The sequence below is a fragment of the Crassostrea angulata genome, chromosome 10 (assembly GCF_025612915.1).
Source record: "Crassostrea angulata isolate pt1a10 chromosome 10, ASM2561291v2, whole genome shotgun sequence".
NCBI classification, from domain to species: domain Eukaryota; kingdom Metazoa; phylum Mollusca; class Bivalvia; order Ostreida; family Ostreidae; genus Magallana; species Magallana angulata.
In genome coordinates, this window is record NC_069120.1 from 45,994,866 (window position 1) to 46,139,044 (window position 144,179).

A 144,179-nucleotide genomic window follows, 5' to 3' on the forward strand; every position below is an offset into this window, starting at 1 on the left:
CATAGCTTCTCTAAATTGGGAGTTCTGCACTTAAACATTTAGACATTGATTCAATTTCATCTACATGATATAATTACATTATTAGAATTTTTTAAATTTCCATTTTAGCAGTGTTACTTTAGTATTCTACGATTTTACACCCATTTTATATCTTAATTTCTGCATTGTTTTTATTTTAAATTATATCACTACATAACTACTGGTGTGCTCAGTGATTTTCTATTTATATTTTTTACCGGATTCTGCTTTTTCTAAGGATTTTCTATTTGTTCCAATTACCTGTATCGTGTACTATCGTGTATCGTGTAACTTTTTTCTATAATTTTCAGTTTGTTTAATTCTTACAGATGTGTTCTGTGACTTTTTTATTGTATTTGTGTAACTTTTGTATTATAAGACTTTTTATTTAAATATCGTACGATGTCATACATGTACATGTCATGTATATTTTTTTCTTAATTTTGTATTTTTTACCTTTTCATTTTGGACCCCTAAATCATTATAATTGCCCAATGGAACTATAATGTTTATCAATATTTTTGCCGAGATCGTTTAATTTCATTCAAAGTTCAAACAACATACATGTAGTTGCTGCTCAAATCGCATAATTTAATCCGGGAGGGAAAAAAATCAAAAGTCACATGACTTCAAATTAATACTAAGGTCTAATATAAGTCAAATTTTCGTCACTGTTATTGTCGTGTCTAACATATCTTATTTGATGACAATGTTATATTAGTTTTGTCGATTTTTATCATTAGTTTTGTCCTTGTTTTCAAACCAACGATCATAGGTCGGAATAAGTTTAAAGTTATTCATTGTTTACGTACGACAGTATGAAATGGCCATTAAATTTTTATTGTTAAAACATTTATTCGGACAAAACAGTCAATTCCTCAAACGAATAAGACATTTGTTTGACAATTTTCTCTTCTGTTTTTTTTTTAACTATTCCGAACAGAAAAGCAATTTGACCAAAGAAATTTAGATAGTCACTTTGTTAGTTCTACTATACTGATGTATACGCACTAAGCATGATAATGTGTTAAATGGGCGTTAGAACAATGTACAGTAGTTGGCCATAAGTATGTTCCCAAAATGGCCGACGTTTTCCATAGACCTTAGTACATATCAAAAAGTAAATCCTAAATTTAATTATACATAACAGCATAAACTAACCTTTATTACTAGTACTTTGTGATGTGTCCTTTGGCCTTCAAAACTGCCCTAATTCGTTTGGGTAGACTATAGCATTGAATGATTCATTTTTGACGTCGTCGTGTCAATAACTGCCGTCAGGTGAGCAGACAAATTGAATAACGCGCGTTAGCGCGTTATGATAATTTGTCTGCTCACCTGACGGCAGTTATTGACACGACGACGTCAAAAATGAATCATTTAATGCTTATATTTACATTCCCTTACTGAAGAAATCAATTGTTTACTTAAATAAATCGATATAAAGTGCAGATCACGGAGGGAGTGAATAAGTAACAGCAGGAACAGCTGTTTTGTAAAACCGGTTTAAACTGGTTTTCACATTAGACTGTTGGAATGAGATCGACGAGCATGAAAATATAATCCATGATAAATAACTCTTGAAATGGTGCTTTAAATAATAAAGTCAACTTTTTTGTTGAATAATTATAAAACATGGTGTTTTACAACATTCATGAAATACATTTTTTAACAAATAACATAGAAATCACTGTTTGAGAACTACTTATGTAAATTAATCGTAAATTCATACGCAGTGAATAGGTGTTGCATTTAGAGGCATTTAAACGTCACGGAATTTAATGGAAAAACACAGTAGAATGTAAATATTTTGATATAAACTTCTTATATAGTGAAGCGGTAAAGAGGACCAGATTTCATGAACGATGCGTTCCAGGTCTGCTTTGTTTTTAATGTCATGTAAGCGTCTCTTAATCCGAATTTTTAATACTCTCCAAACATTTTCTATTACATTAATGTCTGGGCTCTGTGCAGGCCATGGTAATACTGGAATATTGTTTTGCGTTTTCCAATCGTTACACACCCTAGAAACATGACAAGGGGCATTATCCTCCTGGAAAATCCAGCCACCATTTCCGAAGTTTTTAGCAACGACAGGCCATAAATTATTGTTCAGAGTATCAATATAAACATTAGAGTTCATATTTCCTTCAACAGATGTAAGGGTACCCACACCATTGTATGTAATACACCCCCAAAACATCGCAGATATCACTCCCTGTCTCTCCCAGTCCGAACGGATTCCCGTACATTCCCCCATCAAACGTTCATCAGATTTCCGCCAAACATAGATTTTCTTATCCTCACCTATAATAATTTTTGTCTCGTCACTAAAGATCACTCTACTCCAATTATTCTGCACATTCCAATGTAACTTTTGTCTACAAAATCCCATGCGTCGAGAGCGATTCACTTTTCTGATCGAAATCGTTTTGGAAACAACATGTCGTTTGTATTCACTTTCAAACAATCTTCTTCTCACGGTCCTAGAGGATACTTTAACAACTGCTGAATTGTTGAATTTACTTGTGAGATCCTCTAATGTTTGCCGACGATTGCCCCGAACCATGCGAACGAGTCGTCGTTTCGCCCTGTCATCAAGTTTTCTTTGCCTACCACTTCGCGGTAAGTTTTCTGTGTTTCCCCGATCAAGGAAACGCTTTAAAAAATTACTAACTGTTCTCCTATTCAAGCCTGTTATTTCTGATATTTTGTAACTAGAATGATTGGTGTTATTTAAATTAATGATGATGTTTTTAACATCTTGTGTCAACTCCTTCCCTCGCTTACCCATATCTCCAAGCAGACGATATATAAACAATAAACCGGAAATTAATTAAGGATGCTCATTTTAAAACCTCTACCACTACAAAAGCTTTATTTCCGGATGCTAAGTTGGGAGAAAAAACGAATGTAGTACTGCTAAAACGATATTTTCATCTCAGAATTGTGAATGTGATTAGAAAACGTCGGCCATTTTGGGAACATACGTATGCCAACTACTGTAGTTGTTCGGTGTACCGTACTTCTAATGTTTGCAATATATTTATGAAATATTATTTTATAGATTTGTATTTGTTGGGTTTTTTCTCTTAACTCTAAATCAATATCCTAAATTTCAAAATCTGTTTTCCTCAAGAATTTCTATCTTTCTCACTAGCTTTATCAACGTTCTACGAGCATTGTACAAGTATGTATTTTTAACCGAATGACATGTGTATTATATGTGGCAGATTGACTTAACATTATATTTTTTAGAGATTACTTTTTATATTGTAAGTTTTATGCACTTGTTATTTATTGTACATTTTTGTCAATGATATAAATGATCCTCAACTTACATACAACCTCAAAGAAGATAATACAGTAAGTTGTGACGTTGTATAGTAGGTTAATTATTTTCTCATTTTCCATATAAAGACAGAGTACTTGACTAGAAAGGCGGATAAGTTACCAGTCAGGAGATACAGATTGTTTTCAAACCTTGTCTTTGAACATTTGTCATAAAGAACACTATACCTAGATAGGCAATACATCCTTAAAAAGAAAAAAAAAAGAAAAATACAAAAGATTCACAATCGTTTGAGAATTTTCATAAGGCTAAATAATGATAAGTCTGAAATATTTATGGTGTTCCCTTACTTAATGATAGTGAATGTCTAACTGTTTTGACATAAATATCTATATTTAACTTTACTAGGATTGAATTGTTAGGATTTTGTCAAAATGATATAGATTTTAAAGTTAATTGAATAAGAATCTTTCTCGTAAATAATTATAACATTCTAAAAACGGATTAAGTGAAACCTCAACTAAATCCAACTTTTTGTTATGAATCTCTTAATCTTTAATTATACTGAATTAGTTCAGCTCTGCTAGCCGCCGAAGTTCCTGAATTATAAATTGTTTAATCTCAATACGCTTTAGGTACGGTCTAATATTTCATATTTTACTTCTTTATTTTAATTAAGAATTGAGTTCATAGCCTTAGAGTTGTGTTTTAGCCCACGAATCGATGAGTTTCTCTTCTTTAAATGTCGCACAAACAAATATATATTTTTTGTTTATGTCTAAAACTAACTTCTTCAATTAAAGTTAATTTTGATCATCTTACATAACAAATATTTATCATTGTGAAATTTCATTTTGAAGTTTTTAAATACAATAATGAATTCTTCCCGCGATAAAACATATAAAAACGTTTAAAATACGCATGTATATTTATGAAACGTATTTTTTGCAATGATTTACTTATTACTGACTTTTAGACAGAAGTTTTTGAAATGATAAAACAAAAAATCAAATACAAAATAATTTATTAGCTAAGTGTGTAAAGATTTCTTCTCTATAATACGAACAACAGAGCATTCAGACCAAGAGTGAAGGACCATGGGGTGTTCTTGATCATAAAAAGTAATTTCCATAAATGAAAAGCTGTACAAATACATAATTGCCAGAGAAACTAATTTCACTATCAGCAACGTAATTAAAACTGTCAAAATACAGCAAAAGAGTTCAAAATAATTCATAATTATTATGCTATCACACAGAATTGCCCTGTCTTAAATCCTTCATGGATTTATTTAATTCTCGTATAAAAATAGTGAGATATGCTTTTCTGACATATTACATTCAAAAGTTTGAAACATGTCTCCAAAGAGAGGATGTAGATATAAGATCTTCATATGAATAATCTAATTATAGATCTACATAACTCTTGTTTTACATCCATGTATGATGTATACATTGTAAAAGTTTGCAGATGTAACATCTACATTTGTATTGTAAATTTACAAATATACATTTAAATTATCACAATTTATGGTAGGTTTGAAGATTCCAATTATTACTCAAATAAACAGCCTTCTATTGATGCTAAACAGTTTAGGAATGGCATAGAACTGAGTTATCAAAAAACATTCTTGTGGTTCTCGACTCCATTTTCCTTCTGTGTCGTCACAGAATCGTCATTGTCTTTATCCAAGTCAACGATTTTCTCTTTTGAGTTGGGATTGGATTTGATTGTCACCATTTCTGCAGGAAAAAAATATTATCGGATGTATAAAGATCAATAAAAATATGAAAATAATGATAATTCCATATACCTCTTGGTCATAAAATGTGATTTATCTAAGCTGTGAATCCTGTGTGGGAGTAGGCGTCAGGAAATGAGATAGGAAATAATATTCATAAATCCATATAAACCGTCGTCAAATTAAACGATGCATATAACTTTTACACCACAAAAGGAAACATATCTTGATTAAGGCATGCAGAGACATTTTAATTTCATGATACAATATACTAATCTAAAGCAAAAGCTCTGAAACACTTCTCAATATTTGTTTCGGTGTTGAAGGAATCACAGATTCGCTTCAAAATGAAATTACATGTACTCTTAACATATGCTCTAAGTGATATTGATCATTCTATGCAAGAGTAGACTGCAAAGCGAATGCTTATTAAAAATTCCCTGTAATTTCACTTTATTCAAATCCCATTTTCTTTTTATGTAAAACTGAAACAAATTTCCAAAGAAGTGTAAAGTTCCGTCTCTTGCTAAAACATCGAATAAAAAATTATGTCTGTTTTAAGAAAAGTTTGACAATAGTTAAACTAAAATTATACAATATAGGATTTTTAAAGATAAAAACAAACCATAATTTTCTGGCCATATTTGTAAAAGATATCTTAAAACTTCGATATGTCTCTTGAAATCCAGGGCGTGGTCATCCGTGGACTTAGGGGAGGGACACAGAAGAACCGGACCAAAGCAGACGGCGAGGTTGTCCACGTTCATCTTGTTCTTCTCGCAGTGGGACGAGATTTTCTTCAGATGGTTCAGCACCAAAGCCATGGTTTCCTACGAGACAAAATACAGGTAATGAAGACACAAGTCTCAAAATCTGAACCCGTCGCTTGTCCCAAGAGAATATGAAATTTTAAGACGTGATATCACATTAGAATGGTCTTGTATCTTAGTCCTGTTTGTTAAAGTTTCAATATTTGTTTGTGATATTGTTGGAGTCAACAAAACGAAAGTTCTGAAATTCAACAAAATAAGATTTAAATAAAATCGATCGCAAACCACTTAATTAATAAATAAATAAGACGACGTGTCGATAAAAAGAAATACTTCTTTTAACATTTTTTACCCATATCTCCTTTTAATTGTTTATTTACATAAAATCGCTGATTTGTGTCAAATTATCTCATGTTTTCAATTTTTCGTACACAAAGCTTTTTATAAAATGACAACATGTAACGTAGGAATAACAAAATAAAATCAAATGAATAAAAGGAAATATTTCGGATTAAGCTTTTTACAAATCTACGGATTTTTTCTGTTTATTATTTGTTTTCTATCAATTGTATTTTAAACACTTCTTGACTGATTTATACGTCATCAGCAGTGTTGTTGTTGTTAATTCCCCAAGCAAATCTGCAATAAAGGATGGGGCCTTAAGTCTTGTACTTTCTAAATATACAAAAAACATCGCATCAAGTTGCTTTATTTGGCAAAAACCTGCACTATTTATATTTACCCCGGAGACAGAGTACAGTTATGTGTGTGCAATCTGCTCTCGTAATTTAATCAGGTAAAACAGCGGCGGGTTTCAGGCAATCGATTTTTGCATGATGATTTATATGAAATCGTTCCTTGGGGAATTCAAAAATCTTTATCTAATTTCCGAAACTGTAACTACATATTTGTCCTGTGGTTTTGCCAGTATGATGTGAATGCTTGGGAACAGAAAATTCCAGGCATTGATTTTGCAACAAGTGTTTGAACTTCATAAATAAATTCCAGACCAATAAACCCGTGTTACTTTATATGGGTACAAACATAGGTACATATATAAAAACTTGCATTATCGGCTTCAGATTGCGTTTGTTTGTCTATATTTCAGCTTACATATGAAATGTTTGACGTCTCTAATTTTAACATGTTTTTCGAAATAGCTATTTTTTTTAGTTGTTGTAGCTTTTGACTACCATATGAATTTATCTTTCGTATCATGCAAGTTATGTAAAGCTGAGTAACATACAGGATTGTGACGTAGACTTATCATAACATACAAGCGAAATTAATTTTAGGATTGTTCCCTTGTCTAAAGCTCACACAAAAATCTATGATTAATAAGTCTTTGGTGGGTGATTGTAAATTTGATATAATTCTATGATGTCCCATGATCCTGGGGCTTGGAAAAAAACCGTATTCGTTCCTTAACAGAGATATTGGGGCACTGGCATGACCTCTCGAATTCGCCATGCGCCTGTCATAAAACAAAACCAGGTATTCATTACATAACAAACCACTAAAAGAACCAAAGTAAACTCTAAATAACTGAAAAATATGATCTGTCAGATATAGTGTTCAGGCATTTTAGCTAAACTAAATACTGAACCTGGTTGGCTTTTGGAAGGCACTCAAGAATGCTTAGCATCAGTTTTGCACTACCATCCGGGTCACTGGGCAAGCGTACACTTAGTGCGTCGAGGAGCATCTGATACAGGGCGTTGGTAAAGAGAGGTTCTGGTAACTCTCGAAGGTAATCCTTGAGGACGCCTATAAAACAATTTTTTTAAAAGACACTTTACTACATTTGTTTCATTTGCAAAATGTAAAAGGAATTAAAAAAAACCATCGCAACTTCTCGGGTCTTTACAACAAGCGTTCATAGCTTTGTTTGAAAGGCCCGAGAAATTGCGGTTGATATTTTGATGGTGTTAAAACAGGATAAAACCTAGCTATCTGTTGCTTTAATGGCCGTTCTTAGAATATCGTTTGTCTTATAATTCATACGAACAACTAACTAATGCAAAGTCATGTGGTCAAAGAATTGTATATACACTGTATTTTTCAAAACACTATTCGCTTTAAAAAAAAAATTGCCAAAAACTTGTGTATTTCGCCGGGATGTATTTTATTACATACGTAGATATATTTTCAGTTGTAAGTTCTTTTTTTACCGACCTCTGGTGTCTATAATATCAGAAACCGCAGACATTGATCGCCAATAGCTCTACATTAAGTCTGACACCCTGTCAGTCCTTGTAACCACCTTAAGGAAGATATTAGCTCTGCAAGAGTTGGTCTCTCGTCGACTGCCTATTCTAATTCACAATATTCACAGTGAGAAAGGTTTTGCTAACTGCTTTACCTGCTAACTCATTCGAGATCCTTATTACAAGCATTGCATATGGCCGGTGTAAAAATGTCGGTGAAAATACATTTTTTTTCAATTAAAATTCATCAATTTGTAAATTTTAGTTCCGACAGCCTGTGTATATTCCTTACATAGAAATTACTCAGAGAGAGAGAGAGAGAGAGAGAGAGAGAGAGAGAGAGAGAGTATGCCTGGTTTTAACCTTATCATAATAAATTGTGCATTGTATAATCATTAAGATGTATTAAATTATAGACATCGATAGCAAACTCAGAAACTAAAGGGTTTTCTAATCAATGGCTATCTTTTTACTAACTAAGGTATCGCTTTACATCCATCTGTTGTTCCTCTTTGTAAATAGTTTTACTAGCCGACTGAACACAATGGTACTGAGAATTTCTGCTATTTAATCTTTCTCTCCCACACTCTGACACGTACACGTATTCAGTCTATTGTTTCTCCTAATCCCTATCCCCACTACGAGTCTGAGTGTCATTAATTTTGCGATACTTTTATTATAATGAAGGTTCCCAGTGAATATCTACTGACTTCATGTAGTATCTAAATGTAAAAACAACAAATGCCACCCGCCTCACTACTCCAAGATGAGCTTGTAAACGAATACTACATTATGCATGTATTTACTCATTTCAAAGTCTCTGGAGATTTCTCGGTCACCCCAACCGTCACCGAATGCACTGAAGCAGAATACTCTGACAGAGAGATTTGGTTTATTCATGCTGACGCCATTGAAGGGACCTCGTTTTTACGTCTCTTGCCGCCCCGTGCAATCAACGGAGAATTTTAATAGTAATTCCAATTGTCATAATTCCATGCAGGCAAGCTTAACATTGATTTTTTTTACTGAGTCATTAGAAATGACAAGATATTATCTTTAATGACAATTGCACATTAAATTTGTCATTTTATGAATTCGCAGCTGCGCCGGTAAATAGGCCGAGGTGCGCATTGGTCAGAAACGTTCATACATAATAAATATGCATTCCCGTATTCATTAACAGTTACTGCAGAGCTACAACTCTAGTATGATGTTAATGACCTAGATACCTGTCCATATCCGATATAAGTAATCGTTGATACCACAAGCAAAGAGTTAAACTTGATGTACATGTAGCATCACTTTGGAGAGTTTCTTGTTTCTCATAAAAATTGCATATACGGTGTAAAGATCTATATATGAAAAGAAGTATGAAATACATTGCGAGTCGGGCTGGTAACGCAAACGCTGGTTGCTGTGCTTGCTCGCAACAAGAATTCATATTTTCCCGACCTGATCATCATGCTATAATTATGCTTATTTGATGTTATTTAACAGTCTTTGTTTATTAATTTTGTCAGATAAATGACTGATAATTATCCTAAAGTATATTTTTCTTATTTTGTTGTTTGCTTATATATCATTGCTAGAATTTATTTGAACATTTATATATTTATTAATTTCAGTCAAATTTTTAATATCAATAATTACTAGTATTTTAGAAATATGTTTATTGTTTAGAATTTTTATCTTAGCTACAAAAAAAACCCCGTTCAGATTTATTAAATATAACAGTTTTCATACACCGGTATTCTTGCAATAAAAGCAGCATTTTCCAATAGGAAACTTTACTTTCTGTATATCATTTCAAGATCTTTATGTATTTGATTTTTAGCAAAGCAAAAGGTGTTTGTTTTGTATCGAATAAAAGCAGCAATAATACATTTCTACAATGCACCATACATGACATTATATATCAACTGTAAAGGATACAGATAGAAGGAAAAATTACTAGAATAACCCCCTCCCTTGCCTATCAAATTCAATCTAAGGAATTATAATCAGGTGTTAAAACAAGTTGAACCTTATTCTTGGACAATGTCAGTAGGATAGTCGTCAATTTGAAGACAACTTCGACCCAGAATTGAAGAAATGGCGAAAGTTTCAAATTGGTTATGTGAGCTGTTGAAGGATATCCTTAATTGGTACTGGTTTCTCTATAGATAAGACAGCAGTTCTTACATGTAACGTTTGCCTTTGACATCTTCAGTATCCATTGCTGTGTGTAGTAGCTTTACTAGGCAGTGCAATTTGCACTTAACTAGTGCACTATTCTGTACAACTGTTGAAATCTAAGTCAGATATTCAATTTTTCTTACTCTGAGATTCTATATGTATCAGGATAACTGTAATTACGATATGTAATTTGGAAATAAATGCAACTTCCGCATCAAATGGTTCTTACTTTTTCTTTGATCTATGTATTTTACTCGTGCTAAGCCATTATGATTGTTCAAATTACCCGGATGTCTGAATACTGAACAGCGATAATCTAACCTCCAATACCATGCAACTTCTTTTGGTAATATAATATTAATCGCTCCTATCAGGTTCAGTCTAGACTTTAACAAGTAAAGCATCCTCATGTTGCTTTGCTACTAATCAAAATGTCAGAAAAATTATCTCAAACACTTGCGTTCTTCCAAAAACTATTGAGTCGCAATCAACTTGGTCTCAATTTAGAAAACAAGCAATTTGATGTTGGGCCATCCAGTTCAACTAGGTGAGAATTTCATCGAATTTTTTTGTTGTATTGATCTTATTTACCAACTTCTTAGAATATTTTGAATAAAACAGAATCTACCACGTACCAGTGACCACGTGGATGTCCGTAACATTGTCCTTTGAAAGATCCACACCCTCCGAGTCTTTCTCGAACTGTTCCCTCAGCTGGGCTTTTCTTCTTGCGGATCCACAGAGTCTGTATATGCCAATAGTCTCCAGCCCCCGATCTTCCACCTCCTTCACACATTTTTTAACAAGCAGAGGGACGTTGTGTCCAGTAGATTCACGTTTGATTACAGTCTCCAAATCAATTCCAAATAGACCATTCTTTTTCATTGATGGCAGTCGTTGCAAAGACACAGCGGGCTCTTTGAAGCATAAAGTAATATAAAGAAGACCTTTTGGTTCCATTTTTAAAGCTAATTTCTTTAATTTGTTACTAATGAGACAGCCATGAACGAATAATGATCCATGAAAACACAACCTATGTTTGAAATTGGGATCCCAATTATAGATAAGAAAAGACACTTCTTTGGCATCCTCTAATTCGATGTCGAAAGCTTCATCCCAGTCGAAGTTCACAGCCCCTGTCCTTATCATTGTTCTAGCTATACTGACAGAGTCCACAGACACAACACAATACAAATCTCGTAGGGTCATTTTGGAGGATTTCAATCCTTGCCCAGACAAAATATGAACATTGGCCATGCCATCCAATCCTTTCGACCTTGACAACTCTACCCTCTTTCTTGGATCGGGTCTCGTAAATTCAAACTCACCATACGGTATCTGCAACGGTTTCTTCACCAGCTGTAAATCCCTGAACCTGGCAGACGAACTTCTAGGGACATGTCTCTCGTCTGTATCTGTGCTTTTGCTTCTGTTGTCCCCGTGAGCGGGACTGAGAGCAGAAGCAGATGAGGTAGATAAATACGACTTATTTGCGCTGGTCAGTTGATACACCGACAAGGGAAGGGACTTGTGATTTCGTGGAGCGTCCACTGCGTTTAGCTCGCTCTGATATGTTATATGTTGCGACAGGGCCTCCGCACTGAGTTTTCTGATTAGTTTGGAATGAGAAGGGGTCTGTGTTGCGGCTGCCTTTCGAATGGAGGATGGCGACTGGGGACGCCTGGATGTGGAAAACGGATCGGACTTTGGAGAATCCGCCGCTGAATGAGGAAGATTGGTCGAGTAGGTTACTGAAAAGAAACACACTGGGATGTGAGTTTACCGGTTAAATCAACGGTTTAATCAAATCTGGATATCGAAGTTACAAACCAAAGGTTAATGACAAAATTCAAAAATTATATGTACATGTTTCATTCCAGACAAAAAATAAGATCTAACAAACTTTGCATTTGAAATATTAAACAGATATTTTGAACAAAGAAATTGATTTAGTCCAAAAATGACGTGTGATTTATTTGCATAAGTTTAGAATATAAAATATTGACTATGCATTTGAATTGCCATTAAAACACTTGATGACGTGTTACATAACAATCATTCGTTCCGAATGTTCTAGAAACCGGTCATTATCATTTTGTAACCATACAGTTTTACCTGTAATCTGTTTTTTATTACAAAAGTGAACAACTTGATTTCCATTTTCAAATAGAACATCAAATAATTACAATTATTATCAAGGAAATTACAAACTTTAAAAAAAAAACTTCCCATTTGGACAGATCTTAATGTTGAATTAAATCTATAATAATGTGATCATGGTGAGACCATATCCTCTAATTAATTAACAAACCAACCGAATGATGTGCAATAAATAAGGCATGGCAATAAATAAAACTACAAAAAACTACCGTCAGATAGCAATAATCACCTAACCAGATGGCCTATAACAGAGGTGGGATTTTACCGAGTTAGATGGCACACAAGATGAAGCACCGTATCGATCCCTCGCTAACGTCATCGCCTGCTTCATTTTCCCAGTGTCACTTGAATGATTCTTTAATCAATTCCTAGACGATCAGACCGATTATTGTAAATCAATTTACCTTCAGGATTTGCTACCAAATTTTCGCGCCTTACCAGCGCGTGCACGCAATACATCAGGGAATTATTTTTCGGGGGAGGGGGCTTACTCATTAGCACATATCTTTCGTTATTGAATATTGTTGATATATACTTAAATTTCTAATTGGACAATAAACGGTTGCTTTCAACTGCTCCACCTGTAAATATATCATTCATCCATATTTATGCAGTTTGCAATTCACGTGCATGTTAATCCGTCCATGTATATGTAAGGAAATTACTTAAGACAAAAAATGATAACAAAAGAGTTTTTACTTCTAGCCAGATGAATCATACCTGTGAAACCAAATATAGAAAAAAACCCAGTCCGAATCGTTATTCCGGTTGTCTCATCACTAGATTAACGGACGTTTTTAAAGGATTGGGAATTTATTATTCCGTCAGTAATCAGTCAGCCGTTCCTTCAGAAGAGGCAGTGTTTTTATAAGTTACGTAATTAAACAAGATTTCTTAAGAATGTGTGCACGCTGCTGATTATAGTGTTAACTGTATCTATGGTGTTAAAAAATCAAGACCACTAATTGCATTGTATTGCATTCTAAATGCTTTGTTACCTGTGCAAACAGTATATTGTCTTGAGTGGTTCTTAAAGTTGTCAGAGCCAGTGAACGTTGTATTCGATACAGACTAGAAATACCGTAACGTTAAACTTCAGTTAGACTGTGGGAAAACCTGCCACTGTCCGTGCAACGTTACACATAAGAACTAATACTGGCAAAAGTAATTAACAGTAATGGAATGAGTCCGAATTACACGTATGGAGGATTGTGGTTTTTACGTGTTCATAGGCCTTGTCATGCTTGTTCATCAGATTTTATCTTTGAAATTGCGCGCATGTTTGATAAGACTGCATGTGTGAAAGTCCTATCGATTTTACTGCTAGCTCATCAACTTTGAGTAAGAAATTAATGAGTTTGGGTGAGTGAGGGGGTTACTTCTCGTATTGATTTGTCTTATTGCCGATAAAACGCAAATTATAACGGATCAAAACTAGAGGTGCCTTGGACACCGTCAAAATGACAGTTCTCCGTTGAACTTTGCATGATGAAACGTTTTGTTCGCTGAATTATGAAACTAACGGGGGAATAGATAAACATTGTTTGAAATTCTGTGTCGATCTGTTCAATTATCTCCCTTGTACTTCCTTTGAGTCCCAGCCAGACTGTCACATCACGCAAAACAATAACTTTCTCTCTTTGCAAATTGTCTTGTTTTTTCGTTAATAATAAATTGTTTTATCTGTCAATTGCATTTTAACAAACTGTTATTTGCACAATCCACATGCAGCACAAATAAACTAAAAGCATGCCGCAGATAGTTGCTGAGCATGTTCAGTTGATTATGAATAAGAGCATATATACCGCAAGTCTCTCGGGACTACAATTCAAAATATTCAATTATTCCGAAGTATGAAAACAATGAACCAGTATTATTTTTATTGAATTACAATTCCAATACCCTGATCATGCGACGGAAAATCAAGAATCGGCGAGAGCGCTTTTGACTCTGAACATGAAATGCGATTGATGGGGAAAAAGAACTTTGAAGACTTTGTTCGATGACGATGAAATTCCCGCCGATATGTCTAAAAAAGAGACAATCGTTAATGCTGCATCAAAAAATATTACTGCTGTTAAAGAAATTTTAAAGTATTGTATAATTTTATTTTAAAATTTCCCAACATAGAGTAATTTGGGTTTTATTTAAAGTGAAACGAGGGAAAAAAATATATGTAATTTTGATAATATTTCCATGTAAGGTAGTTAAACATTACTCTAGAAATAACGAGGGAAACAAGTTAAATCAAGAGGAATAATGAATGCCGTCTGGTCCTAGACTGGTATTCCTCGTTATTGAATCTAAAAATCTGGCTGCTGAGTCTAAGGAGTTTATCCACCTCCAATCTGACTCCAATCGATGGCCGCCAGATTCGTCTACCGAGGGGGATTGACAGGATTAAGGGGCATTTGTACTCATCCCGGAACCAGCTGTTCGGCACCGGAAGTGGGCCAGCAGTTAACAGAGGAAAGATCTTAACTTAACTTAGGGACGATCTGCCAATTGTTTCTTTACAAAGCGAGTTTGTCCAGGAGTAACCCCCTTAAGGTTCTTTGATTAATAGGCTTAATATGACAGACCAGTATAGAAAAAAAGGTGAATGATTCATATCCTTTCAATACCATAATGGAACTGTTGTGGATCGATAATTTCTCATTACCTGTTTTGTCCCTGGATGTGGAGAGTTGGCGAGTCAGCTTACTCTGTTCTTCCTGAAGCTCTTGTGACAGAGTGTTAAATTTTTTTAACAGCTCTTCGAGTTCAGTGCTACCGCTGGACGGGATTTTGGGTATAGAATAAATGGGATCATCGTCACTAATTGCATTGGCGTAGGTTTCATAATCCGAGGCAAAGCCCCGGGAATCAACCGGTATATATCCCCCACCTGAATGAGTATATAGTACTTCTGAGTCTGAATTGTAGCACTCGGGAGAGTGACTACGTTGTAGTCGACCGAATCTCGTTTTTGATTGAATCATTTCTTTCAGCCCACCGTGAAATCTTCGCGAAGCGTCATATCCGCGGTGTAAATCTACAGGCTGGCCACCGGCGTAGTACTCAGGGTTGCCACAGGGCTGATTTCGTTGATATTGTTGGGTATGGAAGGATTTGGCGGGAGATTTTGGTGTCGTCTGCGCTGTTAGACGTCTCGGAAGCCCTCCATCTGAATACATGTACCTCGCGTACTCTCGGTCACTTTGACTGCCATAATGGTTAGGGGATAGGGTTGGACTGTTGTAATTGTCGGTTGGTTCATAAGCACTATCTGAAACATACCCTCGGTGGCCGTGGTAGTAACTCCTGTTGCCCGAGTCCACACTACGAGGGAGAGAACCGTCACTAGAATTCTCACTCTCTCCGTCGTCTGATAGAAGTTTAGCCTCCGCTCTGTGAGGTGATATGAAGATACTAGCATATTGTGATGAGGTAGGTCGAGAACGTCTAGCACCAAAAGGATCATGGCTGGGCGGGGTTCCATAGAAAGGGTACATATCCGGGCACTTTTCGGTTTCCTCTACCGCGTCAGCAGACGACGACCGGCCTCGTTTTAGAACCGCCACCGGTGGGTGTTGCTGTTCGGTTACAGCAAGAGATGGACAAGATGCATTTTTCTTGTTACCATTTTTTCTTGTTCTAATTTTCAAAGTCAACTTTTTAGGGATCGACATTAAAATTACAACATCATCTAGAGACATATTTTTCACCTCTTTCTTGTTTACCGAAAGAATTTCGTCACCAATATGCAACAAACCATTCGTTTCGGCCACTGTTCCCATCTGAATCCTCGAAATAAAAACTCCCTCAAACCTGTCGACCCCATTTCCCTCACGAATATAAAATCCCAGGGTTTGACCAGGCCGCTTCTTAATCTCCACAGTTTGCACAATGTACGAATCATCCATGACGATGTTTTTTATTCCCATATCAGGCGCTCCATTGTTTGAATTAGAACTCTTGGATCTTGAACCACTGCTAGGTGAATCCTCGTCAGGGGAGGAGCGTTCAGTGTGACTCCGTGATCGCTCTCTGTGCGTCGAGAATCTGGGATTCAGCTTCTCTTGTTTGTACCTGGCATCAGCTGACTTCTTGTTTTTTCCTGGTCTTAATCCAGATGTCCCTTGTGCCATGGAATCCTCGTCGTCCTGAAAATAGACATAACTCTGAAAACCAAGCGTCTCTTCTAAGTTATCATTGCAGGCAGCATTAGATTAATAATGTTCGAGCCCGATCAATAAACGGAAGTTTGCGCCAGCCATATACCTAAATAATTTTCACTCCACAAAAGAGTTCTCACAAGAACGGCAAACGTTATGCTTATGGAAAATATCTCTTGACATATTGATTGGTGACACCAACTCTTTTTTTTTAAATTATTTATTCGCGGGAATATTCAACAAATATGGCAATCGATGGAACAGTTAATATAGAAACACAAAAATGCATCGGTGTTCGCTCTAGCGCAACCACGTGGATTGTATTTGTCACGGCCGAGAAAGGTTGTATCTACATTGGTTTATGGGAGAAAATGACACTGTGGCTTCCATATTGATTAATGATAGAGTCGATAATTATAGAAACCGCCTCCCAGCAGGTTTTACGAGAATTCAATACATTGTGATTTTACTGAATGAACGGTGTACTGGTATCGAATTACGCTTTTAGAATGCTTAACTACGAAACATGCACTGTTGCAGTATAGCTTGCTTAGGTTATAAAAATTTAATTGAATTTCGATTTTTCGAAGACTCGCCACCTTTGCAAGGTATCCAAATGTTTCATCACAAAGATTTTGTTTGTAGAGATCTATAGGAATAAACTAAAGACGTCAGCACGTGTAATCTATATTTCACACCTACTCCTGAAAAGCATTTCAAATTGACGTCATGGATATTGTTCTCTTTTTTTTTAAGCACGAGGTTCCAAAATTAAATCAAGGCATTTAATTGATGGGGGTCCGTGTAGCCTCTCTTACTTTTCTAAATCAATTTCAGCCGAAGTCTATCACTAACGCTGTAGCTGGAAAAAAACCCCGACCGAATTAGAGTCAAGACGTCTTTTGTGAAGATTTAGATGGATCTGAAAACTCTGAATAGGTACTTCGTGCCCTCTAAGAAAGCCGAGGTCCGAGGTCCATCTCGATTTATGAAGCGCCACGGTGCGAGTTTTATTTGTGGGATCTGTGATCCAATTTCGTAATCTAATTTCGTATCGAAGATGGCATGTAACGAAATAAAACGTTTATGTCTCGAATTAACGAGTTCATAGATGGTGCCACTGGCCGAGTCGTTTTTTAGACGTTACGAGGAAATGCTCGGTAATTGCTATACCTCCCCGTGGTATAGCTATTGACAATCTGCGGGAGACAGTCCGGGAATATAAACTGTAATTTTAACATTATTCATGAGAAATGGTGTTTGCCGATGTTGATGCCGAAAATCGAATTAAATTTGGCATCGGACCATTGAGGAGGTGCTGTAGACATTGACTTGTCTAACCATCCTCGTCTGAAGTCTGCATTCGACTTTCCCCGTTTATTGACCTTGAAAAATCAAAAAGGTGTGGGGAAAAACTTCAAAAATTTCAGATACCTTAAATGTAATTTGATATCGATTTCAATTTTTTCATTCAGGTTTCACTTCCGCCTGAAAATATCGCTACATTACGTCTCATCTAAATCATCATTTTTTTCTAGACTGAATTTGTCATCAATTTGCTTTGAGAATTTTTTAAGGAGGCATTCAATTCATGATTGTATCTGTTAAATACAATGTAAAAAAGATGACCGAATATCCCATGAGAGACAAATCGGGTCAGATATCAAGTAACACAGGAGAAACTGTTCTCGTTCCGTCCCAGGGTTCTATGTAGAGTGACGTAACAATTATTGCGTCACCCATATATTTGGCACCAAATTTTCGTCAACATTTCTCTGCTTTGCTTCAAATTTAAAATAGATGTATTCTAACACGGAGCCGCTTGACGAAATGATATTTTTTATGCTAGTAATATTCAGCACGAAATATAATGAAAACAAAATAATGTTTTATAATTACATATATATGTACATATATATGTACTCCGAAATGGGTCAACTTTTTCACAAGATACTGAACAGAAAAGCAAGAGCGCTGAACAATTTCAGCATAAAATGTCCAGTGGTTTTACCCTTGATCTTTGGTCTCAAGAAATTAAAATCGATAAGGAGTATAAACTCTCTTTGAGACACCCGTGTACAAGTTCGATACCTGTCAAACAAAAGGCTCTCAATACAACTAACAGATAATATCTTCATATGACCAGAGCATTGTGACCTTTGACAATGTGACCTCAAAGTTAATAGTGCCCTTAGTTTCATGTCTGTCCAGCATAATAATCGGTCAACCTCTGTTCATCCTACTGATCTATAAGTGTAAAACAATAAGTCCTTGGTAAATAGTTGAAGCTAGGGGAATAAAAAACAAAATTCAGAATTTACACGATTTTTCTAACTGTACTTTTAAGAGGGCTGTGTAACAACGCACTTCGAATTTTTTTTTTTTTTTTTTTTTTTTTTGCAAAGTACGTGCGTTGTCACGAGGCCGGATAATCAACAAATTATCCATTATATTAAATATTCAAATGAATGAGATTTTAGCCATAAACTATTATTCATTGAAAACGATGGTATTATTATTTTTTCAATATGACTTTTTCTTATATTCTTACGCAGAGCTCTTCTTCTAAAGGAGATCAATATGAAAAAAAAATGGCTACGGCCATTCTGCTATTCTTTAAAAAAAGAAATTTCATCACAATAGAGAGCTTTCAAGTACAAGTGCACGGTATATATTTTAAAAAAAAACTCCTCGTGGTTTAATAGAGGAAACAAAACACCCAATAAAGCCCGTCTTTAGTCATCATTTCAACAGTTTTCGTGCGGTTTTCTCTTCGAGCAGCGATAGTTTTTTTTATACACTCACGGGCATTATGGGAACAATGGTTTTTTGAGAGTCTGTGCACATATTGTTTTATGTCCGACGATAAAATAACCCCGTCTTGTAATTATTTCCTTTGTCTTCGTGAGATATATTAGTCTGGCTTAGTTCTGTAGATTAAGAGTACAAATCATGCACATGATTTAGAGAGCAGCTCCAAGTTGCTTTTTTTTTTTTAAAGAATGAGTGCGCCATAACGTTGCTAAGGTTAGACGAACAGGAAGATGTGTTTCCTTATACCCCATACGCATCATAAACTTACAAAACTTGAGCTATCGATTCTTGTTCATAGAAATACCCGTTTAGCAGATCTTCAATCACATAATTCAAAGAAAGACAACCCAGTGAGCTCTTTACAATGAACGAGGCACAGAAGAAGTATTGGTTCCAATGTCCTGCAAAGCAGCAAGAAGACCGAATCAAGTAAACTTTCACACCCACACAAACTGATGGATGCATTATTTATGTCATTGTTGAATGCATACACAAAAATGAATTAAAGTTATTTTGACAACTTAGCTATGGCATACGGAAATGTGTTATCATAAAATTCGGTGTAAATTACATCGAGCTTTTTGTTCTACTAAATCTAGTACCACCAATTCATATTCACTGGCGGATTTAGAGCCCCCTCCCTTTGTGATCAAATTTTTTAAAAAAATATATAAGACCTGTACAAAAAAAATGTCAAATCATTTTTTTCTGTTATTCATCGGTCTTATAATACATGTATGTCAAGTTCAATACCTAGAATAGCTAATAAAAGTGTCTTAAAACTCCTCAAAACCCGGGAGCCCCGGTCCCCTTTCAACAAATCCTGGATCCGCCACCGATATATGCACAAGATTTGTTAACATATTCGTTTTGTATGGTCTTGCATATCATTTTATGGATTGAGGTCCCTCACCAATAAATAAACACCCCCATGAGTTTACATGTACTAATGTAAGGAAGCTCGACTAATTTAAGGAAGAAGTCAGCCGCTGAAGACGGCATGAATGTCTTCAACATCACAGGGACCTATAGTAATCATTAGGTCTACATGTAGGGACCTATAGTAATCATTAGGTCTGCATGTAGGGACCTATAGTAATCATTAGGTCTACATGTAGGAACCTATACTAATCATTAGGTCTATGTGTAGGAACCTATAGTAATCATTAGGTCTACATGTAGGGATCTATAGTAATCATTAGGTCTACATGTAAGACCTATAGTAATCATTAGGTCTATATGTAGGGGCCTATAGTAATCATTAGATCTATATGTAGGGATCTATAGTAATCATTAGGTCTACATGTAAGACCTATAGTAATCATTAGGTCTACATGTAGGAACCTATAGTAATCATTAGGTCTATGTGTAGGAACCTATAGTAATCATTAGGTCTATATGGTGGGGCCTATAGTAATCATTAGGTCTACATGTAGGGGCCTATAGTAATCATTAGGTCTACATGTAGGGGCCTATAGTAATCATTAGGTCTACAAGTAGGAACCTATAGTAATCATTAGGTCTATATGGTGGGGCCTATAGTAATCATTAGATCTATATGTAGGGGCCTATAGTAATCATTAGATCTATATGTAGGGGCCTATAGTAATCATTAGGTCTATATGGTGGGGCCTATAGTAATCATTAGGTCTACATGTAGGGGCCTATAGTAATCATTAGGTCTACAAGTAGGAACCTATAGTAATCATTAGGTCTACAAGTAGGAACCTATAGTAATCATTAGGTCTATATGGTGGGGCCTATAGTAATCATTAGGTCTACATGTAGGGGCCTATAGTAATCATTAGGTCTGCATGTAGGGACCTATAGTAATCATTAGGTCTACAAGTAGGGGCCTATAGTAATCATTAGATCTATATGTAGGGGTCTATAGTAATCATTAGATCTACATGTAGGGGCCTATAGTAATCATTAGGTCTATATGTAGGGGTCTATAGTAATCATTAGGTCTACATGTAAGACCTATAGTAATCATTAGGTCTACATGTAGGAACCTATAGTAATCATTAGGTCTACATGTAAGACCTATAGTAATCATTAGGTCTACATGTAGGAACCTATAGTAATCATTAGGTCTACATGTAGGGACCTATAGTAATCATTAGGTCTGCATGTAGGGACCTATAGTAATCATTAGATCTACATGAATCTCTTCAACATCACAGGGGCCTATAGTTATCAGTAGGTCTACATGTAATTGTAAGACCTATAGTAATCATTAGGTCTACATGTAGGAACCTATAGTAACATTTGGTCTACATGTAGGGACCTATAGTAATCATTAGGTCTACATGTAAGGTACGTTACTTTTGTGGCTCAGTGTAAACGCTTTCGTATTAATGATTATATAATTTAAATTAATTCCTAAAGATCACCGATTTTGGTGATAAAATAGTTAAAAGTACTTTTGGACATACGAATCGCTGGAGTCTTAACCGAAGACAAGCCTAGTAAGTGTATCTAAGAGTCGAAAGACTTTTGAACCTCTGAAATTCGCAGAAGCTTTAACTGAATATAATATTTTACTATTACTTGCATGGGAGGAAAAAATCACCAAACAATATTCAGTAGCTGACAATTGCAAAAGTTGTGTGTAACTGTCATGCCAACAGGTACTGGCCAAAAGTTTCTGGTCTGCTAAATAGTCTAAGTACCCAACCCTGCTTTCTTGTAAGTAGGTGCAAGATAAGTGAAAAACATATATAAAGCTCCGGTAAATAAACAGCTGTCATGGAATCAGGATTCGATTCCCAAGAGGTAGAATCGGGTATTTCTGACTGAAAGAACCTAAACTAAACGACCGGAGACAGAAAGTAGCATACATAATTTAAGACTGCCTTGGTTACGTTTCTTGGTGCTAATGGAATCATTAAAATTGCCTACGATGTCTTAACAAGATAAAGAGTTGTGTCGAATACGTCATATACGTTCTAATTAGATGGCCATTGAAAAAGTATAAACAATGGTCTTCTAAAATTAATATTAGACATGTGAAAGGTTACAAAATATATTGTAAAATTAAAGGTAACTTTATAATTAAGTATCATTGTAGAAAAACAAAAAGAAAAGTGTGGTTGTCAATAAGAGAGCCATAAATATTGTTCAAACGGCCATTAATAGGTACATCTCGACAGGCCACTGACCTTGATATACAGAGACTCGAGTACAACTTTCATGCTGCTAACCAATTAAAGTTTCCACACACGAAACCGAGGAGGAGTTTAAGCTGTTTTATAGAGACAGGGCGAAACTTGCGTGAATAATTGATTAACCTTCAACTAAACGTCTGCTGTGGAATAACTGATGGCTTGGCATTATTTCCCGTGTTTTCTTGAGATCGATACTCGGTGCTGGGGACACAGTCCTTGGTCGACGATGACCAGACGACTCAAACTCGGCGGGCATTGATTGAAGGAAACGCTTCATCTCTGTGACACTTGGAAACTTCTGCGATCAAAGAAAGATCTTAGGCTGCTTTGTAACGTTCAACCAAATATAAAAAGTTTTCTGAAAACGTAAGCATTTTGCCAGGTTTGAAAAAAAGATGATCTCTTAACAGAATATGTCCATCTAAAATAGTTTGCGCTTCAGGTCAGTGACACTTGGACTTCAACGAGACAATTGTATTCAATCAACTGAAGATTTTATAAGTCCAAATTATGTACACAACCCTTCCTCCAAAATGTTCTATTCCCAAAAATGTGTTCACTTTTTACATTTTTTCATAATTATTGTCTCTATACCATTTTGTTTAATTTTATCCAACCAGTATAAGTACACAAATGTTTTTTCTCAACGCGCAGGCCCAAACGCTTCTAATGTAAGTTAATGAAAGGATTTTGTAGTCAGTGAGGAATTTCATGTAAATATAACATGATATTAGTACAAGTAGATACTACAGTAACATGTAGGCCTATAGTTCTTATTTTACATAAACTGAAATATATCTGGTTTTAAAAAATGTCCTTGACATCATTCGCAGTATTAGAAACAAAGTAGCAAATCTTAATACAATAGTACACGACTAAGACTGGTTTGAAAAAATGATAATAATTATCTTTCAAATTACTTCGACAGGACTGGTTTGCACCAATTGTATATCTTGAAAGTTCGTACAAAAATGTGAAAAAGTTTATTTATTGGTTTGTTTTTTAAAAAATCCAGAATCTCCAATACTATCTTCCTAAAGCTCGGTCAAAGACCTTTGATATTCATCAAGCCCATCATCTAAGTTGGACCGTGACCTTTCCAGAGCAATCGTGTAAATATTGCACCACCATTTCATCAATAAATTGGTAAAACGTATGCATAATTGTACAACATATATAATCACTTCTTGGCAGTCTTTTCTTTGATGTATTTTAGGCATGTCACACATAGCTCACGGTCTTTCAGAAAAGCAGATTACTTTTTTATTGATACTAGTAGGCAATTGATGTCTTTGTCCAAGATAATGTTAATTTTGGAAAACACCTACGGGCATATGCATCATACCAGCAACGATCAGTGACAGTCGTATTAAAAGATGGCGGAGTTTTCTTGATACTGGTGTTTCGTTGTCTGTATTGGCATCAAAGCACGCTTTTGTTAGTTTTAATTAAACAGAAAGTTTAGGAATGGCATCTTCCATGTTATGAAATCGGCTCCATCATTTATTTTGGTTTCATATAACCTGTGAAGAAGTTTAACGAGAGTCTGCCTACAGATTGCCCAAACAGTTTATAACATTGCACTGAAAACTCCTTAACTTTGAGAGAAAAAAACACTTTTTATACAAAATTCCAAAAATAGAAATAAGATAAATTTAAAAGAAATAAACATGGCTGATGGATTTTTTAATAATTGTAAAATAAGAGAACATCAGTCGTGCCTACATCTTAAATGAACGTCTATTCCTGTCTTTAATCAATTGTCTGCAGTGAAAATTTTATGTAACACGTTTTACAGTTTCCTCGCATTAAAACCACAAGAAATCTTTGAAAAGTCTATAAAAAGTCCACCTACACCTATACTATCGAATATTCCTCATCAACCTTCAATGTTTAATAGAAGTGCTTCAGTGATACCAACACACTTTCACTTTTTAAATAATGCAAGCGATGAGAAAAGATATTCTATTTAATATATCTACAATGACTGACTTTTGACGTTAGATCACCGTAAACGGATATTGCTGGAAAGGTTGAAGTCTTGGAACTGTGACCGTAACGTAAAAGTTTGAAAATAACGCATCTACGTATACCTAAAATCGATTAAATTATATCTAAACGTATCATTAAACTCGACAATTCAGCTTTCCTAGGCCTTGAAGACCAAGAATTATTTTAGATGTTGGTTTTGGTAAGTACATAGGGAGCACCTGTCTGACTCAGTAGTCATATGTATTAGGTCAGTGGCCAAAATGTCGCTGAATAACTTACTATAACTTACTCTGGTAAGCAAGTGCATCTTAGTAAATTTATACTTTTTAAAAGATTCTCCAAATACAAAATATGTTTGGTAGTAAACAATGCTCGATAACTTAAATCATTTAATTATTTGTTAATATTATAAATGTCGGCAAACATATTGTAATCTTGTGTTTTGCTACATAATCATGGCATACATTTAAGACTTAATGTCAGTAGTTACATGGATGCCTTTCATATTTGAGATGAATAGATCAATCCTTCAATTTGTCTCTCTTAATTTGATAGAAATATCCACATTCGCTTCTTTACCATTAAAATTTAGTTTGGTTAACACGCCTTTATGCTTACATCTCCGTGTTCTGATTACTTTTTCCTCGATTTCTTAACAAAATACATGTATTTATACTTGAGGTTTACTATGGAAGGATTATTTCGTAATCGATCAAAACATTTTAGCAGATTTTAGCAGGCTAAATAGTAAGCAAATTACTCAATAGACTTACTTTTAAATTTTAGATGCTTTCTTTTCAATTATAAAGTTTAATCTAAGTAGGAAAATTTGCAAAATTTATGATATTTTCCTAAAACTCTAGACAAAGCTTTTCTTTTTAATAAGATTCATGTAATCCAAAAAATAATCAACCAACCCCCTCTATAACATGGAATGCACAGATTGACCGTTAGACAAATGGAATGGTAACTTCCAGTGCGGTAGAACTGCCTCGTAATTCTATGTAATGTACTGATCGACCACAACCATAGTTTTTTATTCTTTTATGCTCGCTTAATATAAATAATTAAAAGAGATTCCAAGAGAGATGAAATTATAAAGAGAGAGAAGTTTTCGTTCTTCTTTCATACCGTCTATGAAGGGAGCGATAATTACAAGCAAAAATGACATTACCCACAGTTCGTTGTGGGGGTGTTTTTTTGGTGTTTTTTGGTTGTTTTTTGGTTTTTTGGTTTTTTTTGTTTTTTTTGGGTTTTTTTTGGCAATGCAATGCATGTTACAACCATGCCCGCATGAGCCACCAAAGAAAGTAATATCTATATAAAGTATGAAGAACCGATAGCATTTTAAGCAAGATATTAAAATTTTGATGTGATCGGCAAATTTCTAAAATAATTGATTTCATAAACGAAAACACTAGGCTGCTCTTCAAACAATCTGCGTTTAAAGCTAACGACTTTTTACAATATCATAAGACAATAGAATGGCACTAAAAATGGTTACGTGGACTTATCATATATATTTTACAGCTACAGTGCGTCGCATTAATGTATTTATTCATCAAAGTGTCACAATGTGCCCCTCCAGCGAGCACGGCGCTGGAAGTGAGTGCAATTATCTGTGTTTAAGTCGGTATAGGTCCGAGAGACACATCTTTGTCGTGTCTTTGAGGCCAGAGTAAGTAGCTGAATCAAATATTTGCGTGCCGCAGCTAATTTGATCTACAAAAATCAGGAACGAAACTATATTTTTTTCCCAAAGAGTAATAATTGGTTAGCTTATATTGATTTTTTTTAAAGTTGAATAACGAACATTAGTTTGATTGTCGGTAATATGTTTTTATTTTATCATGACGAGTGGTGTTTTTAGTATTACACTAATTTTAACGTTCAGCATTTACAAGGATGTTCATTGTATTCAGCTTAATTGACTTAAATGAAGTTTTTTTACATCGCGATTTGCCAATATTTATCTTCCAATTGTATTTAAGAAATAAAGAGTCATTCTTCGGGTATTATGAGATGACCATTATGGTCGGGGCGTGATCAAATCCAATAAAGTCCGACAGATTTATCACGCCCCGACCCTAACGTTTTCCTCATAATATTAAAGAATGATTCCTTTTTACTTATGTTTATATAATTGTAAGCCTTCATACGATTAAATGTTAAATTATTGACATTTGTACGTAACTTTCATTTAATATAATCATGCATACCCCGCGTGCGCCACAACAGTACGTCATTTGCGTCATTGATGAAATGTATTGAACTAAACATGAGAAATTTGATTCAGAGCTTTATTGCAGATAAAAATACCGAAAAATATCAATATTTGTACGTACAGTGTCACTGATATATCTGATCATTTCTTAAGCATCAATAAAACAAATATCTTTTGCGAAATTGTTATTTCCATATGGTATATTTCTTCAGGTTTATGTATCATCTTTAGGATGGAACACATTTTTAAGATGGTACTATACAATCACATTTGCAGTTTATCATATATACATGTATATTAACATTTTCCAGTGTCTTTGCCTGTGATAACATTACGTATCGATTTTGTACTACAAAACCCATAACCTCAAATGACGTATAATTGAAGCGCCAGTGGGTTTTCTTATTTATATTTGAATATCTAATCATACAATGACTTAAATCAATATAAATATAAGTAATAAAGAATCATTCTTTGAATATTATGAGGTGATAATTTCGGTCGGAGCGTTATCAAATCTATCACAAAGCCCCTCGGACTTTATGCCAATGACAATTTCTTTATTCTCTAAACTGCATAAATTACAGTGTTGAGAAAAACCAATTGAACAATAATACATATAATACATACATTTCATGCATTGGAGAGTGACAATACAAAAGTGAAAAAAAGGAAAAAGGAAAAAAGTATGATTAGCAATTAACCTAGAGAACTAACTCTCTCAATTATAACTTTAATGAATTTACACAGATTAATCAACAATTTCTTATTATTAGTATTAAAGAGTTGTTGAAATTTGTAAACATTTGGTTGTGTGTAGAAGTATGAAGGTATGTATAAAACTCTTATCTTTAATTTTTATATCTGTACACTGAAATAAATAATTAAATTCATCTCCTATCTCAATACAGTTACATAAGGTATATATACGGTTTTTACGAGGTATATCATACCATCTACCTCCTTCTAAAGGCAATTTAGCATTTCTTGTTCTAAAAGAACAAAAAGATTTATTTTATTATAGAATTTGATGACCCCCAACCGAAATTATCACCTCATAATACTCAAAGGATAATTCCTTAATCCTTATATACATCGATTTTCAGAAAAGTACACCTTTGATAGGTGTATAAATGTTATATTGATAGAGGAATGATTTTCAAGCACAATGTAATTATTTAACCTACATGACACCCTCACCCACCTACCCCCACTTTGAAATAAATATTTTTTTCGGGGGGGGGGATAAAAACTTTAAATTCAAAATGTAGAGTAAATAACAATTGCAAAGGAACTGTAGAGTAGAGTACAGATTCATTTTGAATGGGAAAATTCTACATGTATATTCCCTTGGTTGCGTGGCCTTGTGTGCTTTTATTTTCAGCGTTAAAAAATCCCTCAGGAGTATCAAAATGCATTTTCCGTACATGATGATGGTTTTACTCTTTTTAATAATGAATTTCAAATTACGCAATAGTTTTGCAGAAATTGGCTAGACTGAAAACAAATACAGTTTTATAAGGAAACAGAAAATAAAAAGCTTCTTGATGACATAATTCATAAGAAATCGTAGCTACTGGATAAAGGTGTGTTGAGGGTTAATAAAATATCGCATAATTGACAGCACTTGATTTTGTTTCTGCATTTCATAAATTAAATATGCAGCAATTATGCAAGAAATGTAAAAGATTACCGAAGTTTTTTTTAACAGGGAGGGATATACAAAATCAGTGGGTTTTTTTCCATTTAATTTGAGAAAAAAATACCGAGCAGTCTATCTTCAACGCAGCGTCATTAAGAAAAGTAATTACGCCACAGTGATTAATTTAAAAAGGTCTATGTCCCTAGTGCGTTTGTTTCTACGCTACAAAACGTAATATCAGGTTTTAATGTCGCCTGTAAAAAAACAATATAGGTTTAATACATTTAGTTATATGCATTAATTGGCTTTTTTAAAATGTAAATATTCATTAGTATTATTACTAATTCATGTTACCAATCCTTGAAAAAGAAAAAGGATGAGAAAATGGGGTTGATCTACAAATGAAAAGAGCATCCACTATTCTTTTTTCAATTTGAATTAATGGTTGAAGCATCAATCAATCAAGTGTTGAATATCAGCAAAAATCTCTTATAATTGATTTCTCAAACACTGTAGAATCCAAACTAGCACTACGAAGACCTTGACAAGATTACCGCCCCACTGAACTGTCAAACAAAACATGCCATGGAGCAGGTTCGCTCTAATGCAGTATCTGGCTTTTTGAGAAGACCTCGTTACACAATCAGCTTAAAACTTTGTCATCCTCTATCATTGGTAATTGTCGGAACATGCAATTCATTTGCAGGAGCTGTGTAATGCTTCGATATGATTGATACCCGCGGGACGCCATTGACATTTGTGGGCTTAATCATACATCGTCTGTTGTAACCTTGTACACTCTAAAGCTGCACTCTACGTCTGGTGCAGAACGTCCACAAATATCTGCTGACGCGTGGTTTCTGTGGAGTAAGGTGGTGGTCAGCTGAAGATCAAATATCCCCTCGCTAAACAACCAACATGCACTTAATTAGATGTACTGCCAGTGTGTATTAATTAATTTTATTTATTGATTTGTCATAAATCTTAGGACACCGGCAATTCTGTTGTTCAAATGTTGACTCGCTAAACAATTAATATATGTTATAAACATTACTCGATCAATTTAAATTTATAAAAAAAATTATGCTTTTGGTCTGAAAAATCTCGGATGGACAAAACAGGTCGTCTATGATCTGAATTTTTTCAGACCGGAAGCTACAGACCGGAAGCTGTATGTGTAGTTTTGGTGATGTTTCTACAAAACTATATATCTTTATGCAAATATGTGTACTATCATCAATATTCTGTAGGAGTAAAAAAAAATTATTCTGTGGTTCTAGCTATAAATTATCACATATTGGATGATAGTATGGTAATGGTGTTCACATCATCAATATGAAAATGTATGGATGTTTGCACAGGTAAAGAGCAATGTTGATAAAGGCATGAAGTGTATTATTGGGTAAACAAAATGACATAAGGTTAAAACAGATTTTATATTAAAATACGTGGACCGTTAAATGCAAGTTATCACAAGCTAGCTAAAGGTGAAATGTTAAAATTATGATGTTAAAGGTCAGATATCACAAATAAGATATTACAGATGAGATGTTAAATTGATACGTGCGATATCATATGTGAGTGACGCGGGAAAGGTGGGGATATTTAAAAGGTCAAATGAGACTTAGAAATGATATGATCAGGTGAAATTTTAAGGTGATTTGTGGGATAAAGCAAGATGCTTTGAATGAGAGGTGAAAAGTGGGTGTGAGAGGCTAAAATTGGCTGAAAGGGGGATGATTATGAAATTGGGCCTATTACAGAATGTAACATAATAGATGGTGGGAGTACCTCATTTAAGTATTTATTTGGATAAAAAAGAAGAAATATATACCAGTCTGATTGATTTCTTGGCGAAAGCGTTTATGACGGGTCAAACTTTAACATCGTTAACATTTATAATAATTGTACGTTCTACACCGTTAACGTTTATCACAAGTGAACGTTTTGACGTTTATTACGAATATATGTTTTACAACTTTAACGTAAATTACGACTGTACGTTTTACAACGTTAACCTTTATTACGAATATATATTTTACAACGTTAACGTAAATTACGAGTGTACGTTTTACAATGTTTACATTTACAACCTTTATTACGAATATAATTTTGTTTTACAACGTTAACGTTAATTACGAGCTTACTTTATTACAATGTTAACATTGTACGTATTACAACATTAACATTTTATACGAGTTTACGTTTCTACACTGTTTACGCTTATTACGAGTGGACGTTTTTACAATGTACGTTTTACAACGGTTTTACGAATGTATGTTGGATAAATTTAACAAAGTTAATGTTAATTACATGTATTTGGTATACATTGTTATCGAGTGTACATGTTTTATCAGTAAACGGATAACAACATAAACGATTTTACCTTTATTTCAAGTATACGTCTGTTACCAGTGTACGATTTAAAACAATAACGGGTGTAAGTATATTACAAGTATATGGTCAACGTCTTGGGAACACTTCCGTCACGTGCATGACTTACACTGGGGCATCACTTGCCTGTTGTGCACATAAGGATTACAGCTGCATAACTTATAAACTGAACGTAGCCTTGCATTGAATGTCTCCGGCATGCACAAACTTTAAGTTAGCAATATGCGTGCAAAAAATCATACTACGAGTGCACGTTTATTACGTTTTATTTAGACGTGATTTATAAAGTAAGCGACATTTACTAACAATTGATAAAATGGAGGTTAACATTTTAAGAAAACTATGGTGGAGATGAAAAACGTCAGTCGTTCTAATGATAGTAGTTAACTGAAATGATGAATCTTTGGAAAAGAGATTGTGAAGTGAAACGTCTTTATTTATGTTGCGTGTATTGCATTTAAAAAATATATACAGGGAAATCATTAGTTCTATCAAACAAGCTTTAGATTCATTGCATTTCTGTACCAAATACGCAAATACATAAACTTATATCGCTGACACAAAGGATAGCTCCTGAAAGTGATATAAAATATGTAAAGGTTTCTCAGATGAATGACGATGCACGTAAATTGTTCAACGATGACTGTGTCTGAACAGGCATAAACCTCAACTACATTTACAGCACATTAAGGTGGAATAACACATCATTACAAAATGGCTGACCGCTGATCGAAACGACATTTCGTTTTATTCAAAGGATTTTATGAACTGAAACATGTAACTTACTCCATAGCTGAGTGGATAAAGTGTCGGACTTGTGATCCGTACAACCCGAGTACGAATCCCGCAGGGGCTTTTGTTGTTACTTACTGGAACAATTATTTTAGATATTCATTTTTTATCCTCAAACTGCAAATTTTTTGCTTATTTGACATTTGTACAGTTTATGTATCATCATATCTTTCATTATCAAAATAATTCCTGTTAATTTGAGTGACTTTTTCCAGGTGTGTTCTTCCACTTTAAAATATAAAAGTATGCAAGGAGGAATTATATACATGAATGAACAAGATACAGATAGAACATATATATCTAGGTATCAATCATGCTCATTTTAGGTCGTTTTTACGTGAAGTACAATGCCATAAAATAGTGGACGGAAATGTAGCCATATTCTAAGCGTCTCTGTACAGAAGAAATCGGACGCGGGGGAGCACTAACAATTCTCCCTTAGCTATGATGTACATGGAAATAATGTCACGTCGGATCCCCGGCGAGTCACAAAGAGGGTTTAGCTTTCAAAAGACGGTAGAAATATGGGAGATGAGTGAGTGCTTGTCGAGGAGCGAGATCAATTGGATCCCGGAAATGCTCAGAAGGGCTCATTGGTATAACACTGTGGATCGCTGCTCTCTCACCATTCTCAGTGTATTCCATCAAAGAACAAAAAGATGGCATGATTCAAAGAGTCATATGACATATATATGACATTCGCATTCATTTATTAAGGTCTTCCGTTTCCAACGGAAGACCTTTCTATTATTGTGCGGGAAAAATTATTTTTCTTTTTTTTTTTTTTCTTCCTAGACGCGAACTTTGAGGCTTCATATCTTGCTTATTTCTGAACGGTTTTTGCTCAAATTTTCAGGGCTAATGTACTTTACAAAACACTATCTTAAGCAATTCATAAAATTTAGAATTTTCCTTCCGTTAAAGAGTTATTCCCCTTTTAAAATTTTTTAGGGCCTTTTGTTTCCAGACAAAGGCTCTGAGACTATGATAGCAGGGAATGGGAATCCAACGAATTTGAATAACAGAGACATTGTAGTTGTGCACATCTGTTTTTGTTTTAAGATTACGTTTTTTATTTAGGAAAAGGTAGGGGATCAAAAAACAGGATTAAAAAAAGTGCGAAAATTTAGACATATTTTCCTTTATATCTTTTAAACAAAAAATATTTTGTTAAGACATGTAGAATAAAAGTTGTGCAAAATATAGAGGGCTTTCATTTGACACCAATAAAAAAGGGCTGGCCCCTTAAATTAAGGGCCAATGGCCCCTAAAAAATTTTGCTTAATAACTCAAAAACGGTTAGGATTTTGATATGGCTGTCGCTGGAAAAGTTGTTTGTTGGGATCTCATAAAGGTCGTTACAATGTTATTTTGTATGTGATTTGTGTAGTATGAGTGTAAAAAGCTTTACATGTTGACATGTACATGTTTTCATTTGACAAGTTAACGAAAGTCTTTGTGCGTACAACTGGCATAAAGTTGCCGCAGAAAGTATGCTGGTTTATACAGGAGGCATTAATTCATAAGAATTTTTGTTGTTGTTGGAGTATACGCTTTTCCTTTAGGAGTTAAAATTATTGTTGTTAAGTTCTTGTAGTGCACAATCATTAAAAACGGCAATTGTAAAACAAAACATTCTTTTTCTTTTCTAGTAAACCACAAAATATGGAATTAAAAAAAACTCTATGCATTACATTTTAGTTATTAACTCCATGCATTTAAAATCTACCTTGAATCAGAGCTGCATGTGTGTGTACCATTACGTAAGCTCTCCCTTGCCCGCGGCCGAGAAAATCGGTTACCATGCTCGCGGCTGGACTACCTAGCGGTCAGCGGTTATCTAATACACGAGAGTTGCGTCTCTCATATATGAGTTTATGTAGCCGCGAACTCAAGAATTGTTTTAGTTTTGATTTCACAAAATCTTTTGTGGATTAAACGATTGGATGTCAAGTAAGAAATAGTTCATTTAATTAATAAAAGCAATGTCATTCTCTAAAGCAATAATAGACATAGATCAATTGTGGGGTTTAAGTTTAAAATATATAACTTCTATTTGATAGAGTAAGGTCTTTTCAAATCTTCCTTGGTTCTGAGCTGTGCGATTCTGTGCTTTGTACCTTTACGTAATCTATTCTTCGCCCACGGCCGAGGAGATCAGCCACGGATGCATTACCTAGCGGTAAGCGGTTATTTAATACACAAGATTCGCACACCGCGACTTACACTTACATGCATATGAACGTGTTTGAGTTAATATAGCCGTATATACAAGAACTGTTTTAATTTTATGTTATAAAAGTTTGTCCTACTTGTATATATATTTAATTAAATATTTGAGTGTAAATGAATATTAATGAATGATGTTACTCCAAATCGGAAAAATCGTTAGAATAAACTAATGTTTCGTTTGTTTAAGTAAAGTACTTTAAAAACTGTACAATTAATGTTTTAAATCAACACCCCCCCCCCCCCCCTCAAATATTAAACCTTTAAATGATGATCATCCCTCGCACATGGCTGAGGAGATCCGGCGCGAGTGGATAAGTGATCCGCCGTCGGTTCGTGTTCTTCTACATGTACCTTATGACGCGTTTATGTTTCATATTTTGCACGGACACAACTATATTTTATTATGTTTTCAACTATTATATTGGTTTAAGATGAAAAGATAAATTTATTTTACTTGTACAGTTGATTAAGCATTGGTGTATACGATAGCGTACAATGTAGTTTAAAAATCAAATCAAATTATAAAGTTCCATGTTACATGTTTGCGGTAGGTGCTAGCACGATAAAAGAATGTCCTGAGTTGAGGCATTCGATGATTATTTAAAAGAATATTCACATGAGTTTTAAACAACTTTAGATTAGATTCTATCGGTCACATATTAATCACTTCTGTAGTTTTTCTACATGTTCGTTTCATTATGGAAGCGAACTCATTGCTGCCCCGCCCCCTCCTCCCGCCCCGCTGACAGGAGCTCGCGCTGTATTTTTTATTTTTTTTTGGCGAAACGATATCAAGATCTGTCGAAAATCATTTTTGGTGGCTTCTTTTTATGTGTAACATTTTGTTTCACTTTCCCAACCGTTTGTTTATTCGGTCAGTCTGTGTTAATTCAATCGCCACGTGCGACCGAGAATCTTGTGTCGCTTCAGCGCACACAGCTCAGAACATATATAGCCCCGGGTCATCAATTGTTATGTAATTGAGTAACAGTTGGAATGGTGCTTTTACTACATAAAATATAAATAAAAAATCATCCTGAAAAAATGTTACCGTAACTCAATAGTCAATACCAAAAATAAAAATCCGTATGATTACAAACTGAAATCGGTTTTTCAGTATTCGGCGGGATTTGATTTTTCTTCTAACATTAGTATTTTTATTGGTTTCAGAGAATACGATGTAAAAATACAAACAGGAAATAAATCTGATATTATTTACATTGATAATGTTGAAAAATATTTAAAATTAAATTAGTCACATTCGTTAGAAAACAATGTTATACAAACATCCGATAATTTTTTTCCTATGTCGTATCATTCGCGTAAATAAATATGTTCTGTACATATCCATGTACCTCAGAAAATATTCAAATGATTAAACAAAAAAGAAAGTTGTAATTACTATTTCGGATTTTTTTCAAAGTAATTTAACATTGTATTGAAAAGAACAAGAAATAAAAATGATTTAAATTTTTGACTCAATCTTCGTATATATTACCGGCGCTCCTTACATGTATAACGGCGTACAGTGTATATAGATTATCATGCATGATCTATTTGAATTAAGTTCCATTCGTAAAGATTCCCATAATAATTAATTGCATGACTGTGTACATTGTAGGCAAATCCCTGTGCGTTTATTACGTCTTGTTTTCCGTTAACAGTGGTTTAAGTAATTAGAATAATTACTTGTAAAAATATCTGTAATCGGGATTCCAAAGAACTTACTTCCCGCAATTCATAGAAATGATCAGTATGTTTTCTTTCTATGTTTAAATTTAATTTTGTTCAAATAATTAATAAATTTTCTATCATTTAAATTGTGTGCTTCATCAAATACTGATTCCAATTACCTTGAAGTCATTAATTTTTCCATTGGCTATTGACAAAAAAAGAGACGCTTGACCATCCAATGAAAACAAATACACAGAGTTTGATTGACAGGTTCAGCCAGGTGCAGGTCTCACCCGATGTCCGAGGTTATGTGTGTCGCGAGTGGTCTCAATAAGAGTTATCGATGTAAATAAATTAAAAAAGATACATGCTTATCAAAACATGCTCGTGTAAGTTAAAGTTGATTAAGGCTTGTTCCAACAGAAATCATATTTTGCTAACTGTATTTAATATTTTTTATGTATAGCGAATTTTAATATTGTACAGTCATTTTACCGGTAACGAATCAGTATGCGGTTTCTCGTGCATGCAACTATTATTATCGGAATTCCAAATGTTTTTATTTTTTGTTTAAATCGCGTTTCTTTGTCCTTCTAAACTGTATCAAACCCGAAAAAATAAAGGATGAATTACGGAGACAGTAATTTCAACACCCCCCCCAGTTTCCTAGTTTTGAATTCGTTTCCCAGTGTCGAATAAGCGCCCTTTATCACTTCTGACCGAATATTTTGAGGCGAATTAATTTCAAAAATATACTAGAGGTACATGTTAATGGACTTATAAATGAACAAGGAAAAACAATTGTGGGAATATGTCATTTAAACAAATTATATGATCGTTATTTTTATCATACCGTTTTCCGGTCAAATTGAAACTGGACTTGAACAGTTTTCATTTCCGTTACTTTATAATATTGAATTTTCATACAAACACTTTATAGTAGTAATTGATGATAAGTAGTTGCCATTTTCCTTTGTTTTTCCCGTATATCTATCAATTTTTGCAGCCAAATAATACTTCTGTCGCAATGAACCGTAACTAAGAAAACTACACGTGGTTCTATTTGAAGTCGTAATTTCATTCAAAGCTCCATTATTATTTGATATGATGTATTATCTTTTTAAATGAATTATATTTACTAATTATTCACTAAATAGGGATCAATAACAAACTTATTTTCATAGTTAGGCTTAATTGTTTTCACACTTTCGTTTTTTCTGCTTTGAACATCCGGCAGCTCATATCTGGGGCACATTTTTAATTTGTAAACAATTCGGTAAATAATCGTGCAAATGGCAAACACTGATATAATATTTATTTCTATGTTATAATCACCTAGCTAGAATTTTTTAAAACCTCAACTTTGTCTTCCACCAATAATTTTTCTAAAAATTATTCGATACTGGCAAATATTCGTTACCGGTAAAACTGTACCAGTACTGAAACATCGTATAAAACGTTATATATACATGTACTCTGTAACAAGTCGTCTTTTAATACATATACCTTTCTTTTGTTTGTTAAAAATAAATTCAATTTTGTAAAAAGATAAGTATATCATTTCTTCTAGATTTTTTTTTCATGAAAATACCTACAAGAGAGTTTTGCCAATCACAAACAGTTAAAAGTACATGTAATGTAAAACACGGGCTCCATTTTGAAACAAATTGTCAGAGAGTTCCGAATGAAATCTGATAAACGTTTCACATGGTTCTCGCACGCTTTGCTCGAAACGATTTAAACGCATTGTCCGAAATTCTGCACGCTTTGTCCGAAACGCTAAACGGTTTACACGAAACGCTTCACGATTCACACGAAACGCTAAACGGTTAATACGAAACGTTTTTCGCACGTAAGTCGCACGCTTTTTTTTGTTGTAGTAGTACGTTTCAGGGTCTGTAAATTTTGTCAGCACGCAACAATTCTAAATTGCACATTGTCTTCAAAAATTTACAAATATTTAAATAAAGAAGTTATCTTAGAGAAAAGGTTACGTGTTTTGTAAACGGGTTCGGTTTAAAATAAAAAAAAAAACCACAATTCCTGACATGACACATGAGTACATACTGTTTATTACAATGCTTGCTACCCTCTGAAAATTTAACTCGCCATTAAATATCTCATTTTTTAAATAATGTTTGTTACGATTACATAAACTGTATGCGACAAATAGTTTTCCTAAAACATTTACTTATTTTCTTTTTCAAAACACGTTTTATATGCAGGCTTTCAATCACAACACGTTTTTATAACAAAAGCAGAACTGAAAGTTTAGTAATTATAATCGTTTGACACCATATCACATATATTTTCAACTCGCAGCAACAACGGAAGACCTACTCGTGGCTTTGCCACGAGCTCTGCTCTAGTTTGATTTACTTCTGTTTATTAGCTTTGAAATAAAATTCCCCGGAAAAAATAATTACTGCGAGTCATAGAGTGAAAAAATCAGCTTTTGTGAAAGGGTTTCACATTATGACCGTAAAACATAAGGTTATAAATCAAATATATGTAGTTATAGTTGATTGTCCACGGAAACTTTGTTTTTAATAATAAAAAACGCTTTGATCCTAAGATCCTATCGCTTCTTAGCTTTGCACTACCGGTCAAATAGAAAAGAGATGTTCCGACTGCCCCCTACTTCGTAATCAGAAATCGGTCAGTATAGTGAAGCTGTATCGATTTACGGAATTCTGTTATTCCATAGTGTTGATGTGCTGGGCTAAATAATGTCCTAATTGGAGCGTTATCCTTTTAAGTCATTTTAAATATGCATTGATTTCGATGTAAGTTACAGGACAAAAGAGTGTTCGCGTGGATCATTTTCATAAATTTACAGTGTAGCACGGAAAAGTGAGAAAACAAAAGCCTCCCTTGCGGGCCTGGGGAAACGTGCAAGCCACGATTCCGTGGGGAGCTGGTCCTACTTCGGTGCTTCATCCCCGTGTAATAATCAATGTTATAAATTCCGACAGATTTTTAGCCAAGCCGTTGGTATACTCTAACGATATTCCAAAACATGTACGCCTGGATCTAATTTTTACTATATTTTTCATCTTTAAAAAAGTCAAGTCTGTGTACAAATATGAATGCTTGAATAAATATCACATCAGTTCCTTTGGGTGGAATTGCTATATTGTGATTCCTTAGCTAGATGACACCACGTGACTTTTAAAAGTACTCACCCGTGAAGTTCCACAGCACAACATTACAGCTTTCCTGATGATCTCCGAAATCCACAAGAGACGCATGGGGGCGAGGAGACATTCCGTCTTCAAACAACCCTCCACCCACCTCCCTATCTCCACTCCTAGCCGCGGTGGTCCACTAATAGATTTATCCTTGCCTTATAACTCGCTGTATCTCAGACAGCAAAAATTTAACGGTTACTGCTCTTCCAAATCAATCGTTCCTTTTTCCCATAGAAAGCACAAGTAATGATTATTGCACTTATCAAGTAACGGCTTATAATGAACTTCTCGCGAATACTTTACAACCGTGTCGCTGTGGTAGATCATGTTTCCATGGTCTCACGTTAGCAGGAATGCACGGACTCCGCTGGACTCCATACTGTCAGCATCCTGCGGGGTAGAGACTGGAGCCCTGCGGCTAGAACCATGTCCCCAATCTCCAGTAATCTTGTGTGGATCAATTATAATTCTGTCGCCACAACGTACACACAATTTAGTAATACTTATTACAAATATCGATTTCCAGTTTCTATGGTAACTATGCAAGTTTGATCACAGGTTAATAAAGTCATAAGCCTGCTACCTAAATGTCGCTCATCAACAAGCATTCACAACACCAAGGAGCCTCGCCAACTACACCGGAAGTCGGGTACACGTTTGGTTTCGCGAACAAGAAAAATTTATCGAAGATTTGGCGGGAGAAAATGAGCACAGCGGCTAACATTGCTTCGATTTAGCATCAAGAGGGATGGATGATCAAATAGAAGTTTTCAGATATTACACTCTAAAAATAACGAAGCTTGTTTTCCTTTTACTTAAATCAAATTTAATTATCAGTGATGGCCTTAATTTGGAATCGATTCTTGAAAATCTAGAGTTCGTATATATGCGCTGCCAACTTAATTAACTTTAAAGGGTTAAAATTACGCAACTCCGAGCCTGTTCTTTATTTAAATTACAATAAACTGCAGCGAAGAAAAAAGTTTTACATGCACACTGCAGTCGACCGGAAATCGTTCAAAGGCATGCCAGGTAAAAAAAAAACCCTTAGAAAATTAGATATGGAGCGCCTGAGAGCCAAATGGAACAATTTCTCTTTAAATTTTTCGCTAAATCACGCAACATGGTTAGATAACTTTATAAACACATCCAGAAATGTGAAATTTTTATCTGATGCATGTCGTTTTTACTGTTAAATAAAACAGTACGTGGCGTAACAAATTATTTCGACGTTTTTACAGCATTACAAAGATTGTCTATAATTAGTTTTCCCATAAAAAATACAAATAAACATTAAAATTTAATTAAAAAACAAAGTTTATTGACAGTATATTGTATAGAGCTATAAAACATATCTTCCCAGTTAACACATTGTAGCATTTCAGTTTCTACCAACACATATATGCTTTCACATCAAAACTGATTATTTCCTTTTTCAAATTACATAAACACGGAAGCATAATTCCTTTTAGTATAGTGATTATTAATCAAAAAATGCTTAGTTATTATACTTGTGAATAGTAAACAACATATATATATATATATATATATATATATATATATATATATATATATATATATATATATATATATATATATATATATATATATATATATATATAATAACAGTTACACATGCTCGTATATTACATTTACAGTTGCAATTGCAATAATTTGGTTGCTTGTTTAGCATAAATGCTAAAACTGTAAGACATGATCAAACCAAGCAATATTTGATACAATTTATGCTTTCAATTGATACAAAGTAAATGGTTTAACTTTGAAACAAAAATTCCTCTTATAATTATAATTTAAACTTGATCTTTAATCTCACAGATAAATATAATGTAAAAAGTCTATAGTATTTAAGAAAATCCGAATTTTATTCTAAAGTCATCTAGACATTTGCTTTTATTTGTACTATTTGGTGTTTTATCAAGTAAGATTATCCTGATTTTTTTTCTAGCTAAACTACATAAAACAAACAATGAACAAAATAAAAAGAATTTTAAGTGTCCACGCATATAAATATGTTAAAAAATGATTAATGTGTATGAAGAATATTATATGCATTAATACATGTTACATATATTTTTATCACAGATAACTTGGGATATGGAATTGCAAAAAAGATAAAGCATATTCATGAAACTCTCATAACCACAAATACCCTGGCAGGACTAAAAATCATCAAAAACAAAAGATCTTCCAAAAATTTCAACCATTAGTTTTCAAAAATACTTTTTTTATCATTTAATTAAGCATGAACATTCTGTGGCATCTGCATTTCTCATCAAATTCCTCATCAATATGAACAGGTAGTCATGACAATGACATGCACCACTTTTGATATCTTTGCAATTTTAGTGACAAAGTTTAATTTCATTACCTAGCAAGTATAAAGCGTGGAGAAAGTTTGTAAATTGTATTTTTTTCCCTGTGAGCATTTCTGGAATTCTAGCTTACGACAGTCCTTTTTTCCAGAGTTTTTGTTTGTTAATTACACAAAGGTTTGATGGTGGGCCCGTTCCGTGGTTTCTTTTTATTTTTACTCCAAAGTTTGATGGTGGGTCCGATCCGTGGTTCCTTTTCGTTTTGTCAGCAATGGATTTGATTTGTCTCCCTTTTTTGTGGCATGAAATTTCCATGCTCCACTGAAGCAGTCCACCTTTAGTATGAAAAAGATCATAACTTTACCACTGATGGTCAATTTAATATTTATAACAGAATTTATTGAATATGTAGCTCAAGGATTTTTGTTAAAACCAAATGATTTATCCAATTTGTCAGAATATATTTTACTGTAAATTCCTTATATTACGCGATTAATTAATTCCGCGATCCCGCTGGTTTGTATCAAATCGCGGGAATATGAAATCGCGAACATGGAACTTTTTTCTCTATTTCTTATAGTCCTCAACTCTCAGAAAATAATGGCGAGGTTTTTAAATCCTCGAAGGGTGCTTCTCGCGATTTTACGTGGATATTAATTCCTCGTGTTTAATTAGGAATCTACAGTATCTTTTTGAAAAAGCTTATATTACTTAAATGGTTTATAATTGGGTCTGATTTTCATTACCCCCCCCCCCCCCCAAAAAAGTATAAAACAGATGATGAAGTATTTTAGTTTAAAAAGTAAATTCTGGTTTCGTAAAATCAATTTGCAACAAGAAAGGACAACTCTCCATTAAAATTCTGAATAAAGAGCAAATTATTTTTTTGCAGGAAAAAATATCTAATCTCACTTTAATCAGGGCCTCTAATTGGGTTTTCCCACACAAATAAAACATATTTTTCTGTCAATAAAGCAGTTAATAACATTTTGGCAGTAAAATTTGCAACAGGGAAATTGCAGCTCAAATTGATTCCATGTTAGCAATAATGTTTAACTATCATCAAGAGTTCAGTATGTACCATTACATCATTTGTTAAAGTAATTTAAAGAAGTGTAAACAAATTGGCAAGAAGAGCAAACAAATTGGCAAAAAACCCGAAGTTTCAAAGTCAAAGGTGAAGGAAACCAAACAATGCCAATGAGTTTGACTCAACAGCTGTATATCAAACATCAGGAGGTTTCTCAAAGCAATGAATGAATTCAATCTAGATTAACTTCGTTTTTAAAACATGCATCTGCACTTTTTTAAATACCTTTAAATGAACCTTGGTTAACATATATACTTTTTTATGCCCTTGCATACACACACAAGGGGAAACTGATTAAGAGAAAATAACGAGATTTATTCTCTGTACTAGCTTACAGGAATGAGGTTATCTTTTTTGTTGTCCCGTTCAGCTTTCTCCAATTCTTCAGCAGACAGCAGAGCTAATCGAACATGGCTGACAATTCTCCTGGCTACCTCACTCATTGGTCGGTTCAGCACAACCTGTTTATATAGAAACGACAACATCAGACCCTATTAAATCACATGCAATTTATTTGATTTTTGTAAAAATCATTGATATCTACATGTAACATGGTATCAATTTTCAAGCAGGCAGTTGTCAATTATCCAGATCAGAACCAGTTTTAAATGTATGAAAAATTGCAGCCAATGAGAGATAAGGAGTTTGGAATTGTGTATTACATTGATTGCAACAATAGCAATAATAGCATTTAAGATATCACTGTTTGATGGACATCAAGTGCTAGCTTTACTCTAAAGAACAGCCTGAATATTGATAGAATAAACTTACAGCATTGACTGTGGCCCATTCTTTGATGTATTTAATAATGTCTGCTTCATCTAACATTAGCTCATCAGATTTCAGAATCTCTATCAGGGCATCCTCTCCCAGTTCCTGGAAAGCCTTGGCTTTGAACACATTCTACAAAATTGAACCATCATTAAATTTCAATTAAACCTCAATTAGATTTCAATCTTAGCACTTTTTCATTTATTTTTCTTCCAGTAGGATACATGCACATTGTATACTTTAGAAATGTAGCTTGGGAAATGGTTGACAGTTTATGTGCATGATTGAATTGCTTTTTATGCATTTAATTAAGACACACCATGCACACAATCATGTCAGATTTTTCATCTCAATGATAAAGATTTCCAAAAAATATCAATGAATGAATGAAATCTACTTCAAAACCAAAGATACAAGTATGAAGAAAATCACTTTTTAGTTTATACTCCTGACAGTTTTATTAACAAACAGTACGTATTTCTTTATCTCTTGCTTGAGTTATCTCCTTATTCGATTGATGCACCCTAATGATCATATATTTAGCATGAATGTTATACATGTTAGACACAATTAAACAATTCAACTCATTACATTACATGTAACTGAAAATACACTGGTAATCTGTTATATACATGTACATACTGTTGTACAATTTACAAGAACCATATGTCTGTTTTAATGATCAAAAGTGCCTCGATCTATTTGGTTATACACAACTGCATTAGAATATGATATTTTTTTTATTTTTACACAGAAAGAAAAAATCAAGTCGGCGGGAAAATAAAAATAAAAGCTACCTTGAGACCTTTTTTTTTTCTTCATTTTTTTTTAAAATAAGAGTCGGTGGGTTTGTAAACTGATATTTAAAAAAATGCTGGCCTAACAATTCTCAATATTTACAAATTCCACTTGTATACGATGTGTGTTTATTCATATCATTAATATCAATGATTATAAAGTTAAATTATCAAAGATAAGTTCTCACAACCTGTAGCATAGAATAAAATGTAAATACTACACACAGTGCTTAAAGAACTGGTAATTAATTTTTCCTATATATTAAACTTCTCTTGTTTGCTCTTTTTCGTGGTGTGTCTGTTTATATCTAAGTTGTCTATACCTACAGTGTGTAATGCTGTGATATCCCTGTGTGTTCCTCTTTGTAGCGGATTGTATGTATGCTACACTTATAGCTAGGACAGCTAGTATATAATTAATATTGTACCTCTGTGTGCTCCACTAGTGTAGTGTATGCTACACTTCTCTAGTTTGCAATTTTTTTTGGTGGTGTGTCTGTTTAAATCTAAGTTGTCTACACAGTGTGATCCTCTCTGTAGCAAAGTGTATGCTACACTTAGCTCGGGCACTACTGTATATAATTGTATATCTGTGTTATTCTATGTAACAGTGTATGCTACACCTAGCTAAAACAATATCATTGTACCTGTGTGTGCTCCTCTATGTAACAGAGTGTATGCTACAGTACATTGTACTTCTGTGCGTTCCTCTATGTAGCAGAGTGTATGCTACACTTAGCTAAGACAGTATATAATTGTACTCCTGTGTGCCCCTCTATGTAGCAGAGTGTATGTTACACTTAGCTAATAGCTATGACAGTATATAATTGTACTTCTGTGCGTTCCACTATGTAGCATAGTGTATGCTTCACTTAGCCAGGACAGTATATAATTTTACTTCTATGTGCTCCTCTATGTAGCAGAGTGTATGCTTCACTTAGCCAGGACAGTATATAATTTTACTTCTGTGTGCTCCTCTATGTAGCATAGTGTACGCTTCACTTAGCCAGGACAGTATATAATTCTTCTGTGTGTTCCTCAATGTAACAATGTTATGCTACACTTAGCTAGAACAGTAATTGTACCTCTGTGTGCTCCTCTATGTAGCGGAGTGTATGCTCCTTTAGTTCCTGTTGACTGTATGTAACAGCAGCCTGCATGCACTCACATGCATTTTGTACACTCAGATTGTCAATGAGGAAATCACCACACAACTGCGGATGGAAAGAAAGAGGAATTTAGGAATTTAATTATCTGGAGAAAATATACTTTTATCATAGTCATATACAGCATGTATTACACAGATAAAAGACTAACAATCTTATAATTAAGCTTAAACTCTTTGGAAATACCCTGTGACTAAGTCATTGTTGAAGTTTTAATTTAATCCAAATCTTGTACATTCATGAGTTTAGGTTTGTTAAATTTGTTACTTTTGTAATGTGTTTAAAAATCTAGATACATTATGCAGTGGTAAATATGAAGTTTACCTTCCTGAGTTCATCCAGTCCATATTCTAGAGCTGAAGCAAGTGTGTCAATCGCCTGCAATAATATCACAATTTACAATTTGTACACATGCAGGGATGCAAATTAAACCATACTGTCTATGAGTATGTAATTGTCCTTTATATGACTTAGTTGCAGTTTTTAAATATTCAGATTTGGTCATGTATTCATTTATATCAGTCCATATTACACAGTTTCTAAGATTTCTTTTAAACAAATCATTTTGATTAAAAATGAAAGTACACCCTTATCAATTTATCATACTTACTATCTTTGGTGTGAGTGTGACACAGTTAGTGTATATAAACTCCATCATTGCTGTAAAAATTTCTGGTGATATGTCAGTCAGAACGAATGGTACGTTAGCATTTTGTGCCCCCTCTCCTTTCTGTGCCTGATCGTTGAACATAGCCTTAAACACAGCACATCGTGTGGACAGAATGCATCTGTGAGCATATATTGGTTTTCTGTTTGGTCCTATTAGAAACTTGATGTCACTGTAAGCAAGCAAGCAAAATATCATATTATCTAGTGAGAACAATCAAACTGCACAGCAATCACCGTTAACACATATTAACAGAATAACATATTCCATTTTACAGTTTAATACATATTGTAGATACCTGTATGAGAAGGACTTATTTAAGATGAGACTATACATATGAACAGTAAAAAAATTACATGCTTGAGGAAGAAAACAATGAAGGAATAATGTCAGTCAGCATTTGAAAGGGTGTGGGTGGGTGGGGTGAATTAATAACTTAGCCATTATAAATTCAAACAGGAAAAAATAATGCAATTTGATATTTTGAAATTTGTTTTGTAAACCTTGTACAAAGCCTGTTGTGTGTGTTTTACATGAAACAACCATCTATTGTGTATTGTTCTTTGGTACATTCAGCAATGTTTAATTTGTGCACAATTCCTCTTACCTGTGGTCTTTGCAATTAACCAACTTCTTCATCTGTGCCGCAAAATCCAGTATATGTCCCTTCATTAATTTTTCGTTGGCCATTTTTCTTGACTTGTACAAATCAAAAAGGGAAAGTAGGGAAAACGTTATCAGATAACGAAAGTTTGCAGTGTTGTCAAGCACTTGCACCGGAAGTATAATCACAATTTTACCTCATGACATAGGAGAGTTCCACAAACGGAGTAAGCAGTAGACACGGTATTGCAGTTTTGGGGGTTATTTTGGGATTTGCGCTAATATAGACATTGCTTATTCATTTCAGTTAAATAAGTTTAGTTTTTGAGATGTTTTTTATCTTAGGAAAAAAGTGTCTTTACCATTTTTCGTTGTTTTACCTTGCAATGCAGAGTTTGTTTATAATTTACAGTATCAGCTGACAATATCATGAATTTGTATTTACATCATGTACATGGTCTGTAGATCTTCGATGCAATATCTGACTTGAAACCATTTCAACAACTGACAACACTTATTTAAATTACAGGTAATAAATGATATTTGTACGATTTGTATTTCAAATCCAATGCATTCCAGCTCGTATAGACACATACACATTATATATTCACTGATTTAGAAATGTTTGTACATAAAAATTGAAAAGAAAATGCTTAAATTTGAATAAAAGCAGAATTATCTCATTTATTTAGTTCTTTATAAATATATCCATATTTGCAAATATTGAGATAAATTATCCCAATTTTTGTTTTAGGTTTTTTTAGTCCTTTAGTGACAATACCTGGCCTTCAGGTGTTAACAGGAAGATGAACTATGCCAGGTACCTCACTCGTGTCAGCGCGGCTAGACAGCACTCAGCCATTCGAGTTCTCAGTAAGTCACCAACCTGAACTACAGTAGACGAGAGGGCCAGATTTAGAACCATATTAACAAGACCGTGAATTTTTGGCAAGATGTACATGTAACTATCTATCTGCATGGAAACAAGTGAAAAATGATGCTGGTTTCATTTGAAATATATACAAATTGCGTAGTCTTAGCTTACAAGCCAGACAAATCTTGTTGATTTCAAAGAGCCATGGTTGAATGGCCTAAAATAGTACATCAAATTGCTTTTGAACATAACTTCCCAAAGTCCAAGCTCTTGTGAAAATGATTTCATTTTCTGTATAATTAATATAATGAAATATGTTGTCTATAGGTATGTTTTGTTATATATATTTAAATTTCACATATTTTTTGCTTGTAAAGTGTGCTAAAAGCTACGACATTTATAACACTCTAACACACAGGCTATCAAAGGTTAAAATTATGAGTCTTATTAAGACGTCATAAACGCTAAACGCTATAAACTGCAACGTCACAAGCAAAAATCAAAGTTCACGCTTGTGGCTGTTACAGTGACTTTTCTATTATTATGAATTAACTTAGCCAGAGGATAAAATAGGAATTTTAATGTATAATTAATCAAATTTGCAGACAAGGCGAGAAGTTTAAAAAATGTAAATACGAGCATTAAACCATTATTTTTTTAAAGATGCAGTCTCATAACTGCAGTGATGTGTGCATTAAAAACAAAGTATATTTCTTACAAATGAAATAGATGTTTATTTTCAGATATACATCCGGCGTATGATTTGTTAACACTGTTTTCATTACCGCACATCATAGCTGATCGCAGAGAACATTTTAGCTTGCAGAGATCAAATTACACAGAAAAGAGCAAGTTCAATTAAAATACATATAGCTATCTCATTTTCTATATAAATATGAAATAGACATACTTTCATTTCTGTTAAATAGGAATAATATTACATCAAAGTTATTGTTTATGCAGGTATACACACTCTGAGATTTAATATATTTGATTTACAGGTAAATATGTAACATTAACTTTGTTCAGGTAAACTTTTATAGTTTAAATTAATTTTTCATTTTTACTGCTTAAATTTATATGAATTACATGTATTTACTAATGTCGTTAAATTTTGAAGTAAAGAATTATGAAATTAGTATTATGATAGAATACTGGATAGGATTTTACATATTTTGTTTGACATCTTGTTGTATACTGCGCATTGAACAACCTTTTACTTTGAAATAAATTTACTTGTTATGAAAAGGCACGAAACGATTAACATGATAGGATAAACGGAAAAACTGTTGAAATTGAACGATAAACCTAGCTGATAGGATATACGCACGATAGGATAGGATTCAACCATGATAGAACAGAATACACGCTTGATACTATAGTTAGGATTGATACACGATACAATAGGACTGATACATGATAGGATAGGATTTTAAAAATTATGTAGTGGGTAAAATAAGTTGTGTTTCTTAATTTCACTAGACTCTATTTAAATTTAAAATTATCTAAAATAAAGTGAATGTAAGTCGCATTGTTTTGAATTACTGAAGCACCAGGCACTTGTAACAAAGATAAGTTATTCTACAATCACAACATGTTTGTGACTAAACATACATTAACAAGTCCACATATTTGTATAAGCTGGACAATTGTCATGTTCAAACTGTTTGAAGCCTGCATATATATTTACGTATATATATACATGTATCCTAGGATAAAGAGCTCTTTAAGAATTGGATATTATTTCATAATACAGTGAACTTTATAAATAGAGAGTTGTTCTTATTTCTGAATTGGATAATTAAACCATGGATTACAAAAGATTTCTAACCGTGTCAAGTTTAAAACGGGAGGATAACTACATGCGTAAAGTGTCAGAAGATTTTGTCAATGGTTTGTAATCAACTTAGATTCTTAATAATTATAACAATTACATATCTCACTTTGTTAGGTAATGAAAGATTTTGTTGTGTTATCGATGTCTGTCTTGCTATTAGAATTACATGTAGAGCTGAACAAGAAGCCTTAAATCCAAAGACGAGCAGAGAAGATGATTCATTAATTAACAAATTTTTAGTTTTTGATCTTTTTTAAGTTTTATTAGGTTGCACAGCTCACTGGAGCAAAGAGAAAATTCGAATTTGACATACTGAATTTTCTGTCCTCAGAATCAAACCCACAATTCCATATAAATTGAATATGGCTACATGCAATGTCATATGTTCTCGCGAGAACAAGTACAAGTGTATTTTAATACATTAAAAACATAAATAAAACATTCTGCTGATCTTAAAAAATGGTTTGAAATGTACTAGTTGTTTTAATCTATTTTCATGGCAAATTGTTTCGAGCATTGTTACTTTGATGAAAATTGCGTGATATGTCTGCATGCACTACATGTACTAAGCTGACATCTCATGTGAACTTTCGTGTAATGAATGAACAGATAGGCTGATCTAACTGTGAGGTTTCCATTGAATGTGAAATTGTGATCTTAAAGTATACTTAAACATAAAATATTTTGTTTTTATTCAATTTTTTTATCACATTGATGCATTCATTAGGTAAACCACACTATATGAATCATGATAAAACATATACATGAACCTGTGTGTATTTAATATTCAAATTATGCTGCGCTAGCCCCAACAGTCGCACCATAAAACATAATACCGCCGTACATGTAATTGGCATTGTTTTGTGTGACTTGTTTCAACACAATACGTTTGAATGTTTAAATTGCATGTTGTAAGAGGTTTTCATTGAAATAATAATTACTGATAGATGCTCCAATCAGACTTTTTCTAATGTTACGTCACCAGATGTGGCATCTTTTTAAATCATTTTTCATGCAGCTCTTGAGATTTGATCTTCAGTGAGTCAACTTGTGAGTTGAGATGCCAGTTTTTCATAAAGACCATTTACAGGAATATCTGAAATGATGGCTGACTTTCTATATTAGGCCTAAAAACTGATTTAAATTACCATATAGTTATCTAGGTGAAGTTATCGTACAACATTATTCTAGTCAGTAAAACTTTAAATAACAACATATGATACTTATTTTGTCTATGGAGGAAATGAAATTTATGCTAAGTCACACATTGACACAGACTAGTTCTAAAACTTGATTTGTAACCAGGTGAAGTTGCTCTTTGCAGAAAAGTTTCGTTATTAATTATTAAATTGATCCTTTATTGAATATCTGATGATTCAAACTTAATTGAATCAGGTGATAACAATTGTTACCTGTTGTTTTCATCTTATATTATTTCATATACACTCATGGTATGATATTCATATTACTGTGAACTTTATGACTAGCGAGTTGTTCTTATTTCTGAATTGGATAAAACCTTGGATTACAAAAGATTTCTCACCGTGTCAAGTCTAAAACGGGAATATAGCTACATGCGTAAACTGTCAGAAGAATTTGTCAATGGTTTGTAATTAACTTAGATTCTTATTGAATATAACAATTACATATCTGACTTTGTTAGGTAATGAAAGATTTTGTTGTGTTATCGATGTCTGTCTTGCTATTAGAATTACATGTAGAGCTGAATAAGAAGCCTTAAATCCAAAGACGGGGCAGAGAAGATGATTCATTAATGAACAAATTTTTAGTTTTCAATCTTTATGGAAGTTTTAATAGCTTGCGAAGCTCGGTGGAGCAAAGAGAAAATTCAAATTTGTAGCCCCAAGTCGCACCATACATGTGCATGTAATTGGCATTGTTTAGTGTGACTTTTATCGATTCATCACAATTTTCAATACATTTAAATGATTTAATTGATTAAATAATTACTGATAGATGCTCCAATCAGACTTTTTCTAATGTTACGTCACCAGATGTGGCATCTTTTTAAATCATTTTGTATGCAGCTCTTGAGATTTGATTTTCAGTGAGTTGAAATGCCAGTGTTCCATACAGACCATTTGCAGGAATATCTGGGTTGCGTTCAAGATCGTAGCAGCTAGCTAGCCTAGCCGCTGGGTCGTAGATATCTAGGTCTATTGAACGGACTGCTAGTTAGTAGTTAGCTGCTGAGTTCTCTGATTTGAAGTTGGAAATATTCAACTAATTACATGGACATAATTTGTTAATTCCAAGCGGAAATATGCATGTTAAAATTTGTTTAAAGTTAAGGATGAACAAAACATCACTAAGTAAATAGATTTCATGTTTGTTACAAAGTGGTAACTAACTAAGGTGGCCATCTTGAATTTGATGCTTAACTTAAAATATTTAGGTTATGAATATCTATGTAGCGGCTAGGCTAGCTTACCGTTCAACTACATAGCTCTATGTATAGCAGCTACAATCTTGAACGCAGCCCAGAACTTTCTATTAGGCCTAAAAACTTATTTAAATTACCATATAGTTATCTAGGTTAAGTTATATGGTAGTACAACATTATTCTAGTCAGTAAAACTTTAAATAACAACATATGATACTTATTTTGTCTATGGAGGAAATAAAATGTATGCTAAGTCACACATTGACACAGACTAGTTCTAAAACTTGATTTGTATAACCAGATGAAGTTGCTCTTTGCAGAAAAGTTTCGTTATTAATTGATCCTTTATCGAATACAGTTAAACATCATTATCTCAAATAAGATGGGACTGGTTTTAAGCTTCGAGATATCCGAGTATTTGAGATATCAAGGATAAAATACTTTAATTGTTTAAGTTTAATTGTTGTGACTTAAAAATCACTTTGACATATCCATTGTATTCGAGATATCGGTGTTCACGATACCAAAGTTCAACTGTATTTACTTCCTCTTGTTGATGTGATATCTAATATGATTCAAACTTAATTGAACCAGGTGATGACAATTGTTACCTGTTGTTTTTATCTTATATTATGTCATAAACATTAAGAGCTCATTGTGGCCAAGGAGAATTTTCAGGATTCTCACATCATTACATACATGTTATTCAAAATATTGGTGTTTGAGATATCAAATAAGTTCATCTGTATTTTACGATGAAATTGCATGTATACTTCCTTTGACAGGGACATTAACATTATCTGTTCCATGTTGTGTACTTACACCCAGAAACCATCCTTGTCCTAAATGTTTACCAAAAGGTATAAATTAGAAACCTTTGTCTGCCCATTAGTGTCATTTTATAACTATTGGAGGAAACTTTTATTTTGTTTTAGTTTTATAACTTCTTAGCTCACCTGACCCAGTTTAAGGCTCAAATGAGGCAAATCTTTTGTTGACTTTTCACATTTTTAACTTTATCCATAGAATCTAATATATCAAAGTATTTTGGCAGCACAAATGATCCTTGGTTGAAGGGACTTCAAGTGTGTTCAGATAAAGTCAGCCACTTCCCTTTCTGTTTAGGGAGTGGTGGATGGAGAATTTAAGGAACTCTCTTTGACAAGAACTAAGTGGCCTTGTATTTTCACATTAACTTCTGTATAAGCTTTTTGTTGCAAGGTATACGTTTGTTTAAACTGTATGACGTTAGTGGTCAGGAAGGGGTCATAGATAAGTGTTCAATGTTTAACAAAAACAGATCTTTTTTTTTTTTAAATTCTGATAAAGAGTTTGAAAGCTACATTAGGATGAATATCAATTCAAGCTTACATAAAGTTATATTCATCCTATTGCCTCAAAGGGCCTTGAAGGATCGAGCCATATTATAAAAATCAAAGTTTTTGATAAGACATACAGCTATCTGAAGGTTTATAAGGGGATTTTTATATAAATTTTTAGTATGTGAAATTATTATCAAACAAGCAAGAATTCAAGAATGAAAAAAATGTGTTTATAATTAAGTTTGTTAAATTTGTTTATAGCAAAGTCCTATATATGGACCTGTGGATCTACCTCTCTATGTCTGTAATTTGTTTTATCAGAATATCTTTAATATTTTACGTTATATCTGTGACTTTTACTATAACCCAGTTCATACTAAATGAATATTTCTGTACACAATCATTTGTTTTGATAAATATTAAATTGGTTTTTGTTTAATTGATAATGTGGATTTGCATGTATACATATACCGGCATATAGACCTATAGTTGAAAGCTTATACGTGTATTATAGACATTGTTGCTCAGGAGAGTGATATAGACCATTGGCTTCACGTACGTTTTATTTGGGGAAAAATTTAATGATGCATGTATATTAAAAAGAATCCCTTTACTTATAGCTGCCTTTGTGCAGGAGAATCCATCCATCATCACCATGGCAGGGGGGATGCCAAACCCTCAAACATTCCCCATACTGGAGGCCACCCTCAAGCTCAGGTATGCTTCAAATGATTGTGAATTTTATCTATGGAGTTTTCCGTATTGAGATTGTATTCTGTATAGATATATTAAGGAATTTCATGCTTGCCATAAATGCATACAAAATGATATGATGAACTTGTTTTATAATCAATGAAACCAAAAAAAATTGATGCCTGCATATATTTTTGTCGTTTTTTGTTTAAGTTTTTGGTTTTTTTTTGTATATTTATAGTACATACAATGTACTTACAAAAAAGTGACATCACTAAATATTTTTAAACATGCATATGGTATATTATTAATCATATGTTGTTATATAAATAGTGCCTGTTTGGGAGGGTAACAGTTGAAATTGACCCCCGAGAAAACCATTGTCAACCGACGCGAAGCGGAGGATGACAATGGTTTTCGAGGGGTGTCAATTTCAACTGTTATCCTCCCAAACAGGCACTATTTATTTTGTTATTCTGAATGTCTTTATTTTTAAGAAAATTTTACTGCTTTTATATAAGAGTAAGGTGAATTCTACAGCGAACCGCACGCGCATAATTATCGCGCATGTAACAATTTGTAATGTAACCCGTTGCTAAGTGCATTGCTAATGCTGAGGGTAATAGAACGGATTATGAACTGCGTCTTAACCAATCAGATTTCAGTATTTAATATGAAAGTATAACAATAATCATTGTCACATGTACAATGTGTGACATTTATTATATTAAGATAGTCATATCATCAAAGACACATATTTAACTTTTATGAAATATATTAAATAAGTCAAATTATTTTTTTTATGAAGAGATGGAAAAACTATTGACATGGATGCCAAAGACATGAAACTTGCATTGCAGTATTCAGGGACAAAGGGGTAAGACTTATAAAAGATGACTGTATACAGTCAAGGTTATTTTCACCCTGTGTTTCTTTCGTTCTTTCTTTTTTTTTTGGCCCTTTTACACTTGCAAACAGTTTCGCCTCCTCTTGAATTCACCCAGTTTGAAATTAGTATTCTTTCTTATTAACACAGTTATTAAAAAATTGTTTTGATAAAAAATAATTGCCTAGTCTTAAATTTACCTGCTGACAATGAGGGTGAGAAGGGCAAAATTAAAAAGGCGGCAATATTTCACTGGATACAGTATATATGATAAGAATCAATTTTGGCCCCCATAAATTAAGCTTAAAGAAGATTTTCATCAATTTGTCCTCATTCATATGTACTTACTACTTCTTTATTTGATATTGGAAACAATATGACTTGCAATCTAAAACGTTAAGACTTAGTTTTTTCTTCATGCTTAATTCATCTGTTAGTAAATTTTGAAAATTCAAGTTATTCATATAGAATGGATGCAAAATTCTAAGTTGCAATTTTTGAAAATGGCTGATGCTATTCTCCAGAGTAAATCATTGGTTGCCATAGTTTTTGTGTACCATTCTAGCATTCTTTGTTCAAACTTTCACCCAAGAACTTATAATAGGGTCGGAACTAGTGTAAAATCAACTTGTGTTGTAGATTGCCCCCGCTTCTGAAGACTTTAACTGAGCTACAGTGCAAAGTTCACAACCCTCCAACTTACAAGGCAGAGAATCACCCAGGTCCAATGGACATCATCGTAACATCTGGCAGTCAGGACGGATTATGTAAGGTGCGGAGCTTTGTAATGGAGGGTCTGACTGGTTGCTATTCAAATTATATAAACTATTATTTGATAGTTGTACAGTATGTACACAGCCAATTGTGTCTAACATGAATTTTATGTGAACAGAGAATTTACATAAAGTTCTTAAATTTTCACCTGAAAATACATCGCCTGAGTTTCACATATTTTCAAAAATATTTTCAAATAAAATTCAAGTGAAACTTCATTAAATTTGTGATAGCTAGAATTCACAAGGTCATATCAAATATACGTAGCTATTTGTAGTTAAATTTTAGTCATGTACTAGCTTTTATTTTCTGTATTTATTATTGTTCATATACTGGGATATTCAGAGTTTTAATGGCTTTCTGCATGTTCTGTAGGTTTTTGAGTCTATGGTCAGTGAGGGGGACAATATACTTCTGGAACACCCAGCATATTCAGGGACTCTGGCTATAGTAAGTATGAATATTATAGTGGTTACCCATATTTTTGGTGATGTGCCTTGGCTATGGAAATTTATTTTTTTTAAAACCTATTGTATAATACTTTGGAAGTATTAACATTTTTAACAGGCCGAGTCTAATTTGTTCTGCCTTAGATTTTTTAATGAAATCTTTTACATCAATTTCTACTGAAATAATAATTATTTTAAGATGAAAAAATCAGACATTTACCACATCGTTTGTTTAGGGGGTCATCTTAAAGTTTATTAATTTTTAACATAGGACCCTAAAGGATTTTGCTCAAGAAATGTATCAGTTTTGCACATTTTTTACTTTTTTTTTTTAACTTCTGCCCTAGGGATTTCTTTTTCTGTTCTACATATGAGAGTTATTGCTAAAAGGCATCAAATGGTCAAAAAAAAAACCTTTTACCTCCTGGTTTGTTCCTGAGGTCTTATCAAAGTTGTTTTTTGTATGCTATTTTCGACAAATTTCGCTGAATATCTGCAGTTGAAACCATAACACCATGGCGTCAACCAAGCAAAAAGATGACATCACAATGCAAATGAAATGCTGCGCAAAAGCGTGTGTACTCGAACTATACTCAGCCTCGTAAATTTTTTTTAATTTCAATGACATAACTTGTAGTATAAATAGAGTTAGACAAAAAAGATTTTAATATGCAATATTGACCCATTAATTCTGCAGCATGTCCATATGGACACAATACTCCTTCCTGTTGCATTAATTTGAGACAGGTACTAGACGATGTAGTTATCAACCCATTGCTGATACATTTTTTAATCCTCAGGTAAAACCTCTCATGACCAATGCAATTCCTGTGGAGTCTGACATCAATGGTTTAAATCCTGCCTCTCTTCGTCAAGCCTTGGCCAAGTGGTCCCCCTCAGATGCCCGAAGTCCAGGGTCCGACGCCCCACGGTTACTGTACCTGGTCCCTAATGGGGGAAACCCAACAGGGGTGGGGCTAACTCTAGAGAGAAAGAAGGAAATTTACAAGATAGCTCAAGACTATGATTTGATTATCCTAGAAGACGACCCCTATTTTTATTTACAATTTTCTAAGGTGAGCTTAAAAGACTTTGAAGGATTTTTTATAAATTAAATTTTATTCTTATAATTAAATTCAAATGTATTGTGTACCAATACTGATATTCTGTAAATTTAAGTTCATATTATATATACTTCCGAACTCCATCTAAAATTGACCGATTAGAGCATATATATAATTAGTGAGGGGATTTTTTATGAAGTAGATGCAAGTTGTAACTTTGCAGCTTAGATTTGTTTCTAAATCCACAATAGTAAAGTTTCCACACTTCTGTTTTTAGCCCTATGTTCCCAGTCTTCTCTCCATGGACACAGATGGACGGGTTGTGAGGTTCGACTCTTTCTCCAAGCTTGTCTCATCAGGGTGAGATAATCACTTAAGTAACCTTAATTCAACTAAAGATCAACGTTCTTTAGAATATTGAACAATATAAAGTTTTTAATCTTCTTTGGTTGGGATGTATTTTTATGTACACTGTCCTCAGCTTAATTTTGCATCTTCTTTCTTTATCAAATCTTATGTTCAAACACTACTGTAAAATTAACATTAAAGTACTCAAAATTTAACTGTGTCATCTTTACAGTTGATACACATTATCTTAGCAGATTTAATTAGCTTCTAAGTGTTTTTACTTGAATTAGCAGACAAGAAGAAAAGTTTTAAAGGGGACTGCTAAAATTTGATTACTGTGGAATTATTTTATTGAGGAGGTCAATGTTTCAGGGTAACCAAAATTTGCGTGGTTTTGGGGAATGAAATTTTGTTGGTAGCAAGTTTGGGATAATTTTATAAATATTAAGCAAATACTTTATATATGTTCATGGAGATGTAAATGCATGGACAAGGGTTGTCCACTAAAGACATGAACATAGATCCCCCAAGAACAATGATGATTCCACAGTATTTGATTACTAAGGTATTTTGTTTGACTTTTGTTGACTTTTTTTAAATTGTAGAATGAGGATGGGGTTATACAGTACGCAGGATAAGCTTGGCCTTTGTTGTTTGTTGTACATGTACTGTAGAATTAGGGCAGGGTTATTACAGTACTCTGTATGTCTTTGACCTTTGCTCTGTGTTGTAGAATGAGGGTGGGGTTTGTGACTGGCCCGCGGCCCCTGTTGGAGAGACTAGAACTACACATGCAGAGTTCTGTGATGCATTGCAGTGGCGTCTCTCAGGTACACACCTGTACAAACTTATGATTACTTGTATATAAACTGTTCAAACTTATAATCACTTGTATTTTTCCTGTACATCTTTAATGTAGAATTTATTTCTTAATATACCAGATAAAAAAAAGTTAATTCCACTATATTTTCATTTTTTTTTATCTCGTAAAAATTGATACATACCCCAAAATACCTATTGATATTCAGTACACGTATTTCATTTTTATAATCCATTGTGTGTGCTAAATGGGTTTTTTTTAAAATTCAAACTCAGATGATGCTGTATAAAGTACTAGAGGACTGGGGAATTGATGGATTCTTGAAGCATGCAGAGAACACTGCTGAACTTTATAAAACAAAGAGGGATCAGTGTCTAGCAGCTATGGAAAAACATCTCAAAGGTAGAATATATTAATGCTCAAAATTTCAAATATAGTGCATATTTATGTATAGATTATATCTAAAATCCACTTTATATATCCTACGTAATTCTTGCCCTAGGACTGGCGGAGTGGACCGTTCCGTCCGGTGGCATGTTCGTGTGGATCAAACTCCATGTGGAGGACTCTCATACACTGATCACGGTCAAGGCCAAGGAGAAAGGCATCCTGTTTGTGCCGGGGAGCGTCTTCATGCTGGACTCCTCCCAACCCTCCCCCTACATCAGGGCCTCGTACTCCAACTGTACAGAGGAGCAGATGAACACAGTAAGGAGAGAGAGAGAGAGAGAGAGAGAGAGAGAGAGAGAGAGAGAGGGGTCTATCATCTCATTAAATGTGTGCATGTTTGGGGGATCTCATCTTTGTTTCTCACCCAGAATATTAACTTCCATTGTTTTCTATTTTATAGGCTTTTCAACGGCTAGCAGAAATACTTCGAGAAGCTTAGTTCAGAATCACTACTTTCCTCAAAGGAAGAATTTTAAAGAGGTTATGATACATTAATTAACAAAACATTTTTTGACAAGGCACATAAAACAGAGATTTGCATTGATAGATGCATTGATAATCAATGTGTTCAGTTTTATGGAGGGAATGGGATATTTTATACAAGCTTTACTTCTTGAATAGTTTGCAAAATGCATATATACAGTACATGCATTTAAAAAAAGGTTTATGGTGAAATATATTTTATAAGCAGATGTACATTTTAATGTTTATAACTTTATACAAAAGAATGATTGAACATTGTATACATATAAAACATTCAATCAATTGAATACAATCAATTGATTGTCATGACTTTTAAATATAAAGGTTTTTTTAATCTAACCTTTTAGAATAATTTTATTGAAGATGAATTTCATGCACAGACCTAGAGAGGGTTAAGGGGGTCCAGACCCCCTCCCCTTGCAAAATTCAATTTTCTTGAATCTACAATTTGCAAAATATGCCTCAGACCCCCCCCCCCCCCTTCCTTACCAGCAAACTCAAACAACCGTCGGACCCCCGTGGAAAAAATTCTGGATTCGTGCATGCTGAATATGTTTTATGTGTATTTAAAAGTTGAAGTGAAGAATCAAGGTTTGTTGTAATACTCAGAAAATAAAAACTTAACAATCTAACGCTTCATGTCTTTCTCTTTAATATTAGCTGTACAGAATAACACGATTTTATTTTGGTTTCTTAAGTTTCTTTGTATATTAAAACCTCAGTATCCGAGTTGAGCCGCATTTTATATGCGTAATATCATCATATATATATTTTGGTTATAGACCATATGCCAATTTTCTGAAGTATAATGCAATTCAGAGGCGGACCCAGCAATTCGGAAAAGGGGGGGGGGGGGGTCCAACTGATGAAAATCAATACGTACAAAATTCATTATCTGTCAATAAACAAGCGGGTCATGTAATTTTATTTTTATTTTTCGTACGAAACGAAGTAAAACTTATCTATTATAATACTTAAGTTAATAAACTAAACAATACATTTGAAAGCTGCTTTTAAAGTAAAACGAATGCGTGTACTCGTACTTGAACGTCGTTTTACTCGATGGCTTGTCGGTTCAAAACTGTATGAACTACTATCGATTTTTTAAAGAAATAGAGTAGAAAATACATTGTATATGTTATTGTAAATCTATGTTTTTAGCAATAGTCTGCTTAAGTTATTGTTTTGTATTTCTTTTTATTTTTCACATGTTTACTCAGTGTATTAAACAATGGATGCTGAAGGGGAGTGCTTATTTCGATAAAAATTTGATAGGGTTTTTTCATATTAGAACAAATATACGGTACATTGTACGAAATTCTTTAAATAAGCAATTTAAAAAGCATTTATTTGAGATAACTACAGTATTTATATTATAAATGGGGAAAATTGCCTTTAAATAGACATTTAAAATTTTCAAAAAAATTCACGTCCCAGAGAAAGGGGGGGTTCCGACCCCCGGAACCCCCCCCCCCCTGGATCCGCCAATGCAATTAAAATATAATCTTGTTCATATAAGTCCTGTTTGCTTGGAAAAAAAATTCACCAAGAATCAATCCGCCCTCAAGCCAGAGTCCGGTAAGATAAAAGTAGCTGTTATCTCCCTTTTGCCACTTCCCTCCCTAGCTTTATGAACATGAAAAAGATACATGTACCGTGGTTTTGTACGGATACTCTATAATATGTATTTTAAAAGCGCCTAATATGATCTGAAACTCTGTGTGCAATATAAATGTATTTTTTTGCAAAAAGCTCGCTGCGCTTTTTACTGGAATAGGACGATCCTAAGTTAACGAAGTATTTGCAGTGTACGTTACAGATAAAGAAATACAGGAAAAGGAAATTCTTTAAGGTGGTGTGGGACACTTCCATGATGTGACGTACTATTTATCGAAATAAACAATAAAATCAAGTGTAATCTTATAAATAGTTTCTTTCCCAAAAGTTGTCACCTAACAGTGTAGCACAGTGGGTAAGAGATTTGAAAAAAATTTCTTTCCAAAATTTTTTTAAACGTAAATATAAAAATTTTAAACCAGTGAAAGTATATTGATTATAATGTACTTTATTTACATTAACATCGACAGATGTCCCTTAATACCACCTTAAATACAGCGCGTATTAAAAATAATGAAAAAAAATATACATGTAGGTTCGAGAAAATTGATGTTTGTTCATTACGTTTATAAAATTAACACGTTGAAGTAGCTATGTTGAGCTAATTGATACATTCCCCTTGGCTATAGAACCATTTTAACAAGACCTTGGACTTTCGGTTGGACGAAGCTATCTATTTCTTGCGTCAAAACAGTTAAAATGACGCAGTTTCAAGCGTAATATGCACCGATTGCGTAGTCTTAAATAAAACCCACACAGATCTTGTTGATTTCAAAGAGCCATGGCTTAGTGGCCAGCAATGAAATAGACATGCCTACGTCACATTGCTGTTTCATACAACTACCCAAAGTCCAAGCTCTTGTTAAAATTGTTCTAATTATCTCAATGGCTGGTTCTGCAGACGAGAATTGTTAAAGCAACAACGGATTGGTGTTTTACCATCTCTCTCTCTCTCTCAAAAAAAAAGTATGACTACTCCTTTAATGAAACCAATTAGAAGCATATAAAAGATAATATAAAAGATATGAAAAGCTACATTAGTTATTTACGTTATTATATATTGTATCCAAATAGCGTGTAAGCGGCTTAAGAATTTACAACGGCAATCTAAAACATACATTTTCACTTTTATGTACATGTAATCATAATTGATTTTACGTTATTTATGTTATTTTCTTTAATGCTCGCTACTTTCATAGCCCAAATGATCAACGGTAAAAAGCATTTTACCAATTTTTAGAACCTGGAATCTGTTTGATGTTTTTTTATAGAAAGTTACAAGTAAAAGTATATACTTAGGTTAAATTAAGGTTACATAGACATAATCAAAGTACTGAAGTACTGACGGGAGTTGATTTTATCGATTATTAATTATTTTAAAATCAACTTATCTTGCATGGCAATTAGTTTTTAGTCTGTATTGAATTACGCGCTTTTTTATTAGGGTTATGAATTTTTAGACTTTTCCAACAAGAATTTCGATAAACCCCATATGAATCATGTTGTGTAATATTTAAAGATAGATTTCAAACTATGAATTAGAAATCGAAACAATTCTAAAAATCGTATGGATCCAAGCACTATTGAGATCGAACTCTAGTCTTGTTCAACCAGACGCTCGGCTGTCTCCGTTAATCTCCGACAAGCAAGAGAGCCTCTCTGCTTGTCGGAGATTTACGGAGACAGCTGAGCGTCTGGTTGAACGAGACTTTATTGAACTCTGGCGTAGGAACACATGAGACTACAAAAATATCTAAATTGTTCGTATTATAAAAAATCTGACTATTTTCAAATTGTTTATAGATAAGTTTCCTTGAAAAACAATGCTTCAGCATACATTTTTACATCGAATTTTTCTTTTATTTTCAAGAACTAAGTTTTGTTAGCGGTGATGATTTGTGTTTAGGTCCAAACACTGTTTCACTTTCGGTTTGCAGGAGAGTTGATTAAAATCAACTCCCAAAAAGCATAAGTTCTATTTTGTTGCCTGTTTGTGATTTACGTGGTTTTTGTGTTGCTAAAACTGTATAGATCGAGCTTGAAATAACTCACGACGAGTTACTAGTACCTTTTTCACTTAAAAGGGGCATAATTTAACATTATTAACATTTTTATCGGAGATTTTTTCTGAAAAAAGCAGTAATCATTTTTTTAAGGAAACAAATTTTAAAACAGTTTTTAAAAGAAGGCTTATTTTTAGCCAGTACAGTTTGTCGTTCATGTGCCAGTAAATTTCTCATAAAACTCTGTTATTCAACTTGTTTGTTCTGGCTTGGTTCATAAAAACTAGTAACTGTATGCTTTTTTAGAAATTACCTGATTACTTTCTGAAGAAAAAAGCGGGGGAAATTTTCAGTAGATGTATTTAGATATTATTTATAAATATTATATGTATTTGCATTTTACGTAAATAAACGTAAACTATAGTTTTCAAAGGTGAAATAAGGTTTCACAGATTGGTGAAAATTATAGTTAACGAATCGTTAACTAAAATGTGCAGTTCATAAACTATAGTTAACAGTCGATCAACCTAGTTTAGCAACTGTACAGGGAACTATGTTAAGTTCATTTTTGGGGTTAAATTTGGCGTGCCATAGACATGTACATGTATAATTAACAGAGACGGCAAAAACCTGCAACATGTAATAAAAATACATCAGAGAGCTATGCTAACGTATTTGATTTGAAACATATACAATAGAACAATAAACAAGTACAAAAAACGGATGTAACGATAAGGTAAAATATTGGTAATAACTCTTCACTTTAGTATAAATAACTAAGCATTACACGTGTAATTGAATGTACATGTATATGTGTTTTCTTTGTTTCGGAATGGGAAAGGGAGGCGGGGTTGAGCATGTTGAGGGGGAGACATTTTTGTATGCTTGCGCACTGACCAATAACGATTATCAAACTCTTACATTATAGTAAAGCATTAACTATGAAGACATAGCACTGTAGAGAATATGTTACATTAAAAGTTTAAAATCGAAGATTTCTAAACTTATCTATAACAATCTGGTTATCAATTTAAAATTTACAAGCTGCTATAATAACTGAAGGTTTTTTTTCTCTCAGATTAATTACGCAATTGAGTTTGTAACAAAAAAAGAGGAAATAACCAAACAAACGGAGATGCTTTCATTTGACAAAAATGTTAATCCTCTTGACACTAGTCTTTGATATCTTCTTTACTTAATCTCCAGGCAAATTAAATAATTGTTGGACAATAGAAGTGTGAAATTATCGTAACAGCTAGATGTGTGAATGTTTATTTTTCTGGCATGTCATTACCATCTCTTTGTCATCGAAAAAAAAAAAGCAATGCCAGTCAAAAAAAAAAATAATTGTAACAGAGAATGGTTTAAGATCTGGAAGAGAACGGTTGGGCTAACTGTGCTGGAACCCCGCACGTTAGCATAGAGTGTTAGGTTGGGCTAACTGTGCTGGAACCCCGCACGTTAGTGGAGTGTGTGTGATATCGGACTAGCTGTGCTGGATTTCCGCTTGTTAGTGTTGATTTTGTGCACAGAATTATATCGGACTGTCCGTGCTGGAATCTCCGCACGTTATTAAGTTGTTCTCTCGGAACTCCGAGAATCGGTTTTCCTTGGAATCCCATGTACCGTTTATTTACCAACTTAAATACAACTTGTTGAACTTTTGTTTCGTTTTGGAGTTTTTTTATTCAGCGTAAGCTTGAGCGAGTGTAACGAATTGAGCTTTCCCCTGAATTCACCATATGGATTTTAAGAACTTTTATATTTCAATTTACAGTCTAGAATACAAATCAAATACAAGATACGTTCGATCGTGAAAGTTGGCTAGTAGTTTTAGTAGAAAGCCGATTGGCATGCTACCGGGCTAACCGCAACTTCACGGAAAATTCGCGATAGGAATTTTACATTTAAAATTCATTGGTAAAAATTGGTGTGAGAATCGAATTGTTCCCCGTCCTCTCAACTGAGCGGGTGATAGAAACTCTAACGTCACGATGAATCAACAAGTGCGACCGTCAATCCGCAAAAAGTCCGAAAAACAGAAACTACGGGACAGGAATCGTATGCAGCAGTTTTTGGATAAGAAATTCCAGGGATCTCCGAACTCTGTGTCTCCGCCCGCTACTAACGTTACCATCATAACGACGCATTCGGAAGAAAATCCAACGCAAGCTTTCCATGCGGATTTGGAATTGACCACCATCACTCTATGTCCAACTGATGTAGTGGAAACCCGTACAAACACCGTGGACGAAATAATTAAAGAAAATTCCAAACTGAGAGAACTTACAAAATCTTATGAGAGAAATATTAAAGACCTGAATGGACAGTTAATTATATTACAGACCCTGTTACAAAAACCATCGAAATGTTCTGCCTTACAGAGCAATTTATTAGACGCTAAATGGCTTTGAATTAACTTATATTGTGAATTTTTGTCAAATATGTATGTTTGCATTGTTTTTAAAGCTTCAATTTTGTTTCAAAGTAGAACTCTGGGACAGTGTTCATTAAGGCTGTGAGAGAGATTGTTATAGATAAGTTTAGAAATCTTCGATTTTAAACTTTTAATGTAACAGGTTATCAATTTAAAATTTACAAGCTGCTATAATAACTGCATGCGCGCGCGAAGGTTTTTTTTTCTCTCAGATTAATTACGCAATTGAGTTTGTAACAAAAAAAGAGGAAATAACCAAACAAACGGAGATGCTTTCATTTGACAAAAATGTTAATCCTCTTGACACTAGTCTTTGATATCTTCTTTACTTAATCTCCAGGCAAATTAAATAATTGTTGGACAATAGAAGTGTGAAATTATCGTAACAGCTAGATGTGTGAATGTTTATTTTTCTGGCATGTCATTACCATCTCTTTGTCATCGAAAAAAAAGCAATGCCTGTCAAAAAAAAAATAATTGTAACAGAGAATGGTTTAAGATCTGGAAGAGAACGGTTGGGCTAACTGTGCTGGAACCCCGCACGTTAGCATAGAGTGTTAGGTTGGGCTAACTGTGCTGGAACCCCGCACGTTAGTGGAGTGTGTGTGATATCGGGCTAGCTGTGCTGGATTTCCGCTTGTTAGTGTTGATTTTGTGCACAGAATTATATCGGACTGTCCGTGCTGGAATCTCCGCACGTTAATAAGTTGTTCTCTCGGAATTCCGAGAATCGGTTTTCCTTGGAATCCCATGTACCGTTTATTTACCAACTTAAATACAACTTGTTGAACTTTTGTTTCGTTTTGGAGTTTTTTTATTCAGCGTAAGCTTGAGCGAGTGTAACGAATTGAGCTTTCCCCTGAATTCACCATATGGATTTTAAGAACTTTTATATTTCAATTTACAGTCTAGAATACAAATCAAATACAAGATACGTTCGATCGTGAAAGTTGGCTAGTATTTTTAGTAGAAAGCCGATTGGCATGCTACCGGGCTAACCGCAACTTCACGGAAAATTCGCGATAGGAACTTTACACTTAAAATTCATTGGTGAAAATTACACTACAGCAATATCTGCCTATAACATCAAGAGGTGGTTTGCTGTAAACCCGTACGTAATAGGGATTTATACAGTAGACCCTAGTGTCCTCTCTCCAATCCTTCTAGCATCATAAGATTCCTTTTACGAATAAAAAGCTATATTAGCGTTGAAAATCAATGAAGAGTTTTATTAGGGACCATACAAGCCTTTCTTAGCATCCTAGCATCCCATTAAAACAGCTAGATGATCCTTGTTAAATAAACCTATAAAACTTGTACTTTAACGAATTACAAAACGCCAAAATTAGTTTCTTAAAATTATATCACATCGAAATTGTAGTTTTAAACAACAGTTAGGCTAAATTTGTATCTTTTATATAGCAACCATGATAATGCTTGCATTGTTTCTACCTTTGTTTCACGAAAATTAAATGTAAAAACGATGCATAGCTTTTGACAGTTCCTCTGTGCGAACGTCAAATCAGTTTAAATTAGTTAAGCAATGTTCCTTCGCCATGTTTCAGATTCTCTACGTCATTTTGTAAATTGGTTAAGAGAACATCCCAATAAAAAATGCTGGAAACAATAGTCTGACGTCTATTTCGCTGGGTTTGGTAAAAAAAATTAATGAACCCGTTTTATTTGAAGGGAACTGTCCACCGTATTGATCTGTGTCGCCCGCTGCTCGTGCGATTATCTCGGTAGATTGTAAACAATCGAAGATCAAGGCCGCTAAGGTTTGCATGTTATTGACATTTTTCAGCTTCATAAAAAAAGGGAATTATTCAGGATTTCAAATGATCTATTCTCAAGCTAGCGTCAATCGCCATATTGATCATGACGTCAGATGAATTCGTAGTAGATGGTATTCTCAACTTTAAAAAAAAATCGTTTCTCGGTCAAAATTGGTGTCACGTGATTTATACTCACCAACACAACAATCAGTTCCTCCCAATAATGCTCTTAAGCTCCAAATCACCTTTTTTTTTAAATGCCAAACAGCGCCTCGTTCCCAATGGCATTTCGATAAGACGAGATCTATACCTCAACTATTATAAAGACTACTAATCTAGTTGTAAGTGCCTAACTGTTTCTTCCATCTCTCCCATTCTGTTTGTAAACAGCGTGCGAGTCTGTTGATATTATTCCCCTGCGTGGCCCAAACTGACCGATGACCCTTGGTGGTTTATTTTCATTTTTGTTCTTCGTTTTATTTTATTTTCTCGGTTATTTGCAAAAAGCAATGACAATAAAACTAAGAACAACATTCAATGTCACTATCATATTTCTTTTTACCCGGATTCCTTCGTGCAATTTGACATGTTAAAGCTTTCAGATGAAAACTTCTCGCGAGTATGTAATATAGAGAGCGTTTGTTGGTTTAAAAGGAGCATAAGTTTCTAGACACCTGGTTGCGTTGTAATTAAAGCAATACCTGTAATTTAGGTTTATTAGTAGCCTGACTACATTCAACAAATGACATACACAACAAGTCGTATCCAAGATAGCCAATATAAGAGAGAGAGAGAGAGAGAGAGAGAGAGAGAGAGAGAGAGAGAGAGAGAGAATTTTTATCTAACTTTTATTGCAAGAATCAAACGATAATTATTTTTAGAACATCTGATTTGCTGCGACTAATGGAGAAACAATTGATAGACTCCAAATCTCGAAGGAGAATCTGAATTTAATTCTTTAATTTACACAGAATTCACAATATATGTATTGTCTTTTGGTAACCTAAAACCATCAAGTCTTCTTAAAGTTCTCATTCTATCTAGAATTTTATTGACATAGAAAACCGGTTGTGCAACGAAACTTTGCTTACGACCGCAACTTTTTGTTTTTCCCCCCTATTTAATTTCCCTTTAAAATGTAAGACTAGAGAAAAACACATCTTGGAATCATCGATTTGTTCGTCAGCTTGCCTCAGTCAAGGCTTGAAGTGGGAGGCGGAACCGCATTAACCGTTCTATGAACCCTTCTGCCTGCTAGGAGCCGGAATTCATTTCCAGAATTAATTCTTTCTTTTCGATTCTACGATGTATCATAACAAATTTGTTTTCACGCTTGTGACACTTTCTCCACTTCATTACGAACTATTCGGAGACTTTTTTCTTACCTCATCTTGTGTAAACTGGTTTTATAGCTATATTTAATTTGTTTGTTTATATGATGTGTCTATATAACGCATGATTATTTGAACCTTATTTTCTTCTCGTTTGAAATCGAACACTTGTAAGTTTACATGAACTCTGAATGAAACAGAAATGTTTTGCAAATTCATTCACAATATCGATTTGTAGAGTACATGTGTCTTCAAAGTATGGTTATCTTAGAGAATTTAAGCTAACTGTGTATGACAAAATATTGTAAATTTTGGAGAGTTATACAAGCGATGCAATGCCTGATCTTCAGTTTTAGCATACGATCTTTGAACACATGTTTTAAAATAAACGCAACTATGTAGCTCGGAAAGATGCGTTCTTTTAAAACATCAGGTGCATTAATTAATTGCAACCATCACCATTAGGTTGTCGTGTGATTTTAGTATAAAAAATGATGAATAATTTTATTGTATTATTTTGTGTAAAATGAAAAAGAAATAGATGTGATACATGAGTATTTATTTATTAAAAGAAATAGAAGACACGGTAAACTGGATAGCTACACATTTTGAAAAAAAAAACTTCCTTGATTTTTCATAAATTCCAATTGAAATTCCGATACTATATCCTGACTCCATGAAAGACGCAGTTAAGAGCTATCCTGAAGCAAAAACCACAGAATCGGTGACTGGAATACGTAAGTAATTAGACTTTGCTCACTTTATCTCCAATGTTTCCCGAAGGCGGGCGTTTAATGTGTTCATTTCTTCAAAAATATTCTCACGTTTAATAAAAATTCTCCTTTTCACCTTGCCGATCAACTATTGTATACGGAGAGTTCTATTTCGGTCTCTAACTGGCGACTGCTTGTTGCCTCCTTATTGCCTAATTATCAGTAGTAGTGGTTTGTGAAGTGAGTCTTTTTCATTGACTACGCAAGTGTTACTATAAGTGTTTAACCGGTCTCCCCACTCCCCTGACATATGTTATACCTATCGTAACTGATGGAATTCTCAGCAATCGTGACGCAAAATACCTGCCAAGAGTTGTATCAGCTAAAAATTGTTAATCACATCCGGGGGTTGGCGATTACGCTCGTCGCATTCAATTTTTGACACTCGCGCGCGCGTTCGAATCACACTTCGGGGAAAGGTACTCAATAACGTCATTCCGTTGAGATTGTTAGGGAGTAATGAGTCCGTTGATCATAATTTTTTAAACAAGAATTTAAGTACTATAGTTTTATGTAGAAAATATTAAAATTTTTGACCATTCAAATTTAAAAAAAATTTTAAAAAACCCACAGACTTCGTTAATTGAAAGTTTGTGTAAATACATTTTGAAAATAAATTCCTTGTCAACTCACTTTAGGAATTGGAGCGAATCTAAATAATTTCTCACTGTTTACACTTCTACCACATATGGCATTGTAGTTTTGGTATAACCCAATTTTGTTTCCCTTCAAATCTTATATAAAGAGTCCTGTGGTTGTAATTTTGGGGGTTTTACATTTTAGACGCTAGAATTTGAATGAAAAATTATTTTTACTCAAAACATCCAACAAATTTGACTTAACAATTTTAAATCGATTTAAATCCTAAAGTGGTCGTTGTGTTGTCTTTACCAACAAATTACAATCTTGATTTTTATTTGTTTATAATTTTTCTGGTTTTTAAAATATACGTGGATTGAATAAAATTCTCATGCATAAGTTAAGTATATGAAAATGAAGAAGGCCCCGCATGCAACAAAGTATGTGGATCTACTCTTTACTAAGTAATAATTTACTATTGGTCTTGTCCATTGTCCATGTGTTTAGATGATCCGTATGCGATGTTAAATCATGATTTTATAGAAAACAACCATTTGTAATGGCATTTTCCACATTAGCTGTCTACTGCTATTGTTCTCTTTAAATTTCCATTCAAGTTTACATTTTCTATTCACGTTGCCTTTGAGATACTGCAAAATCTATTGTTATTTTATTTCTGTGTATTTTTTTTTTAAACCGTTACGGTACGTTGGTTGAATGAAATGTGGATATTTGTGTTCGGGCAAACGAAAATCAAAAGAAACGCGCACATGCTTCATGCAACATGAATTATCGATTTATTGATTGATATTAATGAATTTTCTATTGGTTTTGTCCATGAAAACACCAATTCGTGTTTAAAGATGATCCGTATACAAAGATGAATAATGATTTCTCAAAACGTTGATCAACAGTGAACAGCCACTGGTAACTCTGTTCTCCATATCTGCTGTATATTCCTATTATTCTCCTTAAAGTTCCATTCACGTCGACTGCGAGATACTACAAAATCTATTTCGAGGACTGTACCGTTTAACGGATGAGTCTAACAAAGGAGTAATTTTCTGCTATTGTCCAATTACACACCGTATCAATACTTTACAGCATTCTTAAGTATCAATGAATGCGTAGATGCTGCCGACATTTTCCGCCATACCTGAAGCACCTACTCTGGCTGGCAATAAGGACTTGATGACGTATAGAAAGCTCGCAGATAGAATCCTTGAGTTTTAAGGAACGATTTTGTACTTCAAGCGGAGATGAATTTTCTAGTGATTCCCTTACCATCATTATTATTTTTATTTATAATTTCTATTTTTTTATTTATTTATTTTTTTCATAAACTTTGCAAAATAACCTTTCAAATAAAGATAAAGGAAACCCTGAAAACTACCGTATTTACCACTATAAAAATTAAAGTTATTTGAAGCCTAATTTGATTTATTATTGTTAAACGATTCCTGAATTTCCTTTTTGATTTTTTTTTATAAAAATACTTATTAGTTAATCTTGAACATTTGGCCATTGACCAGCCATTGGAAAGTCTCTGACCTTGGAGCCATATAAATTAAACAAGCGAAATGTTAGTCTCAGTCTCATTAAACTTAAACAAGCTCACTTTCTATCTCAGTCTCACTTTTCTACTCCTTTTGAAAACATGAGACTTAGATCAAAAGTGAGCTCGTCTAACTTTTATAGCCCCAGGGCCAGGTGAACATAATAGTAGGCAGATTTAACATTGAGATATTTTAGAGTAGGTCCGGTTTGGTTGTCCAGAAAATACCATTCTGTGACCGTATAATATCAAACATGATAAAGATCACAACATATGATACAAGACAAAAATTCATTATATAAAATAGCTTAACATTACTTATTATAATCCGCAAGGAATTCTCTCAGACTAATTTTTTAAACTCCTCAGTCAAGGATGAAGACGAACAGAGTACATTAATTTTGTAATTCTCCTTAAGACTTGATGACGACAAACGTGTCCTTGAATTTTCTTAAGACTTCATGACGTCAAGCGTATACTAGAAAGTGAGAAAAAGATTTTCCTTGGCGATGTAATAGATGGGCGAGGGGGATAAGGCGATCGCCTCGTCTTTGTCCCAATTATGAAGAACGTGTATAATTAATACTCTTTGCATCGATGTTTACACGATCGAGTAACGCCTTAAAGAAGCCTCTAGACTCACCAAACTGCGCATTTAATTGCGCCTTGCAGTTGATTTTGATGTAAACATTTCATCATCATCTTTACAAAAAATCGTTACTAACAAGTATATTTCTAACGTCTGCAAACGCTATGAAATTGTCAAAGTATAGACCCATTTGTTAACGTACATATTTTGATTAATGTACGTTTATTTGAAGACATGAACATATTTTATATCCGTGTTATATTTTAATAAGATTTATTACATGAGATACTACGGATCTTCATTTCAGTATTTTTTTTTAATTTCCAGATATTGGTGTGTACATCAAGCAAGGTAAAATGTTGTTAGAACCAGAAAAATCTTAACCAATTTTTTTTAGAATGGGATTAAATATAGACCAGCCACAGGAGGTAATACAAACCTCATCTCCTCTCACCTACGGCTGGGCATTGCAAACATGGGACATGTCTGAAGACAAGTACTCACTAGGACATACGTACTCACGTGGCCTTGTGTGAGTACATTTCGTTATATAATAATGCTGCGTGGTTACCTAAGCGTTCGTGATTTACGTGTACTAGTATATGTATGTCTTAAACCTTTGGTCATGATAAAAAAATGATAAAGAATAACCCATTGTAATCCATTAATTATCCATACATCTTTCTCGAACACACCTGTGGGCTCTTGGTTAAACAAATAATGAAGAAATGACAATTTTTAAAGATAAGCTTGATTTATATCTAATGGTCATGACAAAAAACGCCCTTTTTCATGTGATTATTTTACATGCGAACTTCTACAGACAAGAAACTTTGCTGGATCACGATTATAGAGAATGATAAGAAAGAAACCATGCTTTAACTTGATTATGATATTGATGCAATCTAAGTTTATCAAACTATTGTCAAGAAACAAAGGAACGTCAAGAGCAGAACTGCAACAACCGGAAGTTAATTGCCAATGGTTTTTTGAAATATATTGTCTTTAAAGAATATTTGAAAGCAAAGGGTTTCTAGACTTTCTACATTTTAAAAACTTATTAAAAACGGTGTTTACGGTAAGGACTCTATTTACCTACATTTATGAATTTAACATTAAACAAATTAAAGGTTTGAATTCAATAAAATTCTTTAGCAAACCTATAAAGTCAATTCATATCAATTATAATTATAATGTATCATTATCAATTTATTCATAAACCCCCTTACCATCAAAGAAGAAATTTTTCAAAACATCTCGACATATCGCAGCACTTTATCAAAAAGTACAAAGATTGCGACATGCATGACGTCACATTCTAGAGAAGTTCCGAATATAGGATAAAATACCAAAGGAGAGACGGTTGCGCAAACCATTCATCCCCAATCTAGCGCAAAATCTAGTGACTATAAATAGTAGTTGGCGGCCTTGTGGACTGCATTGCCCAATCTGACGAACAATCCACCCAGTTCGTGACTACAGGCCAATCCATCTTCTGGTGAATTGAATTAGTGGCATCCAAAGCTTCCCGCATGGGATCCGGTATCAAGACATACGTTCTAAAAAATCAGAGTCTGTATACAATGTAAAAAGGGTTTATATAAAAAAAAACCACAATTTGATAATTGCTGATGCAATCACTGTGGTCAACAAATGTAGCCATTTCAAACCGCGATTGACGCCGATTTTTTTATAGGGCGCTGTTTCGTCAAGTGATGAAGGGAGTCGGCGTTTAAAAGTACAAAGCTTGTGAATCGATTGAAATTAATACAATGTTGTGTAATGATTAATATCCTTAACAGCGTACTACAAAAAGAGCCTACACGGATACACAATTGTTAGCCGTACATAGGTCAAAATTTGGTTAAGGAGCAACTTTTAAGGAAATAAGTGTATTTTCTCTACTTTGATGCACCTTAAAAGATATGTTTAATTGTATACTGGTCATCAGTTGCCTTAGGCGTCTTTTGAAAAATCGCCATCCACATCTTCAAAGGTCTTAGAAGCACTTCAATGTAACAAACTTAGACGTTCATGTACCCAAAAGGATGTAAAAATCAAATCAAGTCTGGCTTTTGATAAACATTCTAACCTGTCCTATCATATTTAGCGTAATCTGCATTAAAAATTCAAACCTGTCTGAATAACTATTCAATTGAATTTACTAAATGTAGATATTCTAGGGCAGATTGTTTTAGTCTTCTTGTGATATCATTCAAGAAAAGTTCTTCTGCATATTTTAGACCTTGCACCGAATACCAACTAATAATTATCATTAATAATGCACATCTTTAATAATTAACACCAAATTGCATATCTGAGTTATCACAATGATGCATCATTATAAAAGGGGGAATATGAACCGATTACTAAACGTATATTGTTTACTTAATTTTTTGTTTAAATGCTACGCCAATAGTTTTTAAACACCACTATTAATTCGGGTCCATCATGATTTCCTTTAAAAGTATACTAGCACTTACTGGATTACCTAAAATAATATCAAGAACATTTATTTAAATACTAAAAATTCTGTTTGGGTCGTAAACTTTTCACAATTTCTAAAAAAAAAAAAAAAAGAAAAAGAAAAAGAAAGAAAAATTCAAAATTTCTAAAATTTTCCGATTGGTTTCTACATGTTGTTTAATAATGCGTGACGTTAGCTGTGACTTTGGTTGATTGATCATAGCTGCAATTCTGTGAAGGTCGTGGTTTTCTGAAATAAACAATCTAGTTTTCCCGGAAATTAGCTAGAGAAGCAAAAAAAAGTCCCAATTGCATCCGAGAAGATTTCCTTTATATAGAACCATCGTTTTTTGGAAATGATCAACATAATCGAATTATCAATGCATTTGCCAGTGACCCCAACATTAATTCAGGAAAAACGTGATTAAGAAAATTGCAAAAGCATAAACGGTAATAAAAGATTTGTTTAAATATTGAGAACTTGCATACATACATACTTCCGGTATTTTGAGAATCACTAAGTATAAAAAATATTTTGTGCGAACTTATTTTGGACTGATGTAATGGCCACTCTTAAGAATCTGTGCACCCATATAAAGTGTAGTAATCTAGTAGGTACCTAGACCTCAATGATCAATATTGCACCTGCTTTGCAGCAATATTTAAGCTCTAAATAAAATATCTGGATTGTCAAACCGAAGAGCTACAGTTCCGTACACGCAAAAAAGCGTAAAACACCCCCCAATAAAAAAAAACAAACATGCAAACAAAGGAACTAACAAAACCATAAGAACTGATGAAATTCTTATCTACAGTGCACGAAAGCTTGCATTAGTTTTGGACTACCTAACCTTATTTTCTAACACATACTGTGGAAATATTTCATATCAAACCTGTCAAACATTTTACCGCTGATGTTGGCACTTTATTTGGAATGCCTCTCAATTTCTAAAGGTAGAGCCATTTTTAACGCATCCGGTTTTTTATAATAAAGTTCCGGTTTTAACTATGGTTTGCACATGGACATGTTTCAGTGGATTCAACTTGCGCGTGTGAACGGAAGTATAGCTAGACAATTAACATTAAATGAGAAAAAAAACTAATTAGAGTCACTGGTTTGGGAAAAGCAGAGTTTCAAATGTTTTGGTAATTTTAGTGTGCATTATATTTATTTTAATATATATAAAATTTCCAATAATTTAATTCTGGTTGTAACGCGCTTTCTGATTGGCTCAAAAATTATTTTATATCGTATAAAGAATGCTGCCTACGTCATAGTAAGACTAACGTCAAAAACGTATCAATACGCCTGACGTTACGTTTGAATTTTGTACAATTTTACGTCATTTTAAAGGTCAAATGACCGTTTTTATCTACCATGAAGAGTAAAAAATTAGATTATAAGCAATGAATTCAATATTTATTAATTTTATACGATATAAAATTGTAAACCGTTTGAAACAGTTTACACTGTTTTAAAAGCGTAAACAGCCCCAAACTATTACATATTATATCGTATAAAACAAATAAATAGTGAATTTATTCCTTAAATAATAATGAATTTTTGTGTAAAAAAAGAAAAAAGAAAAAAAGAACTCATTGATTGCCCTGATTATTTTAAACAACAATCTATCAATAATTCTACTGAAAAATTTTCAAACCTCTGAACAAGTACATTACATAGTATATAACCTCGCAAGCACAGAGACAGATAAATGTTTTTCTAAAGTTAGAAGGAGGTCACCTTCTAAGGTGCAAATCTGACATTCAGGCAATAGACTCTTGTGTTACTTTATAAAGGCTTAACAAAATTCACATTATGTAATTTTAAGTTTGAAACGTATTAAGATAACAAACGATACCTCAAAGCGGAAGTTTCTAGATAGTCACGCGTACTGAAAAGACCCCGGCCAATGCTGCCAAAATGAACTCTTGGATATATACGTATCCATGTTAATTTGCATCCTTCTTTTGCACTAAATGCTAATTTCTTGTGATTTTTATTACAAGCAATGGAGTGAATTCTACATTGCGATTATTAACCAAATTATTCTACGTCCGCCCACTACTCTTTTCTGGCAGTATTGCGCGCTTTCTGTGAAAATGTCTTTCGTACAATACTGCCATACTGATATCAAAAGAGAATACCATGCTGAAGGTCATGTACAAGAATTAATTTTCCAGAATACGTCTTTAATAAACAGTTCATTCAATGAGTTCTTCGCGTAAGAATCGTAAATCACGTAAGAAGATTCTAGATTTTGCACAATCATGCATTTTGCTTGAATACATTCAATAAATAAACAATATCAAAATATATCTCTCAGCAACATGCTGCATTTAAAAAAAATACAAAACAAAAATAAACAACGAATTGTGTTAATTGTGACATACATATGACTTATACTCAGAGACGGATATACAAAACAGATATTAACAACGTATTGTGTTCATTGTGATATGCATAACATCTATACAAAAAACCCCAAGAAACATGCGTCCGGAATTATGTTTAGAAATCCGTGGTGCTATTTTAAGACACTCTTGTTTGTGCTGACGTAGACAATGTGCGCTTATGGTTCCTGTACTTTTGGCGTGCACCGTCAAGACGCTATCAACTCTGCAACATCTATTGACCACGAACGCATTTTCGAAGCGAACATGTATGTAACCCATATAGTACAACACATGTTGGAGTTATGTTAGTAGTACATAAACAGAATTGATTACTACAAACTTATTTTAAACTACGCTCTACCTATCACAGAACCCGCGCTTTGAAAAGAAACTGTTTCCAAGGATACATGCAAGTCCAGAAAGATGAATCGCTTCTGGTTTAGCCTACTGCATAGATCTACATTTACGACGTCAATAAATCTGTCAAAAAAGACCGAAGATGATAGAGGCCTCCTACGCCGGCCTGCTACAAGACACTTAGGCCCACTCCAGAGACCGCCATTGTTCTGCGTTAGGTCACTCACAGTCATTGCAAATGAGTTTGAAGAGTCTGTCGTATTGATGGTAATGCAGTTCCTTGGAGAGTTAAATACCACTTTAAAATAATGTATCGTTTATCATTTGAGAGAATATTGTTTTCTGTTTGCCTTTTTTTGTTTGGTCTAAATGTCAGCGTTGCTTAGTCTTCAGACAACGTTAATAGATAACGTTGTTTATATGAATGCTTCTTCTTTTACAATAAAGGTTTCGTATATTTAGCAATGGAAACTTTACTGTGCAACTGTTATTAGTTAAAGTGAAATATAAAAAAAAAAGTTTTAGATATAACCTTTTGATAAAGATCTTTAAATTATTTTTTCTTTATAAATTTTGCAAATTTTTGATAATTACAACTGACCTTTTCAGTCTGATTTATAATCGTTTTTGAAATGTAAATTAGGAGACTGAAGACGCCGAATAAATTTGCTCTAATGTTTCCCTTTTAATCAAAAAAAAAAAGTAAAATGAATGAAAAAAAAAATAACTTCGTTTCACAAAATCTAAAATAAAACAGTATTAAAACCTATTTAAATACTCAAATAAAATTTGTTTTAATCTTTATAATCAAACGATTGCAAAATAACATTGTATGTTCCAAGGATAACTGAATCGTCTACTTTATGTCACTAAATCATGTTAACAAGTTTTTAGAAATTATTGTTTAATTCAAAATGACCGATAATGGCCATCATACACCCATGACACCGCCGTGACGAGGAGACAAGGCACGTCAATGACAGCGTGACGTCACCAGCAAATTAGTTGGCGGTAGTAGTAGGATGTGCAAGAATTAGATCGCTCTGAGGATTACACATACGTGTCTGTATCGATACATCCTGTCAACTAAATGGCAATCGTGTTACTGAATGGTAATTTGTAAATTACAGGGCGTCATCATCTAAGCATTGCTATACAAAAGAACCTACGTCCATAAATTGTAAATAATGTTTACTTTTTTTTTATTATCGAATTAATTTCTAAGCACAGTATGCAATTAAAACTTTAATAAATCATTCTTCAATACCATATTTTTTTTTATCTAATTTATATCACCAGTATGAAAAATTGGGCGGGGGAGGGGGTGGTCCTGTCCTCAAGCTCCTTTGGTAATATCAGAGATTGGAAAGGCTGGGTAAAAACGAATTTGAATAAAGTTTGTGCATTGAGTATAATTGGACAATATTTCTTTATCAGCTACTGTGAGTGAGTAACCCTCACTACCCTCCTCCGTCTGATATTTGACATCGCCCATTCATCACTATACTACATGTACGTTGAAATTTCTCTTAATGGAAATACAGTCTGTCATTCAAGTCATTCATTCTAATGTATTAAATTTCAGGTGAAGTGTTTAGAGACAGGCACATACACATTTTAATTCCACATTTCTCGTCCTTAAATCACTCCAAAAAATCTTTTTAAATTTCTTGACCTTTAAAAAGCAATTCAAATTAAAAAAAAATGTCATCATGTGCCATGACAGACTCATTAAAGAAGATTTATTTTCAACTTTGTGTACTAAGAGATATCATACATATGTAAATTGGACATGATTCTCAGAATTTACAGTAAACTGGTCCCGTCTCGTCACTGTAGACATCGACAGAGTGTCTCCGAAGTTTGTGCAAGGTGCCAGACCTCAAAATGTCGAATTCTGAGTAAAATAAAAGTGCGTAACTTTAAAAAAATTGATAAAAAGGGTTTTTAGGCAATTTCCTGTTCCCTTTTTTACCCATAATAATTTTTTGTTTGTTCTAAAGAAATTTGACCTCAATAAATATTATACAAAGAAACTATTACACTTCCCTGTAGATGATACCTTGATATGTATACAATTTTATATGGTTTGATGAAATGCATACATGTATATTTAAAAGCCTTATAATAAATTTGAGGTACATGTATATAGACTGTAAGCTAAGTTTATTGTAAGGCTGTGCAAGGTTATTTGTTATTAAATCACCAGGATGTACTCTGAGCTATACAAGCAAGATTAATCACCGTCGTATCAATCATATGTATACATAAATTTATTTATTTTAAAATCTAAGAACCATCTGATTCAGCATATAGGGATCGTTATGACGTATAACAACCCACCCACCACCCCCCCCCCCCCTACAACAAAATGGAGGGGAAACAATACAACGTGTAACATCTGTAGCGATTTCGATACAACCCTAAATGTTTAAAAATATGTTTTAAAAAATATATTTCCTTTTACCATGAGGCTGGTCAAATTACAAAACACGCAATCGCGAAGGCTATACCATTCCCATTTGTAGAATATCAATAAACGGAAGGGAGGAAAAGTTGGTGCCTGCCACGATAAACAAATGGAACAGTTCAGCTTGACACTGAAAATTTAAAATAATCATTCAATCCATAAGAATTAAGTTTCAAAATCATTATTCAAATCAAAGCAATCAAAACCTTTATCTTATTTCTGTTAGAACAGCTAAATTTTATACATACATGTACAACAACCCAGACGTAATATATCTTACTTCTACGATCTAAACAAAAAGAAGTTAACATGAGTCATAATTGCAATGTGGATCACCAAATATACATATGTACCTAATAAATTGTTTTCAAAATTTTTTAAGTTTTACTAAAATTTACAATTACCGGTATATCAGTTTGCCAGAAACTTTTTCGGATATGAATCACTAAATGTTAAAATCAACCAGCGCGTTTTTAAAATATCTGTTCAATGATAGGAGACTTTGATATAATTTCTCGATTATTACTGTTATAATTAATTAAAACAAAAATGTATATAAGTACATGCATGTGCCCAACTGTTTATCTAAAAACCAGCAAAATTGATTCTTGTACACCTAAAGTCGTATTTATAATATTTATGGTAAGGGCCTTAGTAAGTTGTAAAATCAGAACCACTATGTTAATACAATATTATTATAATACATATATGTTCAAACCAAACCAGCATATATACAAACTCTAAGAAAATTTAATATAAAAAAAAACTACCCCCACACAAGGACATCGGTGGGCTGAAAATGGCACGCAAAATTCAATATGCCATGGACAGTTAATAAAATAAAACCAACTTTGTATATATCAAAATGAAACCTTTTCATTTTAAATATAGCTGCCTTTCTTTCTGTGTTATAATATCCACAGGTTGATATGAAACGCTAATTAATAAGTTAAATCCGATCAGCAAAAATTTACATTATTTAGTACAGTAAATAGAATTGTAATTGCATATAAAAAAAAAATAAAAAATCTCAAATCTCGTCTAACACAAACAAAATCATGATTAGAAAAACATTTCGTCAATGCTTTATATTTGCATTTTTTTAATGTGTCATTTTTTTTCTTAAAATATCACACTGAATATTCATATCATGTATTCTAGTGCCATGATTGTTAAGTTACGATAAAAGTACAAAGAATTTAATGAGGCTATGACATATTTGTGTGAAATTTCTTTTTAACATACTAATCTCCATTAAAGAAAATTATTAATTTTTATTTTGAGTACTAGTGCGCGTTATAGTTTGAGAATGCCTTATCAATCATTTAAAAGGTTAGTATGTCATGAAAATCGAAAAAAAAATTCTTAAACATCTTAAGTCTAATTAACGGCGTCACAAAGGGATAGCAGTTTGATTTTAGCATGAAAAACAGCATGTCCTTTAATAGACATATTGCATTCTCTTTGTATTAGATGTACAATGATATTGCAAAATTAATAAAATTATATATCTTGCGTTATATTCGAAATGTCAAATAACTGAAATGATCAAATTGTTATGTTACTAAAATTTTGGGACATCACTTGAGGCATTAAAAAAAAACTTCATTAAATGTTTAGTAAAAGTTAAAATTAATTCAGTTTTTTTTTCAATGTCAATCAAAATTAAATTTTTTAACGTTCTAAATAATAGGTATGAAATAGATGTCGGCCACAAGAGCCTATTTTCCCCAAAGCTCAGAGAAGTGTCCTTCTTTTAGTAAGAGTAGGCCTGCTTTCGTTTTGCGTACACTGCCATGGGTAGAAAGTTAACACATTTCTTAACAGAAAAAACCTAACAAAATTGCGATGGTCGTTTCTTTTTTAAAGTTCCAATAAAAATAGAAGTGAAATCTTTGTGCAAGTCAGCATTTCAATGATTGTTAAATTTAAATGATGTCTAGACTAAGTACTAGTTTAAGTGTGAATAATTATGAAACGGATAAAGTTTTATCAAACGACGCAAAACACTAAAATCTTTCGTCATGTATTTAATTTCAACTTGCCACTCTTGGAAAGAACTGCAAGTCTTGGAAATTCCCATTTTCTTATCTGTGTATTTAATAGCGTAAAAGTCAGAGGTTTTATTCTTTGTAAGGACGGGCCTATACATTACACCTACTTTTCTTTTCATAGGAAAACCCGTAGACAAATGATATAACGTTTATTTTAAAACCCTCCACCAATCAATCCAATCTACCTGGGTATGCATACCAGGGTGATCCGACGAGTAGTTGAGCTTCCATTTTTACACTGAAATTTCAATTCGAGTCACGATGCTCAAAAGTGTGACTGCCTTTCAATGCAGTTAGAAGGAAAATATCAGATTAAATACCCATATTTATAAAAAAAACATGGTGAACCGAGGTAATTATAAATTCATCAGATTTTTAAGTGCATTCAACCGTTTGTCATTTAACGGCATTAAAATAATGTAAATCGACAAAGAATCATCATGTGATAAATGAACTAGTCTCAAATTAGAAAATTGCGTTTTATTCTATAGACTTCCTAAAAAAACGTGACGTAAATTTTCCCACATCACCTATCTCTTTACCTTTCTAAACTGGTTCTACGTCAAATACTAGGTTACAATAAAGGTAAATATTTCGTCAGTAACATATAACAAAATTGTTTTTAAACACAGCGTATAAAAGTTATCAATCTTAATTAGAAAACATCACCGCTATTCATTATCTTGTATTTAAAAAAAAAGGTTCAAGACAAAAATAAGGTGCCTTTTGTTCAATGAACTACTTTCAAGTGTTAAAATTGAACTCTATATATACGCGTGACGCAGAACTCCACGTCACGAAGTCCTTAACCTGGCGAGAAAAGAGGGTAGAGAGCTGTTCTTTACTTCTATAAAAGCACTTGTGTCTTCGTTCAAAACAACACAATCTAACAAGGCGGTTAGCATGACTTTGTTCAATGAGTAGATAAGGGGGCTGTGATTATCATATCATTTTTCCATAGAATATGATATTAAAATGGAGGCGTACATTCATAAGTTTGCATACCTATATTGCAGCCTCGCTAAATTATTAAATTCCATTTACACAATGCATCCGATTTAAGTTCTATAAAGTTGGGTTTCTTCTCAAGTATTAAAATACAAACCTGGTTAATAACGACATTTTCTGATTACCATTCATGGCATTATGAACCACATTGCTACATACATATTGGGTGCCAATTTTAAAACTGGGGTTATGATAAGTTTCATTAACTTTGTAATTAGACCAAAATGTTGGGTGTTGGTGCTCTTTTTCAATGATGCATGTACTCAAGATAATTTGCTGTTTTAAGTATACATCTTTCATTGCGTAGATGATATACAATGTACATATAGGGGACTTATTCCTTATTCAAAACTTCTGCTGTATTGTTTTTCTCACCAGCAGTTAACATAACTGTATAAATTGATGCATATATGCATATGAAAACGATTCAATAACTAGTAAACCATATTTGGACTAAAGATTTAAAAACAACCAAAAATATTTTTAACAAGATATGACACATCCTTTTTGTTTGGATGATCGGATAATACTTAAGTACGCAACAACGCGTTAATTTCATTGGTTAATTCAAATGATACTAGGTTTCACGTGGTACCAACGCTGTACAACCAATCGTTACATGTTTAACAGGATGTTGGAGTGCATCCAGGAAAAAAACAAGTACCGGGATTATGTCACTGGTATGCCCATATATAGCTTTGTTCGTTCTAATTTATGACCCAATGACATAGTTCTACACCTCAACAAATTTCGCTATATGTGTACATGAAACCAAGAATCTCTAAAATCACATTAACTCACTTTTCGTTAAAAAGATTTCGAAATGCAAATAAAGGTTTTTTTTATTTACAAAAATCACTATATATTTATAAATAAAGGCCTGAATAAAGAATTGTTTATGTGATGTGGAGCAAATATGTTAATGGATCTGAATTACGAATCAAGATCTAGTTAAAAGTATTTGTTGTTGCATAATCATATCATAAACCTTAGTTGAAGAATGTACATCTTTTATAAATCGGTAGCTTAGTTATGATGGCATACCTTTCCGCAAACAAATATAGATAGGAATAGTTAGATGGTCATAAACAAGCATGGTATATGCATTTATTTTCCAATAGGCGCATTTCCAATCGAAATCGAAATTCCCCAAGCACACGTTTAAAGTCTATTTTCTTGAGCACTAGCTTATATAAAGGACAAATAAATAAATTTGGCCATGAATGATCCATTTAAGGTCAGACGCGACCTATCTTCCATTATTTCCTATCTCGTGAAGATTTCCACTTCGTGATTTCATAACTATATTTTTATGTAATATGATTTTTTTTAATTTAGATATAAAGTGTTCAATTGAAAATGTATAGTCCGGCTTTACTTATAAGCATTCAAATGCATTTTGCAATTCGAAATATTCTAGCTCCGAAACGAGCCTGGTAATCTACCCTGAATTTTGGGGAATTAACAGGTTTTAAATGTTAATAAGGAATACAATATCAAGGAAAATTATATCAAGTTGAGGAACGTCTCGTCTGTCCATAAACTGAACTTATAGTTTAGTTGAGTTAGTCAAGGAATAAGGATTGGTTGAACAAGCTCTAAATGGTCATTACAACTGGGTTGAGGTCAATGTGTAGGTCAGTTTAAACTTTCTTCGTCTAGTCTGTACTCTAATGAAGTAAATATATGTCGGAAAATACCATTAAAACTTTTTCAACCGCGTTGATCTTACTGTGACGTAGACTTCCTATATCATGATGCGGCGTTAAAGCTTACATTTTCAGCCAATCCAGTAGAATCAACAACTAGATTGTTTACATCTTACTTTAAAGCTATACGATAATGGAGTTTCGGTTTTACCAACACTGGTAAGGAATACCAAATATAACATGCAATAGTAGTCTTTGACACACAAACAAGAAAAAAACTCGTCACTCCCATTCATAAAATTACATTATAACTTTCTTTTTCCTTTGTTCAGTCTAGATGTTGTATGCACGTTTGTAAGAACAACAAGTCATTTAAATAAAGTATTTTGCAAACATATATAGAATTGGTTTTAAATTGAACAAGATACGATAAAAATATGTATACACAAATTTCGATTGAAAACACCACGTCTCAAGCAAATAAATATGAAGATTTATTACACTGGGCGTTTATCAGAATCCAGCGCAGTGAAATTTTAATTTTAATAAAACCCGTGTCTGCACTCAAATTGATATAAAATAAAATCGGCCGAGGTACGCCGTATATACATGCATCTTTAAAGGGAGAATCGTCATAGGATGAACTCTTCCCTTACCTGTGTTTGTGTCATTCGCATTGCAGTTGATTGCACAATAGCCTACTGACCTTTGTTGTGCCTGTACCTTATATCGTGTGATTTGGGTTATCGACCGAAAGAACATAAACACAGCCTGGTTTAACAACCTGAACAACTGTTAAATTTACGCCAAAAGTTACATTGCATGTTCACAAGACCATTGCCCCTGATGCTTGTATCACATTCCGCATGGTTCAGAAATTTTTAAAGTAAAAAGTTTTATGACGATATCATTAAATACACTTTTAACTACAAAATTCAATTACCTACGGAACATTATTCTAAAAATTTAATCATGTTTGTTCTTGACAATTTGAGGAGTCATCTGAAATTTCTTTGTCTTATATAGGTTCAAGTTTGAAAAATTATATTTTAGATTAAAATAAAGAGTCTGAATTTTCCCGTTGCCGTTATTCCTATATACATGTAAATGTACGCTTCATTCACTATTTCTACTCCACAAAATTCACATTACACGCCAAGAATTTACGACAAAGAACTAAGCTTGTGGGCTTATTGGATGCGCTTATTACTGTACATTGGCATAGAGCAAGGTTTTCTTTTACACCAAGTCTTTTCTACGGGATGATTTTTAAAGCTTTTGCGAAATTATAAGAAATGCAATCATATTTCCTTTAATTAAAAATCACTTAATTTTCATAATAGATGCAGACCCACAATTCGTGTAATAATGTAAATGGTACGAGACCATGGATACGCATGAAAAATCTTATAAAGTGTACATATTTTGATATTTATTTAAAGAAACATTTGTATTTTTTAATATATGGCCTTAAGGCCGTTTTAAAGACGATTTAATTTCAAAGAAATTTGACTTTCAAATGAACATACATAAAAAGTGGTTACCCGAATAAACAAACAACATGTTTTAATATTTTCACCCAGCTAATGAATTAGACGACCTTACAAGCATTAGTCCAACCCCTACACTGAAACCTTCCCTGCAACCACGATATGCGTTCAGTCGCAGTGAAGTTCAGTAAGGATGAAACAAATGCCATTAACGTCCAGTCTCCATTTTATTTGATCTGGATGAATATTAATTAATGAACAATATCCAGCATTGAAGAAAAATAATGTACTGTGTTTCAACAGCAGCTTAAAATTTCACAATATACTTCTTGGCTTCGAGGAACTACATGTGTATACCTGCATACGATATACATAAATAAGCATAATTTACATCAAGAAAACATTGGTGTGTCTTCCGTCCATGTCATTTGCATTTTTATTAAAATAATCACACGTTAAGTACTTCAGATAATACACACAGCCAATATTGTGTTTTATCAACATTTGCATAATTTAACAAACTAGTGCTTAAAAATAAAATGATAATAGTCTTTCATAACACACGAAATAATGATGAAATGGTGGGTTTAAATATCAGACATCTATTTATGTTTGATTGGGCGTTTATCATAATTGTCTTCAAGAATATGTAATATTTAAACAAAGACATGTATTTTCCTTCAAGTATGAAATAAACAAGTTGTTTTCTGGGGAGAAAGGTCACTTTGAAGGATTGGAATTATATTAAAGGGCCGAGTACATTATAAACATGTACACACCTAAATTCAAAGAAATATGATCTCTTTTACCTTTTCCCCCTAATATCGTAGATATACTGTGTTGTAATGGAAATAGAAAATTAAATGACATCCTTGTTCCACTTTCTTAAGTTACAGAATTGAAACTTACTTGTAACCATACGTGTTAGATATAATATAAGGGCATGTGGTACATTTATCCAAGGTGTAAAACCCCTATCCCATCCACAGATGGTTCATGCTTCGGTGCCACTTAAAAATTTACGAACCTAAATAAACCTGAGAATTACAAAAAAATAAAATCTTTAACAATAACTACTAGTTTTGTGGACATAGTCCATTTGCTCAGCATCACTCTCTTCTGGATCGATTTCTACTGGCGGAGAGCCGCTTTCATTGAGAAAAACAAAAAGGCACGTGACCTGTTTCATTGACGTAGAATGCGGTTTCACGTTTGATAGTAACGGGCGAGTCCATTTTCGATATGAAGGAAGACAGCTTTATATACATTTGTTTATATGAAGGATACTCAGTTCAAGACTGAGACTTGAGGAGAGTACACCGTCCTAAAGATAGGCGTTTATTTACCGTAAGGTCTTTTGCTTCAAGGGAGATCTGTTCATTGGGTCAATTCAGTGTGCAACCACAGAGCTTGGAATGCGATCGTAAGCCCTAAAGTCCTTAAAAAGCATCGAGATTTTAACGCTAAAATTAGAGCATAGTGCACACGGACTTCCTTTATTGTATTTCAAAAGATATGGAGTTTTCTGAAATGAACTCGTTTAAAATAATTATTCGTCCTGCAACTGGAGGGAGTTTTGAGCTCCGAGTTTCCCATAATGAAACCGTTCAGGGACTGGTCTGGACGCTATCCAGGATGTATAGTATTCACAGAGATAGGATTACTCTACTCCATCAAAATAAGTAAGTTCTGCAGATATAATGGCCATTGTTGCAACCACAATGCAAAAGCGCATTACTAAATGGTATCTTTTTAATGAAAAATGCAAGAGAATCTGTATTAATGCGATTGTTTAACTTTGTATTGTTACAATTTCTGTGTTCTTTGTACTGGTCTTTTGTTTATAGGTTCACAAAGCAAACACGCACGTTCTGTTTTGGATTACGAAATTCTCCGATTATGCTTCCTACGCCAGACATGTTTTATATAGGCATATAAGCCCATCCATCAGATTTTGACAATACCCTACACCTACGTCCAACACACGGCCTAATACGGCAGACAAAGTAATCAACCAGAACTGTAATCGCGAGCCCTTATAAAAAGAAAAACAGCCCTCCACACGATCTAAGAATAGATATTTAAAAATCAACCAAGTTCTGGTCTCTTCTAACACAAGATTTAAAATATTTTAATACTGAATTTGTTTGCGGAGAATTGCACATCGAGGAAGATAATATGTAGGTGTTAATTCCGTGGGAATGTATTTAGGTCAAGTGTAGATTCATTAGGTCAACAATTTAGCCTACGCAGTGTACGGTTCTGAACCCCTAACCAGGTGTTGTGTTGCTCAGTCAGATGTCAGATACACACGCGTGTTTCCCTGCATTCTGTCAAAGCAAAATGCGTCTTAAAGCCAATTTATCTGAGTCCACCACTAGTGCACCGATGTAAAAAATGATCAGTTGCTATTTGTTGTAAAATGACACTTCCTTGTAGAACTTGGGGGAGTTTTACGAATTTAAAAAAAAATCTTTTATCTATAGAGACATTTACAAGATGTACGATTGATCTAATTGATTTCGACCTTGATACTTCATATGAATCTTGAAAACGCCAGCTTTTCGCCCTAACATTGACATTGGCGTCTGAAAGTGTAAAATAGTTGTTACCGGAAGCACCATAGATAAACTATTATTCAGGAAAGGTTTACAAGCACTAGATACGGGGGGTTAAGCTGTAATCGCCCACACTTCCTCACGATTGCCCGTCCCAATTTGCCTTCAGTAATAGCGGTGAATTGGCCACGAAGTAGCAAGTTTTCAGTTACAGAAGATGTCCGAAGACCGTTGCTTGATCGAATTGTTTCCAAACTAATTGTACTGGTCATGGTTATATATCGTGTGACGCTTGTCACCTTTGTATTTGAAAGGTCGCTCGGGATTTCGTGTAACTATAGAATAGAATTCATCAATGTATATTGATCACAACCCAGCGCTGATCCTATCTGGTCTTTAGGGGGAAAAAATTAACCGATGAATAAACGTCACTGTTAAAAGATTTTTGTGTTTTATCCTTTTCATCAGACGTTGAAAAATAAATCGCCCGAGTTCAACCGCAACGTATATATTTTTTTAAACTATTAATCAAATATGCATATTTGATGTCACCATGATAGGAATGTAGAGTGTACGACATGGTACATAATTTCCTTATATGGAGGAGACTTCGTCTCCATACACTTATACCTGTCATTCTTTGGTCCTTTATAATTGGAAAAAACAAGATCTATCCCATTTACGTAAAAACTTTTCTTTGTAAATGAGCTACATTTAAAGATGACAGACACGTTTACTCCAGCTCCTAAAAAGGGGCTAAATGACGCATAATTCTGAAGAGATATTTGGAACACTGATACGTTTAGTGGAGAAATGCATTATCTGCAATAATGACCAAACGATGGCCGAAAACGAAGAATCAATAGCTCATTTCTTGGATGGCACCGGGGGATATTGCTCCTTATTGCTAGTCACACAGATGCCCATTCGGCATTGGAAAAACGGGAAGTTCAATTCCTTGGGGAAAATAATATAAGCCGTTTGAAAAGGTCATAAGAAATATGGGTTTTGAAGAAAGAATTCTTGATGAAAATACTTCTTCAGAAGCAAAATAAACTAGTTTGATCGCGTTTGCCCATGAAAGTGCGAGTTAAATATATTGATGTACCTGAAAGTCTCGAGTTCGATTAGGAGTTTGTGGCTGTTCTTATTGCAGACGGAAAGCCTTCGGAAAGCATTTAATTAAAACGATGACGTCTGCTCCAAATGCCATAACTCCATGTTGCCTGCTGCTTTCATTTGTGCGTCCTTCATGTACAGCCTATATTTCTAATACAGGCACACTAACCTAGTTTCTTTTTCTACTAAATCGGCAGCATACGGAAGGCCGATATGATAACTGCTTCATCAGAGCGACTCCAAGCTTGGAAGCATATTTGTGGTTTGAACTTTTAACCGCAAGTGCAGTCTCATACATATTTAAACGATCAACAAATAATAACGTGGAAAAAATACACACCAGGGAAGCAATAGCTTTTGATAGGCCGGGTAATCTGTTCTCACAATAAGGAGGCCAAGCACTGGTTGTAAAACGAAAATTTATCGCGTTCATGTTATTCAGATGGGTATAAATTAAAATTTTCACAAGGGCTTATCGGCATATAAATAATGCTTTTTTCCCTCTACAGCAGTTTAAATATAAAGTCAGTTTTTCGTCTAGGAGTGATGTTTTCGCTTTCAAAACCTCACACCTACGCACATTCTTGAACATTACTTGCGTACCTATAATATACGGAAGCAGCGTTTAAAGATTAACGACCTCGTAATTTCTCCTAGCTGTCTGCTCATGGGACATCTGAGGTTTTTTTTCTTTATCACATACTTGAGGTCAAACGGTATTTAAAACTGGAGGAGCATTGGAGGTTGAAAATTCAAATAAGAGTCGCTGATCGTCGAACTTCGCTAGGTTTCTCCCGAAACAAAGGTTTCGTCTTCGCCCACGCCGCCGCTGATTTAGCACCGGCCCTTGTTAGCATGCAAACCAAGCATCGAAATAAACGAAACCGGTCTCCCAAATACACCATTTTTTGGTTATATATTTATTAAATGCTCTGTAATTGAAGCAAATGCGTTTTCATTGGAGTAATGGTTCTGAAAGTTTGCAATCGTGCCAAAAACTCGTCTCGATAAATGTCAAAAAATATACCGAAGCAAGTGAAGCTTGCAAACTTAATATTTTTACAGCACGCACCGTCCGCCCACAAACTGCTTCACTAATGTACGATATACGGGTTGACTGACCAGAGCAGAATGCAATGATTAAAAGTCTTTTTGTATGCACATCAGCAATAGCCCACACAAACGTCATGTGGTCATATCAGAGACGATGAAGAAAAAATAACCCGACCTCCTCCCAGGAGAGAGAGATGGAAAGAGAGAGAAGGGGAGAGGAGAGAGAAACCCCGATCTCCTTCCAGGAAAGAGAGAAAGAAAGACCCCCGATCTCCTCCTAAGGGAAAGAAGAAAGAGAGATGCTGTCCTGCGATCAAGATATCGGGACACAAGATTGTCAGGACTAACGAACAAAAGTGTCTGTGGGAAAAACATCTTTGAGCCAATTACCCCCGACACGACCGTAATCCCTCGCAGTGACGTCAATGCAGCCTAAAACCTTGTAAAGCAAAAGTCAATGAATGCACATTACGTGCGGGGCATAGGTATCGATTGTCCCTCCAATAAATAAAGCGGCGCTGTAATTGAATTGCAATTTCATGTACTGCCTGGTCGGTGACGCAAGCCAACTCCATTCCCCGACCCCAATCCCCTCACATAAGTATGAGATGTCAGAAATATAAGCCGAAAGATCGTTTTTTAATTAATGAGCAAATCAAGCTTAAGACAGGACCGCATTTCAGCTTTATTTTTTATACCCTCTTTTGTCTCCTTTTTTTATTACATGCACAAATATCAAAGTGCACTGGAATCTACTTATGTACATGTAAAATGAACCAAAAGGGGTGTCGACTCCCAGTAACTCTATAGAGAATACAACTCAAAGGAGGGGGTGCAACTAGCATTAACATGTACGTGTTGGTTATGATAAATCAACGAAAAAGACTCCGAGAAATCGGATATTTCAGTAAAATGGAAAATAAAGATGACAGATGGCTTTGCACAATCTTGTCATATTGCCTTTTGAAAACTAGTCAAACCGCCACTCCGACTTTAAGCCCACTGCTTGACGAAACCTGGAGATATTTCACGATATTTCGATTCTATTTTAGGCAACTAAAGCATGGTTTTCTGCGAGATTACGACATTCAAGAGAACAGTACCTTGACTTTAGTACCAAGCATGGAAAGTGGTTTATCGGTAAGTTCCACAAATATGTAACAGGTATAAATATAGCAAATGGTCTTAAAATATCCCAGTAAGGACACGTGCCCTGCATTATCTCCTTAGGTATAATATATATTCGCAAAATAATTCGTTTCTGGTGAAGTGTATTACGGTTTGAATTTCATTGCAGTTCCATAAAAAGGAAAGTGGCGTTATGCAAGCATTGGAGAGCCTCACAGATTCCCAGGTAGGAGAAGTCAGTGGTGTCAGAATCCGTGAGGTTTCATACCCCCCCCCCCCCCCCCCCCGCACACACACACACACACACACACACACTCGAGCTGCCAAAAGGGCAACAGTTTGTTCAACCTTGCAGCCAATTACACTCTATTTAATGTATAGAAGTCACGCGGAGCATCACTTCATTTTAAATGACAACATTATCCCAATCTGCGCACATAGATTAATACATAATTATTCACAAGCAAATCATGCATGCGGAGTTTTGCAGACATATTTTTCAGCTGATTTCCTTGAGTCTATTTTTGTTTTGACATTAACAATAAGGCAGTTTAATCCTTTAGTATGACAAAATTTAATGCTACACTGTCTCCGTTTCTAAAAAGGAACCTAAATTGCTCCCACTAACAGAATAGCTAATTAAATGCAATAATTCTAGTTTTGAACACCTGGATTTCGAAAGTGAATTCTTTGTTAGAATATAGGTCATTGGCATCCTGAAATTTTGCAATCAGTTTGAAGCCATTGATGCATTTTGCAATTACCATATACCTTGTTTAGACGGGTCTCTTATCTGACAGAACTGTTGCGCAAGACACTTCATCAAGACTCTGTCAATCATAAATCACCTGTACAGGTGTACTACATTTATCTGTTATACGAGCTGATATAATATTGCCAAACGCCAGATACCCATTTCTAAATAAATGTATATCAGTCACCCCCCCCCCTCCCCCCCACACACACACAGATAGATACACACAAGACAAATAACAATCAAGTGTTTATTTACTTTTTGACCAGAAAATACCCCATATTTATTTATTTTTCAGATTAGCGAATTCCTCTCTGGTAGAGCACCCCTCGTATTAGCCATGAAACTTGGTGATCACATGATGTTTATACAGCTTCAACTATCCACACAGACAGGAGCCAGACGAGCCCGCCCCACCCCCGTCCAGCTCCCCACCCCCCACAACATGACCGTGCACGACCACCAGGAAGTCCCCTCCCCCACCTTCACATCTGACGCCGGAAGTAATGGGATTCCCTACAATTTACATCAGTTCAGGAGTTTCCCCGAATCTGAAAAAGTAAGACGGGTTTATATGCAACATGCAAACATTATCTCACACAGATTATATCTCCTTTGTTTGACTATACTCTCTCTGTTATCAACAAAGCTGAGATCACAGAGGATATAGTAGGAAAACATGTTTTCCAGTTATCAATAATACTGGGAGCAAAGAATTTTATTGTCATGTTGTTCCAGAAAGGGGGGGGGGCTACCTAAAGATGACCTCAAAGCAATACCCTAGCTACCAGCTCATCTTCTTGTTGTTTATTTTCTGGAGGGGACAAACACAGAGCCAGGCTTCCCACACACAACATTCCACCCCCGTAACATGCTCATCCTGCCCACACAGCGAACCGTTGTTTGTGTCTCTGTGTGAGATGCCATGGTGCAGTGCTGTGTTTACAGAATTACTAAGCCATCGATTGACTTAACCTCTAGCTGATCAAAATTGCCACATGCCAATTAAATGTTTGATGCTGTAAAATCTCAATTGGCCTCGATATTGATTTCTAGGTCAAATGGCTTTAGCAATAGAGGAAGCGTGAGAGGAATCTGTGTCAGGGATTAAACAGGAGAGGGAAACGCATACTCCTTATGTAAAAAGTTGACACATGCTTGAATATCCGTTAGAAATGTCAGCTTCCATACAATGAGGTTAAATATAACCTTGGGTGTTATTTCATGGGAAGCCCTGATCTATATTTCTGTACAGCAAAAATTATGAAAGGCCTTTGACTTAAATTTTCCATCCATACAAAAGTGCTTTGTATTTAAATTCAATGTAGGTTTAATGGGATTTTAAATTATAGTATGCATGTCTGAAAACTACTGGACTTCAAAAATAAGCTTAAATTCCTTACACATTACATAAACATAAAATTTAGAGCACAATTATGCTTATGTAATTTTGGCTCTTTTATTCTGAATGCAATGAACTTTAAATTGTGAAGAGAATTTGTGTTTAATCACACAGATCTGTAAAATATTTGATCTTGGACAGTAATAAACTAATATTATAATGGCCTAGTAATTTTTGGTTTCTAATTTAAAATCAGCCAAACTACTTGGCTGTGAAACAGTCATGAATTACCCATTAAACCTTTTATCTGGACAACAAATAAAAGCCAACCTTCCGATCTATGTACAATCATGAAGATTTTACTCATCTGTTTAGTTATAAAGATTATCTCATCTATGTACAATTATGAAGAATACTCATTTTGATGTTTACTTTTGTTTAGAACTGCCAAACTTCTACCTATAATCAGGAGGCTTCATCCCCTGACACCACTGACTGTGGCGGGGCGGTGATAGAGACTGTCAAAGACCTGGGCGGGGGCATGTACTCGGGCACATTCTCAGGTAAATACTTGCACTCGACCCCTCCCCCCCATTCAAAAATACAGCTTCTACTTGAAGATTAAATTTACTTTTCCGTTTCCATCTCCCCATAACTTTGCCTTTTCATCATATTCCTTTTTTTTTTTTAAATTAATGTTTGATAAAAAAACACTTAAACAAAATTGTCTGACTAAAACCAATATCATGCAATAAGCTCCTATCTTTAGCAATTTTTTTTTTATGAATATAGAAATTATTGTACATTTTTATTCATTCCATGCGCTACTTTGATGTAATCTCCCCCACAACCACAGTAATGTGACTTTTGTCTGTTTTTGGTTATACAGGGACTTTGGAGCCGTCGGCTTTTTCTGTGGAGAGGAAACCGCGAAGGGATCTCAGCACAATCATTCACATCCTGAACGACCTACTTAACGCAGTCCCTCATTACAAACCCCACTCATTCCTCCATCCACCCCAGAGATCCAGCTCCGACCCTAAATATTCAGGTAGGTTAAGAAAGCAACACTTACTTACTTCCATAGGCCCAACTGTCAACAACCCCCCCCCAATATTTATTATTCATACTTGAGTCTGGTTGTCGTCTGCTTTTGAGAGGTATCTAGGATTGATATACTCAATCAACATGAATGCATTTGTAGTTATAATTTAAAAGCTGTATTTACCATGCTGAGTCCATGAGCTTTCCTTTATGTCATAATCAATATCTACTCTGTACAGTTTAGTACATCATCAAACTTGAAAATACATATGTAGTCGATTTGATTGAATATGATGCTCAATGCCTGTCAGATCTAACAAGATTAGACTCGATATTCTCTGAATTTTTTCTAGTTTGGGGGGGGGGGGGGACAAAATTTAAAGTGAAAGAGTAGAAGTAACACATTATTCAAAATGTACTTTTTCAACAACAAACCCCACTTCCCCCTTGTACCCCTTTTGAGAAAATTAGACAGTCTTAAACCGAGGTATGTACAATCACACATCTCAATTTACGTAGAAATGCCTATACCCTCTTTATTGGAAAATTTTTATCTCTCTTGGCAACATTTTGTGTAACATTATCATAATAAATGAGCAGTGTAACATTACCAAATGCTAATAGTGTAGATACTGTCAAAAACCATGTCATTAAAATGTTAATAGCACACAAAATGTCTGAAAGAGAGATTCCTGCCATGCACTTCTTGTTTTCATAATTCAGTGTGCAATGACCTTTGAAGAACCACCAGGTACAAAAAGGTGACCCTTTATCCCAGTGCATCTGTAGTTTTTATTAAAACTCTACCTAGGAAACAAAATCCAAGTTCAATAGTAGGATGGTGAAAATATTTTATAATGACTCGCGTTCACTCAGTTCAAGCAGTGTATTATTAAGGCCTGAAAGTTACAGGAAACCAGTAGGAGTTGGTGACACCTGGACAAGGCTTAATCACACACCATTAGGGTTTTGACCAGGAACAAGAGCATGTAATAACCACTGAACAAAGACAATGATTGGGAATTCCCAATATCAGTGGGACAGTAGTGTGTCTCTACAGTGCATGCTGTGATAGTAAAAAAAATCAATACATCTTAGTCACGCTGATCGATATTGAGCCGTGTTATAATGTGTGTGGGCGTTTTTTTTGTTTTACAGATAGACAAGCTCACGACCCAAGCACAAACAATGAACAAGTGGACAGTGCCAACATCCGCAGCAAGGTCCGTCACCTGAAGATGATGATGGAAGAGAAGAAACAGCGAAGGAAGAGTCGGCGAACATCCAACAGCCCTTACCAGTGGCCCAGGAAGCAGGAGCGCGGGTTCAAAACGGACACCAGTTCCGTTCCCGACTGTCTCTGCACAGAAAACCAGGTCCCCACAGACTCGTACAGCAATCTGGAAAAAGAAACAGTAGCCGTCTGAGGGAGATTGTTCTTTAACTTGGAGTCAGTTTTCCCCCCATAAAGCTGACATATCTTTGTTGGTTTCTATGGGTCTTTCTGTTGTATTTGGTTCTTTGAAACCAAAGGTTGCAACAGGAACGTCCAGGCATTTGTAAATTTGTTACATATATTGTTCAACTTCTTGTCCATTGTTAAAGCATTAGATCTAACTGCTGACGGAACATGTATGCATTTATTACTAAGCATTATGTAGATTTGTGGACTCTATTAAGATCAGGCCGAGTTGAGAGTTGTGATCTATAATGGGCTGGTGTCAATGTAACAAATAAAATGCTAGTCATTTGGTGTTGTGAACAAATGCAGATCCATGGCATGGCAGGTTCATGACCATGAACAGCAGGTTCATTAAGTAGAGAACTCTTGTAATCAAATATGGAACAAGTTCATACACTTGATCCACATGTGATCTTAGATGCAGTGAGTTTTATATATACACTTTGTACATTCAGCATACATTGTGTGTATGCTGTGAGTTGTTGTTTTTTTGGCCAGTATACTATAATTTGTACCCTGTTTTACTTTGTTGTATGTTTTTGCTTTAGTTCATATAATTTGTACCTCCCAATGTCTCTGTAAAAGCACAGTCATGACATCTCCCCAACCTCAGGTCCCATTTGCTTCAAATTCCTCACATCACATTTGATGAAGAGAGAAAAGCTTTTGTTTTTTCTACCTTCATTCTACAAAATCAAAAGAAAATTAATTTGACATGAAAATACAACATTTTTTTATTTGATTTGCAGTTTCTTCGTAATGTTCAAACATAATAAGCTCAAAAATACACAAGTGATCTCACCTTTTTGAGAGCCTGCTCTCGTGAAGACGCTCTTGAATCAGACCTGTATATTGAACTCTGTACACCAGTGTTTAAGAACACAAGCAATCTTAAGTGGTTTGTTTTTACTGTATGCAGTACACATTCAAACATGAATATATGACATACCGGTATGCAGTAATGATTTTTTTTTTCTATAACAAAAAGCATATCAGTTATTGGTACATGACTAACTGACTTTATAGGGCACAAATTTATTTATTTCCACTATTTATTTTCTCTCCATATATCAAGTGCTACATAGCATATCATTTTTGCCCCCCCCCCCAAAAAAAAATGTTGAATTCTTGTTTTTTTTATATTATATTGACTTATTTTCAAACAAGATATTTAGTTTGAAGCTGCTTTGACGCACAGATTGTTATTTCTTGTATAGATGTAATAAAAGACATAGCTTTAACAAAGGCTGTATATTATCTGTATTTAGAGAAGCTATACATATAGCATATGCAAATTATCTCAAAGATCCAACCCCATTCAGGTTATTAGTATGCAAATTTGGCTTCTATTAAAAGAATAATTCAAAACTCTTCATGCCAAAAATGAAGTTGGATATTTAAGTATGAAATGATAATTTGCTTGGTTTATTAATGTAAATTACAAGTTATGAATTGATAAATAGCAACCTAGAGACACGATGAAACGAGATTTCCTTGTTTATGCTTGTCAAAAGAAATCAGTTTTTTTATGACGTGCAGAGAGTGTTCCAGGTATGAGCCGATACCCACGATTCCTGGAAATCTTAAGTCATGATTCACGATAAAAAGTGACATGCTAATAAGTCAGTTGTTCCAGACACTGCTAAATACCCAACCTTTACAGAACAAAACTCAGAAAATTCCTCACCGAGAAAAGTTTTTTTTATCTAATTGGGTTTGTAAGACAAGCTCTGTTTAAAGTTTGTGGTGTAGCATTTTTATGACAAAAGCTTTATATATCTCTATGATTTACCCATTTAAGCTTAAAGTTGGAAATTAAAAGATTCACCCTGGATAATCCATATACACAGCATTTTGAGTTCTATATACATGCATTTCTGTCCATGTATTCCACGTAGGTTTTGCCAAACAAACATGCCCCTTCATATTTTCTAATGTTCATTATTGTTTTCATTACTAAGTGTTAGTTTCTAGGTTTGCTACCAATATTTACCTTTTGATGAAACAGAAATAAAAATTGTGATGAATAAAAAAAACTGTCTTTGTGAATTATTGAATGTACATTGTAGTTACCTGGAGAACAGACTTGTAATACAGTTACAAGACAAGGTGCGGAAACTGGTTACCTGGCCCTACCTCTTTGAACAATAGGAAGATGACCATAATGCATTTCCTAATAAGAATTGATATCTGTTAAAACATTTATTCTTCAAACGGAAAGACATCAATCTCGGTGACAGGTTTTTTTTTCAAAAAAAGAGACAATTATACTTTAGGAATTAATGTACAAGAAATTTCCAAGTGCAAAATGAACAAAAATAAACCTTTATGTTCAAAATGCCATGGAATACTATGGACTCCTAAAAAAAACCCACGTACATGTTCAGTAATGGTTGATTGTGTACATACATTATAAAACATCCATACAATTTAAAGGGTGTGAGGCATTAAAGAAATACAGATTGGAAAAAAAATTAATATCTTTTGATTTTTTTTTTAGCAACTTTAAGCATATTGATAAACATTTATTTCTATGCAGAGACATTACTCTACAGTAAGGAAAAAGCAATGCATATAATTTAAAAAATCTGATAGAAAAAAAAATATTGTTCATAAAAGATCATGCACAATGAACCTATAGACCTTAGGTGTATATGTCTTTCTATTGAAGTTAATCTTATCGACTCTTCAACAGTTCCGAGAGCATGCTGGTATATCTAAATGGCTGCACTTCAAACTTTGCTTTAAAGAGATGATCTATTGTAATTTTATGTACATCTGCCCTTTATAAGGCATTAGCACCAATGAAACCCTGAATCATTTGATAGAAATCAAAGCCAGGAACTCTGAATGTCAATAAAATCATTCAAGACATGCAAACAAGTAGTAAGATTTTTTTTTATTTAGAGATAAGGGCAAAAAACGGAATCGAGATTGATCGCAATGAAAGTCAATAGACTTTTAGAAAGTAAAGTGCATGGTCCTCCATTAAACCCAGCAGATGAGGAGACTTAAAGTGATAACAGAGAATGCATTTCAATGACTTTTCCTGGTCGGCTATTACTGTTCAATGACAAATCAAAAAAGAAGCCAGTTTAACTTGTACATAGTGGTAATTGCTTAAATGTCAACGAGGCATTTTGTTGGAAAACTCCCATCTGATCATCTTCTGATGCAAAAAAGAAAATCGTAAAAAAAAACAAAAAAAAATCTTGCAATATATGCAATTTACTTGTGGGTGAAAATCTCATTGGGGACTGCAAGCAACTCATCTAGCTTGTGTTTAGTGGTAGTGTGTGGATATTAATTGTTATAAGATTTCACATCAACCTGCACACCCTAAAAAGGAACAATTTTTATAGTCACAAAGGTAAATCATAACCCCAAAAAGACAGTTTAAATCCACATGTAGTGGTATTTTCATATGGTTGAGTGGGAGAGAATGTACAACAGATGATGGCTAGAACGCCCAACTGTTAGCAAGATGTTCCCTACCACAGCCTTCAGGGTCCTATCAACAAGCACGAGGAAAAACCCACCACCATTGATTGTGCAGTAATTCACCAATGATGAGCGATTTTCTTACTTTGTCAGGGGGGCATTAGACAGAACAAAGTACAAGGCCCAGCTATTGATGTCAAGTGTTTATTTAACGTGTGTCACACATCATGATCAGATGGTGTGTTATCAATAGCTTTGGGATAATTTTCCAAGTGCAATACTTAATTTATGATATGTGTATATATTACGATATATGTACCAGTACTTTAAATAACAGTAACATTTTGTGACTGTATAAGGCTACTGAAAAAATAGGCCGAGTCTATTCAAAACAGGTGTTATTTACCTGGAGTGACCAAGGACTGGATATGTCCAAATGCTAGGACAAACAGATTAGTATAAACTAGCTTATGTACTAAAGGATTGGTATAAAAGTCAAAACTAACTATATCACTGGGGACTCGAACAAGATGACATTCTTAAGACCACCTTTAAAAATTGTTTGATAGCTCTTTCTTAACTTCCCAGAAAGTATGGAAATTGCGAGGGTTTTTTTCCATAGTTGCACAGATATTTAATGGAAAATATATCTTAAAATATATTAAGTCTGATACTTTTTCTTCAGTTGGTCTAGAAAGGGTACACATATTTTTAATATGGCCCAAACAATAAAATACACAACAATCATTTTGGTAGGATTAGGACTTTTTTAAAAATAAAACTATAAGCACCAATTCAAATGATATCAACATAAATTTTTTAAAACTCAAATAAATTCGACATTTAATATAAAAAACATTGTCTATATATAATTTATGTACATGTATTATATAGTCTGAATCAGCATTCTTCTGTAAAAAATTAGCTTAGCAATACAGAAAAGAAAACTTTAAATGGTACGCTTTCACATGGCATTTACAAAATATGGCATTAATTGTTATATACCTAAAAAAAATATTTTATCATCAGGCCATCCTTCAAAAAAATGTTTATTTGGAATTGCCACCTGGGAGTTTCCAGACCCAGGAGGGAGGGATTTTTTTTTTTTCAAACTAAAAGTTTATATATGTAGCTTATTAAAATTGGTAAAAAACAAAAATGTCCATAAACAGGGGAAATTAAATGCTATTTTGACAAATTTATTTAATTTAATTTAATTTATTTGTAAACATTGTCCAAAGAAAAATATAGTAAAATTCTTTATTTTTTGCTCATAAAATTCTATCAGCGAGAGTATTTGATTGAGTATTTGAATGAGGTAGGAGGCAATTCCAAACAAACAATAATTTTACATATATTTTGGCCTCACACGTTTCCTTTCTAGGAGTGGGAGTGTTTATGAATCAACATAAAAATATGGTTGTTATGATAAATTCATATTCAGGTACATATTTGGATATCAAAGCCATATAGAAGCTGATAGGTACATGTACAGTGTACATGTTTTTTATTTATCAATCTTATAAATGACCTATAAAAAGCTTTAACATGTGGATGTTTTTATCATTTCCGACGTGTGGGTTGACAATTTGAATAGCAAAGCAGAACCATCTTTACAAATAAAGCATCGGGTCAAAGTCCAAACAATTTTTTTTAATTAATTACATATGTACCAATATGTGCCTACATGTAGACAGTAAAACTATGTGCTTGTACTCATCTAAATCTGTAGCTGAGATTGTTTGATGTACTGATCCTATGAAGGAGATCTGCAGATATGGTTTGCTATTGTAGTACTGTGTAGGAGAGAGAGAGATATGACATTTCCTGCCTGTGGGGGAAGACTACCGGTAACCCAACAAAAACCTCGTACTTATCACAGGAAATTTATCAACATCAAATTGATGACCTCATGATTCTAAAAGAGATGTATGGAGCCTGTATACTTATGTTATAATTTCTCAGAATTGTCTACATGCTCAGATATCTTCTTGATCTTCTCTTTATGATTTTTAGAAGTTTTGGAAAAAGTACTTTTCACAATAGACAAGGGCATGTCTTTTCCACTTAAGTATACATTGTTCTTGAAAGCTTCCATACCACAGTCGTCCAGACAAAAGCTGCCATTGTAACTTCCATATTTGGAAATGTACACTGCAAACGAGAATCCCGTCATGAAAGAATCAAAACCTGCTCTATGGCAACCTGCCTTGCAGATCTCTCTATCGCCGAGCCTCTTTGACAAGAATTCTTCAAACTGGTCCTTTGTGTACTGTTTGTTGGTTGGTTCTTGGCTCTCATCACTGTCTCCATCCTCCTGATTTTGGTTACGGTTCCTCCGCTTTCGTTTGCGACTTTTTCGTGTTTGCACCAGGTGGTCCACGTCTAGAATCAGGTCTATGTCATGTGACTTGTTACATCTGTTCCCACTAGAACACCAACCATGTCCCTGAAACAAAATCATGTAATTAAACTCAAATGAATACCGAAGCTTCCTAGTTTTTAAAATTTGATTAAATCAAACTTAAAGTTATAAGATCCTATTTCTATATTCTTTAATATATAAAATATTTTATCATGCATGTTTGATTTGTATCATAATCGAGGAAGCCAACTACACTTTAGCACTCTATTTCTCTGTTGTTTTAATCTTTAATGTAACAATTTTCAATTACACCAATAATACTTTTCTATAACATGAGCTATACATCGTGGTTTTGTCATACAATTGCATTATCCTATTACAAGCATCAAATGAATTTATTTCATTCACAACCAAAACCTCAGAAGTGAGTCACCAGGCTCAATACTACGGCATACTATTAAGCTATAGTACTCATCTTCTTGCAGTCTTATTTTGTTTTAAATACATGTACGATAGTTCAAGAATTAATTGACAATTCTAGCCAGTATATTCTTGAAGGACTACAAGTTATAACCAGAAAGCACCCCACTCGTCACACAATCATTTGCCTCTAGTTATTTAGCTTCTGAACCCAGTCAGGTGCAGAAATACCCGGAGATAACTACACAGCTACTGGGTACAATTAACACAGCTTATAAATAGCCCAGTACTGACAGAAATATCCCTAGCACAGATAATGACAAAGTGTACATCAGCGTTGTACAGCCAAGTCCACCAGCCAGTGCTTACTGGTTTTCCTTTGTAACGAATGGACAAGGCTATAGAAAAATTCCCTCATTACTTTACAATTGTGATAAACAACCAGTGGGAATTTGTCAGATTCTTTGATTTTTTTTTTTAAATGCTCAGTTACTCCGCTCAGTTACTCCGCTCAGTTACTCCCGCAAAGAACTCTTGTTTTGTCTCATTTTATCAAATTTTAAATGTCGCACACGATTATATTAAATACCATGATATATATGATTGTGGTAAGTTTCCAGCTGAGACTATAATACTCGCATGCTGTATAAGTATGAAAGCTATTAAGTTACTACATTTTTAAAATGCTATATAGCATGTACTGTTATGCAATTTCTGTTACCGAAAAAAAAGAATACACAATAGAATGATGAAATTTATAAGCAGAAATGAAAATTTCAAAACAGTTCATTCTAGAATCTTGAGGATCTTCTTTTGTCTGTCCGCATTGTATCGCAGCCATAATATTTTGAAAAATTGAAACCTGAGTTCAGAATATTACTGCATAATATTTTGAAACCAGATTCAATATTTTGCAGTTTCAAAATATCATGATGACACTACAATGAATACTTTTTTTCAAATTGCAATAATTTTATGAAAACCTTTGTTTAATGGTTACATCTAACTAACCCCTGCATCCACAATTACTGTCTATAGTAACATTTTATAGTTATTGTTTTGCCTATTTTTAATTCATGCAATATATATCTATAAGGTCAAAAATTTTCATCCTACTGGTATGGCATGGTTATTAAAAGATTTTTATTTGTTTGAAAAATCTACCGGTACACAAACATACACCCCCTTTTCCTGTTTTTCCTGTACTCTGTTGATGACTCCTACATGTACGTAGGAATGTGGGGAGTCTTCAATTCAATAACAAATGGAAATAACAATTAACCTGGATGATAATTGGGTAATTATTCATCTATAAGTTGAAGGATGTATTACCAAAACATCCTCTTGAAAAGTTTTTTAAAGATCCTTATGTAATTGTAATTAAGCTTCCAATAAATAACAAATTTTTTTAATTCACATAAATAAATCGTGAGAAGTGCATTTTGCAGATTTAAAACTACCGCTTTTATTTTTCAGACAGATGTGAACTACCAGGTACATTTACTATGATAAAAATTTGGTGTTCAGATTTGATGCAAAACAGTTGAATCACAGAATTAAGTACTCATGTAAAATTTGGGTTCAAGAATACTATAAAAAGAAAAAAAGTTAAATGATGACTGCATGATACCAAGAAATGCTGATCTTCAGTGAGGTTAACAAGACTTTTGTGAAGTCCGATACATACAAATCAATGACGCATTATATGAGGATCAAGGACTAATGCAGGATGTAGGTAAACCTCCCTCTACATCTTAATCCCTGTCACCACATATTGACCGCAGTGACAAGAATATTGATGGAGGAATCAAATCAAATGTAGCAGCGTATTTATGTCCAATCCTGGCAACCAACAACTGTATTATTGAATTGTCTGTAGAAGTGATATGGGCCATCCAATTAGTCAAACAATCAGTAACCACACAAGTCAATAAAGGAAGCCCTGAACCAGGTGTTCGACTCTTACAGTACAGAATCAAGATTCTATCTGTACACATCTACCGGTATTTACATGCTGTTATTGCAGTGTATATGAACTACAGTGTATTATATAACTATTATGCAAATTTGTTATACTTTCATGTTAAATACCGAAATCTGATTGGTTAAGACGCAGTTAATAATATTTACTATTACCCTCAGCGTTAGCAACGCACTTGGCAACGGGTAACATTAAAAAATGTTACATGCGCGAAAATTATGCGCGTACGGTTCGCTGTAGAATTCACGTTATTCCTATATAAAAGCAGTAAAATTTTCTTAAAAATTTTAAAAAAGACATTCAGTATAACAAAATAAATAGTGCCTGTTTGGGAGGATAACAGTTGAAATTGACACCCCTCGAAAACCATTGTCAACCTCCGCTTCGCGTCGGTTGACAATGGTTTTCTCGGGGTGTCAATTTCAACTGTTACCCTCCCAAACAGGCACTATTTATATAATGTACCAGTATCTATTTAGATAACATATTTGGTATTATGAGGGGCTGGGGTATATCTAAAACTTGGATGAATCATAAAATTAGGGATTATTCATCAATATTATCCAGATGACAGCTGTAGCAAGGTCACTGAGTATGTTATGAATATATATACCAAAATCATTTCTGTATGAAAAAAAAACCAGAGTTTCGAGGCCTGTTAGGGCTGAGAACTGTCCGATATTTTTTCATACAGAAGTGTTTGAGGCATATATCACACTTACAACACTAACATTGAATTTCATTGATGAATTACCTGAGACAGTTGGATTTTGGAGGATATCAGTACTATATCCACTGTTAAAACATTGCTGTATGTCATTCCTTGGTTCCAGCAGTCAAAAATTTTACTTGTGACAGACCGATATTAGTGAGCTTCTTAATATCAGACCGTTACAAGTGGTCGAGAGATGAAACCCAGTTATAAACTTCTAGTCCCATTGAGAAACATAACACTGCTGTAACCCAGTAATTTAGTTGATAAATGTGACTTTATTGGAACACTTTAGTCTCATGGATAGGTTATTATAACAACTATCAGTATTCTACCTTGTTAGTCTTAACAAACAATGAAGCCATCATCATTTTATTTTATACAGTATAATATTAAATTTATTATTTGTCCCCATTCAAAATAAAAACATGGATAAGATGTCTTCATATTTTATCCATTAGGTCGTCAATAGTACATGCAACATTTATCAAATCACACATCAATTTACGATTTCTCAGTAATGGCCAAAACCCTTGAAAATGTGTTATTTTTATTCTAATGGAAACTGACTTTATTTCAATTAGTGAATTTGTATTCTTTTTCATGTGCATTATCTTTGTCCAAACTCATTTGCGTTGATTGCTTTTTTAAGTATGTGGTTTTTTCTATTGTTGTATGCATGAAATCTGCAATAATGCATGTCAATCAACATTTTCCAAAAGTCACAACTCTATTCCTAAATGCATGCTATTTTTGGATACAATACCATTTCTTCTTTTTTCAAAATAAGCACAAAGCCAATTAATTCTTGATGAAATCCCATGAAGGTTAATTACATGAACTTACAAAGAAATGTTAAGTTCAAATGGGTTTGAGCCAGAAATAGGTGACTGGTTTCGTTATAGAACTAGATCTATTGTCCAACTGACCCAGTGCCAAGATCGGCAAAGACAAATTTCCATTTTCGACTATTATTGGTGAGAGTATCTTTGTTGTTATTTTGGGTTTATTTTCGTTAAGCAGGATAATGACATTCAAGCCATATATATATATAATTATATATATGTATAGACTGTATCAGGCAATATAAGTTGGTATGCATTGAACATCTAGTTCAATTCTATTGCCTTGTCACATGTAGACAAGATTAGAAAAAGAACCTGTTAATTATTCAAAACTGAACCTGTTAAGATAACCTTTACAAATCCGGCTCAATGCAAAAACAGTTTCATGAAATATGCACATGCACCGTCTTTCTCCTGTACTTTCATGTCTGTGGTATAAGCAGTGCATGCATACATTTGGTATTCCTTTGAAATTCACAGTATATCTTGAAATACACAGCAAAGGTCCAAATATAGCACTGTAAGAGTATTCCACTTCCAAAAACAATGAAAGTAAGACGGACAATTCCCTTAATTAACATACATGCAATAGATTATAAGTACCAGTATATATAAACCCTTGATCAAGTAATTTATTACTTTAATGACTCAAAAAGGTGTCGATGATTGATAGTTAATCGATCACCAACTAGTTTTTGAAAGCTCACATAATGAATTACTAGTTAACATGTACTAGGTAATGTAAAATTTAATCATTTTATCATTCATTGATGAATCTAAAAGTGTCAGTACTAGATTACATACATCTATCCCCTTCGTACACTCTCATTGCACTACAGAACCTTCATTTTGCACAAAACACTTGTGATCTGCTTGCGTAATATTCCTTGAACACTTGTGTCATCTGGATCAAAACAGGAAATTTTCTAATATATCCCTTGTATGACCTTGTATTGATGATCATTAATTCGGATTAAAATCTAAATCAAAATAAGTGCACAAGAATTAAATCCTGTAAACAATGCAATAAGAGGAAGTTTCATCTAACAAATTCATAACAGCACATTCAAAGTATTGCTGATAATGAAAAAATTCAAGAAGAGATTTAAAAATATGAGTGCCTCCTACTGAAAAGTTTTTATTACTATTTCACGAAATACAGAGCCAACAAGAAAAGGTTCTAAAGACATTACATTTACAATATGTTTCTGCATCCAAAGAAGTTTGATTCTTGACTTTTGACCTTGTGAACTCGAAAGCTACCAGAGTAGCAAGTTGATGTAAAATGTAAAATACCAGTAGTAAAGAACTGGATTAGTGATCATTTAGATATGGCTAAGGGCACCTGCTCCAAAACCTCTAACCTCCTCCAGAATCTTTCAGTATCCCAACATGCACCATTCAAGCAAGTTTGGTGAAGCTAGGACAAGTATTACATGTAACTTGGAACTTCCAACCTTTCTAAAAACTTTAACTGGACGCTGAAGGATATACTGTAGATTCCTATTCAAACGTGAGGAATTGATATCTGCGTAAAATTGCGAGAAACCCATCTTGCGAATTCTAAAATCTTGCTTTAATTTTTTGGACATATGTAAACTACATGAAAGAATTATAAAAATTCGACTTTCACGATTTAATATTCTCGCGATTTGATGAAAAATGACTCGATTGCGGAATTAAGTACTCTCGTAAAATAAGGAATCTATAGTAGCATAAGCTCCTCTGACATATAGTCTCAATGAGTTAACAATGTAAAATCAAAGTTATACCTCCATCTTTAAATGTTTACTTGAATAAAAGATAGAAATTTGTAGTATATGTATATTTTGAATAAGGAGAGTTTTACACATCTCTTTTTCAATGGTAAAATTTTGGTACTTATGATGACAGACATGCAATCAAAAATTCAATGAATTGTAAAATGCCACATTGCATCCATCTAGATGATCGAGCTATAAGTACCAGAAAAAATGCATGCAATGTTCATGTATAAGATATTATGGTAACAATCGACTAGAGTTGACGGCAACATTGATTATATGAGCCCAGTAAGGAATGAAATAATGTATATTCCTGATTAAACGTGAGGAATTAAAATCTGCTTAAAATTGCTAAAAGCACATCTCACAGATTTTACAAATCCTGCTTTTAATTTTCAGATAGATGTAAACTAAATGAAAGCATAATAAAAATTTGGCTTTGCGATTTTAAATTCTTGCAATTTGATGCTTAAAGTTTGAATTGAAGAATCAAGTACTTAAAAAAAAAATAAGGAATCTACCCCTGACCCAGGTAGAGGATTTAGTGGACATCATAACCATGTATTCAGTTTTTTGCCCACATGTGTGGGACTTTTTAAGATTTAATACATTTTTACTATATGGCCATATTGGCCCCACCCTAGAGCCTGAACCCCTGACCCAGGGGCAATGAATTTCACAATTTTGGTAGAGGGCTTCATGGACATTATAACCATGCAACCAGTTTTTTCCTCAAATGAGTAGAGAAGAAGATTTTTGAAAATTTGGCTTTTTCTTGCATATTTGGCCCCACCTGTGGCGCCCCAGGGGTGGTAGAGCCATGAATTTCATAATTTTGATTTCTCTTACCATAGAGATGCCTCACACCAAAAATGGTAACAATTAGCCTTGTAGTTTTTAAGAAGAAGTTAAAATGTAAAATTGTTAAAAATCAAATTACAGTACATGTATATATGATGCACAGAAGCATAGCATCTTACAAACATATTCATACATAATTCTTTTATTTATTATATAGGTTTTTATAATTCATGCATTAAGTAATCTTTAAGGTGGAATGCTACACCAAAATTTTATTATATGGACCGTTAGAGTATTATTTCTCAAGTAAGATGGCGTAGTTAAAAGTTGGATATTTGCCCTTAATATTTTTATATGATTTTTTTTTGTATTTATTATAAAAAGGTGGAAAATCTGTTTTGGTTGCAAGTAATGCACTGTAGAGTTTAAAAATTGATGTGAATAAATGCAAATTATAATTATCTAATAAACCTTGACCAGTAATGACAACAAGATGTTTTAAGGTATCCGATCCATAATAGCCTCAGATTCAATGAATCTGGGTGCATAACAGATATGTATGGGCCAAATACTCAGTTTACTTGGGCATAATTCTCCTATTAAATTGTCAATATGTAAGAGTGGAATGTGTCCTAATTAATGACCTTTTCCTTTTTTTGAAGAGTTGTCCACCTTTGCATTTATTCTATAAAAATTGATTCTAAAAAAATCTACACAGTATTAAATTTATTTTCAATAGTTTTTGTATTCCTAATGATAAAATACATCTTTTAATCAAAGCATTTTTTGATATTCCTAGTAATTACTCTTTTATTTCATAAAATGTACTTGTCTGCATAGACCTTAATGCAATCTTCATTAAATAATTACTGCTTAGTTAAGGATATTTTTGAAAATTTCTCTGGGTCATTCTTTTTCTACTCTTAAATGCTTTAAATAAATGTCAAAGTATTAAATACATAATGGATATTCATGGTTGGAAAAATTTGGTCCTAATATGGGTCGGAATACCTTAAATTTTTTAATACAAAATTATTTATGAAAATAAAAAACATCTTTTGTTCATATTTTTCAAACCTACGGATAAAATCTTTTAAAGAGACATGTCTTATGGAGAAGAAATATAAGGCAATCACTTTTTAAAAAGAAATTGAATCAAATTGACGAAATTTCAGAAATATTGCTAATTTTTAAAATTTGGCCGATCCCGATTAGAAACAAACAGATCCCTATCTAAATTGCAAAAAATTGAAAATCAGCAATATTTCTTCATGTGCAGACAAGAAATTAATTGAATTTTTAATTGTTCTCCTAATTTACAAACCACATTATAACCAAACATCCTAGTTTTTGGGTGAAATTGTTATATATTTAAAATTTCTATCATTCAAGTCGAGATCAGTTTAATATTGATCGGTTGTGGTTCAAGTTTGAAAATTTGTTACATCTCTAAAATTTCTCGTAAAATTTTTTGTAAAAAATGCAAATAAATTCATATAAAAAAATTAAGGACATACCGTATATCCGGTAATTTTCGCGGTAATCTAATTTTCACTTTCTTCGTGACCTCTTTTAGATCGCAAATTATAGAATAGGCAGAAATTATATCTTGTATCGTTTTCTATAAGGAACTCTTTAAATTGCAAATAATGACGGACGCAAATTAAAAATGTTTCAGATTTTCCCCATTTTCGCAAATTTTGTGACACGCAAATAAAAAAAAACGGATATACGGTATATCCTTTTTGAACAACCCAATACTGCTTCAGATATATGATACTCTAACGATCCATAAAATATATATTTTTCCCTGAAAATGAGTTTGTGTTCTGAATGTGTTAAGCCACTTACACAATTGGTGCATGAGCAGAAACGACAAAATATTCATGCGACCCCCAAAAAATATATTTGGTTTGTAAACTGTTGCTAAAATAGTCGCATATAAAAAGTACTCAAATGTAACTCGCATGATTCAGACCGAATTACTGTGCAATGTAAACGCATTGTATCCCGCAATATATCTTGCATCTATATGTAACTGTTATACAATGACAGCGAGTGTTGTAAGATAATGCGATATGTGTGCATGAAGGAGCAGATGATCTGATGATTGAACTTGCACCAATTTAATTGGATGAGCAACACTCGTCCGATTATGCGTTTCATCATACAAATGCTCATACAAGTCGGGGCATTTATATGGGGCCGTTTCCAAGAAATAGATGAATGCAAGAGAAGATACAGCCCAAGAAGATGAAAAAAGCAATAGCCAAAATCAAGGTCAATTGCAGCTTGAAACAGATATGCTTATACAGTGTATACTGTATAAAGGAACGATTCATCCTAATTTTACTTTGGCTCATTTTTCACTTTTTGTCAGTAAGCGGTGCATGGAGACTAGGAAAATTCCAATGTTTCATATTATCTCTCTTTTACCGCAATATTGTTGGGGCTAATTCAATATGAAGCAGAACCGCAAGTAGAAGTGAAAATAACACAGGGCGAAAATAATCCTGTATCCAGTATATACAAGTGGCAAAGCATGGAAACTGAGACCGATAAATCTTGCAATGATAGTGAAACGTTGCAAGATTACATGAGGCATGTTGAGCAACAGTCTCATGGTCGCATAACACATGCACAAACAGCTGCAATTTATCTTTAAACATCAAGCATTGATCTTGCCGTACACAAAATGTGGTAAAACATTCGTACCGATGTTTGTGCATTGCTTTGCAATAATTTGGATAGCATTCGGTCGTGTCTAAATAGTGTGCATGTCCAAAATTTTGAGAAGACTTGATGCGACCACAAAAACGCATGCAACGAACGCGAGAGCTTTAGCTTGTGCAACGTATGCAATAGCTCATGCAAAGCCAAAAAATTCTGATCACAAAGTCTCGTAAAGTGCTCATGCACCAATTGTTAAAGGGGCTTAACGGTTAAGATATCACAAAAACTAATATCGCAAAAATTAAATTGGCAATTTTGGAATTAAAACACATTGCAAAGTGTTGTAAAGTGCTTGTGCACCAATTGTGAAACGAGCTTAATGGTTAAGATATCACAAGAAATAAAATCGCAAAAATGAAATTTGGCAATTTTGGAATTAAAACACACATTTGCATATGTAGAAAAGAACAGTCATAGTATCAGAGGCAAGTTAAAAGAACAGTCATAGTATCAGAGGCATGTTCAACAGTGTGTGCTCGCCAAATTTCCTTATACCCGTAACACAAAGTTTGGCGAGTGCTCACTCTGTTGAACATGCCTCAGGTGTTTTTTTGCGATTGTCTCATGACCTTTGTGGTAATATAAGTAATAAATATGTTATATTCCACGAGGCAATTCATCTTTACACTCCTTGTTTAGAACCTAATAGTAATACTTTGCAAGCACTCCTTTGATAACTTGATAATTTTTATTAAGGGTATCAGTACCGTTAATATGAATAGCCACCTGCAACAACTTCAAACAAGAGGAAAGCAGTCCATGTGACAGCAAACTGGGTTTTCTTCTGTGTGAGAAGTATCCATAATATATATTTGTCAATCCTGAATTGATAAACACTCTCTATTCAAAGAAATTGGGTACTTTATGCACATTTCTGATATATGTACAATTTATCTGCAAAACAAAAACTTCCAATCTGTAGGAGGAGTTATCTCTACCATAAGGGTTCCTGTCGCCATTTTCACCATTTCAACACGGATATTTCCTTCAGATAAAAATACAAATTAACAACACCTATATTCAAAATTTCACTTCCTCCAAGGTTTAAATATTACAGTAAAATTTGGAGATTTACAGTTCAACAAAAGAGATCATATTCTTTTATATTGTAATATTAAAATTCAAGCCATTTTATATTATTTTTTATGTAAATTTAAACATAAACTAAACAAGCAAACAATTATATAAATCATTTACACATGTGCGAAATAAATATTTTGACAACCCAGAAGAACAAAAAAAACACAAAACTTAGAAATTCAAAATATCAAAATATCTATTTACTAGAAAGTTCATCTAAATATTAGTTCAACAACCCAATAACCCACTAACCTGTACTGTCATAGCAAGATACTAACAACCAATAGTTGTCTCTAACCGTTATTGCAGGTCATTGTGTAGTAAATCAGTTGATGTAATATACATCATTATTCTTATATGACTGGCTGTTTTTCTGGGTGAATGTGTTTGATACAGACATTGGAATACGGCATATCATGATAAACAATTACATGTATTCATCAATAATTAGTGTGTTAGAAAGTTGTAGGTGGAAACAATTGTTTCATTCAGAAAAACACACCTGTTCCAGTGAATGAATGTAAGCAGTATAGGTAAACACGTATCTCGGTACAGGCTAATTAACAGTTCTACAATCGACATTAATGCAATTACCTGTACAAGTACTATCATTACCATATAGTGCTGAAACATTTCAAATTAACTAATGTAGCCCTCTCTAATCTTTATATACAGTTAAACTTGATTAGTACAAACACAGATATAGTGAAATCTCTGATATAGCAAAGTTTGGCTTCAACCCAATGTCATCATGTTTTCTAAACATAAATATCATTTTAATGCCTCCAAAAACCAATAATACCTCATGGCTAAAAAATCATACAGTAAAACACGCTTATAACGAAGTCCCAGGGACGGCCAATTTAACTTCGTTATAAGCGTAATTCGTTATATCCGTCAAGTTTACAACATGAAATAGAGACTTGGGGAATGAAATTCACTTCGCTGTAAGCGTCAATTCATTATAAGCGTGTTCGCTGTAACCGTGTTTTACTGTATATAGAAATTTAAGGTAGGTCTGATGGTTATTTGTTGACTACACAGCCTCCTTAAGGCTGTTCAAAATTAATTCTACGTTTAACGTAACCCGCGCACGTAGGTTTTGGCAAAAAATTGTTGTTTTGAAAAAACAAACAAATCCGGATTTTAAAAAGTCGTTCCAGTTTGGGTTAATTTTCATTTTGCGACTGAATTTTACATCCTGTATGAGAGAAAAACATGCTCAAAGACAACATTGAGGTATTCAGTTTTCACAATACGAAGAAAATGAGAGTCTACGCAACTATCAAAGTAAAAAAACACATTAAAGAATGAACAATAATGGATCAGACAAACACATGATTGAAGTTGGCAGTAAAATTCTTATTTCGAGATCGTTTCATGGCGGTTGTCAAGTCACAGAGCCTGACCCATGCTGAACCAACTTTCGCCCAAAAAGGCAAAAACGAGGTTTGCTGTATATATTTATTAAAGTGGTCCATCAACAACTAAAATGACTACCCATCTTATCTAACAAAAACTCAAAATGTGTATGGTTAAGTTATTTTTGCATTTTTTGAAGAAGGGGAAAGCTTAAGCAATTTCTTACCACCACTGTACTGAAAAGATATAAAAAGACTTTAAAAAATTATACCTTTCTCCTTAGACTTCAATGTAAGCTTCAAGATGTGATAAATTTGGTCCTTTTTCACTTTTGTTTAATTTCAAAGGTGAACGACCTTATAAAATCATACTAAGATTTTAGTGTTCGAACTACCAATATCTGGTTTTAAATATAATAATTATGGATGTAATACCTTGAAGTGAAGCTATGCATTAAGTCAGCATAATTTACTGATTTAGATAAGAGTTCTGACACAATAATGACTGCAAATCCCTTTCATTTGAAATGTATCTATATTTTTAATAACATGTCCAGGAATAATAATTCATTCACAATATATAATAGGAAGAAACTAACAGGTGGCCCAGCTAAAGTGCAAGAACAGAGAGAAGTGGAATACACTTGTAGGGTGGCAGTTATTTCAAGAACCCTGTCTTGAGTTCTTAGAAGTAGGTACAGTGAATCTTACAACACAACTCTGATATGTTAAATTTTAAAATGTGTCATTATGAAAATGTATGAAATAATATCATTATTTTGATTGTTGATAATCTGTGAATCACATGTGTTGCACAACATTTTCCCTGAAAAGAAAAAGTTTTCCCTTCGGTTGCTATGCTGATGTAAATCCATTGGATGTACCACTTGATGTGCTTGCAAGTCACTCCACTTCATGATGTACCCACAGAAAGGATATAAACATAAATTACACAAAAGTATTTGCTTTGAAAATGGAAAAATTAACATGGACTGAATCCTACCGTATGTATCATATGAGAGTGTTGATGTATTGATAACTGAATTGGTGACTTTCAATAAATACACACTTGTTTGAAAGTTTTGTTTGTTTATTTTTTTTCCTCAGTCCCTCGTAGGTTTTAAATTTTCATGTGACGTTAAAGGTAAAATCAATTTTAAACAGCCTAAGGTGGCTCACTACACCTCAAAATAATCCCTCAAATCAGTTGAAAATAACCTCATTATGAAAGATGGGATGATCGAAGTATAAGAATAGGTGAAACGTGCAATGTTGAATTAAAAATTATTATTACAAAAATTTAAGTAAAAAAATATGAACAAAACGTCCTGGTGGATTCAAACTCGTGGTCTGCGATTCACAATCCCTATACTTTAACTAATGAGCTATGATGATACTCAACCAATTCAATTGATACTAGCAATTCAACAAAATATTAAAATTGGCATTTTTTAACATAGTGTCTTAAAAAGTACAAGTCTTGATGTTGTGAGCTAAATCTTGTTTTACATACCTTATAATTTTTTTTTACCTGTGTGAACCCCACACTGGGTAGACTCAATGATTTGAAAATAGAACATTACAACAGTCATCTCTTTTCACGTCAACAATACAAATATTTTCACAATCATCCCTACATGACCCAAATAAATATTATTTTGAAAGTCCAAATTAAAGATTATTGACAAAATGAAGAAGTTCAAAATAACCCCACATAAGATCGAATCATAAAGTTCATCCTACGTCGTTCTATTAACATACTAACCTACCATGTTAATATTGTAATAAGTTATAATGAGCCAATAAAACTTCCCTCTAGTACAGTTCATATTGAGCTGTTTGTTTTTCAGGGACTCTCCTGTGGTGCAGTCATTGGATAGATGCAACTGGCGATATAAACAATTGTTTACCTGTAGAGTGAGAGAAAGTGGTAGGCGGTACAGGTAACTTCATTCAGAAAAACACACCCGTTGAGAGGAATGAATGTCAATAGTAAAAAAATACAGACATGTTTCAATAAAAGCCAATTAACACTACAATTATATTGCAATTATCAAGACAGAACATGCAGAATCTCACGTCCCGTCATTCATACAAGAAATTAGTTATTGAATTTTTTCTTTTTTTCATCATTAAGTGAGTCTTGTTGAACTGTGGACCAGTTGTTCTCCATAATAACCAAGAGTAAGCAAGAAAGTCTCTCACATTTGTACCACTTTTTGATTCAAATATGTAATGAATATGTATTCACAGCAATCCCAGGTTCATATAGAGTACGATGTGTAAAAAAATATTACATCACTTGTTGTAAATGCTGTATCATACATATGCCCTTGGTCACATCAATTTCATCATCAAACTATTTAAAAACCGAGATTTTCCTAAACACTTGATGCTTTCTCAAAATAATTTTCACCCTTGCGATGTATCTTTCTGCGTATTTGTTATCTTATCAAAACAAGTTTATAATATAATTTACTGGTAAGTCTTAGTTGATGTCTCTATTTAATTTTTAAACTGATATCAAAATTGACATATGGATTTTTGAAATTTGGCCTGCCCCAAATAAATATTTTGACAACCTTTATAAGTAGGTTAAAAGCAATCTGAAGATATAAAAAATAACATTATACAAATATTGACTGGGGTTGAGAGCAACATTGATTCTATTAGCCACCGAGGGATGAAATATTGCCCGACGCGAAAGCAGAGGGCAATATTTTCGTTCCAAGGGGTCTAATATAATCAATGTTGCCCGAAAACACAGTCAACATTTGTTTTGTTATATGAATAAACAAACCAAAATTTAAGAAAGTAATTGAAAACAGATCGTAGTAATTTTCTCAGCTCAACAAAGAATTCACGATTTCAATTTTGTGCAAAATTCATTTCCAAAATATCCTCAGCATCAAACGGTCACTTGTGATATTCCACCATAAGAATTAACATACAGATGTTCTACCTGATTTTACTTCACAGTAATTTGCAAATTCTTATATCCGTTATGATAGCAAACCGTTGCATTGCGCATCCGTTGTTTACTTGCCTTGACTGACTGTCTATTATGAGGTCACCTTGTTTTGGAATCGCGAAGAGTTATTTACGTTATCAATCAACAAATCAGAAGTGATTAATTGAAATAGAAGGAATATTCTCTAGATAGTATTCCTAGCTGGTCAATATTTAAAAAAAATTCAAAAATTTTGTGACACACAAAAAAAAAAAGGATATAAATGAGGTATCCTGTAAACAAGTAAAAAGCTGTCAATGTGACAGCAAACCGGGTTTTCTTTTATGTGAACTGTATCCATAATCCATGTTAACCCATATCCAGTGAAATGGTGTATCCTATATGCAATATTTTGCCAAAGAATGACTAAGTTAAAAAGCTGGTATTTTTTTCATAAATTATCGGAAATCAAAATCCTAGCAATATGCACACCTTTGATATATGTACAATTGATCTGCAAAAGTTCCAGCTTTTCAATTCAAACTTCAGTTCAAACTTCCTACCTTGAAAACTGTAGGAGGAGTTATCCATACAATGAGGGTACCCTATATGCAATATTTTGCCAAAATATGACTAAGTTCAAAAGCTGGTATTTTTTTCATAAATTATCAGAAATCAAAATCCTAGCAATATGCACACCTCTGATATATGTACAATTGATCTGCTAAAGAACAACTTCCTACCTTGAAAAGTGTAGGAGGAGTTATCTGTACAATGAGGGTACTCATACGCAATATTTTGCCAAAAAATGACTAAGTTCAAAAGCTAGTATTTTTTTCATAAATTATCAGAAATCAAAATCCTAGCAATATGCACACCTCTGATATATGTACAATTGATCTGCAAAAGAACAACTTCCTACCTTAAAAACTGTAGGAGGAGTTATCCGTACAATGAGGGTACCCTATATGCAATATTTTGCCAAAAAAATGACTAAGTTCAAAAGCTGGTATTTTTTTCATAAATTATCAGAAATCAAAATCCTAGCAATATGCACACCTCTGATATATGTACAATTGTTCTGCAAAAGAACAAATTCCTATCTTGAAAACTGTAGGAGGAGTTATCCGTACAATGAGGGTACCCTTTTGGCAGCCGCCCTCAGCCCGCCATTTTCACCATTTTAATAACCGGATTTTTCCTTCGGAAAACCCAGTTAAAAAGTTCATTTCAAATGTTAGTTCAACAACACACTAACCTGCACTAGCTCTCATAACAGGAAACTAATTAACAACCAATAATTGTTTCTATATGTATATCAACCTCTCTTGCACTGCTAATACATTAATAATTATTATCAACCTTAAGCTGTTTGTTTTTCAGGGGGTGAATCTGACTGATACAGACTGATTAAATTCAGTGCCCTCATAATAAATAAGTTTTCATTAGCGTGTGAGAGCTGGTGTGGGTGTAGGTATATAAGTAATTTCATTCAGGTATCACACCTGTGTATTAGTGAACAAAACAGCTATATATTATAAGAAAAATAACCACAAACTAGTCCATATAAAATCAATTTCCTTGTTCTCAATAAAATACACGAGTAAAAGAGTTTATTTTATTTTAATATAATATCCACTTTCAGCTTCCAAAATCAAATTTCTCAGACTCCACATCTGTGTTCAAGACTAGGAATGAACACCATTTTGAATTTACATGTAATTCTTAATCTACTATTTACCATCATGATAAAACAGATCATTTTATGATGAATACTTATTAAAACTACAGACTTTTTAGGACATTTATCTGATGATTCTAGCCCATGCAAATGTATCTAGCAGAAGACTCCTGTTTATGACTAGAGAAACTTCAAGTTTGACCCATTGGTTCTTAAAATACAAGTGTATTATTTTCACTTATTAGTTATAAATTTATTATAGGTGTTATTTAATAACCAAAATAAAATCTGCCTGGCATAAAAATCCAGTTTATACTGATAGATAATCTTTTAAGTAAAATCTAAAGACTGGGTATTCACTGATTTGAAACAGATTTTGAAATTCTGTTGTAAGATTGAAATACTGTATAAGCCATAAAATGTCAGCAGAATTTAATAGAGCCTCATATCAATTTGTTGTGCTTTTATAACCAAAGCTCAATTTATAAAAAAAAATTATGAATGCTTGTGAAATTTGCTGAGTTAAAATTCACACTGTATACAGAGTACACTATTGAAAATGCATTGAATATTTTTGTTAGATATACATATGTATATTCTAAAGTTATTCAAAGAGAAAGTGATAGCATATATCATGGGGAACCCTGGATAAACATCACTATTATAGCAACAAATATTTTCAAAAATCATTTTCATATGACACAAATAAATATTTTTATGACCCAAAAGATCACTATTATAGCAACAAATATTTTCAAAAAACATTCTCATATGACCCAAATAAATATCTTTATGATCCAAAAGATTAATGTCTGTCTGAAGAAATTTAAAAGTTAAGAGCTCATCCTACATGTATATTTTTAGTCTACAAACAACTAACCTTTACATTCATAATAAATTTCAAGTATTAACAGCCAATGGTTACTACGAATCTTATCTGTACATGAAATAATAGTTCATCTTCTAAAAGCTGTACGTTAATTTTTCAGGATGAACCAGTTAAATGCCGACAGTGGATAGAGTTCAATGTCTGTTTGTTGTACGTCTAACGTACAACAATTTTTCATTAGCAGTGCGCGAGAAACCTGTTACATGTATAGTTGTAGGTGTTACAATTAATTACTAAAGGATTAAGGAATCATTCTTTGAATATAATGTGATGATCATCACAGCTGGAGCGTGATTAAATCCAATAAAGCCCAAAGGCCTTTATGATAGATTTGATCACACATGGACTGAAAAAATCACTTATAATACTGTGGAATCATTAAAATTCGTGGGGGTCAATTTTCGTGGATTGCTTAAATTTTCCATGTTCGTTGGGACATAATTTCATGTATTCTCATACTTATAAAAGGAAATCAACATTATAATTCCTATTCAATAATTCGTGGAGGATGTTAATTTGTGGATGCTAGGTACCCATGAATTCCTCAAAAATTAAGCCACCATGAAATCTATTGATTCCAAAGATTGATTCCTTATTACTTATATATATTACGGGAATTGTATGATTAGGTACTACATATTGAAATTTTTACGTTTTCATTTCATATCATAGTAATTATATTCAAATTCTTCTTGCGCCCCAACATTACGTCATTGATAAACATATTGAATTATATTTTACAAATTTGCTTCATAGTGTTATCACAAAAAGGACACTGGAGAATGTATATACCGTATTTTTCAGGGCATATGTCGATGTGGGGCATAGGCCGAATTGCTAATTTTTAGACAAAATTCAAGAAAAATCCTTAGACTAGCCTAATTGGGGGATAAGCCGATTTTCAATCGATGATTACTCTAGTGAAAGTATGACCGCTGATTAAGAAAGTCACCGTATTAAGTATATACTTTCAGAATATCGATGTAGAAAGTCAAAAGAGTAAAGTTATTAAATTTGCTTAACATATATATTTCAAGCAATTTTTAAAAATTAATCTGTGTTTTGTGGCTGTTTGGTCTCTTCCGCATTCATCGGTGTATCATTGTGTATCGTAATTTTACATAGTGTAAATTTAATTGCAACGCCAACCTCCGTGGTTCTGTCTGGTAGAACTAAGTATAATATTTTACCAAACCTTTTATATTTTATCAATACCTTATTGCTAAATCTCATTTAATCAAGTTATACTTTGAAAGCTACTTGTAAATACGGGGTATGGCGTCCATTAGCTCAACACGTGGTTTCATATTCAAATAGAGTTATCCCCCATAATCGCTATGAATGAGAAAACGAAATACCAAACATTTGTGTTCTTTCCATTAATTAATTAAATAGTGACTTGTCGTTATGTAGAGAAGTTGTAATGTTAAAAACACAATGAATGCAATGAAGTGTAACGGTGTTCACTAGGCTACGTGCACCCAGGCTGTGTTTTAGTCACGGGTTTCACACCTTTGTATATACACACGACACCAGAATACCGTTATTTCATCCAACAGAAAATTAATTGTAAAAACACATAGCATTTGATTTATTCTACAACCAAGACCAGTGATTTCTACGAACGCAGACATGAAGAATTCACCAAAATTCTGTCATATTACATTCTACCCGGTTTCGTTTTCTTTTTTACTACGCAGTAATAGTTTCCAGGGTTCATACACGAACGTGGGAAAAAAATTCTTTTGATTGGGATTGTAAAGAAATACCTTGTACAGTACTGTACATTTTATTACTCACGATGTCATTACAAAAATTATCAAAGGGACAACTATCGAACAATAGTTCAAACGGATGAAAAAAAAACAACCCTCATAATAAATTGCTACAACAGTACAACGGATAAAAACAGTGGATTTTATATTTTACTGTTAAATTTTTTTAACTTTGAGTCTAAGAATAGACGATCCCGGGGGATAGGCCAAGGCTCGCTCATCGGAGGAAAAAAATACCGGCCTATGCCCCGAAAAATACGGTATATTCAATTGATATATATGGATTGTTGGTGGGTTTTTTTTAAAGAATATCAACTACAGTCCACACATATATATCATTGAAAACCAATCAACAGTCTGCATTTTCAAATTGATTTTGCTAGGTTTGTAGTTAATTCTTGTCTTTCACCCATATACCTTCTTGTTTTGACCCTAAAGCTTTCTCAGCACTCATAGACAATGAACAAAAAAAGTAAAAATGAGACTAATAGAATCATTCATTATTACGAGTGTGGGATAGTGAAATTCCACCGAGGGGACAAGATTCACGGTCTAGGACGAGGCTTTGCCGAGTCCTAGACCGTGAATCTTGGCCCCGAGGTGGAATTTCACTATCTCACACGAGTATACAATGAATGATTATTTTTCTTGCATTATTTTACATTAAAAAACCATGTCTGACAACTTTCTGTCATGACGTTCAAAAGATTACTTTCGGTTTATCCCTCCGCGTGCTTCAAATAGTGCAAGTCAAAATAAGAGCACCCAACAGTTTTATTAATAAAAATATAATAAATTGTAATTAACTAAGCAAAACAATTTCTTAGTGAATAATCTCTATCAATGATTTTGCATTTCCCTACAGCAGACAACGTTTGTTTACGTTTTAAAGCGGCGTAGTAATACACAGTGTAAGACAGAAAAATCTCACACTGCTGTCTCACACTGGACAAACCGATCTCACACCGGTGATAATGCGAGACAATAGCTCCTCAGGTTCTGTCACATCTATCTACACAAGAGAAAAAATATAGGGCTCTTTCTCCTAAATTTATCAGAGAAAGGGGCAAGGTATTAAAGTGACATTTACCGTAACCAAAACAATTGCAGCATGCGCTTGCAACTAAAACTTTATATGTTGCGGATACATATTTGGCAAAAAAATTGAATTTAAAAGTTGCCATGGATATGAATTACCAAACTTTTGAATGTTCCAAAACTTTATATGTTGCGAATACATCTTTGGCGAAAAAATTGAATTTACAAGTTGCCATATGGATATGAATTACCAAACTTTTGAATGTTCCTGTTTTTATACAGATATGTAATGACATTAAGCAATGTCATCAATTTAGCCAAATGTAACAGATTAAGATTTAAAGAGGTAACTTACGGCGAATCCCTGACAGATGTGGTCTTTGATGGCCTGGAAGGTGTCCTGGTCCGGGTCCTTGTCCTGTAGGCTGTCCGGGGGGAGGCCACACCGACAGTGGTTGACCGTCTCGCTCGGGGGGTAGGGCAGGATGTTGATGGTCACAGACGACCTCTCTGTGCTCTGTCTCTGTGTGTTATCTCTCTGACTAAGAACAGAATTTCAGGTCATTACAGCAAGGAATTTTGAGAAATGCATTCATTGAATGTATACACATATTTAACTGGCATTTCAAAAAACAAATGAATTTAAACATTTTATGTTTTCTGAACAATAATAATTGTTCAGAATTATGTGGTAATTTTCAAATTGTTGATCTTGTGTGTTCTTTTAGAGTGTTTATCAAAGAAAACAAAGTTTTGAAAAATACTTCTTATGAAAATTGTTAAACTTCAGAATGGCTGGAATATGACCTTTATTTTACAGACATAATTTGACTGTGAAAATTTGTATTAGGCATCAGATAATCACCTTGTTATTGACAAATAATTTTGAAATATCAAAATAAGGTATAGCAGCATTATACACGGTATTTTAATATAGCATTAATTATTCTGCTCTGCATTCTCAAGACTAAACATTTTGATTGACCAGAAATTGTTGAGTAAGCAGGTTCAAGACCATTATTCTTAACACAAACAGAACAAAACATCCAGGTGTCAAGGTATTTTCATTCTATTACAGGTGTAAGACATCAGTGTGAGATTTCCTCTCCTACACCCAGGGTTGTCAAATCGGTCAATACTTAGTAACTGATTACTCACCTGCCTTTGCAATACAGTACTTGAGTACTCAATTTTATCCAGGAATCTAACCTCTCCACTGACAAAATTGTACTATATCAGTTTATCTTCTTTATGGTTGAACATAATTTCAAGAATTTTTTTACAAATGATATTTTTGACTGTAAAAAGGATACCAATTTCATGTTTAAAATTTCAATAAAAAAAAAAATTAAGCAAGAAAAATCATCATTTTTAATATGGCACATCTCTCTATTATTCCACAGGTATAAATCTTACCTATTTCTCAACAAATCCTTTTTCTATTTCTCAGATATCAAACTTACCTCTTTCTGAACACATATTCCAGGTATGAGGCGGGCATTCGATGGACATAGTCTGTGATGTACTTGGTGTCGTACACGCCACCCTCGAAAATCTCCGTCAGATCCGCGATAAAGGAGGACATGGTTGGAGGGAGACTGGCGTAGAAGTTCTGGTACAGATACACTAGGTCCGTGAGGGCGTTGTGGAACACCACCGGCTTCCGAGACTTCACCAATACTGTGAAGAAAGACCTCAGACACATGCTACTGGATGTAGGGTTTGGCTGTAATGACAGACAAATAAAACAAGTCTTTCATGTGAGTGTCTCTTTTTATTTACTTTTCTTTATCAAATCAATGCTTAATACAATAATTAAAAGACAAGATTTTGTCACAAAATAGTTAAAGATGGAAGATAATTTTGTCGAAAAAGCAAAGTTTTCTTATCTAATATATTCACATTAAATTAACTGAAAATTAAAATAAACACATTACAATATTGAGAAAAAAGAGAAATTACAAGTACATGTAACATAAAGATCATTTTTCAGGATAAAGCTGAAATCATTTTATAAAATTATCTACTACCGGTGCATGGCAATATGCATGTCAAAACATTTTATTTTCACCGACAAAAATGTGTTAAAATAATAATTATCTAACATAGATTTATTTGGTTGCATAAAATCAACTGTTTTGATCAAGCCTCCACTACTTACAAAAGAATTAACCAAAAAAAATAGCATAACAGATCAGCTGATATTGTAAGCTTGTCACTCAAAATCCAAAGAGGGACAACTCTATATTCTAGACTATCTTTCATGAATTAGATTGAGTTGCCTACCTTGTCATTGCCTCTATAGTAGCCTACTCCACAGGAGTATTGCTTGTTGAAGTCGAAGCCATGCTCGACCAGGAACTTGAGGGAGGACGGCTCCACGACATACTCTTCCTGACACAGAGCCATGATGTTATACGTCTGGACTAAGAAGTTCCACGTATGGCAGCTCGAGGAAGGGCTGGCCTCGAGGAACGAATCGTCTGACATGTTTCCAGTTTGTGTCCTGGGCTTCACGTCGACATGTGTCAGCTTGAAACAGGACAGACCAAGGGAGACTACTGATCGAGTTTTAGCATTTTCTGCAGTTCCTTTGTATCGATCCTCTACTGATCTATAAATAATATGGCTTTGTTATGTTGTGTTTCTTCATAAAGTCATTATACATCATTCTTCATATTATTAAGACATGCATGGTTTTATTTATTCATGAGTAAAATTCACTTCATTAAATAAAATAACAAAAAAAAACACATATATGATAGAAGAGCTAGTGAATTGAAGAAATTAAGTCAAACAGTACGTACTTTAACACATTAAAATTCATACTCTGCTATTCAAAATTTGATCTACTTTGTGCCTTTAATATAAAACAACAAGATCGAATATTACATACACACTTTCACTCACTTGGCCATTAGTGTCTTTCTGGTACCAATTCCACTTAATTCCTTATCAGAAAAATAAAGGCAGAAAAATAATTACTCAATTTAATCACCAATTATTATTTCTGGGAATTTTTTTTCAAGTAACTTTAAAAATACTTTAATGGGTTGGGATCAATCACCAAAATTGACTCAGTATATCAAAACTTCTTAGATCAATCTCACATGGTGAATAACTTGTTTGATATGTACATCCATGAGACAAGGTTTCCCAGGCCAACTTGAGGGCCCGGGGCCTATTAGAGCTTTGATCTGCACCCACTGAGCCTGTGGGTCCAGGGAAAAGTCCTAAAAGGGAGGGCCTTGGGATGAATTTCTCATTTCTCTTTCTTACATATATCCCATATAACAAGTAATCAAATCATAATTTTCTGACACTCTAAAAAATATTCCTATTAGGATATCATGATCCAAAAGGACCATTTTAACCCATTTGGGCGGTTTGTCCAAACCATATTAACTATATGCTGAGGCCAAGGGTATACCTTTATAGTTCCCCTGACTTTGTCTCCACATGGACTTATATATGTCCCAGTATCAGAGCTTAAAACACAGCCACTTCTTTGTGAGAGAATAATGGTAATCGTGAAACTAAAATAAGTTTAATTATTAAGATTTAAGCACCTAAAGTCTGTCCCAAGTTATTGCTTCCATCAATTTTTGATGATTTTTAATAAAAATACACATACATGTGAAAGAAATACAATTGAAATTGATGAAAGGGAATATATCCAAGATATCTTTATTGAACATTTATCCCTTTTGACTCATAAAATTTCACAGGAATGAAAACAATTTTCTTACAGAGATTTATAATGGGAAATGTTTACATCTTTTCTCCATTTGGAATACATCGCGCAATATTTTAACGTTATCATCCGGGCTTAATAATGGCTGATGCAATGCAAAATCTCCGTAGACTTTCAATTTTGGGATGTGTATTGAAACCTGGTGCGGTAAAGGGGGCGTTTCAAAACAGATAATATGGACATTTTTCATATTAGTGGATGAACGTAGTTAATTGAGCACAAAGGAATTTACTATTATTGAAATATCAAGCAAAAAGTGGTGGAAGCAAAAACTCGGGACAGATTATAGATATGATTATTTTAACTTACTGTATCTATTGCTATAAATGTTGCTGATTCCACAGCTTTCATTAATGATGGCCAAAGGACTTGGATGTTGTTTATGTTTACATCCAGAACTGGGATGGACTCGAACCTGACCGACATTCTGTAACATTATAAGAAAATGATGTAAAAAATTCTCTACAACAGAACCACTCTTTTACAAATTTAAAATGATCTGCTGAAGGTGACCGGTGAAGAAAATGAACTGATGGAATTTTACATGGAGCTGGAGACAGAGGAGAGTGTTGCCCTTTTAGAATATTCTTTCCTCTCAAACTTCCAATACATTTCATTTTCTGATTTTAATTAATGTACATTATTGTATTATATATAATTCTACACAAATAAATATGTGCGTCAGTCAAAATTATCAGCAAATACAAGCTTTTACCTTATCAACTAGTCAGATTACCCACTTCAGATTCAACACCACCAGTTAACATTATAATGACGAACCAGTTTACCATGCTGGAATACAAGTTAACAACTCGTACCAAGTATAATATATTAAATGTCTCTAAAACACCTTTAGAAAAGTAGTTGAAAACTAATTTTGTAAAGACTCGTAAAGATTACTGTAACAAATTAGTAAAGCAGTAACTAGAGTATGAGCTATTTAGATTTTACAATATTACCGAATATGACAGAGAAAGACTTAACATATAAAAACAGAATGGCTCCCAAAAAGATGAAAGTGGAAAACGTGGAAGAAGAAAACCAAAAGGAAGTCACAGAAGATGTCCAAACAATTCCGAAACCAAATATTTCGCGTATCAAAAATAAAATTCTACGAAATGAAATGTACAAGAAACTCCGAGTTGAGAAGAGAAAGGTAATAAAGCCCGAATTAAGTCGCAATTCATCATGTATTGTTTGTTTCTCATGGATTTGATAAAGTGTTGTTTTGAGTCTTTTATATGGGAAACACACTGATTTGGAAAACGCCCTGTAAAACATGTTATGATGTTAATTTAAGAGTATGCACAGTTTGAATATTATTACATATATGTTCACACAGGCAAAACTAAAAGAGAAGCAAAGGAAGAAAAAGGAAGCAGAGAGCATGGGAGAAGAGGTACATGTATTGCAGTTAATATAGTTTAACTCTAGTGATGGGAATCGGTGAGATTTTCATAATCGAAAATTGGTTTCAAGCAACTAACTAATTATCGATTATAATCGGAAATTTTTATATTTTATAGTGTAGTGCTAAATAAATGTAAATAAACAAGTTACAATGAACAGACTCATTACTAGACTTTCGTAATTTGATTTACTTAGTATTTCTAGCGATAAAAAAACTATATTCAAAAGATTTTCCTTTGTAGGCAGTCCAACATTAATTTTCTTGAAACCACAATGCGTCCAAATTCTAGAATGTGCTATATTTCCCGAGTAAGAATATCGAGCTCGTCTGACATGTCAGCCATTTTCAGACCGCGCGCCTTTTTTGGGTTTAGATAGTTCCGGTCTAAAATATTCTGTTTATGATATGTCCTCGTTGAAAGGGAAAAAAACCTTAACCGATTAATCGTAATGAAACCTTTTAAGATCGAGCGCTTAGAATGTGATAACAATCGATCGATTTTCAATTATAATCGATGATTGGAACATCTCTATTTAACTCTACTCCTATTTTGTTATAGCATGTAGTATATTGATGTGTTTATGTCTTTCAATTCAGGCTCCACCTAAGCAAGTGCCAAAAACCATAGAGAGCATGAGAGTAAAAGATGAAACTATGGTCAACACGGAGGACACAGAGGTGAGGTCATCAGTCAATCAGCAAATATCATCAAAATGGCTCAGGGTCTTGACTGTTCTGGACCATCTAAACCTCTTTTTTCATTATAATTTGATTAATAAACACTGCTATAGCTTTGCGATCTTACTTAACACTGTTATAGATTTGTGGTCAATATTTTCATAAGTTCTCAACTGGATCTTATCATGGTAAAGATATCTAAGATTCTTTATGCCGAGTACTGGATTATATTTGTACATACACCTAAATGTAGGTAATGTTGGATGAAGCCCAAGATGAGCTGGCCACATATTTCAACAGAGAAACATCACCACAAATACTAATAACCACTTGTGATAGACCTTGTCTGGTGAGTAGCTTTAAGTAGTTCTAGAGTCTTTAAGACATATGTCTACTGCAATTAAGAAATGGGGGGGGATGAATTGAGACATCAATAAACCTTGTTCTACTCTAGACATGCCTGCAAAAACCACTGCATATTTTACGTGACCAGAATCACCTTCAACTTGTGTGATCAAACACATTATTACACCATATTGAAAGTCCTCTCTCTTCGTGAAATAGTTCCAATTAGATTCAATAAAGACAAATTACAAATAAATTTTCACCCCTACTAAACATTGCATATTACATGTATAGTACTGTGTATTTATTACCAGTTTTAATTGTCTTTTATTCCAGAGGACAAACAAATTTTGTAAAGAATTGAAACTAACAATCCCAAACTCAGAGATCAAGTACAGGAGAGGATTGGATTTAAAGAAAATCATCCCACAGGCAAAGGAGAGGGGTTATACAGACATCATTATTGTGAATGAAGACCGAAAGGAACCCAGTATCCTTTGTTTATATGTTACTAAGAGTCCAGCTCTGCTGGCGCCCTATAGTTATGAGCCTTTCCATCCCACATCATTTGCCCAGAGCATATTCTCTCTCCCCTTGACCCAACCTTGCTTTTACTTCATCTACAGAGTGCCTTATGGGGAAAGGATGTGCAGTGACTTTGAACCAACTTTTTAGGTATAAGATCATGGTAATAGAAGAATTGTGTATAGAATCCTTGTCTTAATAACAATATATTTTCTCCTCTTGGACCAATCTGTAGCATACTCTTCCCACAAAGGTCAAAGATTGTACAGTGACCTTAAACACAGTTTCTAAGCTACTGTCTGGCTAATGCAAAGAGTGTTTTTGGGTAAAAGTTTTGCAGTGACGTTGAACCACAAATCTAGGCGAATATCTGAATTAGCAGATTTCTTTAAAATCCTGTTTTGGATTATAATTTCACTCCCCTTGGCCAAATCTAGTGAAGACTGTCTGTAAATAAGGGGGTTTGCGGATAGTTCTATATCAAATTCCACATTTTTAAGTCAGAAGTGAAGGTCAAAGCAAGTCCTCTAAAATGCCTTTCATCATATGTCCTGTGATTGGGCCCTTAGAGATGATCAGTTGGTAGCCAACTCAATAAAGCCTTGTAAGCAGATTTTTATAATATACAGGTTAGTTCAACAGCAGGTGTTTTCAAGTATTCCGTGAGTTTTGAATACCCTGGTAAGTGAAAGATACTGTACATGTAAATACTATACACCAATGTTAAATTTTGAATGAAGCAGCAATTTGCATCTTTTTCTTAACCCTGTGTGAGATGGATTGGTCATCACTCACCTGCCTGAGGGCCCCACATTACATTTCAAACTCAGCAGCGTCCGGCTTACCACAGAGATAAAGGTATCGGATAACAACCTCTTTCAGTTTTGGTTATTACTTGCAGAGCAGTGCATAACTGAAGTTACACTTATTTGTTGAGGATATCTTTCATGGATTTCGAGATAGATCTTTTACAAAATCAAAAATAAAGAATTTTACATTTCCTTCCAAATGTAAATTTTTCTTAATCCATGAAAGTTGATGTCCAAAAGCACAAAATAATTTTTTGATTTGCAAACAAATGCTTTACTTTTGCATGATTTTGTATCACTTGATCAAGTTCTTTTTAACACTTTTGAACATTAACAATTACAGAAGCTTACAATTACCTTTTGTCATTCTGCTAATACATGAAAGAGTGTTCTTTTAAAAGTTCAAACAATTAATTTAAACATTTCTTTCAGAGAGTTGGAGAAATGAGTAAACATAAACCAGAGTTAATCCTGAATAACTTTGGGACACGACTTGGCCATTCTGTTGGGAGGGTGTTTGCCTCGTTATTTCCACATGACCCACAGTTCCATGGACGGAGAGTGGTCACTTTCCATAACCAGAGGGACTTTATTTTCTTTAGGCATCATAGGTTGGTAATATAGAATCTTAATTGTGTGAATTCCCACTTATCAGTTTAATTTTTTTGTCTGTGATGGGATACATGGCCCTAGGGGCTTTTTCCAAGTACAGTGTATGAGGCAAAAAATGTTTACTGGTAATTTCAATATTAATTATACAGTAATTAAATCTGTGCCTGTCTATCTTTCATTATTCATGGTATATGATAGATATGAAGATTAGGCTGAGATCCAATGTTTTACAAAATGTACTTGGTATTTGCACCCTTCATCCAAGTTATGACATAAATTAATTAAAGGATGATTAATATAACTGATCAGAAATTATTCTATGAATGAATAAAGATTCTATCAAATATTCATCCAATATTATGTATTTCTTTAAACAGATACGTCTTTAGAAACAATAAAAGGGTTGGATTAAAGGAGTTGGGTCCAAGATTTACCCTAAAGCTGCGGTCCTTGCAGAAAGGAACGTTTGACTCAAAGTATGGAGAATATGAGTGGGTGCACAAGGTAAGAGTTATCCTCCTTGAATTGTGGATGATGTTAGGTATTTCGTTGCTCTGGGATTGAAAATACTTTTAAATGCTTTTTTTCTTCTTTTTCAGAGGAAAGAAATGGAAACAAGCAGGAGGAAGTTTTCTTTATAAATCTGTGGTCTTTTTTGTTAAATAAAATATATTAGATATGAAAAAACGGTTTTCTGTTTTATTTTACCAACAACAATTGATGTAATATAAAAAATGAAAAAAATAATCACAGATATTTATAAACTTCCTCTTTCCCAACGTTTGTCATGTTTTTGTGGATAGTATACACATTATGTCCAGAAGTGAACGAATAAATAGACGTTCAGTAGTATCAGCACAGAGCTCTGTAAATGGAGAGAAGACCTGTTCTGACTCCCCATTCCCCCAGGTCGGGGCGTCTGTACCGTCCGTTTGCTACCACTCCCCATCCCCTGGCCTACTGATCTACTGGTGACAGTGGTGGTAGTGGTGGTTATTCTTGGTCTCTTGGTTCCTGTTAATGACATGTTCAAGATTATTAGGTTAACGATTGACATTTTTCTTATAATTTGTGGCTAGATTCTGAACTAGGCTTACTAAATTTCATCCTTCCAAAGAAATTATAGTGTACCGGTATTTTTTTGTGACTGAGTATTTCACTGTATTTGTAATCAATGGCAATTCAATGTGGGTACGTGAACACCGCTGTATATGTATATCACAGCCGAGGTTAATTACATGATGTAGTGTTCAATCTATAGAAACTTATGTCTAATGTAATTTGTATTGTCATTAATGAAAGACAGTTAGCTTTTAATTTATGAACAAAAAAATCCATAGATCCACATGATAAACTAGTATTAAGATATTCAAGTAAAACTAAATGTATCATATTTTGGCGGAAAGTAGCTACCGCTAAATGGCATGCATATTCAAAGTTCAGTCTGAAATATGCACATCCAAATCTACTTTAACGAGTTGAGAAATCAGTGTCCGCTTAATTGATAGAGTACACGTTTGCTGCATTTTAGGGAATGAGAGGGACATCCTTCGCAATAACAATAAGGGTACTCATTGTATTACACGTTAATGCTCGACGATTTGTTCTAACAAAGTTCCCGAAAAAATATAACCCAAAACAAACCAATTACCTCGCATCTTAAAATATTTGATCTTGTGTGAACTTTACATGTATACATATCATTTGTTTAAAGGGGCATGGTCACGATTTTGGTCAAATTCTATTTTTATGTTTTTATTATTTACAATGCTTTAGAAATCCATTTCTAATGATCAAATAAAATTTGAGAGTCATTCGTAGAGATACGAGCAAGATACAGGGCTCACGAATTTCAAGCCCTGTAACTCGCTTATAACTCAACAAATGACACTCAAATTTCTGTTGCCTATTAAAAATGCCTTTCTGAAGCATTGTAAGAATTAACATCTGAAAAAAAAATTTTGACCAAAATCGTGACCATGCCCCTTTAAGCTCTTCAAACTGAAGTGGAGAGACCAGCAGTTCGTTTTTCTTTGCATGTACATATGAATGTGATCTACAAGAAAAAAAACGATCGAACGAAATGAATATGGATGGGGAAAGGAGTTGTCCACGTGCCTGGCGTTTGATTTTATTCAAGGAATAATTTTGTGAGCATTTTGAGGGGAATATTATGGTCGGGGTGGTCAAATCCAATAAAGCTCTAAGGGCACGCCACAACCGTCATAATCAACTTATGAATATACAACGAATGATTCCTCATAAACTTTTCAGCAATTCTTCGATTAAATATTAAATTATTGACATTTTTAAAGGGGCATGGTCACGATTTTGGTCAAAAATTATTTTTCCGATTTTAATATTTACAACCCATCGGAAAGGCATTTTTAATAGGCAACCGAAATTTGAGTGTCATTTGTTGAGTTATAAGCAAGTTACAGAGCTTGAAATTCTTCGCTATGTAAACAAAGCGTTTGTTTACAATTTAAACTTTGAAGTAAAAATTTCAGTTTTAAACCTAAAACCAATGTGTTAAACGTTAGGAACTGTTAATCTATGCTTAAAATATATAAAAAGATAGACAAATAAGCTGGATTTTTTTTTTTACTGGTATATTGAACCTATGTAAACAAAAACAGGGCACTAGTTAAAGAATTGTTTATCCTGTATCTTGCTTATAACTCTACGAATGACACTCAAATTTAATTTAATCATTAGAAATGTATTTCTAAGCATTGTAAATAATAAAAATATAAAAACAAAATTTGACCAAAATCGTGACCATGCCCCTTTAATTAAGAGTATTTTCATTTCGAAAATCCCGCTTGCGTCCTAACAAGCAGTATGTAATTAATTTGCGTCATTGCCGAAATATATTGATCTATACGTTATAAATTTGATTCGTGGTGTTATCACAACACAAAGACACTAGAAAATGTAAAATAATTTGTTCTCACTTTTTGTGTGGACAATCGGGGGTTGGGTGGGGCAAGCTCGGGTAACCACGTCCTCGCAATTTTTGGACACACCACCTGAAGCAAAAATGAAACCATGTCGTCTATCCCCTGCTTAAACTTAAATACCATCAAAAATGTACAGTTTCGTGTTATGCGTTCCATGCAATTATTATGTTGATATTTTTTTAATACTTGATCATATATTTTTCTAGCTACAATTTAAACTTATATTGAATATGAGTTAAACTAGTTTAAACTAATGAATTGTTCAGGAATTGTTTTAAAAATGTCAAATATTTTGACAATTACACATAATGAGCTTCTTAAGAAAAATATAAGATTCAACAAGAGTACAACAGACATGATTAAATAATTCTTTTATACAATGAAAATCTAAAGGGTGTATAATATTATATTCTTTAATTAATTTATATGTACGTGTACCTTATTTGATGAACACATTTTTCTCGTATTTTGTTTGAAAATCAAATTAAGCGCTTTCCGAATTTATAATTTTCAAGTTTATAATTTCAATCTTCAAAATTTTATTTTACGTTTATTAACTGTACTATCTTGAAATTAATTTATTTTTTCCATAATGCTATCTAAGATATGAATTGTTTTTTTTAATCGGTTTTTATGATAAAGACGTGTCTTTAATCAAAGTACCGAAGAACTCTCGGGAGTTGATTTTGTCGATGTTTATTTATTTTAAAATCAATGATATGTTATTTTGCATGACAAGTACATGTGGTTTCTAATTTGTATTTGAATTACACACATTTTTATAATATGAATTTTTGGACTTTTTCGACAAGAATGTCGAGAAACTCCCATATGAATCATGTTAAATAATATTTAAAGATAAAATTAATTCAATCAAACTATGTATCAGTAATACAAATATTTCTCGAAAATTGTATGGATCCAAGCAATATTGAACTCTAGTCTCGTTCAACCAAACGCTCGGCTGACACCGTATATTTCCGACAAGCAAGAGAGACTCTCTGCTTGTCGGAGATTTACGGAGACAGCCGAGCGTCAAGTTGAACGAGACTATATATTGAACTCTGGCATAGGAATACATACGACTACAAAAAAATCTAAATTGTTCGTTCCTTTTAAAATCTGACTATTTTTAAGGTATTTATAAATAAGTTTTCTTGAAAAACAATGCTTTAGCATACATTACATCGAATTTATCAATTATTTTCAAGAACTAAGTCTTGTCAGCAGCGATTATTTGTGCTGAGGTCCAAACACTGTTTCACTTTCGGTTTGTCTGAGTAACTGCATAGGAGAGTTGATTAAAATCAACTCCCAGAAATTCAATTGAAAATGGAATCACTTAGAATTTAAATCCCAAAAAACCCAACTTTTCTCACTTTTTTCTTTGAATACAGAAATTTTTGTTTGACAAAATACCATGTCTTATCGAATCTAGATGTATACATGTATAAAATTTATTCCAACATCTCGCATTTTCAGCCCTTACCCAGCGGTAGGGTGCTTTTGACATGGAGATCGCAGCCTGTCTGTACAATACGACTGTAGTCTTCATAAGTTTCCTCTTTGTACCTCATAGAATAGAAACTGGATAGAAACAGCACCCACTTCTTACCCTCCGATATCTCGCTAACAAAACACATTCCACCTTCCTCGGTCTCTGGAATAACAATATTACAAAGAAAGCCCTGTTGTAATCAATTCTAAATTCGTGTTTTTCTAAACATTCAGAATATAACTCTGCAAATTGAAGAAATTCTCTTCAGCTTGGAAGTTTTGATTTTTCTGATAACCCGACTTGAGTAAGATACTAGTATGGAATAGCGTTATGTCTTAGTTAATGCTCATAGAGGTACTAAGTACATGTATGCTGATATTTCCCTAACTTACCCACCCCTGATATATTCAGGGCACCCGGGATATCAGCCCCACTGTCTTTGAGAACACAATCCACAGTCAGACTGTATTTACCATCTCCCACCTTTGATTCAATGGAACCGGTAACTATGACGTCAGAGTACCGTGTTTTATCGTTAAGAGTCACCACTCCGGGGTTAGAACAGCTGGAAACACCCCCTACTAACGCCAAAAGACAAACCACGTGACCGACGGAAAGCGTCAACATCTTTCTGTAAAAGTGACGCAAACTCAATTCCATGACCGAAAACTGACTGAATAAATAGGAATTTTCAAGAACGATCTTCTGGCAAATTTCTCAAGTTTTCAACCGATACTCACAAATGTTTTCTGGTGTTTCTTTAAATAATTGTAGGGTGTCGTTGATTTCAAGGCGAAAGTCCCACGAGGTTGGTACCCGAAAAACAGTACCCACCCGACTACCCTGGGTGTTAGAGTCTGTGTACCCCTGTAGTGCGATAAGCCTTGATTTTTTCTTTCTTCAGCCTTCTATTATGTTGGCATCTAGGACTTCACAATTTGAATTGTTTATAGCTGTCTCCCCTCATCTATATATCAGCGTAACTTCTATCACTGTGTTAGTTGTTGAGAAGCTATTAGGGGCACCAAGTGGATTCTTTTGTGGGGTAGGAGATTAATCAACATCGTCCAGATAAAGAAAATGTTTCTTTATGACCACAAGGTTAAATTAATTGAAACTCCCAGGCAAGTAATTAATCAACCAGGGGTACATTCCGTATACCCCTTTTAAAAATGCAGTTTGCTTATCAATTTATTTTTTGGCTCAAGCCAAACTTAATAAGAACGACAGACGTTTCTGTCTTCATCGAATAAGGTTTATCTCCAAACCCAAGGAAAGCTTTCAAACAAGGTATGGCCCTTGCTTGATATATACATGTAGTTAAAGATATTTTGATCGCATCAATATACATGGGGGCTCCCTGAATTTGACCTCACAATATGTCGCAGGCACCAATGTTTCTTTACTCCTTGTCACTAAAGCAATTTTACAGTGTAAATTTCTTTAAAGCTACGTATGCATTACATATATATTTCTTTACACCTATCTTTATCCAGCGACCCTTAACCCAATTGCAGTTTTTCCAAATTCGAATGTCTCGGAGAATCGTAAATTCGGTAACATGGAAAGTTTGTTTGACTTTATCTCCAAATAGAACAATTTTAAAGTGTAAATTTCTTTAAAGTTGCGTATGCATTATATATATATTTTTTTACACCTATCTTTTTCCAGCGACCCTTAACCCAATTGCAATTTTTCCAAATTTGAAAGTCTCGGAGAATCGTAAATTCGATTGCATGGAAAGTTTGTTTGACTTTATCTCCAAATAAAACTCGTAAGTAAGGCTACTAGTATTTGGTCAAAATAATCATGCAAAAAAAAGAAGAAATAAGCCATTCTTTGGCACTCGTTGAGCTTTGAAAACGTAGACAAGATTTCATTATATAACAACGTTACCTATATTATATACAAATTTATAGACATTTTAACTTCTTTATTTTTTTCGAAAAGTACTCGTAATGGAAGTATATTATATTAAATCTTATTAGATATTTCTCTGTATGGCCTGTCCTCTTTGTCAACTGTAAAGATTAGGATTTTGGAAGAAACTAGTATTAATGGCATGACATTTTAGACAAACCACCTTAGGAATATCAGAAAACTGTTTAACTGTTGGAAATTTGTGCTGAAAAATTCGGGGAAAATATAAATAATTGATTGGATAATCACTTTATAAAGTAGAAAACGTTTCTGTCCTTGTTTTTACCTGTGTTTAATTATGCATCTCTGATTTTTTTTTTACATGGGGTATTGTTTTCTTTTCTTTTGAAGCGAGACCACATACTCCAAATATATACCCTATTGGGAACTCTTCGTGCGATGTTTTTCCATAACAGGCGCGTACTCACTCGAAGTCCAATATTTCCATGTACTAGAAACCAGAATGATGTGTGTGAGAGAGAGAGAGAGAGAGAGAGAGAGAGAGAGAGAGAGAGAGAGAGAGAGAGAGAGAGAGAGAGACAGACAGACAGACAGACAGACAGACAGACAGACAGACAGACAGTTTATCACATATATGTACCCGCCCCTCTTTCTTACCAACTTCTGAAAGAGATCTGTGATTCCGGGGGAGGGAGTGTTTATTTCCAATTACTTAAGATTTTATTAAGAGCCCCCCTCCTCACTTTTGGACAGGCACTGATAATGTTATGAAAGATATGATATTCTAGCATGCGTTCAATGACTCACTATAAGTTTTAGATTTATACGAAAGTAACAGTATACAGTAAAACATGTTTGCCAAATATAAATACTCTGAATTTTCATACAAACTTGGTGCCTGATTTAATTTTCTCTGGTGCACATCATTTGACAAGCACTTGATATGATTGAATTTGTGATAATCCCTTATTTAAATTACAGTATACATGTATATGTATATATTTGGGGGGGGGGGGGGGATTTCCAAAGTATTTTTTTTTTTAATAAACAGGTAAACAAAAAATCCCATGGCGTAATTTCAATCTCGGAATCTGGTTTCATACACTGAGCAAATAATTTAAACAAACAAATGCGTCAATATTGATACGGGGCGTGGAGGGTTCTTACCTCCGTAAATCCAAGATTGGCGCATCCCTTCCCCGTCCGTATTTCCTTTATATGCATGTCGACAAATCCACGCAATAAGTCTCCAAAGTATGAGTATACAAATGTGTATCGAAAGTACTAAGTAACTAAGCGCGTATTCTACCAATAATACTGTAAACCAACTTTATTTGCGAACGAGAAATTTTCGCGAGGTTCGCGAGGGCCTCATTGTCGCGAATATTTCTCGCCGCAGACCAGTATTTACCATATAGTTGTATTATAAGAAACAGGTGTGGATAAGGTTTAGTCGCGAAAATCAGTCGCCGTGAACCAATTCATCTCGGATATATCGCGAAATAAAGTCGTCGCGAATAATAGTTGGTTTACAGTATTTGATACTTTGATATCGCATTTTCAAGGGTGTTATACGTATTAATTCAAACCAGGATAAAAAATGTTGTTTTTAAAATATAATTTTCATTACTATAATAGTTGACTATATTTTTTTTAATCTCTTGTAATCCTGTTTTCACAACTGTCTTATGGCGATTATGAGATCATTAAACAAGCTTGATTTATCTCATGCTTTCAATATGATAATGGACTGAGTTGGTGATTTGGAGAATATATATTCTCTTCTTACAAATTTCTCAAGGGAATTTTGTGTCACGGATTTTTTTATTCATAGCTTGGGGTTAAAGTCCTGTATTGTTCAAAATTTAAGCAGAAAACAAAGAAGAATATACAAAAGCATCTTCGCTAGCGAAGATGACACAAATGTTGTGTTCTATTTTTTTGTTTACATGTATTAAATTGCTTTATTTTTTAGCTAGGGATATATACAATATACATATAAGTTTCATCGAGACTGTATTAATGGATTCTTCTACATCCTGTTAATCATCGACAACTGGGAGACACTGTATAAGTTTACACAATATTAATGAAAACTAAAAGCATTTATGTCTTTATCTACATGATATTTCAATTCATGATACTTATCTGGATAAGAAAGGCGTTTTGATTTAGTAATGGCCAATATATTGATATCTACAGGTCGGGGTCAGTATTAGTACATGTAGGTGAGCATTGTAGAATAAGGGATAATGTTTACAAGGGCAGTGATTGAAATGTTTCCAGAATTTATTTTCAGTTATTTTACTTTGCTAATTAAAAAATTATTGATATTTGCTTTGCTTTAGCCTTTTGGAGTCGTCTCTTGACCTTTAACCTCAGGTGCCATGACGTCACAGATTACTTGGCACCAATGTATAATCTTTGTAAACTTAACGATTATTCCACAAGTGCCAAATGAAATGCTGACGAAATCTGCGTGGATTCAACAGTTTCCTTTTACCAATCTAAAAAAAAAAAGAAACAACATACTCAATTTCATCAACTGATATTTGGACAACTTCACTTAGTGACATTATTTTTACTTAGTCAAATTAGCTGTGTTCTATGAAAGACCTATATGCACACTGTACATCGTATGGTGATAGATGCACTTATAGTCAATTAGTCATAAAGGTACTGTATCGGATGTATCCTGGACTTTCACAGAGAGCAATATGACTATCTGATTTATATTGAAGGGAAATGTGTCTGCAACATGGATTTGGAAAAAAAATAAAGTGGCTGCGAAAGGTCTTAGCAAGAATGAAAGAACTTCTAAGCTTAAAATTCATTTGATTGCAACGTGATAAAAGTCTAGCAAGAGTCGAGAAAAGCCGTATCGTCTAACGATTTTGCATTCATTTTCTTGTAATCTGCAATATGTTTTTAGCTGCATGGACCGTGCACCGCCGGGGGACAGACAGAACATCGGCTAAACAAGTCTACTATCGGATGTACAATCATGTGCCATTCTCAATGCTGATGAAGAAAACAAAAATGTCGGTCCAAATGGCGGGAGAAAAACTGACTCGTGGAGAGAGAGCGAGCGAAAAACGTTACACTTGAGAGGCCGCGGGAGCAACTGGCAGTTTTATTGATTGAAGTGGCATGTTACATTCATTCAATAAATCAGGAATCAATTATTCATAGCGCCGTATCAGATGTGCTGAAATTCTCCGTATTCTGTATACAATAAATGGTCATTTGGAATTCATTGTCACGCGAGTTTTAACATGTGATATAGCGCGGTAGCGACATGCAATTATCTCTCATTATTTTTACTACTGCACACAGAAAAACGTTCTATGATTTATTGATACATATATACAAACGTTTTAAATTCCAATAACCATGGAAACCTACTTGCAACATCAAAGACCGACAGATGAAACAACTTTGATAAATATGATTTTAAGAAAGTGGATGATTTTCTGGCAGTGTCATACTATTTTCCGTATTACATACTCTTATACATATATGCACAACGTAGAAATAAAGAGTCTTATTTTAAACTCTTTAAGCAAGGGATCAAAGCACAAAAAAGTTGACATCAAATCATCACATCAAAGGTGGCTTCTGACGCAATGGTTAAGTCGACAAAAAGAATGAGCTACATTCGTCGTTGATGTAATCATTTATAAAGTCACAGCAATTCAAATGCGCAAATTTTCGTCCGTTATCATTTTTCACTGAAAATTGATCTGTACATTCAAAACAGAATTAATTTTGACACGTCCAAGCTTTCAATGAGGACCCCCCCCCCCTTCGAAAAAAATCTAACTTCAATGGAACGCGCAATAAATCCATTCCTCGTTGTTGAAATGCTGAGTGATTGTCTGTTGAGTTCGATAAAATCAATTCTGAAGTGTTTAATGAGATTTAATTTCATTGCAAATTTTAGTGCAAAAGTGTGGTGTTCAATTCATCTAGTAATTGTTTGCAAATTGGGAAAGTGTTGGTAACCCGCTGTCCTGGACTTGGGGAGAATGAAACTGGTTGTAAATAATAGGGCTCGCTCCATTTTGTTCTGATATCGATTAAAAATCATTGATTTATCACAGGTAGATTTTAAAAACCGTGTCTTTGTGAAGTGAAGCAGAGGTACTACCGCCAAAGAGTGTGACTTCAATAATTACTAATGCTGCTGGGAAACAAACCCGAAGAGACTTGCTTTTATCCAAATTATTCTCTTTCTCTCTGTGAAGTTTCTGTTCACTCCTGTGCAGAGTTCAACATGACTTAAATCTAAAGCGATTAGTCATTATTTGTTAAGCTATGAAAGATTCTGCAGCCTTATCAGAGTCAGGTGAAACGACAAGTCATTTTGACTGTTGAAGTCTAAATACTAGACTTTAAAGACTTCAATGCTTTAAGTAACTATATAATATACAATATCAAATATGTATCTCAAAAATGTGACTTTAAAGACTTCAGTGCTTTAAGTAACTATATAATATACTTTATCAAATATGTATCTAAAAAATGTGACTTTTTGTCGAGAAAATTACAGAAATAAATGAAGTTGATTTGGGAAGGCGTCAGTTAACCATAGATGGGTGGGTGGACAAACATAGGCCAACCTCCACACCGACTGTATTATTATATGGTATTTCCTGAAATTACCCCCCCCCCCCCCCGTATTGGAGATCAAATGGAGAAAAAATATTTAATGTTTGCGATAATCTATATAAGTCACTGTTCTTAGTGCCAGTGATTTCTTTTGTCACGGTATCAATGTGATGAAATTTATGACGCGAATTCTTGTACTAGAACATAATCTTAACGTTTGTTTAAACATTATTTTATTCCAATAACCTGGCAAATCTTATTTCTTTCGTCTCTTCTTTTTTTTCGGGGGGGGGGGGGGGGGGGGTGTTGTTGCAGTTGTTTTTCATTTTTTTGCCCAAAGATTTAAAAGATACCATGACGTCATCATTTGATGTTTTAAATTAAAGCAATGCACTATCTCAAAGGAAGCGATGATAGGTTTGCATTAAGTTATCATGATACAATCTTTGAGACAAGGTCGATTAAAATGTTTCCTGTGAAACAATTGGTTCCATCGATAACTCTTACAATGGATTGTGCCATGTCATCGACCCCCACGATATAATTTTATTGTTGGACCTCATCAAATATGATATAGTTTCCCCATTAAAGGTTAACATGATATACGTATAAGGCCTTGTTTGATACATTAGTCGACGATACACTGGTCGCAGTGATACGGTTCTATGATACGAACGTGTCACCGGGACGTCGCCAGTCTACGCCAGCAAACCTTTTTAACTTGGAACATACAGCAAATATACAGCAGAACTCGAGCCCCAGTGATCGAGGCAACAGATTTCAACAGATCGACAACATCTTCGCTTTAATCAGTTTGCGACGAAGAGGCCATCCTCGACGGTATTAAAGCCTGGGATATTTCAGTGCAGGTTAATTTAGAGGATATTGTTTCAGGAGTGATTCATCTTTGATACAAATTGATTGATCTTCCTGAGCATATGTCACCGCCAAGCATCTGTTGTGTGAGACCAAAAAAAAACCAACTATATTGTCAATTTCTGCCCCGAGGACCGTGTCTCGGCTTAAGCTCAATATTACAGGTTTTTCCTGTTGCATATTATTGATAATGCCAGCTATTTGTTAAAAACATTCGATACTTATCGGCGTTTTATACCGTTTAACCACAAGAGCTGTTTTTAGTTGATCGACCAGGCAAATTAATTTCAATTTACGAACAATTTTTTGAAATGTCTTTTTTTAACGATAGTATCAAGTATTGGAAAGCAAATTAAATACACCCTTGTTCTTGTAAAGAAGAAAGGTAAAACGTTAGAATAGGATTCAATGAGTGCAAAAAGATGAAACGGGTCAGGAACTTGCCAAACAGTATTCCGATCCCTCGATTTCCTTCCGAGCGCATTTTCATTTTCTCTTTGTAATGAAACCATAATCTTTGTTTCATATGGAAATCTTATCCACAGATACCTGTCCATATCTGTATATTGATTGTCGGCATCAAAGAGGGACTTCTGGTTTTGAAGCATCCCGTCACTTTCTTTTACCCCCAAAGGATTAACATTTATTGTGCAGTGGTTAATATAATTTGAAATTTGCATAATTAAAAGAGGAAAAAAAATTCGTAACCAGCTAAGAACATAATTTTGCTTAAATGTACATAGGTAGAAACTGATGTTTCTTTGGAGTATAGCATTAAATGTGGGAAGATCTTACCTCCGATTAGCAATTAAGTCCTAATCACTACAGATTAAAGCGATACATAGCGGTGTCCCTGCCTCTTTGATTGGAGTGGTAGCCTCGTGTAGGTTGGGCTGTCACCCGGTCTGTGTCACGACGAGCTACCTGGGACAGGTGCGATGCGAAGGTGTAGCGTTCCCTGCTGCTGCAGCATCTCTCTGGGAAATCCTCGGCAAATCGTCTGAATTTTAAAATCGTTGGTTTCTGGACGACTAGTTTTATGCCTTGGAATAGGCCTATCTAGAATCGAGAAAGCTAATATAATAATAATGAAGTCTCGCCGGGTAGGACTAGCGCGTGAAATATTTAACACGGGAAATGCGGATGCGTATTGTTTCGCTGTTGTCACACATGATATAGGGGAGAGAGAGAAAATGCTACCATCTCAAATTCCAATTCTGAATAAAAATTCCGATCGAAAACCAATGTGCTTTTAGAAAATGCAAACATTGCTAGACTACAAGGTAGGCTCATTCTAGCATCAGAGTTTTTCCCATTTAGAAAATTAGAGACACGGTCTGAAAGAATGACGAAGGATCGGGTCAATAATTTCATTTTATATGATATCAATAATTCCATTAAATAATATTGGGTGATTGTTGGGACATCTCTTTCGTTTCTTTACGTTGGAAACAATAGGTTTTGATGTTGGTTAGTAAAGCGGTACGTGGAACCATTATTTGGCTCCTCTGCTTGCTGCTTATTTTGCTGTAGCGTGCATGGGTGTTCTGTATAGTACTTTGTTTTATTGGTTGCAACATTATTAGAAATCACCTGAAGCCCCTAGTGCAGGTACAAGCTGCTGTTATTCAAGTATCTTTTGTCTTTAATGGTCCACATGGTCAATTAAAAAGAGGCAGATATATTTTATCGACTCCCAGATGCATTAGCAACAATTTTATCATAGTTACTTTAGAATTAATACAGGATACAAATTGTGTGTCAATCCCCCCCCCCCCCCCCCCCCACGTATTTTGGTCAAAATAATAATATAGATAAACCTGAACAGTTGTCTCCAGTAGTAGCAAAATAAACCTGATGTTACCTGATATTGGGGGAAGGGGTGCCGATGTTGTCTACCCAAATTACCGAGTTCCCAATAAATCAGTTTATCATCATTAACCCTGGACATACTTTATATAGTTTCATTGAAATATGTGGTCATTAGAGGTTATCTGGGTTTTGTTGTCCGCAGTACAGGTATTACAATTTAATAACAGGTGAAAAGCTGTCAATGTGACCACAGGCCGGGTTTTCTTTTATATGAACAGTATCCATAATCCTGAATTGATAAGCACTACCTCTCCAGAGAAATTGGGTATCATGTGTGCAAAATTCTATGAGAACATTGCTAAGTTTAACAGCTGGTATATTTTTCATAATTTCATAAAAATCAAAATCCAAGTCATATGCATATCTCTGATATATGTACATTTGATATGCAAAACAACAACTTCCTAACTTGAAAACTGTGGGAGGAGTTATCCGCACAATAGGGGAACCCTGTATACAATAGTCTGCGAGAAAAAGACGAAATTCAATAACAGGTATATTTTTCATGAATTATCAAAATCTAAAACCCAAGTAATATGCATATCTCTGATATATGTATAATTGATCTGCATAACAACTTCATATCCTTGAAAACTGTAGGATGGGTTATTATTACTATAGGGGTGCCCTATATGCAATAATCTGCGAGAAAATAACAAAGTTCAACAGCTGGTATTAATTTTTTCCCATAAATTATCAAAAATCAAAATCCATGAAATATGCATATCTCTAATATACATGTATGTACAGTTGATCTTCAAAACAACAACTTTCTCCTATCTTGAAAACTGAAGGAGGAGTTACTCCTACAATAGGTGCACCCTTTATGCAATATTCTGCGAGTTCAACAGCTGGTATTTTTGTCCATAAATTATCAAAAATCAAAATCCGTACAATAGGGGTACCATTTTGTCAGCCGCCCACCATTTTCAATGACCGGATTTTTTTCTTTGGAAAACCCGGATAAAATCTATGTCCTATATTAAAGTAATTTAACTGGAAATATATATGTTACAGGTTCAT

The 144,179-nt window shown here is 33.9% G+C and overlaps 7 protein-coding genes across 13 annotated transcripts; 3 read left to right on the forward strand and 4 right to left on the reverse strand.

Annotated features, from left to right (window-relative positions):
* Window positions 1–4,317: 4,317 nt before the first annotated feature.
* Window positions 4,318–39,292, reverse strand: LOC128166545 (rho GTPase-activating protein SYDE2-like). Of its 2 annotated transcripts, none has more exons than XM_052831783.1 (6): window positions 38,640–39,292; window positions 15,026–16,508; window positions 10,839–11,954; window positions 7,428–7,588; window positions 5,677–5,881; window positions 4,318–5,052 (listed from the first exon to the last, which is right to left on the reverse strand). In XM_052831783.1, the coding sequence occupies exons 1-6, from the start codon at window positions 38,703–38,705 to the stop codon at window positions 4,928–4,930; spliced, it is 3,156 nt and encodes a 1,051-aa protein (XP_052687743.1). In that variant the 5' UTR covers window positions 38,706–39,292; the 3' UTR covers window positions 4,318–4,927. The 2 variants fall into 2 exon arrangements, with proteins under 2 accessions (XP_052687743.1, XP_052687745.1); XM_052831785.1 differs by lacking the exon at window positions 38,640–39,292 and adding an exon at window positions 16,627–16,819.
* A 652-nt stretch (window positions 39,293–39,944) lies between these two features.
* Window positions 39,945–46,252, reverse strand: LOC128166492 (BTB/POZ domain-containing protein 19-like). Its single transcript, XM_052831690.1, has 7 exons — window positions 46,077–46,252; window positions 45,413–45,641; window positions 45,127–45,180; window positions 44,722–44,850; window positions 42,840–42,971; window positions 42,404–42,529; window positions 39,945–41,313 (listed from the first exon to the last, which is right to left on the reverse strand). The coding sequence occupies exons 1-7, from the start codon at window positions 46,157–46,159 to the stop codon at window positions 41,194–41,196; spliced, it is 873 nt and encodes a 290-aa protein (XP_052687650.1). The 5' UTR covers window positions 46,160–46,252; the 3' UTR covers window positions 39,945–41,193.
* Window positions 46,253–46,276: 24 nt separating this feature from the next.
* On the forward strand, window positions 46,277–59,108 carry LOC128166494 (kynurenine/alpha-aminoadipate aminotransferase, mitochondrial-like). Of its 4 annotated transcripts, none has more exons than XM_052831693.1 (13): window positions 46,277–46,299; window positions 46,485–46,601; window positions 46,827–46,945; window positions 53,130–53,226; window positions 54,011–54,079; window positions 54,728–54,860; window positions 55,238–55,312; window positions 56,112–56,387; window positions 56,653–56,735; window positions 57,457–57,553; window positions 57,819–57,945; window positions 58,046–58,251; window positions 58,394–59,108. In XM_052831693.1, exons 3-13 carry the CDS (start codon window positions 46,879–46,881, stop codon window positions 58,430–58,432), a joined length of 1,269 nt encoding a protein of 422 aa, XP_052687653.1. In that variant the 5' UTR covers window positions 46,277–46,299; window positions 46,485–46,601; window positions 46,827–46,878; the 3' UTR covers window positions 58,433–59,108. The 4 variants fall into 4 exon arrangements, with proteins under 4 accessions (XP_052687653.1, XP_052687652.1, XP_052687651.1 ...); XM_052831692.1 differs by having other exon boundaries at window positions 46,280–46,315; XM_052831691.1 differs by lacking the exons at window positions 46,277–46,299; window positions 46,485–46,601; window positions 46,827–46,945 and adding an exon at window positions 48,683–48,839.
* A 27,141-nt stretch (window positions 59,109–86,249) lies between these two features.
* LOC128164811 (midnolin-like) lies at window positions 86,250–96,732 on the forward strand. The gene is made up of 7 exons (XM_052828826.1): window positions 86,250–86,708; window positions 90,809–90,896; window positions 91,054–91,110; window positions 91,937–92,197; window positions 93,423–93,543; window positions 93,870–94,031; window positions 95,183–96,732. Exons 1-7 carry the CDS (start codon window positions 86,542–86,544, stop codon window positions 95,449–95,451), a joined length of 1,125 nt encoding a protein of 374 aa, XP_052684786.1. The 5' UTR covers window positions 86,250–86,541; the 3' UTR covers window positions 95,452–96,732.
* Window positions 96,733–99,759: 3,027 nt separating this feature from the next.
* LOC128164809 (target of EGR1 protein 1-like) lies at window positions 99,760–125,873 on the reverse strand. 3 transcript variants are annotated; one of them, XM_052828823.1, is made up of 7 exons: window positions 125,791–125,873; window positions 125,385–125,502; window positions 124,232–124,272; window positions 123,608–123,935; window positions 122,785–123,047; window positions 121,677–121,863; window positions 99,760–101,376 (listed from the first exon to the last, which is right to left on the reverse strand). In XM_052828823.1, the coding sequence occupies exons 2-7, from the start codon at window positions 125,499–125,501 to the stop codon at window positions 100,879–100,881; spliced, it is 1,434 nt and encodes a 477-aa protein (XP_052684783.1). In that variant the 5' UTR covers window position 125,502; window positions 125,791–125,873; the 3' UTR covers window positions 99,760–100,878. The 3 variants fall into 3 exon arrangements, with proteins under 3 accessions (XP_052684783.1, XP_052684784.1, XP_052684785.1); XM_052828824.1 differs by lacking the exon at window positions 125,791–125,873 and having other exon boundaries at window positions 124,222–124,272; window positions 125,385–125,464; XM_052828825.1 differs by lacking the exons at window positions 124,232–124,272; window positions 125,791–125,873 and having other exon boundaries at window positions 125,385–125,504.
* Window positions 125,874–126,045: 172 nt separating this feature from the next.
* Window positions 126,046–130,180, forward strand: LOC128164812 (ribosome production factor 1-like). The gene is made up of 9 exons (XM_052828828.1): window positions 126,046–126,231; window positions 126,418–126,474; window positions 127,084–127,164; window positions 127,418–127,513; window positions 127,846–127,999; window positions 128,810–128,892; window positions 129,276–129,454; window positions 129,833–129,959; window positions 130,055–130,180. Exons 1-9 carry the CDS (start codon window positions 126,073–126,075, stop codon window positions 130,094–130,096), a joined length of 978 nt encoding a protein of 325 aa, XP_052684788.1. The 5' UTR covers window positions 126,046–126,072; the 3' UTR covers window positions 130,097–130,180.
* Window positions 130,142–134,921, reverse strand: LOC128164813 (uncharacterized). The gene is made up of 5 exons (XM_052828829.1): window positions 134,657–134,921; window positions 134,309–134,547; window positions 133,908–134,078; window positions 132,413–132,487; window positions 130,142–130,469 (listed from the first exon to the last, which is right to left on the reverse strand). Exons 2-5 carry the CDS (start codon window positions 134,541–134,543, stop codon window positions 130,267–130,269), a joined length of 684 nt encoding a protein of 227 aa, XP_052684789.1. The 5' UTR covers window positions 134,544–134,547; window positions 134,657–134,921; the 3' UTR covers window positions 130,142–130,266.
* Window positions 134,922–144,179: the final 9,258 nt, after the last annotated feature.

Excerpts from the sequence above, each read along its gene's own strand:
- LOC128166545 (XM_052831783.1), bottom strand. The coding sequence starts at position 38,705 with ATGCGTCTCTTGTGGATTTCGGAGATCATCAGGAAAGCTGTAATGTTG. Across the intron at positions 11,955-15,025 it reads CACATCCAGGGACAAAACAG|TAACCTACTCGACCAATCTT; the intron begins GTAATGAGAAAT and ends GTTTCTTTTCAG. Across the intron at positions 7,589-10,838 it reads GGACATCCACGTGGTCACTG|GCGTCCTCAAGGATTACCTT; the intron begins GTACGTGGTAGA and ends ATTGTTTTATAG.
- LOC128166492 (XM_052831690.1), bottom strand. The coding sequence starts at position 46,159 with ATGGCCAACGAAAAATTAATGAAGGGACATATACTGGATTTTGCGGCA. Across the intron at positions 45,642-46,076 it reads GTTAATTGCAAAGACCACAG|TGACATCAAGTTTCTAATAG; the intron begins GTAAGAGGAATT and ends GCTTGCTTACAG. Across the intron at positions 41,314-42,403 it reads AAAAAGATAACCTCATTCCT|GTGGACTGCTTCAGTGGAGC; the intron begins GTAAGCTAGTAC and ends TTCATACTAAAG.
- LOC128166494 (XM_052831691.1), top strand. The coding sequence starts at position 48,755 with ATGGATTACAAAAGATTTCTAACCGTGTCAAGTTTAAAACGGGAGGAT. Across the intron at positions 56,388-56,652 it reads TTTATTTACAATTTTCTAAG|CCCTATGTTCCCAGTCTTCT; the intron begins GTGAGCTTAAAA and ends TTCTGTTTTTAG. Across the intron at positions 58,252-58,393 it reads CAGAGGAGCAGATGAACACA|GCTTTTCAACGGCTAGCAGA; the intron begins GTAAGGAGAGAG and ends TCTATTTTATAG.
- LOC128164811 (XM_052828826.1), top strand. The coding sequence starts at position 86,542 with ATGGAGTTTTCTGAAATGAACTCGTTTAAAATAATTATTCGTCCTGCA. Across the intron at positions 91,111-91,936 it reads AGAGCCTCACAGATTCCCAG|ATTAGCGAATTCCTCTCTGG; the intron begins GTAGGAGAAGTC and ends TTTATTTTTCAG. Across the intron at positions 93,544-93,869 it reads GTACTCGGGCACATTCTCAG|GGACTTTGGAGCCGTCGGCT; the intron begins GTAAATACTTGC and ends TTGGTTATACAG.
- LOC128164809 (XM_052828823.1), bottom strand. The coding sequence starts at position 125,501 with ATGTCGGTCAGGTTCGAGTCCATCCCAGTTCTGGATGTAAACATAAAC. Across the intron at positions 123,048-123,607 it reads ACTATAGAGGCAATGACAAG|CCAAACCCTACATCCAGTAG; the intron begins GTAGGCAACTCA and ends CTGTCATTACAG. Across the intron at positions 121,864-122,784 it reads GAATATGTGTTCAGAAAGAG|TCAGAGAGATAACACACAGA; the intron begins GTAAGTTTGATA and ends TTCTGTTCTTAG.
- LOC128164812 (XM_052828828.1), top strand. The coding sequence starts at position 126,073 with ATGGCTCCCAAAAAGATGAAAGTGGAAAACGTGGAAGAAGAAAACCAA. Across the intron at positions 126,475-127,083 it reads CAGAGAGCATGGGAGAAGAG|GCTCCACCTAAGCAAGTGCC; the intron begins GTACATGTATTG and ends CTTTCAATTCAG. Across the intron at positions 129,960-130,054 it reads AATATGAGTGGGTGCACAAG|AGGAAAGAAATGGAAACAAG; the intron begins GTAAGAGTTATC and ends CTTCTTTTTCAG.
- LOC128164813 (XM_052828829.1), bottom strand. The coding sequence starts at position 134,543 with ATGTTGACGCTTTCCGTCGGTCACGTGGTTTGTCTTTTGGCGTTAGTA. Across the intron at positions 134,079-134,308 it reads CCTGAATATATCAGGGGTGG|AGACCGAGGAAGGTGGAATG; the intron begins GTAAGTTAGGGA and ends TTGTTATTCCAG. Across the intron at positions 132,488-133,907 it reads CAAAAGCACCCTACCGCTGG|GTGGTGTGTCCAAAAATTGC; the intron begins GTAAGGGCTGAA and ends TTTTTGCTTCAG.